The sequence below is a fragment of the Haliotis rufescens genome, unplaced genomic scaffold, assembly GCF_023055435.1.
Source record: "Haliotis rufescens isolate VD_foot unplaced genomic scaffold, xgHalRufe1.0.p SCAF_23, whole genome shotgun sequence".
Taxonomy (NCBI): Eukaryota; Metazoa; Mollusca; class Gastropoda; order Lepetellida; family Haliotidae; genus Haliotis; species Haliotis rufescens.
The window spans coordinates 12,793,507-12,909,292 of NW_025963924.1; the positions used below are offsets into that span (position 1 = coordinate 12,793,507).

At 41.0% G+C, this 115,786-nt stretch overlaps 3 protein-coding genes across 4 annotated transcripts; all 3 read left to right on the forward strand.

The window, feature by feature from the left end:
- Nucleotides 1–6,632: 6,632 nt before the first annotated feature.
- On the forward strand, nt 6,633–33,368 carry LOC124133101 (semaphorin-5A-like). The gene is made up of 16 exons (XM_048401594.1): nt 6,633–6,772; nt 8,417–8,500; nt 10,288–10,322; nt 11,394–11,585; nt 12,754–12,945; nt 14,075–14,266; nt 14,687–14,878; nt 15,828–16,019; nt 16,296–16,487; nt 16,608–16,933; nt 22,689–22,693; nt 28,448–28,534; nt 30,818–30,846; nt 31,272–31,466; nt 32,160–32,351; nt 32,975–33,368. The coding sequence occupies exons 1-16, from the start codon at nt 6,699–6,701 to the stop codon at nt 33,307–33,309; spliced, it is 2,514 nt and encodes an 837-aa protein (XP_048257551.1). The 5' UTR covers nt 6,633–6,698; the 3' UTR covers nt 33,310–33,368.
- A 17,727-nt stretch (nt 33,369–51,095) lies between these two features.
- On the forward strand, nt 51,096–89,601 carry LOC124133099 (poly(ADP-ribose) glycohydrolase-like). 2 transcript variants are annotated; one of them, XM_046497346.2, is made up of 20 exons: nt 51,096–51,250; nt 56,750–57,010; nt 64,292–64,392; nt 65,004–65,100; nt 65,797–65,904; nt 66,411–66,554; nt 66,848–67,063; nt 67,195–67,296; nt 73,611–73,694; nt 75,218–75,292; nt 75,855–75,947; nt 77,118–77,278; nt 77,513–77,592; nt 78,044–78,180; nt 79,881–80,028; nt 81,692–81,770; nt 83,045–83,153; nt 84,309–84,414; nt 85,803–85,931; nt 88,831–89,601. In XM_046497346.2, exons 1-20 carry the CDS (start codon nt 51,164–51,166, stop codon nt 88,935–88,937), a joined length of 2,424 nt encoding a protein of 807 aa, XP_046353302.2. In that variant the 5' UTR covers nt 51,096–51,163; the 3' UTR covers nt 88,938–89,601. The 2 variants fall into 2 exon arrangements, with proteins under 2 accessions (XP_046353302.2, XP_046353303.2); XM_046497347.2 differs by lacking the exons at nt 64,292–64,392; nt 65,004–65,100.
- Nucleotides 89,602–93,429: 3,828 nt separating this feature from the next.
- On the forward strand, nt 93,430–107,266 carry LOC125383490 (coadhesin-like). Its single transcript, XM_048401798.1, has 7 exons — nt 93,430–93,479; nt 101,959–102,045; nt 104,164–104,192; nt 104,541–104,735; nt 105,687–105,878; nt 106,136–106,327; nt 106,906–107,266. The coding sequence occupies exons 1-7, from the start codon at nt 93,445–93,447 to the stop codon at nt 107,238–107,240; spliced, it is 1,065 nt and encodes a 354-aa protein (XP_048257755.1). The 5' UTR covers nt 93,430–93,444; the 3' UTR covers nt 107,241–107,266.
- Nucleotides 107,267–115,786: the final 8,520 nt, after the last annotated feature.

Sequence of the window (115,786 nt, forward strand, 5' to 3'; positions counted from 1 at the left end):
TGCGTTCGTTTCCAAATTCAATTTAGCGCGGTTAGATCTTCAGGTAACCAAATGCAAGCGCTATATCTAAAACACAGTACTAGTAAGTCAGTCACAGTTCATGAAGTTCATGAAGTCAAAATGGCCGACACGACCGGAATGACCGGACAGATTTACAGTTCTCAATGAACTTGTGGCGATCAGCTGTTAGTACAATACAATACAATACAATACAATACAATATAGTTTATTAAAGTCTCACCATTTGTACAGCAGGGGTTTAAAATAAAGCATTTTAAATATCTAAAAACTTAAAAGTACAAATGCCACCCAGGGGGGTTACGAGACACTATATCTTACACAAATATAAGTGCTTTATAAAATACTGTAAAATGAGATAAAGTTATACATAATATTATAATCATAGTCATAATTTAGGAATATTAATATTAGGAATGTAAATGATAAGGTAAACAGTTAAATATATTGTTAAATTATACATAAAATAATTTTCTACGCATAAACATTTTGAAGCACATGCTTCCTAATAGTGGTAAGTTACAATGATTATTTAAAATGGTGATATCTACAGGTGTAGGATAGAACATATTCTTAAGATAAGATGTACGAATATCGTCATAAAAGGGACAGTGTAAAAGAAAGTGGGTTTCGTCTTCAACTTGGTCTGTACAATATTTACAAAAGCGTTGTGTAGCCGGGATAGGAGGGGAGCAGTATCGGCCCGTTTCAATCTCCAGTTTTAGGGAACCACATCTCAGGGAAGCAAGTATCCATCGCTGGTATCTTGGGAGTCGAGTGTAACTCTCAGTGAACAACTCAGTCTTAAAATGCTTAAAAGTTCTTAACTTTGGTGTTGACTGGACGCTGTCTTTCCATCGCTGTTTGTCAATGGAGACAAGTTTGGATAAAATGCTATTTAAAACCCATGGAGATGACTTATCGAGGTATTTAGCAAATCTGTCAACTCCAGATCACTGTAGATACGTTGTAGCTTTTTCTCCCAGGACTTTCCTCTTGCTTTTAGTCATCAATGATCAGTTTGTTGTTCATGCAAGGTGATTATAAAGATGTGTTGAAGTAAACTCATTTTCAGCTGAAAAATGTATTTGAATGCCAATGTCAGGCGTAGCTTAGGTTTGTTTGCCAGTATTGGTCGTGGTGAGGATATTCTACCACGGGCATACAGTCAAGCATTCTTGTATTACTTCATTGTATGCTAAAAAAAACGAAATCAAGATTAAAGTAGCTGACCAAGTGTTCAATGGATCAAAAACACGTTCATGTATTTATTGATGCAAGGGAATTCCAAGGGATGTCCACAGGATTATGAAAATAGTCTGTTAGTGTTGACAGGTCCGTGAATATTAAAATGTTTCGTTCATACGCAGTCATGTGACCATCCTCTCGTCCAATGGAAAACCGTATATCGTGTATACTTCACAATGTCATTAAATAATTACAGTAATATAAATTCCTCCCACATTAAGATTATGTGCCGTGATATAAATGAAATATTGTTCAAAGCGAGTTGAACCCAACTCACCCACTCAATATTTCCACCAATACTACTATTCCTACTATACACCCGAATAAAATGTTAGAATTATCTTCATCAACCATGCGACTAACGGGATCGCGTGGTCAGTCTCCCTGACTTGGTTGATGCACGTCATCGTATCCCAATTGTGTAAATCGATAGCCATGATGTCCATGAGCGGATTGTCTGGTCCGGACGTACATGTATTTACATATAGGTGGGATATTGGTAGTGCATCGTTAAACAACAAACAAACATCTCCTACCTCTACTCCTACCACAAGCACTATTACTACCATATACGTCTACGACTACAGTCAACTACTTCAGCTATTTCTACTGTTCCTATGACTACTAATATAATTTACAAAAAATACAAATCCAATTGCTTCTACAAAAACGTCTTCAAGTAGAAGTAAATAGTCACTATCATACGACCCTAAGAGAAAGAACAAGCTCCGAGAGAATTAGTCCGTCCTGGCATCATATTACACGGTACACCGGTACTCGGTGACGCGACCCGATGTGAGGGCAGGGTAACCTGGTACAAGCTCACCCGTCCTGACGTTTACAATAACAAAGCTTAACGATCTTTGCCCAACGCGGTGATATCGAGAACACACAACGAAAACAGTCGAGTATGATGAACAAATAAACAAACTGTCAAAACAGACATTGAAGTATAAGATGTGTTCTTGACGAGCATTAGGTTACAGCATTACGAGTGTAATCCGTGTTTCTTGCAGACCAGATTAAGAATTATATTTGTACAGTATATGTGCTATGCACACACATGTCATATCAGCCTTCGTTTGAACATTTATCATTTAGACATATACAGGCTTTATATGTGTATGTTCTCAATTACAGCTTATTACAAACACAAGACATGTCCTATATTTCAACACAAATATGTAATACATCCACAATAGTGTATGCAACCGTTATTCTCTCTAGATATTATACACAATCTATAACAATTGGAGACTCCAATGTGATTTTTTTAGAACTGTATAAAAATATGTGTTTTGAATAAAGCTACAAAAGCCTTTTCCATATCCAATAGAAATCTCTGCATAAAGCAGAGTCGATTGTACAATTCCGACTATACCTTGAGCATGTGTTTCTGAATCACTATCAAATAGTAATGATACTAGGTGTTCGCGAAATGTTGAGCGTATCCTGCCCCACCGGTGGCATCCGTCACAAACACATGCAAAGGCAAGTCAATTGTTCACCGGAAAGAAATATGGGAACATTGTACAAGTCAAAATATGGAATTGCATCGGACATCATTTTTGTCACTGATGCGTCTAATTTGGAAATGTCCTCCATATATCTACCATAAAACTTTTTGAAAGCTTTACCGGGGCCTTGAATGTTGTAACCTTGATCAAACAACTTTTGAGTTCTGAATAACTTCTACAGTTACCACTTTGCAAAACGTTATTCAATATGCAATAGCAAAAAAACTCCAACACTTTTGGAATATATAATGGTTTGTCAGTTGACATTATACCTGGACAAAACTGTTATGGTAAGCACTGTTTACTTCATGTGTCTCATAAAGTAAATTTCATGTATACAATAACACACAATCTAAAAACTTGCAATCTTGATTATGTATGGTCTTGACCAACGTTGGTGGTTTAATAAAATATGAATAAATGAATATGCACAACAGGGCGTTAAGATGGAAATCAGGTACAGTTCACGCTGTTCGAACATGTGTATTTTTATCACAGGTAGGCTGTATTGAATATAAGAACATTAATTATGATAATGTAACTGTGTGATGGTGGTTTCTGGTGCTTCAAGATTCGGTAAGCGTAAACAGTGAAACATCAAGGCTGCGTTCAAGATTATTGCATTTATATAGCGATATGCATGCATGCACGTGTGTGTGTGTGTGTGTGTGTGTGTGTGTGTGTGTGTGTGTGTGTGTGTGTGTGTGTGTGTGTGTGTGTGTGTGTGTGTGCGTCTGGCTGCGTATATTAGTCAGGACAAATGCCGTTTTTTAGTGCTGACCCTCTAAGATAACATGCCGCAGTTTAACATGAATACCCCATATACCCAAAGCATACCCCGAGCCGACCAGTCCCAGTTTTATCCCTTCAATGCCGAGCGCCGTACAGGTAACAACAAGTGCCATCTTTTAACGTCTTTGTGTATGACGCGTCTGTGGATCGAACCGCCAACCTTCCGTTCTCCGGACACACACTCTATCCACTAGACCACGGATAGGTCTAAATATCTCAGTGATATGGTCTAGTGTCGACCTTCAGCTTGTCTCGAAGTACGGGTGCCTTGCTACGCATCTATGTGTAATGGTCCTATTGACTTCGAGTTGATTAAGTATCAGTGTACTGTGTACGGATGATTGAGTATGTGTGGGACTGCGTTTAACGCGGTACACATGCATAACACCAGATACCTGTTGGCCGTATGTTTGATGCCTCTGATGCGGGGGCACGCGATAGCGTGTCCATTTCAAAACTAGGAGATAAAGATGAAACTACGGATAAAACATGACACCGCATGCATTTGTATGGTTTCATATGATTAAACCACAAACATGAATACAAGTATCAAAGCAATTCATAAACATCGAAAATCAGACATCACCATCAAAAAAGTCCTCGAAAGTTCCACGATGGCGTGTGGCCACCTCATGAGTTACATGGAGGAAGGAGCTTGCGAATCACTATTACCAAAATTGCAGTAGGTATCAGGTGAACTGCAATCTAGCCTTTAACGCCGATTTGATCAATGTTTCCACACGAGCGAGCTTCATATTGGAGGAAAGCCGTAAATTGAAGTGATGGATAAGCCGTTCGCTCCTCGCGATGGCGATACGGGGTCGAGTCCTCACAGGCGTGAATGTGTGGATTTTATTCCCGGAATCACCTCGATGCCGTTGTACGAATACTCCTGAAAGCAGATAGAAAACCTACTCACTCACTCAAAGAACAGAGTAATAGCCGACACATTGTCCTAATTCTGATATTATTAAGACAATAATTGAATATATCTCGTAATGCTAAGATCTGCACATAATATGTGTCACCAACACAAATATTGTCATTGGAGGTTTGCTCAGGTAGTCCGATTTCTGTTCTAATAGTTTTAATAGATGTCCCATTTTAATTTAAACGAACACGTGGTATAACCGATAAATTTTACGTAAAAAAGTTGTATGTACATATTGAGTTGCATATACTCTACAAAAATGATACCGTCTCCGTGGCCCAGTGGTAGAGCATCCGCCCGGAGAACGGAAGGTCCGGGGTTCGATCCACGGCCGCGTCATACCAAAAGACGTCAAAAGAAGATGGTACTTGGTGTTACCCTGTCTGGCGTTCGGTACTAAGGGGCTTAAGGACTGGTGAGTGAGTGAGTGAGTATGGCTTTACGCCGCTTTTAGCAATATTCCAGCAATATCACGGCGGGGGACACCAGAAATGGGCTTCACACATTGTACCCATGTCGGGAATCGAACCCGGGTCTTCGGCGTGTCGAGCCAACGCTTTAACCACTAGGCTACCCGACCGCCCCCTTAAGGACTGTGTGTCTCGGAGTCAGTATACTGTGTCTGAGTGGGGTATTCATTTTTCACTGTGGCATGGTATCTCAGTGAGCTAGCACTATAAATCGGCATCTGTCCGGACTAGTACAAGCAACCACACACACGTGCATGCACGTCGCTATATAAGTGCAATATTCTTAGACGTGACGTTAAACCCAATTTCACCTCACCTCCATGCCGAGACCATGATTTCCAGATTGTGGGCACGATGTCGGCAACATGGCACCACAGATCCTACAAGATCAGGGGGAACCCGCATCACCACATCAACATGGGATCGCTCCTTCCGGATTCTTCACCTTCGAAACAGATTCTGCAATGTACACTGCCTAAAAAATTCCTCTAAGTATGCAAAATACTAACAGGAATACACGAGAATGACGTAATACATTGTGCGTCTCGCTGTCGTGATGCTCTTTGCATGCCTTAATCATAAACACAGCGGAACAACCCAATCAAATCGTGATGTTGCAAAAATTGCAGCTCTATCTGGCGTTCTTTATCGGCCATGTTGTCCTTTAGCTTTGGTGTTCTTTTGTGACAACTGACGTTCTTGAGATCACGTTGTTCTTTCTGTCAAATGGCGTCTATTTGTTTTGTATTTTATACCAATTAGTAACAATAAATACTATATTCGTAACATTTGATTAGTTACGTCCTTGTGACCTTTATTTCAAGTGATGTATTTTTGGACCAAATAGCCGCCCATACCAGGCGCCGATTGTCAGCATTCCATTGCTAGGCCAGAACCAGCACGAGAAATGAGAACTCAAATCATAAATGTAATGTCGTTATCGTCAAGGTAGCCGGATTGTAACTCAAATGAGCATCTTTGGGTTAAGCTAGAAGATTTTAACGTCAAAGTCAAACGCCACGAAATTGGCAGCAATTACGCCAAACTCTTTGGAAAGATGCAGTTACCATTCCACAAGTAAGGTGTCAGCCGCTGGTTTCTGGGTTCCACGAGGAGGTGGCGTGTAGTCCTTCAGCTGGCCAATGGTACAAGGTGCTAAGCTTCACCACTGCCGTGCTTGAGATAGTGACGTAAACGACACATGCACATCTCTTGAAAATCTTTTTTGGAGAGTACAGAAGCCTCAAAACTACATTTAGCATGCTTAAATGTTTATGTTTTCAGCTACAGTGTTGAAAACAATTGTCAAATATTTGAAAATATATATTGCATAAATTTACCTGAGGAACACACATAACCGTTTTGTGTCATTTCATGTACTGGTATTCTTTATGTATTTCAACACATCAAAACGTCTTTGAACCCCACTAATGGCAGCTAAAGTTTATTTTTATCCGCACAAAAAGCAGATTATATTGTGGCAATGGTGATCAAGTTTTACCCGAGAACAGTCATTATCATGAATGTTTATTTTGATGTCAGTCCCTTATAGCAGAAGGAGAGACATAAATGATAATGTTTACCTAACGACTTTTGCTCATATTTCATAGATAACAGTTACCCGCCTACCTGTAATAGTCTTAGTTCTTTTGGAGGGCTGTGACAGGGTATATAAGCCCGTTGCTGTTACCCCCGTTCAATCATCAGGCAGGATTAGGCAAAATGCAAGGGCTCACTCTGGTCGTCCTCGCGGTCGTTGCAGTGGTCGCTGTGCTCCCACTTGCATCATCGGAAACGTGAGTAGACCCACATTTCAATGGGGTTGAATGGTTGAATAAGTTTGACTTAACGGCGCATTTAACAGTATTTCAGTTAAATCACGACATTTCAGCTTGTGTGACGACATGTGTCAGAAGTGAAGCAGCTCTCAGACGTTTACCATTTTGGGCAAACATAAGAGGACGGGGATGGTACTGACAAACCAAAGATCATAATTAGGGAGAATGCTGGATTCGAACTCATAATCATTTTATTCTTACAATTTTGCGGTTTGACGCGCCTTAAACAACTGCGTTGCCCTTATCCTTGTGTATCATGATATTGTTCTCTCGTTTTGTCAGTAATATTATATACTGAAATAATCTTATTTTTGAGGAAACGTTTAAGAGGGTAGGTGCCAAAATTATAATCGATCACAAAAATGCCTTTATCGTTAATTCACAATAAAATACAGTTTTTACTAATACACATAACATAGTAATTGATATAGTTTTAATGGCGTACTTGTGGTCGGCATTTTTCGATAGTCAGTGTAAGAGCCTCCGTCTACCTCTGTACTTCATATCTCAATGCCAGGATCTAGCATTGAATCGTTCACCATCTCAAACACCTGGCTATCGAAATTATATACAAAATAAGTGAATGTGAAGAAAATGTGTACTCACATGGGTAATCGAACGTTTTTTTTGCGTGGCTAGCTACAGGTTATCTTATATTAACCAATGATATATCGAGATTATATGCCGGTATATATGGCCAAAACATTACATATTAAATTGATACAATCGTTCTTATAGACAAACCCTATGCATGAATTCTTGGCGGAGGCGATGCGAATAAGGGAAGAAAGAGGAATCCGATGTATATTAATAAGGGGGCGGGCATGAATAAAAGTTACTGTCGGGTGGTCTGTGAACAAGATAAATAGTAATTTCACGGTGAAGAGATTCATTTAATTGCACCATTTTTAGAAATTATATTGTTCTTACGTCAGTGATATCCAAGTCATACATGTATAATGAGTGAGTACTTCAATAACGTCCTTCACACATTATTGCCCTTTTAAAAATCAAACCGTGGTTGTAACATCACTTGAGTTAACGTATTTACAATCATTGTCAACCAACTTGACAAAAGCCTCTTTCTTGATAGCGAACTTAACATTGATCATTAGGAAGGGTCGGAAAATTCCATATATTCTTGATATTCATGTTATATATTATCTCATAGATGCATGTGCATCTATTATACAGGAAGCAATACGTACCAACCCGGGAATTCAGATTTTTCACTAAAAGAGAATAACTTTATGATTTTACAATGCCTAAAAATATTAAACATTTGTCAATGTATCACGTGTCGTTGTCCTTATCATACCCGTAGTTCGTAACCCTTTAAGATTCGGCATCGAATAGGTCTTCAGCAAACCATGCTTGTCGTAAAATTCCGTAGATCGCTGCTCATGAGAATAATTATAATCACTCGAATGTCTGGTCCAGATTCAACTATTTACAGACCGCCGTCATCTAGCTGGACTATTGCTGCGTACGGCGTTAAACATCAAACATACCAACATGAGTTGGTATGCATACGTACTCGTCACCATAATTCTATTTACGTGATAACCCACCTAACCACACCTTGTCACTTTGATATTTCAGCGTAGCGTATTCGTGTGGGACATATTCCACCCGCTACACAACCAGCTGTGGTTGGTTTGGATGGAAACGGTGTACGAGATACAGGTATGTGGAACGTCGAATATCGGCATTGCTGCCGTCGCAAACACTTTCTACTTGCATGCTAACAGATATATATATATATATCTACCCCGCCTCTGTGAAATCCTACACACACAAATAGAGGTTATCTGTGTTGTGTATCGAAGCTCCCTATTCCATATTGATTTTGGAAGACCCAGTTTCACACAGTTTCATCGTAGCTCTAGATTACTGTGGGGGTTATATCAAGGAAACGAGAAACGACAGTCGTGTCGCTAACATCGCTTTGGAAATTTCGGGAATGGATATTGCTGTCAAGGTTGTAGCTTCTTTAGCTATATCGTTAAGGTTTAGTAGTTAAATTTCTGTGAGGTATCGCGAGTATTCGGTTTTAATGCAAGAACAATAATTCGATTCATTTTGAATATGTTTATACATTCATAAATTCAGAACAAACCTATAGCTTTTTTTTCATAATTGTGTCACATTTCTGTTTTCATGTTGAAGTGTTGGGGTGGCTGGTATGATAGATAGAGGTGGCTTCCCTAACTAATTATTCACTGTTCAGTGGAACCCTTTCACCTCATAATCATACCCACAGATGAGACAGCGGCATAGCTGTACATTCAGTCACTCCTGGGCAATAATATCCGGGTGGATGTTCTTATAGTTGTACTGGTCAGAGGTTTAACATTAATCCTTGCACTTACGGTGACAGGTGACTCTGCTTGTCGTAAAAGGCGACTAACGGGATCGGGTGGTCAGGCTCGCTGACTTGGTTGATGCATGTCATCGATCCCAATTGCGTTGATCGATGCTCATGATATTAATCACTGGATTGTCTGGTCCAGACTCGATTATTTACAGACCGCCGTCATATAGCTGGAATATTGCTGAGTGCGGCGTTAAACAACAAACAAACTTACGGTGACACTGGTCACGTACGTGATATTAACTTGTCATCCGGGTAATTGTATCCTGGTCAATAGAACCAAATCATCAAAGTTCGTTGGAGGTATTAAAGATCGCAGGAGAGACACCCCATCCAAAAGTTTCCCTGGTCAGTTATGCCCTTATTCAAAGGATGAAACTGTGATAGAGCATATCCAAATTGGAATGGGACAATTATTGGAATTAAGGCAATTAGAATATCACTGTGGCCAACTACTAGACCAGGTGCGACCCGTGAAGATCGGGGGTAGCATAGGTCTTCAGCAACCCATGCTTGCTGTAAAAGGCGAATATGCCAGTAGTAAGAGGCGACTAACGGGATCGGGTGGTCAGGCTCGCTGACTTGGTTGATGCATGTTATCGATCGCAATTGCGTGAATCGATGCTCATGATATTAATTACTGGATTGTCTGGCCGAGACTCGATTATTTACAGACCGCCTTCATATAGCTGGAATATTGCTGTGTGCGGCGTTAAACAACAAACCAACCAACGAACCAATTGCAACTAGACCAGGTGCACGGGGTTGTGGACAAGGGACCGACCGTGAGAACTATTTAATAGACCAGGCAATACACCTGTAAACTCATTTCAGTGCTGTTTTAGTTCAGACTTGGCTATCAGACGTATTGACTAAATATAGCGGTGGACCTACAGACAAACTTGTGTTGTCCTTGCTGAGCATCTAGTTGAGCATAATCGTCTTAGAGTGTGATGCTGGTAAGGCGGCTTTGGGGGTGATCATGATACGATGATTTACTCATATAAGTTTAATTACCCCAGTTGTGGTTGCATATGTTAAGTTCTCTGTTGGCACATTACAGTTTCAGACATCAATTCCGTATATTTATCGGTTTCAGGTCATCTACGAGAACCTGTTATAAGAACCGTCCAGGTGAGACTTCTTTGGTATCCATCAGCATCAAGCCTCAGTTATAACACAAACAATTAAGTGAGTGAGTGAGTGCGTGCGTAAGTGCGTAAGTGAGTGCTGCTATCGTAATCTTTGAGAATGGGCTCTCAAAACGGCCCATGTTGTCGAATCAAACCCTGTTATCGGTTTGACGGTTGCTGTAAACACAAAATTTACCAACGCCTCTGCACTTCACCACCAAAGTAAAACATACTTAGGTTAAATATATCAGATGCTAACTACATGTATATGCACATATGGTTATAAATTGGACGATAAATATGTAATTACATTTGATATGTTTTATGTGCTTAATGAGTGAGTGTTGTGTAACACCAGTCAGTAATATTCAAGCTATATCACATAAGAGAGCCTGAACCAGGCACACAATGACTGAACGCATGAGCAGCGATCCACACGCAGCCAAGTCACGGGACTTTATTGCCCGATCCTCTGATCAAAACAGCCTGAGGAAGCAGAGTCCTAGGCCTTTTTGACCCGGGTCCGGTTCCGCAAAGCGATCGTAGCGCAATGACAGTAGTAACTCTATGTTAAAGTATGTCATTCAGGATCAACTTGGATCGATTTGTGGAACGGACCCCTGGACTGTGATGTTGGGAGACATACTATGATGAAGATAGATATAAATGGTTTTAACGGCTAAATATGGTACTTTCTGAAAATAGATGCCAGTGTCTCAATAAAATGTGACTCTATTGACATGGACAAGTGACATTTATTTAACGATTAGACGAAAGTAAGGCGGGGTGTTTTGAGGCGCGTTCACGAGTTCAATAAGGACTATATAGCATTGTTCTGTCAACCACCTTCACGCCTTCTTGCACGCGTCACCGACCAAGAGTATTTGTCAACATCAAGAGACGTTTGAACTTCGCAGAAAACAATTAAACCTCTCAAGATATTTTTACTTCAAATTTTTTAGATGCGTTTAATATTGCAAGATATGTTTAGATTTCGCGAAATACTTACTATAGTATGGTACAATGATGCAATTAGTTTTATACATTCACTGTCACTGTTTTGTGTATGCAGTAAACGGCGGATGGACGGGCTATGGCGCATGGTCAGCATACAGCACGTGCACTAAATCATGTGGCGGAGGAACCATGACGAGATCTCGCACGCGCTCGTGCACCAGCCCGAGACCAGCTTACGGTGGTGCCCAGTGCTCCGGCTCCAGCCGAGCTACCCAGACTACCAGCTGTAACACACATAGCTGTCCAAGTATGTCATAAACCCAGAAATATCTACTCCATCGTAACTAGCAAAAGTGAGAGAGTATGGTTTTACGCCGCTTTTAGCATTATTCCAGCAATATCAAGGCGGGGGGCACCAGAAATTGGCTTCACACATTGTACTCATGTCGGGAATCGAACCCGGGCCTTCGGCGTGACGAGCGAACGCTTTAACCACTAGGCTACCCGATCGCCCCTTAACTAGCGAAAGGGAGAAGTTCCCTCCAATAATATGTCTCTGCCATTTAAGTTTGACTCATTTCATACATGACCCGTGAAGATTCCGAGGTAGAAGAGGTCTTCAGCAACCCATACTTGCCGTTAAAAGCGACTGAGCTTGTCGTAAAAGGCAACAAACGGGATCGGGTGGTCAGGCTCGCCGACTTGGTTGATACATGTCATCGATCCCAATTGCGTGGGTCGATGCTCATGCTGTCAATCACTGGATTGTCTGGTCCAGACTCGATTATTTACAGACCGCCGTCATATAGCTGGAACATTGCTGAGTGGGGCGTTAAACAACCAACCAACCAACCATTTCATACATACATGAATTCGGGTATGAATAACCTTTCTTTTGGATTATTTATATTTCCCTAAACAAAGAGACAGATAACGATAGATACTTATATACTGCAGAAATCTGATTCTATACACATTGACGCACCGGTTTGTCATACCGAAGATACCGTGTACGAAAGAAAGTACACACTCATGACTGATGGTGGCTTACAATGAAACAAACAAGAAATGGTTGTTCAATGAAGATGTATTTTATATGGGTATCATCGTTGTGTTTTGGACCTTACGTTTGCAGTCTTACGGCGACTGTTTCCAGCCTATTGGCGGTTAAGTAATGCTTTAGTTTTTTGGTCAAATTAAATTTTCAAGTGAATGCTTTTTTTGTCCGGTTTATGTCCCACACGTGTGAAGCTCAATTTACATCTCACTCGTCATGATAAGGCTGACTAAATCAGTGAAAACGAAACTCAGTCACCAACTGTGTGTGTGAAGGTTTGGTGCAAGTTAGGTTAACGTCTTTTGTTCAGTAACATGGCGTGTTAGCTTAATGTGGGAGGAAACACGAAGATTTTTACCACTTAGTGAAACATACAAGCGTGTGGTGCTGGCAGCCAATGATGATTGTCTCTGTGTAGTCCACGGAGCCTGGAGCAGCTATGCCACCTGGACCCCCTACACCGCTTGTACAAAGACATGTGGCGGAGGAACTCAGACCAAGGCTCGATCCCGAACCTGTACCAGCCCTCGTCCCCAATTTGGAGGCAGACAGTGTGTTGGATCGTCCTCTGAAACGTCAAGCAGGAGCTGCAATACACACAATTGTCCTGGTATGTCTCTATCACAGGAGGGCGGTCACGGGTGTCCAAGTCGTCTAAGGTGCCACTATCCCCCGTGGAGGGCCGTCTGCTTATTGTAGGCATACAAAAGGACCTGTATTTGCCCTGACCATGGTCACTGGTTTTTCAACACTCTACATGTCCCTTTGCTTTTTGCTTTCGCCAAAGTGATTAACGTCTGAGACCCGCACCACTTCGGCGTTTCCATTCACATGAAGCAGACACGTTTTGGTATAACTAAAATACAGTTGAAAACATAACCCGCGTATTCGATCAGTATATTTAGATATCATTCACACATATATCCAGGTATCCCCAAACAGATACAACGCGTAAAGCCAATTTGCGGTGTCCCCTGTCATGACGTTGGAAAACAGACACTAGAGCTCAGTTATGAATTATAATGTATCTAGGGGTGAAAGTGAATACCGAAAGTCTAATGCTGACGTAATTGGCTGTAGTGCCATGCCACAGATGACATCCTAACCACGTTAGCTTGCTGACGGGGTTGACCTCGTTGGTCGTGTGGACAAGCCGGCCGATCAGAAGGTCCATCGTCCGTGTCAGAGCATGGGGCATTGATGTGAAAACCCTGTTACTCAGCAAATGTCCTTCCGTATGTTTACTGTCGGGGGGACGATCTCCACATTCGCGACTCTTTAACCTGGATATGTATAATTGTGGACGAATGTGGAGTACTGATTAACGGCGTTGATTTTAAATATCTGGTTTTGTAGGTGGAGATTAATTGAGACTCTGTAACGGAGACATTTAGAGTCAATAAATAGGCATAACCCGTCTTCAAAAGACTGACCCGTGAAGATTCCGGGGTAGAATAGGTCTTCAGCAACCCATGCTTGCCGGAAAAGGTGACTATGCTTGTCGTAAGAGGCGACTAACGGGATCGGGTGGTCAGGCTCGCGGACTTGGTTGATGCATGTCATCGATCCCAATTGCGTGGATCGATGCTCATGATATTAATCGCTGGATTGTCTGGACCAGACTCGATTATTTACAGACCGCCTTCATATAGCTGGAATATTGCTGAGTGCGGCGTTAAAAAACAAATCAAATCATAAGACTATTATTGAAAATCCTTTTACAAATTTATTGTTGATAGTTGACGGCGGTTGGAGCATCTACAGTATGTGGTCACCCTACAGCGCGTGCTCAGTGAGTTGTGGAGGAGGCAGCCAATCGCGATCCAGAACAAGGTCATGCACTAACCCCACCCCAGCTTATGGCGGAAGTCAGTGCGCAGGGGAGGCAACTGATACCTATAGCAGGGACTGCAACACCCACCCATGTCCAAGTACGTACCAATTGATTGGTAGTAAGGGTATGCCAGAATAAGAACTATCAATATTTTCAAGGCGAAACATTGCCAGAAAAAGCAGCAGCATTTCTTTACAAATTGACGTATATTGACAGAAGGGACAACTCAGATTGCATTTAATATATATCTTGAATTGCAAAAGCTGAATTTACTGTTGAACCGTTAGAAAATGTAATTGTTGCTAAAATATATGATGATATACGATTTGTATACTACCTCATGTGACCATCAAATAGGTGGAACCTATTCTAACCTGGATTCCTCACGGGGCTGGTGAAAAAAGAACAGACAACGCTCAACATGAGAAAAGGACGTGCCCACCTCATTTGATTGTAAATATACCCCTATTGTGTTGATAATATCATGACATTTATCAGTGTTAATTATTTGTTACAGTTGATGGTGGATGGAGTGACTACAGCGCGTGGACAGACTACAGCACGTGCACTGCTACATGTGGAGGAGGATCCCAGTTCAAGACCAGAGACAGGACGTGCACCGACCCCGCCCCTGCCCACGGAGGCCAGGAGTGTGTCGGAGATGTCAGGGACAGATCTGAGAGGGACTGTAACACTCATCCCTGTCCAAGTGAGTCATCTCTTTAAAATGGATATTGGTAATGGTCATATAAAGATTAAAGTATTCGAATTTACTCACTAAGGAGAGTACTGCACAATATGAAAGCTCTTTAATATGTGAATTTCGCCGTTTGTTTAGAATGAGAAAAATATTCTAAAATATCTGAGAATGTGTCCCCAAATCAGCCTTCATACCTCAAGATGAGGTGCTTTGACCTGTGTTGCCAAGACATTGGTTAACTGATAGGACTAGATATATTTTTACAGCTTTATATCCAGATCTCTTTTAAATAGAAACTATGAGCCTAATTTTTCTTCCTCTAAAAGCACCTTGAAACAAATTAGTATTTGTGGCAGACAATTTCAAGAATCAGAAGCATAATTATTTTTTTGAAGACTTTTCTTGGACAATATTTATTTTCGAAAAAAAATCACTGCCACCATCCCAGAATTTTGGTCCCGAATCACTTGTCTAGGCATTGGTTAACTAATACTTTTTACCTCGAATACGATCGCTTGAAACTTCACAAGGATGAATTCGGCCATGTGTGCGTGTATACAGATATCAAAACAATAATGATATCATAAGATTACTCTGCACAGTCTAAAGCTTGCTCATAAACCTGTGATGTTCCAAAGTTGGTGTGGAATGAATTCACAACAACTCCAGGACCCCATGAAGGGTGGGTACCTCCTCCCGCATTTGGAAGGGTAAAATCTTCCATAACTGATGTATGCATCATGACATGCCTCAACGCGACCTTGTGATTGTTTAGGATGTGTTACAGTTGATGGTGAAAACGACCAGCACATGAAGCTGGGAACCTCTTCTAACCAGGAATCATCATGGGACTGATTAAACTGCGTACAGCATGTGTTACACCTCATTTGGTTGTAAATACATCTATATGTTATTCATAATATCTTGACATGTATCAGTGTAAATGATTTTGTAACAGTTGATGGTGGATGGAGTGACTACAGTGAGTGGACAGAATACAGCACGTGCACTACCTCATGTGGAGGAGGATCCCAGTTCAAGACCAGAGACAGGACGTGCACCAACCCCGCCCCAGCCCACGGAGGCCAGGAGTGTGACGGAGATGTCAGGGACAGATCTGAGAGGGAATGTAACACTCATCCCTGTCCAAGTCAGTAACAGAAATAGCTCTATTAATTTATGATATAAATCATTGATGGTACAATATTTGTGTGGTAAAAGTGTATGCATGTGTGTAATGCTGATATTAATTTTTTTTTAAATATATTCAACTTGATATTAAAATAATTACTTATTGTCTGTTTCAAATCTGGATCATCCCGTATCACTAAAGTAAAGCATTTAAAGTATAAAAAGAAATGAAAAAACAGTTGATTACGCAGGGAAAAACGTATGAATATCTAAACATGATCACACGCTTGCTCAGTTGACGGTGGCTGGACCGACTGGGAAGAGTGGCAGGACCTGGATGAGTGCAGTGTCCTGTGTGGAGGAGGCAACAAGGATCAGGACCGCTCCAGGACCTGTACCAACCCCACCCCGGCCTTCGGGGGAGCCGACTGTGACGGAGAGGGCTTCCAGAACAGGACCATCAACTGCAACACCGAGGAGTGTGGAGGTAGTTTCACAAATAAGAGAACAAATTGTTTTCTATAACTATCGTGTATGCTCAAAGCTTTGATGACGTTAACATCACAGCTTGTGCTGTTTGGTAACATAATTGCTTGATTTCTTGCAGATCTTTGTCCAGAAGATGAGGCCACCTACCACGCCCACGCCACCAATGAGAGGCGCTTCTTCCAGTGCAGCAATGGCGTTGCCCATCGCCATCAGTGTGCAGAGGGTACCGTGTTTGACTCCGCCATCTCCGCCTGCAAACATGCTGCCACCACTGCAGCTCCCACGACGGCGGAGTCCTGTCCCAGCACCGGTGTCGTCATGATCGCCAACGAGAGTGATTGTACCAAGTTCTACATGTGTTCCAATGGTATCAAGTACCCGATGGCCTGTCCAGCCACCACCCGGTTCGATGTCAGCTTGAAGGTCTGCACCCATGGAACATGTTAGGACAAAGACCTGTTACATCAAGCAACTGAAATACCAGTAAATGTTTCACTAACTATAACTTGTGCTCTATTTACCTTGATGTAAAGCACTGCTGTTTCGAAAGGGTTTTTAATAAATCATTTGTTGCATATTGTCAATATTGATATTGTTGTCATAACTCTGTATGATGCCTGAACGAAACATTTTCACAAGAATTGTTTGATAGGCATATCTTAGAAGTTGACAAGTTCCGGTAAGGATATTTTCCGAAACGTCGCCTTTACAGTAAATAAAGAAGTTGTTATCCATCAGTTATCTTTACTTTGATAGATAGATAATTTAAACTTGAACACAATAATAACTCGTTAAATAACCTTATCGTGGAATTTGTGAGTGAGTTAGTATTGTTTAACGCCGCTCTGAGCAGTATTTCAGTTATGTCACGGCGTTTCGGTCTGACGTGGGGGAAAAGCCTGCAGTGATGTAGGTCCAAAAAGAAACATAATCAGGATGAGTGAGTGAGTGAGTGAGTTGGGTTTAACGCCGCTTTTAACAATATTCCAGTTATATTGCGGCGTGTCAGCTTAATGTGGGAGGAAAGCCCGAAGTGATGCAAGTCTCAGACGTTTACCACTTCGGGGAAACCCACGAGCACGGGTATGGTGCTGACAAACCTAGAAACATAATCTGGGCGAACCGGGATTCGAACCCCCAATCATAGGTTTCTGGCGTGCCCAAAGGACGCAACTCTGCACAGCGAATCGCGGCGCCTTAGACGACTGGGCCACCCGTGCCCCCTAATCAGGATGAACCGGGAATTCGAACACAAGATCGTAGGGTTCTGGAACGCCTAGGAGACGCCATTCGTCACAGCGATTTCACCGATTTGAGCGAGTAAGCGAGTTTGGTTTATAATGATAATAATAATAGTCCCATTGTATGCCGCTTTTTTCCATGCTGGATGTCATATTCAAAGCGCATTATTACCCCTGTTATTCTCATCTCCAAGGGGAGTATATAACCCAAGCTGCCTGTGATGTGTTAGAATGTTCTAGCCACATTGCCATACAATCCTACCGGGTACCCATTCACTGCTTGCTTAACAGTGGCATACCTCGAACAAGTCACTTGCCAAAAGAAATTCCACATGTGATTCATGTGCTGCAGGACCCGTGAAGATTCTGGGGTAGAGTAGGTCTTCAGCAACCAATTCTTGCCGTAAAAGGTGACTTTGCTTGTCGTAAAAGGCGACTAACGGGATCGGGTGGTCAGGCTCGCGGACTTGGTTGATGCATGTCATCGATCCCAATTGCGTGGATAGATGCTCATGCTATCATTCACTGGATTGTCTGGTCCAGACTCGATTATTTACAGACCGCCGTCATATAGCTGGAATATTGCTGAGTGCGGCGTTAAACAACAAACCAACCAACCAACCAACCAATATGTGCTGCAGGGTGGAGCAGGAACGAAACTCTCAGGTTCCAAGCAGCCGAACTCGGTCACTCATCCAGTTATTCACAGCACTCAGCTTGATGTGGGAGGAAATCCCTAAGTGATGTACGTGTGTGGTACTGGTATTCGATCCCACGATCAAAGTTTTCTGTCACATGTTGGAGATGCATCTCTGCACAGCGAATTGCGCTCTCTAAAAACGACAGGGTCAGTCCTGTGTCCTCATTGATTTGAAAAGATGTCGGAGACCGGAATTAACTTAAACAGAAATGCAAAGTGTTTATTTCTTGCTGTGAAAACACGTTTGGTTTATGAAAAACGACACAGACAATAACGATATATGAATTAATTTTTTAAAGCAACGATGAAAGATATGTTTTAATATTGAGAAAAGCAACCCACATTGCCACATTGCTGCTTTGGTTTTTAGCTTACAAAGATCACTGCAGTTTGAAACGGAGTATAACCATTTCAGCGCATGCGTAGATTAATTCACTTAATCCAAAAGGGCGACAATGCAACATTATCAAGAAGTCGCGTTGTCGCGCATTAATTATAACGCCTTTTTACATATTTTTGATGGGGCGTCAATGCGACAACGCGACATATTTTGACCTAAAAAATGTCACATTGTCACATTGTCGCTCTTTAATAAAATCAAAACGAAAATGCAACAACGCAACAATGCGTATTTCAGTCATATCATGGCTTGGCAGCTTGATGTGGGCTGGAAGCCAAAAGTGATGCAGGTCTCAGATGTTTACGGCTTTGCTGAATTCCACGAGCCTGGGTATGGTGCAAACAAACATATAATAATAACAAGGGCGACTTTGGGATTTGAACCCACGCAAGTTCATATTTCTGGCACGACTAAGGGAATGCAACTCTGCACGGCAATTTGCGGAACCTTAAACGATAGGGCCACCTGTGTCTACTCTTCGCATGACATGCAACATAGAACAGACTGACACCAAATACAGACCCCAATGTTAATGGCCCATACCCGCCACTGGGAGTTTCTTAGGGAGATCATTTTTCACTGTATGCCTCTATATTTTATCTGGCGCCAGATACTTCCACTTGTGAGATCATTTCCCCCTGTAAACCTCTATATTTTATCTCACCAGTGGAAGTATCTGGCGCCAGATAAAATATAGAGGCATACAGTGAAAAATGATCTCACCAGTGGCGGGTATGGGCCACCGTACTTACTCATACCCTTGTGGAGTTTACAACCGAAGCTGCCTGCCGCGAGAAGGTTCTGACTCCAGAACTTTCCATCTCTCTCTACTGGACAGCCATTCGCTGCTTGGGTGAACATAGGTGAACAGTCCAACGGTGACACGGCGTGTTTTATAGCCTATAACTTTCATTGTGTTTCAGTATGGCTAGACAAAGACTTTCGAATATAGAGAGTCAAATATGCCGAGGTCTTAATGAATCTATTCCCAATGACACGGGCATTCATATGCAATGAGGATGGATGAATACATAACTGGCGGGCAATCTTTTGCATACATCCATGTTTGGTGGTGGCTAATAATGAAAGAAACAAGATATGTGTATTCAATGGCGATGTATTTGATACGGGTTTCAAATTACGACCTAACGTTTGCAGTGTTTTGGCGACTGTTTTCACCCAATAACCTTTTGATAATATTAGTAATATTGTTTGGTTTAATCCAATTCTTATTTGATTATGTTACACATTAGTTGGACTTTACATTTATTAAACAGAAAGATACAGTACATGTATTTTTATATGGACAGGTTAACCTTAGTTGACACTTGCCTTTACACATAATACCAGCTATGAGACATTGACTGGCTGCATTGTTACATTTGACCTTACATTATACGCACGATGTATACACGCCACTTATGGCATAATATGTTTCCTTGTTTGTCTGTTGTTTAACGCCGGCAATATTCCAGCTATAAGACGGCGGTCTGAATCCAGACAATCCAGGGATCTAGATCTTGAGCATCGATCCACGCAATTGGGTTGGTTTGTTGGTTTGTTATTTAACGCCGCACTCAGCAATATTCCAGCTATATGACGGCGGTCTGTAAATAATCGGGTCTGGACCAGACATTCCAGTGATTGACATCATGACCATCGATCCACGCAATTGGGATCGATGACATGCATCAACCAAGTCAGCGAGCCTGACCACCCGATCCCGTTAGTCGTCTTTTACGACAAGCATAGTCACCTTTTACGGCAAGCATGGGTTGCTGAAGACCTATTCTACCCCGGATCTTCACGGGTCTCCACGGAATTGGGATACGATGACACGCACAATCCAAGTCAGCGAGCCTTTTGGTATTAATCTTGTATAGATGTCGGCAGAATATACACTGTGTATATTGGATCCCGAAGTACATTGTATAAAAGTGCACAAGGGTATACAGAAAGCACTGCCGAGTCTTGTGTAAGTAGACTTGTGAACACTGTAAGTGAGTGAGTATTATGTAAGTTATATGAAGGCGTATCTGTTTTAAGTCCAAAGTGATTCAGATGGCAGACATTTACTACTTTAGTGAAAGCACGAATCTTGGATTCGAACCCACGTTCATCGGATCCTTACATGACTAAGAGGAGCAAATATCTTAGATGGTTTGGCCAGCCCTGATTTCGTCATCACTGATCGATTGAACCAAGATTGATGACGAATTAAATATGTGGAAAGTGCTCAAAATACACATGTTCATGCAGAGGAAATTGGTAGCCTCCGTTATTTATAACTTGCAGTGTAGACGCACTGACGCTCCGGATCTGGCCCCGAAATGACGTTGTTCACTTGTCTTGATAGAGTTATTGTTCGAAGGACATCGATGTCAACAAGGTACTCAGCTCATAGTTTTTGTTGAACAAATACTTTTTATTTGACTTTAATGATGCACTGAAATCCACATAAATTGTCCATGACAAATTGCCCTGCGTCATCGCGGCCGTTAACGACCTCTTCAAGTTGTTCTCATGTTTTTCATTGGATAAAGAAAAAAATGAACGTGGGCGTCTCAGATATGAATGTGCCTATATACTGAGTAAACTAAAAAAATGCATCCACTGTTATGAACTCCGATGGATATTTTTATGTATTTACTGTTAACATTACTGTTGAACAAGCTTTTAGCCCGCTGCCTCGTACGACAAGTATGGTCTACTGAAGACCGGTTCGAACCCGGATCACGTGGGCAATCCTTCATTACGCAAGGGTTCAATATCTAGTCCATTTAAGTGAGTGAGTGAGTGAGTTCGATTTTACGCCGCTTTTAGCAATATTCCAGCAATATCACGGCGGGGGACACCAGAAATGGGCTTCACACATTGTACCCATGTCGGGAATCGAACCCGGGTTTTCAGCGTGACGAGCGAACGCTTTAACCACAAGGCTACCCGACCGCCCTAGTCCATTTAAGCTGGAGTAGATGCCATTAGAATTCACCAGGCCAAATGCAAATACTCCTTGTCGCCGTGCTTCCTGCTGGTGCATTGTTTGCGGTGCAATTACATGCTGCCCCAGGAGCAATTTCATTATTTGTTGGTAATTATATTCTAAATCAGATATTGTTCATCTTCATAGGCACATCACTGGTACCAGAAACCCCTGTAATAAAAACGGCACAGGAACTACCCCATGGCTTCTTAGCTGTTCAAATTTGATTGACTGGGGTAATGTATGTCTTTAAATTCGGTATTAAAAAACAAAACCCTTTCCACAATCATATGTTAATTCTGCCACAAACAATGTCGATTGTAAGATACCGACTATATAACGAACATGTGTCAATCAGTTCACTATCAAATAGTGATGATGAAAAAATATTGGCGAAAAGATGAGCATATACTGTCCCGCCGGTGCAAAGGCAAGGCAATTTTGACACCTGGATAAAAACAGGGGAACATATGGTGCAAGTTAAAATAGGGAATAGCATCGGACATCATTTTCTGTCACTGATGTGTCAAATTTGGAAATGTCCTCCACATTTCTACCATAAAACTTTTTGAGAGCTTTACTGAAGCTTTGAATGTTGTGACCTTGATCAAACAACTTTTGATCAAGAGTCGTATGACTCGCTTTGAAATGTGAGAACGAGTATGCCCGATTGTACCTCAAAAGTTCTGAAATGTGGACACCAATGGCTGTAGCAGCAGGAATATTGCTCGACATGAAGGGAAAAATGAGTATTGGAAAGTTGAAGTCATCCCTTTTGTCATACAGTTTTGTGGAGAGTAATTTGTCACTCCGAATCTTTATGCATCTAAATATGAAAAAGATGAGTCAGTCTCACTGGTCTCCTTTATTTCTAGTTCAGGTGGGTAAATACGTGAAAGGGATTTGGTTAGTTAATGGTTATTGAACGATAAATGATCTTCGATGGACCTGAAGCTAAAATTAAACGTCTTGGACAAATTCCCTTGATTTGACAAACCGAGCACAAATTTATATGCACAGAGAAACAGATCAGCAAGACGGGAAGCACAGTTGGTGCCCACGGAGATGCCTACGTCTTGCCTAAATGTCGTTCCCTTTTACGTCAATGTCTTAAGTCCAGCGTGGGCACGGGTGGCCCAGTCGTCTAAGGCGCCGCGATTCGCTGTGCAGAGTTGCGTCCCTTGGGCACGCCAGAAACCTATGATTGGGGGTTCGAATCCCGGTTCGCCCGAATTATGTTTCTAGGTTTATCAGCACCATACCCGTGCTCGTGGGTTTCACCGAAGTGGTAAACGTCTTAAACCTGCATCACTCCTTTCCTCCAACATTAAGCTGACACGCCGTGATATAACTGGAATATTGTTAAAAGCGGCGTTAAACCCAACTCACTCACTCACTTAAGTCCAGCATTTCACATAATTCTTTTCTCAGCAAACTTCAGACCGCATTTGCTTTCTATTGCAATGCATGATATATTGTAAGAGTTGCTTTTTAGTATAATATAAAGCATATCTTACAAAAACCAGTGCCACTGCATCTGCGTTTACTGCCTGTACAACCCTGAAGATCATTAACAATCTAAATAAAGACACATTAAACTGTCACATCTCCTTCACTACTTTATAGGGGCGGCCGGGTTAGCCTAGTGGTTAAAGCGTTCGCTCGTCACGCCGAAGACTCAGGTTCAACACCCGACATGGGTACAATGTGAGAAGCCCATTTCTGATATTGCTGGAATATTGCTAAAAGCGGAGTAAAGCATCACTCACTACTTTATATATAACCTTAAAAAGAACAGATATGGTGCTCAGTGTGTTGTTGTTGAATCCTTCACGGTAAGGTCACCATGGCACGATGCCATTTTATAGCTCTATTTATTTTAGACCACGCATTTTTCGCTTCCAACTATGTTTGTACTATTGAGACGGCATTGCGACAATTAAATATAAGCTGTTTACTTTTAATAAACCCATAAACATTAAGTGTGTAATAAATTTTACCAGAGACATAGTTTTTTTTAAAATTCTCGGGTAGATATGCATTCCTGATTATTAATAAACCAGCTAACTAGAAAACCAGCTAACAGGTATATGTTACTGTAATAATTTTGTTTTTAAGAAGAATATTAAATATTTTGGATGTTTACCCTCGAGGGGATTCTGGGGACAGAGAAGGTCCACGGGACCACATGTGTGTCGTAATAGCGGACTAAATGGGATCGTCAAACATTGCTCGTTGAATCCGTCACTGGTTCGCCGAATGTGGTAAATTTTCTTCTGTCCTCTTCGGTCTCAACATGTTCCACTGTCTGTACACTATCGCGAACTAAATAAAAAGATATCCGTCTGTTACCACTGATCAAAATTGTACTTATGAAATATTATCGACTCTAATGAATTGGTAATGTCTCACGATATGAGAAGTGAATTATTTTAATTTTTGATATCGATATATATATTCATGGCATCTCAAAATTGCTGCATTTTAATCAAGAATTATATAAACAAAACCACGCCCTTCCCACACATACACCCAAGCTAAAGTGAGTTCATACCGAATTCCATCTATCTTTTACAAAATGAAAACACGCCCATCCAAGCCCAAGTCCAAAGGGATGCAGACGGCAGACGTTTTCCGATTCAGTGAAAGCTACGTGGAGGGGGACCCGTGAAGATCCGGGGTAGAATAGGTCTTCAGCAACCCATGCTAGCCGTAAAAGGCGACTATGCTTGTCGTAAAAGGCGACTAACGGGATCGGGTGGTCAGGCTCGCCGACTTGGTTGATGCATGTCATCGATCCCAATTGCGTGGGACCCGTGAACATCCGGGGTAGAATAGGTCTTCAGCAACCCGTGCTTGCCGTAAAAGGTGACTATGCTTGTCGTGAAAGGCGACTAACGGGACCGGGTGGTCAGGCTCGCTGACTTGGTTGATGCATGTCATCGATCCCAATTGCGTGTGTCGATGCGCATGATATTAATTACTGGATTGTCTGGTCCAGACTCGATTATTTACAGACCGCCGTCATATAGCTGGAATATTGCTGAGTGCGGCGTAAAACAACAAACCAAACCAAAAATACGTGGAGGTGTATGGTGCAGATAAAATATGAACATGGAGTGACATAATCAGCACGAATCTTGGATTTGAACCCACGTTCATCACATGCTTACTTTGTGATAGGGGCGCAAATATTCGCCCTCTTGGATTGTTGGGCCCCCCTGTCCTCTAAAACACTGTTGAAACAAGATGGATGACGAGTTAAATATGCGGTAAGTGTTTAGAATGCACATATTGCTGCAGAGGAAATTCTGAAAGGTTAAAGTGCAACCGTTGACGCCCTGATCCGACCTCCGACCTCGAAATGGGGTTGTTCATTTGTCTTGGTCGAGTTGTTGTTCAGACATCGATACTCAGCTAATAGTTTGTGTTAGAAAAAAATACCTATGCACTGAAATCCACATAAACCGTCAATTTCAAATTATTCTGCGTCCGACCTCTTCAGGGGTTAAGTGGTCTTCATGTTTCTCATTGGATAGATATAATGGACGAGGGCGTGTCCTACAGCGTTGATTGATCGACTTTGTCACGTGTGCCCAGCTAAATACAAACTAGAAACCTGAATTATGCATCCACCAAAATGATTTAAACATATTTTCCTTTTTCACAACTCTGCTGAAAAGGATATTTGAAAAACATATGGCATGACTGTTAACCTTGTCGTTTCATATAAACATGTTGTCTGTCTCCGTTGTACAGGTATGCAATGAAAATGGTTTTTTTGCCTGATCGATGAACCAGGATGTTACCACCTACCAACCCTCATTTTCTTTAAGGGTGCAATCGCAAGGCTATTTAAGCCAGAGTACATGCTTTGGGTGTTTATCATAACGCCAGACCAGAACGATGCAAAGACTCGTCGTCGTCGTGCTCGCTGTTGTTGCAGTGTTTGCGGTGCTTTCACGTGCTGCTCCAGGATCGTGAGTTTTAGAAAAAATAACTTCATTATCGTTGCAAATATTACGTTTATGTCAGATATTATGATAACGAATTACAATTTTTTTTGTGCTCTATGACATCACACAGTGACTTAAAATAATAGGTTTAAAAGAAAGCGAAAGTCAGTGTTTATTATATTACTTTTAGGATTCTAATTCTAGCATATTTAGCCTATTGTGATGTTTTTAAGCCCCTTTGAACTTATTAATAACTTTTAGTCAGTCTGACGGGAAAATTATTGTAAAATGACCGATATATTTTGAAATGTTGTAAATTGCCGAAGTGAAAGTTTCAGTCACATTGAATGATTTATAATTGTTTATTCACAAAAAAGTGTTAGGCCGTAGGCCTTTTACACAGAACTATTTACAGAGAGAGGAAGAAAAAAGAATTACCACTATTTTACATATATATCCATATCCATACACAGGCATACACATACACATGCATATATACAAATAAATATTTAGACTGTATACAATGAACGAAGTCGAAAAGCTTTGTAAACATGGACTGCTAGATTTCGTATGATTTTAAAGTAAGTGGATGACATAAGAGCATTAAATTTATTTTTCGAAGGGGGTTGTAAAATATTTAGGAGGAATGTATTCAGCTCTTAAATCACTATAAGCATTGCATATAAGCATAAAATGATATTCGTCCTCAATAAAATTGAATGATTTAATACATTAACTGTGACATAAGTACTCACCGCCCAAAGAAACGCGAACCATAAAAAACATATGGAGAAGTAAGTTAAGAAGAGATGTTTCCAAGGTGTACCAAATAATGACACAACTAACAATCAATCGAGTGTTTACACAGTGTCTTCATTCTTATCACCATACGCTCGATTCATGGATCTGTGACGTCACATGTGATGCATTCATGAGCGTCAGTTCACACAACATATATAATCTTATATCTCTTGAATATGAGTCCCGACATGGGTACAATGTGTGAAGCCCATTTCTGGTGTCCCTTGCCGTGATATTGCTGGAATATTGCTAAAAGCGGCGTAAAACCATACTCACTCACTCAATTGAATATGAGTAATTCTTCATATATCATCGCGTTTCTTTTGTCGGTGAGTGTATATATATACACACACACGCACGCACACACACACACACACACACACACACATATATATATAAATATATATAGTATTCATATATATGATAATGACTCTCGTTTACTGTATATAATGTGCAATAGAGGTAAACTGTCAATGTCGTTTATGAATTCACACATATCGATATAACTGTTACATGAGAATGAAATAAAGATGACAAAACCCTTTCCACAATCATAAGACCTATCTGCGAAAGTGTTCATTGTATGATTCCGACTATTTAATAAACGTGTGTTTATGAATCACTATCAAATAGTGATGATACCAGGTGTTCTTGAAAAGGTGAGCCATCACTTTGTGATAGTTATTCATAAACATGTACTTGTGATATAGTCTCAATCGTACAACGGACTTTTTGTGCATTTAGCAGATATTTTCTATGGTTATGGAAAGGGTGTTGTCGAGTTTATTTGTCAACGTCTAAAACTAGGGATGTGTTTTAAGTTATGAGAACATAATCATAACTTTCGGCTCGTGATCAAGAATCAGAGGTGACGTGGAGTGAAATGTGGTTCAACGTCGCGTTCAAATTGTTTGCAGTTACATAGCGACGTGCATGCAGGTGTGTTTGCTGCTAGCTCGAACGAATGCCGATTTTATCGTGCTAGCCAACAGAAATACCTTGCCACAGTCTCACATGGATACCCATCTCCGACACATCAGACGGACTCCGAGCCGACAAGTCCTTGTTTTATCCCTTTAATGGCGGAAGACAAGCACCATCTTTTAAGGTATTTTGGTGTCACGCGACCAGGGGATCGCCAGCAAACGGACAGACACTATATCCACTACATCATGGGGCCGTTGGAATGTAGGATTCGAACCCACAAGCAGCGAAAGCAGGCAACCGAAGTAAACAAGTCTCCCCTGGTCAGGTGCAGTCTTTTAAAAGACCGGGCTGCTCTGGCCCCTTTCTCAAGGGAGTAAACTCTAGATCTTCATACTCTGTTGTCGTTGTTTGGCACGGTGTTCTTGTAGGTTGAGTTTGACGTTGACTTTAATCCGACGTTCATCAGTATTGAGTTCATCATATGGCCTGTCAGCTCCCTGTGGCAGGAAACTGCACAATGATTTGTTGGTTGGTTTGTTGTTTAACGCCGCACTCAGCAATATTCCAGCTATATGACGGCGGTCTGTAAATAATCGAGTCTGGACCAGACAATCCAGTAATTAATATCATGAGCATCGATCCACGCAATTGGGATTGATGACATGCATTAACCAAGTCCGCGAGCCTGACCACCCGATCCCGTTAGTCGCCTTTTAAGACAAGCATAGTCACCTTCTACGGCAAGCATGGGTTGCTAAGGACCTATTCTACCCCGGATAGTCACGGGTCACTGCACAATGATATTCACTTAATATGTGGAGCACTTTTGATGAAACCCACGACCACGACACGGTACTAACAAACGAAAAGTCATAAAGGGAACGGATCTGAGTTTCTACAGCTGGGGAACAGGACTCATCACTAATGAATAATTCCAACTGTTGTTACAGAGCGAGAGAGTCCTACCGCTGCTCAAGGTCTTCTCGATACACAACAAAATGTGGGTGGTTAAGTTGGGGACGCTGTACAAGATACAGGTAATACACTTCATAGTATTCAAGGGCGAAGTATCCTTTACAATATACATGTTCATCGAAACAAACTGACAGTTTATGTATTGGCAGCGAAAGTGAATACATATTTCTTTCCTTTGTCAAGATGACCTGGTTTGCCAACAGGAGATATGCTATTCCGCATGCTGGAACTGTTCCTTGACATTTAAACCTGCAGGAAGTTTATATTAGTTCTTATCGGCTAGATAGTTAGCAATCATGTGCATTTCTCTGGACCATCTATCATTCTATAATGCATGATCTATTCTAAAAGCTGTCGTTCAGTATATGAAGCATAATTTACTTAAAACCATTACTATAGTTATTGCTTGTGCTATTTCGCCCCATACCTACATCGTCAGTCCACACAACATGTAGGCGTTCTGTTTGAGACAGAATATGTTCCTTTGTCTATCACCTCCAGTGAACAGTTGATCTAGTTTTTGACACATTATTTCTTTCGAGCATTTATATAAATACTTTTAAAACAAATCCCATCAAACCCTCTCGCCCATTAGATCCCATTTCCCGTCCCCAAAAAGATCAAATGGTCGGCACACTATTTTCCAAGGGGACACCCACAACGGCCAGTCAGTGACAAGTATGATATCAATCCACACGATGACATCATTCGGTTTCACGTCTTATTTAGTTGGGGCGGTCGGGTAGCCTAGTGGTTAAAGCGTTCGCTCGTCACGCCGAAGACCCGGGTTCGATTCCCGACATGGGTACAATGTGTGAAGCCCATTTCTGGTGACCCCCGCCGTGATATTGCTGGAATATTGCTAAAAGCGGCCTTAAAACCATACTCACTCACTCACTTTTATTTAGTGTGAGGTGAAATGGGGTTTAACGTCGCGTCCAAGATTATTGCACTTATATAGCGACGTTCTTATTTAGTAATACAACCCTTTTCAGATGTTTACATCATAAGCCATCAGATTAAAGACCCATTAAAATGTTACAGATCCTTCACTAGTTTACAACTTTGAAAAAAACTTATATAATTATATGCTTTTGTGGTCGAATGCGCAGTTTTGTGATACCATAAATATAAATAATAGACCTTACAGTGAGCTGTTATGATCACTTGTGGAAAACATCCTCATGGTACGATGCCACTTTATAGCTGTATGTATTTTAACTTATTTTATGTTACGCCTATTTTGCTGTAAACTGCGTTGGTCATACAGAGACTGCATTGCGACAAATAAATATAGGCTGTTTGCTTGTCATAGACCCATATTAGGTAAGTAACCCAGGAATGTGTATGTAGTCCGTCAGTGTTTACGTCATTTCAAGACTACGGTCTCTTGAAAAACATATGAACGTCAAATTGTGTCATTCATACACTTCTGAACGTCAATTTCGTGGTCATGTGACCGAACTCTCGTCCAATGGAAAAGCAGAACATCCTGTAAATATATATATATATATATATATATATATATATATATATATATATATATATATATATCTTAGTTGGTAAAGATATACATGCATAACACATCTGGAATATATAAACCACTCGATTTTCTTATAGGGATAATAAATAAAGATGCATTTCTTTGGCAATAACTTCCAAATTGTTCATGAACTTCCACGATCTACATCAAATGGGGCATTTTAAACAGTTACACAGGGTTAATACGTAGACACAAATGTTGATTAATAAGATTTGGACGGGATTTGGATGTGGATTAGACACATAACCATGAGTTGGGGCTCTATTCACTATCATAATGTAAATATTGAGTAGCAGTGGGATGATTGACAAGGAAGCACAGCCATAGAACACATTAAATTTCACACAAACCTTAATTACAGCATCCAAATCCATCTGATATGGGTAACAAGACACACTTTGACAGAAGGATGTTTGGCGTATCATGGACAAATATGATGCATTGTTTGATAGGCATTACTTAGAAGTTGACAGATGACAAAGTACATGTAGACACAATTTATGGATAACAATTCTTTAATGCTGTAAAGGCAACCTTACTTGACAACAGTGTAAGTAGCTATCCCGAAACGTCGCCTTTACAGTATTAAAGAAGTTGTTATCCATAAATTGAGTCTACTTTGACAAATATGATTATATATATGACATTTATGCATCACAGTGTATCCACAGAGATACTGAAAGGTGCAACCTTTCTTGAGTGAAACCTAGAACATTGTATGCTTGTGCATAGACATGTATGTCATCAATGAACGCCACCAATGTGCCAATTAATAAATCACACTTAACGTTCCTTGCTTCAGACAGACATGGTCGACATGCTACAAGACAGGTGAGTGTGGAAGGAAGACTCATGGTGATTACAGAATCTCCCAAGATTATTCGAAGGTTATTTGATCTAACCCGGACCCGGGGCTTCTGAATGAACACAGTACACCTATATGTAGGATAACGTTTTGAAGATTGACAAGAACATGAAAATTCGACGGTTGTTGTCGTCGTGGTCAAAATTCAAAATTAGTATCCAGCGTGAAAGCCCAAGCTATTCGTCAGAGGTTTGTGCAGCAATATTAGAATGTTGGTACAAGGTGCTATGCTTTCTCATAGTGCAGTTTGAACGTATTCTTTGAACTAATTACTGCCATGATGTGGAAACATTTTTTAAGATGTTATTTAAAGGGCAACAGAAATTTGGTCACGCCAACAGATTGTGCAAAACATGTTGTATGAATACGTCATAGATATTTCTTTTTCTAGTGTGGAACGGTGGATGGACGAGTTACGGACCATGGATTTCGGAGAGCAACTGCACGCACACATGTGGAGGAGGAACAATGAGGAGATATCGCACACGTTTGTGCACCAACCCGAGTCCTGCTAACGGCGGTGCCCAGTGCTCTGGCTCCAGCAGAGATACCCAGACGATCAGCTGTAATACACACGGTTGTATAGGTGGGAAGTGATATGTATACACGAGACTACAAGAACCGTTTGTTTACTAATGGCCATACGTGTATATGTGAAGTTCAGATATGAAAAGTACAAACATTACGCCATATGGCTGCTGCACACAGTCAATGCGTTATTCATTGTTCATTATTTCAAAAATTATCTCAGTAAATTTACTTCAAATAGTTTATTGACAAATAAGAGTCAGATAGATTGACAAGTGGTAATATATAGAACAAATAGAAAATAGCAACAGAAAGTGAGTTTTCTGTAAGTAAATAGTAGTAGTAGCTCTTTTAATTTAGTATATTAATCATTCATTGATGATACACTAGCACTCTAAAATATTCAAGCGCGTTATTACCAATGACGCCAAATTCCCTATATCATTCTACACGACTGTCGGTGTGCAGAAATACGTATTTTTATGCATACGTGAGTGAGTGAGTTGGGTTTAACGCCGCTTTTAACATTATTCCAGTTATATTACGGCGTGTCAGCTTAATGTGGGAGGAAAGCCCGAAGTGATGCAGGTCTCAGACGTTCACCACTCCGGTGAAACCCACGAACACGGGTATGGTGCTGACAAACCTAGAAACATAATTGGGGCGAACCGATTATGCATAAGTATTAATATATCACGTTTGTATCCATCAATCTTGAAATTTGGAATACTTTTACATATCACAATCTTAGTTAACGGTAACTGGACGGACTGGGAAGAGTGGCAGGACCTGGATGAGTGCAGTGTCCTGTGTGGAGGAGGCAACAAGGACCAGGACCGCACCAGGAACTGTACCAACCCCACCCCGGCCTTCGGGGGAGCCGACTGTGAAGGAGAGAGCTTCCAGAACAGGACCATCAACTGCAACACAGTGGCGTGTGGAGGTATGTGTAATGTACATGTATTATCATATCAAGAACAGCTTAAGAACAGATAAAATACATCAATAATTCATTTATTTATAATTTATTTTATTTCTTTTTTTCTGTCATCAAATTTAATTAATTTATCTTATTTCTAAATGCTTCTGGTTCATGTTACAGCGGTGAACGATAACAAGTGTGCCATTCGAATGTTTAATTTGTATTTTGTCTGAGAAATATCAGGTCAACTAAGGACAAAGAAATGCAAAACGTTCCAATTTAAAATTGGATCGGTAATTTTCATTAGCAGACTAACTTATCCTCTGCGGCATTGGTGGCCCAGTCAACTAAGCAGCCTCAGTTAGCTGTGCCAGAATCATATGGTCGAGGGTTCGAATCCAAGTTCCCTCTGATAATGTTTCTTTCTTTGCCAGCATCATACCCGAGCTCATGGGTTTCCTAAAATGACGACCATCTAAAACCGGCATCACTTCAGTCTTCCTCTCTTATTAAACTGACACGTATACATGTAAAAGAAATTTTGATCAAAGAGCTGTTAAACCAAAGTAATTAATGTACTCACTACTTCACTTACTATCCTTAATACTTAACATTTGGATAGTGGTTTACTATTGTTCCCGCAGATCGTTGTCCAGAAGGTGAGAACACTTTCCTTGCCCACGACACCAATAAGAGACGCTTCTACCAGTGCAGCAATGGCGTGGCCTATCGCCATCAGTGTGCAGAAGGTACCGTGTATGACTCCACTATCTCTGCCTGCAAACATGCTGCCACCACTGCAGCTCCCCAGACGGCGGAGTCCTGTCCCAGCACTGGTGTCGTCATGATCGCCCACGAGAGTGACTGTACCAAGTTCTACATGTGCTTCAACAACATCAAGTACCCCATGGCCTGTCCGGCCACCACTCGGTACGATGTCAAACTGAAGGTCTGCATCCACAACACTGGCGGATGTTAGATACAGAAATGAAAAAATCATGTATACAGCATCTTCAGAATATATTAATAATAAGCATATTTCTCCGACTCACGTGGTATATATGGGCGTCATAATAAGGTTGGTTGATTTGTTTGTTGTTTAACACCGCACTAAGCAATATTCCAGCTATATGACGGCGGTCTGTAAATAATCGAGTCTGGACCAGACAATCCAGTGATTAATATCATGCGCATCAATCCACGCAATTGGGATCGATGACATGCATCAACCAAGTCAGCGAGCCTGACCACCCGATCTCGTTAGTCGCCTTCTACGACAAGCGTAGTCACCTTTTACGGCAAGCATAGGTTGCTGAAGACCCATTCTACCCCCGAATCTTCACGGGTCGCGTCATAATAAGACGTCAAAAAAGAGGCATACAAAACAAAATACAACAAAACCTTTTCAGTACAACATGCTTATAGTCCCTGTCATAAGTTTGAGTGAAGTTGTACGGTGTAAAAAAACAAGGCGGAAGGAGATTGCCATATTTGTTTAAATGCTGTTGTCGTTGATTCCGTAAATTCGGAACGACAACCCACTCAAAACACTGAACTCTACCCATGCCGATTCACTCAATCTATTTGCTGACACCAAAGAGCTCGCGGGTGTGTATTTTTTAGTCAAGGTAGAATGCAGATGAACATGTGTTTTCAATGTGCGGTTAAATCTACACGTAATCTAGCTCTATATTGAAAACAGTTTATCTCCTAAGTATATCGATCTCTCCTAACACTAACAGAGCACAGAATTTATCTCGCTCATGAGTGATAATTCATTAGACGGTTGGTTGGTTTGTTTGTTGTTTTACGCCGCTCTCAGCGTATTCCAGCGTATTCCAGCTATATGACGGCGGTCTGTAAATAATCGAGACCCGTGAAGATTCCAGGGTAGAATATGTCTTCAGCAACCCATGATTGCCGTATAAGGTGATTATGCTTGTCGTAACGGGAACGGGTGGTCAGGCTCGCTGACATGGTTGATGCATGTCATCGATCCCAATTGCGTGGATCGATGCTCAAGGTATTAATCACTGGATTGTCTGGTCTTCAGCAACCCATGTTTGCCGTAAAAGGCGACTAACGGGATCGGGGGGTCAGGCTCGGTGACTTGGTTGATGCATGTGATCGGTCTTAATTGCGTGGATCGATGCTCATGATATTAAGTCACTGGATTGTCTGGTCCAGACTCGATTTATTTACAGAGAGCCGTCACATAGCTGGAATATTGCTGAGTGCGGCGTTTAACAACAAACCAACCACCGACCAACCAACCATATAGCTGGAATATTTCTGAGTGCGGCGTTAAACAACAAACCAATTGTTGATGCATATGATGTTAGTCACTGGATTGTCTGGTCCAAACTCGATTGTTCACAGACCGCCGTCATATAGCTGGAATATTGCGGAGTGTGGCGTAAAACAACCAGCCAACCAACCAAACAAACCAATCTTCGACCAGGGTCCACTGCCAACAACAGATCTGGATATTACATCTGCTGGACAGACCAACAGAAGGCCAATGCTTTTTTAATACACAATGCACAATCTCCACAGATATTTGACGGTATTTTTGCATTTTCAAAGTAAATGCTCTCAGACAAAACTTTAGTAAGTTTCATTATCAGCATATTTGTATTGTCATGTGGCCTGCACATGCAAGTGTCCCTGTCCTTCTGTGAAGGCATGACAACCCAGAAAGTCTTAATCCTTCTGAAAGTAGCAAGACAGATTTGACACTCTGTATTTTCTGAGGTAAATTTGCAGTGAAGAATTTTGACAGAATCTAGTAAAAAACGCTTCTTCTTTTTTAGTTTCCGTAATGTTATCTTTTTTGACAACTGTTGTCGTCTCGTGAGAAGAACGCAAAATTCTATCCTCAGTAGATGAAATGGAATTACTCTTTGCCTTCCTTTCATGACGGAAATTTGTTTCTTTTCATTTAAACTACTTATTCTCCTAATTATGTTTCCGGACCATAACTCGGAAACCGTTTAATATTTTTTCGCGAAACTTATACACATTAACCCAGCACTGAAGTAGTGCCTTTTGCTATTTAGAGATTTTTGACATTTTTATTTTTTCTCGTTTCCATGGAGATAACTTGAACATAGACTCTGAATGGGGGTAAGCTTGGTTTCCGGACCATAACTCAGAAACCGTTTAATATTTTTTCGCGAAACTTTGTATACACATTAACCCAGCACTGAAGTGGTGCCTTTTGCTATTTAGAGATTTTTGACATTTTTATTTTTTCTCGTTTCCATGGAGATAACTTGAACATAGACTCTGAATGGCGGTAAGCTTGGTTTCCGGACCATAACTCAGAAACCGTTTAATATTTTTTCGCGAAACTTTGTATACACATTAACCCAGCACTGAAGTGGTGCCTTTTGCTATTTAGAGATTTTTGACATTTTTATTTTTTCTCGTTTCCATGGAGATAACTTTTTGTTTCCTGACCATAACTCAGAAACCGTTTAATATTTTTTCGCGAAACTTTGTATACACATTAACCCAGCACTGAAGTGGTGCCTTTTGCTATTTAGAGATTTTTGACATTTTTATTTTTTCTCGTTTCCATGGAGATAACTTGAACATAGACTCTGAATGGGGGTAAGCTTGGTTTCCAGACCATACCTCGGAAACCGTTTAATATTTTTTCGCGAAACTTTGTATACCCATTAACCCAGCACTGAAGTGGTGCCTTTTGCTATTTAGAGATTTTTGACATTTTTATTTTTTCTCGTTTCCATGGAGATAAGTTGAACATAGGCTCTGAATGGGGGTAAGCTTTGTTTCCGGACCATAACACAGAAACCGTTTAATATTTTTCGCGAAACTTTGTATACACATTAACCCAGCACTGAAGTGGTGCCTTTTGCTATTTAGAGATTTTTGACATTTTTATTTTTTCTCGTTTCCATGGAGATAAGTTGAACATAGGCTCTGAATGGGGGTAAGCTTTGTTTCCTGACCATAACACAGAAACCGTTTAATTTTCTTTCGCAAAACTTTGTATACCCATTAACCCAGCACTGAAGTGGTGCCTTTTGCTATTTAGAGATTTTTGACATTTTTATTTTTTCTCGTTTCCATGGAGATAACTTGAACATAGACGCTGAAGTGGTGCCCATTAGTTGTTTGAAATTTCTAGTTCTATTTTTGTCTCTGTTATTTAGTAATGGAGGGTGGGAATGAAGAGATTGGGTTTAACGTGAAGTAAACGAATGAATGGGGGTTAGGGGAGTCGGGGGAGACATATGTTTTTACGAGTAAAAACACTTTCTAGTTCCTTTCTTATTTCAGTGGATAACCTGTCAAGATGTTACTTGACAGAACCTTAGAAAGGGCTTGCTCCTCCTGCAATGTGGATTTGGAGCATTTGTTTTTAACAGTTCAACAATTGCACTGTCGAAGATATGTTTGATCTTCCCACTGTTTCATTTTCACTTTATTCTGAAGTCTCCCTAACTTTTTCTAGTACATAAGTGTGAGACTTCTCTGCCTCTGAAGCTCAGTGTCTCAATGCTGTCAGCATTCCATAAGCTCTTGCCCTGTGACGCTTAAGACGCTTCCTTCCGCTGATAATTTGATGTCTTGGAACTGGATTGACAGGAGAAATAGGAGGTGAAATATATTTTCCGAATATTCATTTACTTATTTCTGAGTTGTTTTTCCCTGTCGTTAATGATATGCTGCTCTCCATTTCTTTCTTTGTGTTCCTCTTTCTTTTTTTGGTTTTCCTTTGTTTTACTCTCCATTTTCTCCTCTCGAAACCCGTTAAGAATAGGTCTTCCGCAACCCATGCTTGCCGCAAGAGGCGACTAACGGGATCGGGTGGTCAGGCTCGCTGACTTGGTTGATGCATGTCATCGATCACATTTGCATGGATCGATGCTCATGTTGTCAATCACTGGATTCTCTGGTTGAGACTCGATTATTTACAGACCGCTGTCATAAATATTTGGTTGGTTTGTTGTTTAACGCCGCACTCAGCAATATTCCAGCTATATGACGGCGGTCTTTAAATAATCGAGTCTGGACCAGACAATACAGTGATTAATATCGTGAGCATCGATCCACGCAATTGGGATCAATGACATGTATCAACCAAGTCAGCGAGCCTGACCACCCGATCCTGTTAGTCGCCTTTTACGGCAAGAATGGGTTGCTGAAGACATATTCTACCCCGGAATCTTCACTGTCCGATTATTTACAGACCGCCGTCATATAGCTGGAATATTGCTGAGAGCGGCGTAAAACAACAAACAAACAAACCAACCGTCTAATGAATTATCACTCGTGAGCGAGATAAATTCTGTGCTCAGTTAGTGTTAGGAGAGATCGATATACTTAAGAGATAAACTGTGTTTTCAATATAGAGCTAGGTTAAGTGTAGATTTAACCGCACATTGAAAACACATGTTCATCTGCATTCTACCTTGAGTGCGGCGTTAAACAACAAACAAATAAACAAAACATGACACTCATTATGTGAATGAAGATCCGGGGTAGAATAGATCTTCAGCAACCCATGCTTGCCGTAAAAGGCGACTAACGGGATCGGGTGGTCAGGCTTGGTTGATGCATGCCATCGTACCCTAATTGCGTGGATCGATACTCATGATATCAATCACTGGATTGTCTGGTCCAAACACGATTATTTACAGACCGCCGTCATATAGCTGGAATAATGCTGATTGCGGCGTTAAACAACCAACCAACCAACCAACCAACCAGCCAAACCTTATGTGAATCACTGGATTCTCTGGTCCAGAGTCGATTATTTTATAGACCGCCGTCGTATAGTTTGAATATTGCTGAGTGCGCTGCTTAACATCAAACAAACCAACAACAACAAAACCGAACTGTTGTCTGTCGTGGTGTTGAGGGAGATGGATTTAGCTGCAAGTACCTTCGATTTTCTTTGCATGTTACAGGTATCCGTCCGTTCATCAGACGTCTGACAATATCTTTTAGTGCTATGGTTTGTGCACGTATGTCGTCTCGTGTTTTTCATGATCGATTTGTAGAATGACATGTCTCAACATGTTGTAATTGGTTAGAACATATGTAGCCATGGTCTTTTTTTCATGAGGTCTCATGTAAGACTGAAAACATTGTCGCAATCAGGGGGATTATAAACTTTTATTAAGGCTATTACATACGCGTGTGAAAGAATATTTGAAATATTGACAAACGTAATTTGATACATACAGATCAATGTGAAACACTCGAGATAGACTGCAGAAGACCCTTTGTCTTGATTCTAAAACGCTGTTGTATGTCCGTAACTATCCAAAAATTCACCCTGATTTTCAAAATAGAAAGCTTCCCAATGATGACACCCGTGATATATAGCAATATATCGATATTTCGATTATCGTGACTCCCCTTCCTACAGTGTACCTAATTAATCGACCCGTGAATATCCGGAGTGGAATAGGTCTTCAGCAACCCATGCTTGCCGGACCCGTGAAGATTCCGGGGTAGAATAGGTCTTCAGCAACCCCTGCTTGCCGGACCCGTGAAGATTCCGGGGTAGAATAGGTCTTCAGCAACCCATGCTTGCCGTAAAAGGTGACTATGCTTGTCGTAAAAGAGGAATTTTAGGTAGGGGTTAGCCATTTTCGTTGGCTAGGAAACGTCGGATCGTCTAGTATCACCCGATCACATTATTACAGTGACAAGGTATAGCATTTAAAAAGTATAAAGATTAAAAAGAATAAGATTTGTTATACAGCGAACTGTTTAAAATATTTAACAAGTAATCATTTGAAAGACTAAAACTGGCTGGTATGAATGAATTCCGTGCACTGTTTTTAGCATCGGAAAGTGCAGTAGCGGACAGAAAGTAGAAACTGATATTGTGAATGAAGTGTATGACTATGATCATTTAGTATCTTACGCGCCTTTTTGACAATTTGCTGCTCATAAACATCGCCGATGTGTTGACATTTGGTACCTGAAATTTTGCTCGCTGTATTTACGATTTTATGTAAGTGTATTTTAGATTCATTTCGAACAGACAGACTCACATACCAGCAGTGGACGTTAAAAACTAGAATACTGTGAATACATGTAGTATAAAGCAGAGAGAGTGTTGTATTATCAAGTTTAAAATACCTAAAACGCCGAAAGAAAAACAATCGCATTTGGCCCTTTTTATAAGTATCCGTGTTGGCATTCGAAGCAAGTTTCGAATCAATAATGGTGCAAACATACTTATACTGTTCAACCAAATCAATATATTCGTTATCAATAACAACTGGCAGAATTTCGGTCTTCTTTTTCTAAAATCTATAATCATTTCCTTTGTCATTTTAACATCTCGAGTAGGAGGTGAGGTGAGGTGAAATTGGGCTTAACGTCGCGTCCAAGATTATTGCACTTATATAGCGACGTGCATGTAATGTGTGTGTTTGTGTGGCTGCTTGTACTAGTCCGGACTGATGCCGATTTATAGTGCTAGCTCACTGAGATACCATGCTGCAGTTCAACATGAATACCCCACTCAGACACAGTATACTGACTCCGAGCCGACCAGTCCTTGTTTTAGCCCCTTAATGCCGAGCGCCAGACAGGTTAACAACAAGTACCATCTTTTAACGTCTTTTGGTATGACGCGGCCGGGGATCGAAGCCCGGACCTTCCGTTCTCCGGGCGGACGCTCTACCACTAGACCACGGAGGCGGTCTCCAGAGTAGGAAGATTAATCATTCGACACATCTGAGAGCCCTAATCAATTTCAGGCTGCTTTATGAATCTAGGTTGCGCTGCGTCATCCGTAAACTGGACTATTCACAATTGTTAAAACTACTGAATGTCATTTGTTAATACAATTAATAAACAGGAGAGCACACATTTAGTGATACTGACAGTTTGAATTCTTATTTAAAAAACAGTGACCGTAGATGTTAAAGTCAACAAATAATATACCAGACAAAATCACCTTAAAATATATACAGTTGCTTCCGAGTCTCAGTATGTTAACTCTGAGTGAAAAGGTACCAATGTGGTTGATAAAACTTGATGTATAACTGTTCAAAATGCACTATTTCTGATGTGTCATGACAACATTTCTTTGTATATTCAGTGGAGAAGACATTTTGAGTTTCAGTCCTAACAGAAGACCCATAACATAGGAGCACATAGACAATGTTAAAATCAGCTAATGATATATAACCTTACAGTGATTGAGTGAGATTGGTTACGGCCAATGTGAACAGTATCCCAGTTATATCACGGCATGTAAGCTTAATGTGGACGAAAGCCCGAAGTGGTGAAGGTCTGGACCACCCATGGGTAAACAATATATGTAAGTGGACCCTCTGTCAACCTGTTTTGGGTGTAGATTGCATGACACTAAGAAATAAAGTTGTCAACCCTCGTTTGGTACGGGATTCGGGATTTAAAGGGTATTCGGGTGTCGTATAGGTAACACATTCCTTTAAATTATTTTTTTCATTAATTTAACTTCAAATCGCACCATTTTATGACCTACGAACGTGTATCATAGGTTTTCGTCGGTTTCTGGCATACGCCACGATTTGTTACTCATTCGTGACCAATTCGTGTCATTCAGAGACAGAGTGCCCTCTCCATTTCCATGTTATACTTTCACTATGTGTGAGTTCATTGGAGTATGGGGGGCGGTCGGGTAGCCTTGTTGTTAATGCGTTCGCTGGAATATTGCTAAAAGCGGCGTAAAACCATACTCAATCACTCATTAAAGTATGAACCTTCATAGAGCTAGGGCCAAACTGAATGAACGTCGGAGCTTCCCTCACTCTATGAAGGTTCAAACTCCAATGAACTCACACAAAGTGAAACTCAATTCTTATAAAAAAAATTGCTACTATTTTAACCTTAAAGGGCGTAGACCTTGATCTATACACAATGATATTTAGTACTTGAGACTTCATGTTTACACTGACAGCCATATAACAACCATTTGGTTCGCGGAAAAAAATAGTTCCGAAAAATGAGAGGTGACATGAGCTTATGCATGCTCAACATGGTTAACAGGGACAACTTTGGTTTTTCTGTTAACAAATGTCCTCAAATTATATCCTCATTAGTAGTATAGAACGGGTCGCCAGCAACCCCCTTTTGGTTGAGGGAGGTTGAGGGAATATAGGGAAGGTGATTGGTTGATCCAAGTCACGTGATCGGATAGGATGACTCATGCATCAACAGCGCGTCACAGGTGAGGGGGGGGGGGGGGGGGGGGGGATGAAAGGTGTGTGTTTATAAGGCAGAAAAGAATTCATAAGAAAACAAAAGTAAAGGGTATTGAATAGAGCTATGTGTATGGCGTGCTACCCTAAATAGACAGACCGTACCCGTCAGCCCAGTTTGAATTGAGCGCACTTGACAACTGACATGGCCTCGTCGTTTAACCCGCGCTCACTAGAGCGTGCGATCTGGTTTGATGAATGCAGGAAGTGTGTTGAAAGTACATCATACCACGATAGAGACGGGTTATGTCAACACGATATACGCCGGGTAATGTAGGGAAAAAAATGTACGTCTAGCTGGATCAAATTCATCTTGTACGGTCTACACGTTGTACACCATGAACGTTAGACAACCTGTATAGAAAAAAAAATATAGACAAAATAGATAAGACTACGCAATCAGCAAGCTAGGGGTGTCGTTTACGTTTAGCGCGCAAGAACGAGCTAATGTATAGCAGAGAGACTAAGCGACCGACCGCCCATGACAATGTCAACATACCCCGGCCTTACAATTAATGTTAACATACCAGCCTCGCCTGAAGCTTCCCATTCATAAATTGTGTGACCAGCGTCCCGTATTTATGATACGTTAGGGAAGATGTGTTGTACATTTGTTATTTTAAAAGGGAGTTATTTCAGAGAGGATATATATATGGGTATTCCCCCTCATTAAACCTTTCTTTCGTTGGTGTCTATTAAACGTATCCGGTATTTAATACATTTGAATGATGTAGGAAAGTATGTGCGTGAAGATGTTGTACCTATATCCGAACACGAATGTATCACACCTTTCAATAGATCAATTACGGTTCTAACCACGACACGCAACATGACTATGAGCGTGGTTAGCAGTTCATATTTATAAACACATCGTAAATGACAGATTTCTGATGAATGAACTCGCCCGCACACATGTCTATAGGGTTATGTTCGCCCGAACTGTAAACAGTGACACATTTGATAACAGGAAGGGTGTGTGGAATGCATTCGTCCTTGTTAGGGTAAAATACGCGTTTAAACTCACCATTTAAATGATGATGACATTACTTTTTAGATGTATTGGTATCAGTGAGTGAGTGAATTTAGTTTTACGCCACACTCGGCATTATTCCAGCTCTAGGACCGTGGTCTGTCAATAAACGAGCTTGGACCAGACAATCCAGTGATCAACAGCATGAGCAGCGATCTGTGCAACTAGGAACCGATGGCACGTGTCATCCGAGTCGGCGAGACTGACCAACCGATCCCCGTCAGTCGCCGATAAGCATGGGTTACTGAAGGTCGATTCTATAACCCGGACCTTTACGGGTGTAGTATGACGAAGACTATATACTAATATGATCCCTTTTTTAACATACTCACAAGTGTGCTGTGAAGAAAAGAGTGTCTTCCAAGAATCCCTGCACGTGTAAGACAGTATAAACTCTACAGTAGTGTAGCCAGACAAACAGTTTTACTCTCGCCAGCAAACGGATTGGACGTGAACAACATGAAGAAAGGATCAGAGATTAGACTTGACCCTAGAGATATATTTAGGAAGACTACGTTGAGAAAATCACAACAGAGAAAGAAACCACAAGCAGCTAAGAAGTCGACGCTGAAGACAAAGAAGAGACAGGTAACACCTAAAATGAAAACGATGACAACCAAATAGGGATCGAAGACAACACCCCAACCCGTGAAAATACAACATGTGTCGGAGGTGAAGGCTGTGGTGGAACGGGCACTTGCTGCCTTGAATCGTCAACAGAGTCAAGGGTATAAAAGAAAGCTTCACACCCTCTAATCGCACACCGTATTGGATCACCATGGGGGTTGCCACCTGTCCGGACTGTGAAAAAATGTTTTCAAGGAGAGATGTCATGTTACGACACAGGAGAAATAAACATAGCATACCGCCGTTACAAGCCCACCCGCCGCCGCAAGTCCACTCGCCATTACAAGCCCACCCGCTAACGCCGCCGCCGCAAGCCAATCCGCTACCGCCGCCGCCGCCGCCGCCAATCCACCCGCCATTACAAGCCCACCCGCTAACGCCGCCGCCGCCGCAAGTCCACCCACCGCCGCCGCTGCGTCAAGCCAACCCGCCGTTACAAGCACATCCGCCGCCGCCGCCATCGCAAGTCCACTCGTGGCTGCCTCATTTACCATGTATATCTGATCTTCGAGAACAATTCAAGTTCCTGATTCCCTATAATGCGCTTGTTGTGGGACCCAGTGGTTGTGGAAAGTCTGTGTTTACCTCTCATGTTCTCCGGCATGGCCTGATCCAACCACAACCTACCCGCATCGTTTGGTGTTATACTCAATGGCAGCCATTATATAAGGACCTCGGTGAGCAGCTGCCTCAGCTGACCTTTGTCAAAGGAATTCCCTACGATATCTTGGACGAGGATTACTTTGATGCTCGTCAACAGAACGTGTTGGTCCTGGATGATTTCCTGGCCGAAGCAAAGCACGACAAGCGTATTTCGCGGCTGTTTACTCAAACCTCACATCACAAGAATGTATTGATCTTTCTCTTGATACAAAATCTGTTTCCGAGAGGTAAGGAATCGAGAGACATTGCTTTGAACGCGCATTATGTCACCCTGTTTCATTCCCCCATAGATAAACAGCAAATCAAACTCTTCGCTCGTAGAATTTTCCCCGAACATATGGATCACTTTATGGCTATGTATGAAAAGGTCATAAATGAGGAAAACAGGAGAACAACAGCACAGTCTGAACCTGATCTGCATAGGGAGAAGTTGACTACGACAGAATCTCTGGATAGTCCTCTGACACAAGAAGAGAGATTGCCCCAACATCAGCTCACTCCAATTGAAACCGATTCAGACACAAGTAGTGAGACATCATTGACTATGGCCACGGCTTGCGCAGATTGCGGGGTGCTGATAGATAACATGCACGATCTACAGTGACATATCAAACACTGGTGTCCGGCCAATAGCCTTCAACCTAAGAGAAAGCGTGCCAGACTCGAGAGTGATGACGATGACAGTGACTTTGACGACCTAACCTCTTCCCAGAAATGCAGTGGTCTTGCCGTCAAACCTCCACGTGGGAAGTCAACATTCACCAATATGGAAGCTGAGGAGTGGCAAAATGTAGGCTTACATCGCATCTGGAAGCAGGTGTACGATACGTTTCATGACAAGATGAAACTGCAGAAAAAACAGTACAAGCGACAGGGACGAACGCAAGAATGGATTGAGAGAAGATTGAAACTGAGGTGGGAGGATCTAGTACGCTCAACTATGCGATGGAATATACCACGTACTTTAAAGAGGCACCTCTGTTTCAAAACATGCTATACAACCTGGGAGACATGAATCCTTCCACGGAACAATCCGTTCTCAAAAATAAAATCAAACTCCTCCTAAAACCCAAGATGAAAGAGATCCTGCCTTTGATGGATATGCCGGAAATAGAAAGTGAGACTGAATCTGATAGCGTGGCAGAGGATAACGACGGTGATGACGAGGAGGAGGATGATGATCGTGAGCAGAACGATTAGGCATAAATACCCATCACTACTATATCAGTCTAACAGTAAGAAGAGAATGCCGAGTCAACGCCACGCGTCTAGTTTGATTCATATTTTGAAAACACCTCGTAAACTGAGGCGTTTGAACGATAAGAAACGCCGAATTTCCCTCTACGTGAGAGGAATGGTGAAACTGGGACCTCCTGGACGGAAATCGTTACAAGCAATGGATAAAGCATAGACTATAGACAACCATTCAACCTTAAAACAGCGTAGAAAAGGAAACATTCAACAGTGCGAAATGTGTTTCAAAACATGGACTCGCTGTTTAAACAATAGGGCCTTCGAGCAGCAGCAGCAGCATGTGTATATGAGTGACTAAATAATGTTCCAGAGTGAATACTATTGTCCATTCGTATATCACGGCTTTGTATGGAACCGATTGACTCGAATCAATAAATGATACGAATGAATTGTTTGTTTTTTTCTCAGTTTTTGCATATTAGTATATTATAGTCTTCGTCATAATACACCCGTGAAGGTCCCGGGTTATAGAATCGACCTTCAGTAACCCATGCTTATCGGCGACTGACGGGGATCGGTTGGTCAGTCTCGCCGACTCGGATGACACGTGCCATCGGTTCCTAGTTGCACAGATCGCTGCTCATGCTGTTGATCACTGGATTGTCTGGTCCAAGCTCGTTTATTGACAGACCACGGTCCTAGAGCTGGAATAATGCCGAGTGTGGCGTAAAACTAAATTCACTCACTCACTGATACCAATACATCTAAAAAGTAATGTCATCATCATTTAAATGGTGAGTTTAAACGCGTATTTTACCCTTACAAGGACGAATGCATTCCACACACCCTTCCTGTTATCAAATGTGTCACTGTTTACAGTTCGGGCGAACATAACCCTATAGACATGTGTGCGGGCGAGTTCATTCATCAGAAATCTGTCATTTACGATGTGTTTATAAATATGAACTGCTAACCACGTTCATAGTCATGTTGCGTGTCGTGGTTAGAAAGGTGTGATACATTCGTGTTCGGATATAGGTACAACATCTTCACGCACATACTTTCCTACATCATTCCAATGTATTAAATACCGGATACGTTTAATAGACACCAACGAAAGAAAGGTTTAATGAGGGGGAATACCCATATATATATCCTCTCTGAAATAACTCCCTTTTAAAATAACAAATGTACAACACATCTTCCCTAACGTATCATAAATACGGGACGCTGGTCACACAATTTATGAATGGGAAGCTTCAGGCATGGCTGGTATGTTAACATTAATTGTAAGGCCGGGGTATGTTGACATTGTTATGGGCGGTCGGTCGCTTAGTCTCTCTGCTATACATTAGCTCGTTCTTGCGCGCTAAACGTAAACGACACCGCTAGCTTGCTGATTGCGTAGTCTTATCTATTTTGTCTATTTTTTTTTTCTATACAGGTTGTCTAACGTTCATGGTGTACAACGTGTAGACCGTACAAGATGAATTTGATCCAGCTAGACGTACATTTTTTCCCCTACATTACCCGGCGTATATCGTGTTGACATAACCCGTCTCTATCGTGGTATGATGTACTTTCAACACACACCCTGCATTCATCAAACCAGATCGCACGCTCTAGCGAGCGCGGGTTAAACGACGAGGCCATGTCAGTTGTCAAGCGCGCTCAATTCAAACTGGGCTGACGGGTACGGTCTGTCTATTTAGGGTAGTGACGCGCTGTTGATGCATGAGTCATCCTATCCGATCACGTGACTTGGATCAACCAATCACCTTCCCTATTTTCCCTCAACCTCCCTCAACCAAAAGGGGGTTGCTGGCGACCCGTTCTATACTACTCTCATTATATGAGAAAGGTCTGGTAAGAACTACCTCAGTAAAACGGTAAACGTGACGGGAGAGATTTCCGAAATTTTAAAAGAACCTGTGGCTATTACAAAGGTTAGTCATCATTGATCAATTGACTGATCATTGAAAGGTGATTGTAAAGTTGTGTCAATAGATAGATACTAAGGTGAATGCATACATTGCTGTGGACTGTCACTGTAGTCTAGGCACGGCATACTTCTATCGTAGCATCACACTGTTATCATAACATCGCATCGCAGCATGGTGTATCACATGCAATCAGATGAGCTAAAAGTTGTTCAATTATTCAAATCTGAAAACTGAAAAACATAGATACAGACGACAGAAGATTGTTCAGTCAATGCAAAGGGAAGTAATCTTGACGAACCTCGCTGTGTTATTATACATCGACAATACTGACAACTGTGTGTCGTTCAGAATGGTTATTGGAACAAACACTTCTTAAACATTTGTTTTGACGTCACCCTAGCAACAGAGTTGCTGGGAGTCATTGTGTGTGCATAAGCTCCACTCAACGATTTATCATCTCTATGCGCAATGCCATTGAATAAGCGTTTAATGCAAGTGGTTAAAACTTGTTAATGAAAGCACTGGTATTTTCAATATATTTTATATTTCAATTTCAACTTAATTCATGGGACTAAAGGGGCTATGAATGGGAACTAACTTTTTTTCGATTTAGTCATTTTCATTATCCTGTACAGGAATGCAGGTTATTATTGCAGGTATATAGATATTCACGCTGCACACATACAGACGTCGCAGGTCTGAATACTATCTATCTACTGTAGGACTTCTATCGCAATAAATCAATTAGATTTATTATGACAAGAAAGGATGCTAGGGTGTACGAGCTGTGAAGGGAGTCTAAGGTGATTGAACCACCTTGTAATGCATTTTGAAGCATCTGAGCCGATGACACGCAAATAAATGCACTTGTCAGCGTATACGTGTTTATTTTATTGTTTTCACATTGTGCCACATATTCAGTTGAATGTATTTATTCATCTTACATAAACGTCGACTGAGCAGGATGAAGTGGCTCCATGTCATGTTTTGGCCACCCAGGCCACCTTCACTCACTGCACTACATCAGTAATGATTCAAAAGCCGACTCACCCTCGTGGCGCAGTAGCTACATATACATGTGTGCCTGTGTCTTTCTAGTTCATTACTGTGATCCAGGTTATCCTGATCATGACACCTCCCCTCCCACACCACACCACAAATCACCCAACAAATAGTTAGAAAAACCCAGCCATTCATGCAGACTCGTGACCTCAACGCTTGAAGCGCCATATGGCTTCATTCCTCACCATTGGGTATCTTGTAGATTTTGGGGACGAGTATGCCAGGTGGCACCGGGTAACTCATAAGTGTCCGTAGACAAAAGTTACGAGACAATTTTAGGGCTGTTATATACTGGCCTGAAAGATAAAATCCACCGAATTTAAGTTAAATAAGGAATACTTGCAGACGGACCTGGTATCCCATTCGACCCCCTAGACTTCTCGGAAGTTTGATTGTTTGTTTGTTGTTTAACGCCGCACTCAGCAATATTCCAGCTATATGACGGCGGTCCTTAAATAATCGAGGCTGGACCAGTGATTGACATCTTGAGCATCGATCCACGTAACCAAGTCAGCGAGCCTGACCACCAGATCCCCTTAGTAGCCTCTTACAAGCATAGTCGCCTTTTGTGGCAAGCATGGGTTGCTTAAGACCAGTTCTAAACCGGATCTTGTACTAATGAACTATTCGTTACCACCTCATTGGTGAAAACCACCAGTACGGATATGGTGTTGACAATCGAAGCTTTACAGGAGTCGTGCGTGTTGTTTGTTTTACGCCTCACCCAGCAATATTTCACTTGTATGACGGCGGCCTGGATGGGGTCTGGATCAGACAATCCAGTGATTGATATGACATGCTATCATCCTAATCTGACCTCTCGACCCACTACGTGGCTTCTTACGAGCAGCATGGGTTTCTTGGGACCAATTCTAGCCCGGATTACACATGGGTGTTATATACGAGGCCACTCTTGGATTCAAACCCACAAGACCCGTGACGATCCGGGTACAGATTACATCTTCAGCAACCCATGCTTGCCGTAAGAGGAGACAAACGGGATCGGGTTGTGAGGCTCGCTGACTTGGTTGATGCATGTCATCGTATCCAAATTGCCTGGCTCGATGCTCATGATGTCAATCACTGCATTGTCTGGTCCCGACTCGATAGACAGAATGCCGTCATACAACTTGACTATGTCTGAGTGCGGCGTTAAACAACAAACAAACAAACAAACCCATGACCTGTGGATCCTAACCATGAGCTGCATCCCTTTATTGCTTTCTACCAAAAGCATGAAAGATGGAAAGCATGAAACTTTGCGTGGTACACACCACCTGCTTTTCCGCAAACTGACGCCTCTGTTTTGTGGTTATGTCACAATATGGCCAAAGATCAACACTTAGTGATATTCACAACACAGATAACATTTCAACAGCAACATACGTTAGTGATAACAATGACATTATAAAGATAAAATAACACGTGTGTGTATATGTAGTGATCACACCGATAAACATATGAAAACAACCCCAGGAATAATGCATCTATTCAATACTCATTACGTTGCAAAATTATCACTTATAATACTATACTTGTCTATATACATAGTACTCACGTGTCAGTTCGGACAGATTACCTTTTGGTACATACAATAAAATTATTTATAAAACATACCGTATTCGACGTAATAATTCAGTGACCCATACTTAAGGGTGCATATAACACATGAGTGCTTATTATACGCGAATAAATAAGTCTTGTGTACATTGATCAATCGGAAGGGGTGCTAATTGTGATTGTTCACTAGCCAATATCTTAGCAAATGTCATCGTGGGCGCTTATTAGAGCGGGGAGCTTATTACGTCGAATACGGTAATTAAGTTTTCTCTGAGCTTCCGAACAATTCATTTCCAGGACAACCGGCATGTTCAACTAACAATGATTATCGCCTCCAGAAACATGATCATGAGGCAACACATTTCAAATAAGCATTGGAGATTTGTGTAAAACAGCCACCACTGTGTTGCAAAATAAACATATATCTTCCTTTCTTTTTTATGAGCAGAATCTCTACACTTGAACACAACAGGGGGGCATGGGTGGCCCAGTCGTCTAAGGCGCCGCGATTCGCTGTGCAGAGTTGCGTCCCTTGGGCACGCCAGAATCCCGGTTCGCCCCGATTATGTTTCTAGGTTTGTCAGCACCATACCCGCTCGTGGGTTTCACCGAAGTGGTAAACGTCTGAGACCTGCATCACTTCGGGCTTTCCTCCCACATTAAGCTGACACGCCGCGGTATAACTGGAATACTGTTAAAAGCGGCGTTAAACCCAACTCACTCACTCACTGAACACAACAGACGAAGTTAATAATTAACATTTCAACAAACTCAGTAAATGCTGTCGTGTAAATGGATTTTCTCGTCAGTAACTTCTTTTTCTGGTTTGTTTTCTGGCACTGTCCCGCCGTGATATTGCTGGAATATTGCTAAAAGCGGCGTAAAACCAAACTCACTCACTCTGGCACTGTCACGTGGCAGAATCACTGCTGCCCGACGTCAGGCAACAGACACTCACTGTTGTACGCAAATAATGTGTGGCAAATAATGTGTGGCATGTGCTACCGATAGGGCAGGACGTTACCCTTTTCGCAATCACCTGGTGTCATCACTGATTTCTTGTAATCCATTTACATAAATTCAATCACTATTTTGCCTTTTACACCCAATGAAAAGTGTTTCGGCTGGTTATAATTATTCCCTGGCGTTGATAGTTTATGTATACAACACATCGACATCGATCTTCGGCAACAAACATTATTACATTCGTACGCTCTGTATATCTTAGTCCCTAATGTAACGCAAAACGAGCGGACTGCGCCTCAGTATTTCTGACTGTCTGTATGTCTATAAATGTATTATGGAATGTGTGTGCGCGTGCGTGGATATGGATATATAAATGAATAGCAATTAATAACATATTACTCAGAGAAAAGCAATATTTCCTAATGAACAGCAACGTTAAGTAGCACATATACGGTAACCGACATCTCATCACAACCTCGTATCAGCTGTAACTATAACTCTTTGTGTAGGATAATACAACAAGGAAGTACAAGAACGACAGGGCTGATGGCGGAGTACACGGCGGTGAAGTTACTCGGAAAGGGAGGGTTTGGTGTCGTGTATCTCATCAAGGACAAGAAGTCTGATGAAGTGGTAAGTTGATTAAGAATGGATCGCAAAATATATGTTTGTCTTGAGTTTAATGTTGAGTACACGATTATTACAAGTACAAGGTGCATCTTTCAACGTTGTAGCTTTATATCGTGGAATGTGCTTCACGGTGCGTAGGTGGTTTGATTGTCCGTCTCTCGCTACACCACGTCATTACCCAAACACCACACAAGGGACACTACACACTGTCACATTCAAACTACCACGCATCACACCCAATACCACACACCAAACATCCCACGCCACACACCAAAGTCCAAATACCACGAACCACACATCACACATCACACACTTCACACCACACAACAAGATCGCATACCACACAATGTACACCTTACCCATCACACCACTCAACACACATCACATACTACACACCAAACATCACACACAACACATCACGAACCACACGTCATACGCCAGATACGGGACACATTGTCTATATATGTTACATCCATGTATGAAGTTTCACCAAACACTACACACCACACATCAACCCCACGACCCTCACACTCTTTACAACACATTACATACCACATACCATATGCAACACATCACACACCATACAATACAAACCGCATACCGTATATTACATACCATGTACCATAGTCAACCCATCACACACCATACAATACACACCACGTACCAGATACGATACATTACAAACCACATGCGATAAACAACATAGCACACAACACACACCAGACCTCACACCATACATGTCACACCTCACAACACACACCACAGACCACATACCACACACCACACACCTCACGACACACACCTCATCCCTCACACCACATACCACACACCTCACAACACACACCTCACACCACACAATACACAACACACAACTTACGACACACGCCTCACACCATACACTACAGACGGTGTCTAGCCGGGAGGGCCACATTTCAGTAATGGCTATTGCCGGTAGAGCCACATTTTCAGCTGAGTGCATTTCACCTATTCTAGCGGGTAATTAATTAATCCGATTACCGATACCTTTATATGAGTGTCCCACATTTAAATTACTAAGCGTGGTGTTCTTTAGAGATACCTTTAAATGAGAGTCCCACATTTAAATTACTGAGTGTGGTGTTCTTTAGAGATCAAAGGCGGTCTTAATTGACATTGAGTTCATCCTGCTATTCATAACATATTTAAGTGACGTCGTGTTCACTCCATATCAGAACCATGGCAAACGCACAAGTTCAAATAAAGTTCAGAGGAGGCGTACATTTGTACTATGATGGCTTTAAGTTTTGGTCTAAGAGCAGTCTGAGTTGCTCCACGCCATTGAGATCATGGGTCACTCCCACGACCCACTATCATCCGAGTTTGAGGTTGATGCCTTTAAGGCTAGACTGATGGAGAGAGCGAGGACAGAAACGACACCTATACCCACTATCTACGGAGAGGAGATATCCAGACTACGCCAACATCACGACATCGTCTCAGATGACCTCCTGAAGCAGATACCAGCCCTGAAGTCTCTCACCACTATCCTCTACCGCCAGAGACACAAGACCTTGCCCCGCCTTCCTGACAGCAGACCCCAGATCCAGCTGGAGGAGAAGTACTCCCAGACTGAGGGAGGCGACCAGTTCCTACACCGTGTTAGTGACGACATCCTCATCTTCACTACAGACAAGAACATTGTATCATGTATCTGGAGGAGGGTGCAGAAAGAAGGTCTGGTGATGGACTATAAGGAAGATGAGGAGGTGAAGAAGCTGGTGAGAAGAGCTGCTGCCCTCCCTCTAGTACCTCGTGACAAAGTGGATGATGTGTGACTTGATGCCATTGCTGACTCACCCACCTCACCTAAAGGGACTGCCTTCATGGACTACGTGACAACCAGTTGGGTTCAAGGATGGGCCTTCATGCCAGAGATTTGGAACCATTTCGAAAACCAAGGCCACCGTACCAACAATCACCTGGAAGGGTGGCAAAACAAGATAAAGAAACTTGCCAAGAAGTGCCACCCGAACATCTACGAGGTAGTGAAGCTATTTCAGCGAGAGCAGTCACTCAAAGAGGTTGCAGTCCTGAGACTCTCTCATCAGTGGTCAGAACCTTCACGAAGAAAGAAGTACAAGGCAATCGATGCACGTATTGCGTCCCTCAAGATCCAGCTCCTGAACCAACACCTGAGTGAGATAGAATATGCTGACCACGTGGGCGACCTCCTTCATCTGCAGTAATGACATTAAATCCATTATGATATTCATATGTTATTCATATTCATCAATGTAAAGTTTTGATGAATATGTTATCCTTGTTGAATAAAAAATGAGAAAACAAGACTTGTTTTGTTATATACGGTAACCTGTTAGAATCACAAAGCATGTTTTGACAGCATAGCCGCGAGAGCCACATTATACAATCACGCAACCATAACCATTGCCGCGAGAGCCACATCAATTTGGGCTATCTATTTTCGAAATGTGGCTTTGCCGGCCTGTAACCCTACAGACTACATACCACATACCACACACCTCACGACACAATACACAACACACAACTTACGACACGCACCTCACACCACATACCACACACCTCACGACACACACCTCACACCACACACCTCAGGACACACACCTCACACCACACAATACACACCACACAACTCACACCACACAATACACAACACACAGCACACAACTTACGACAGACACCTCACACCACATACCTCACACCACATACCACACACCTCACACCTCGAACCACATACCTCACACCACACACCTCACACCTCACACCACATACCTAACGACACACACCTCACACCACATATTACGCACCTCACACCACACACCTCACGACACACATCTCACACCACACACCTCACACCACATACTACACACCACATATCTAACACCATACGTTATGCTCCATGAAGTTATTGAGAGTGTCCAACACTAACCTCAACTGCATCTGGAAAGATGTGCGACAATGTCTTGAGGAGATTTACGAAGATCAAAGCTTCACTGTTGCAGGTGCTCTTTCTTATGAATAGGAAGCGGTGTGATGCAAAGTTACCTCAGGGTCAGTCAGTAATGTTTTCACTATAGATGCATGTGTTGTAGATGACAAGGAATGTTGGAGTGGCGTATTTATCTAACAGCATTTTTATACGGCTGGTGTTTGTCTCGACTACTGCAAAACTAACTGCGTCATAAAAGTATTTTAACCTCACTCGCTTCACATACCACACATGACACATCATACACCACACACCAAACATAACATACCACACCAAACATAGCATACCACACATCAAACATCACATACTACACACCAAACATAACATACTACACCAAACATAACATACCACACACCAAACATAACATACTACACACCAAACATAACATACTACACCAAACATAACATACCACACACCAAACATAACACACTACACACCAAACATAACATACTACACCAAACATCACATACTACACCAAACATCACATACCACACACCAAACATCACATCCCACACGCTAAACATCACATACCACACATCAAACATAACATACCACACACCAAACATAACATACCACACACCGAACATCACATACCACACACCAAACATCACATACCACACACCAAACATCACATACCACACACCAAACATCACATACCACACACCAAACATAACAAACCACACACCAAACATCACATAACCACACACCAAACATAACAAACCACACACCAAACATCACATACCACACACCAAACATCACATACCACACATCAAACATCATATACCACACACCAAACATAACAAACCACACACCAAACTTCACATACCATACACCTAACATCACATACCACACACCAAACATCACATACCACACACCAAACCACACACCAAACATAACATACCAAACATAACATACCACACACAAAACATCATATACCACACACCAAACATCACAAACCACACACCAAACATCACATACCACAAACCAAACTTAGCATATCACACACCAAACATAACATACCACACACCAAAGATCACATACCCCACACACCAAACATAACAAACCACACACCAAACATAACATACCACACACCAAACATCACATACCACACACCAAACATAACATACCACACACCAAACATAACACCAAACATAACATACCACACACCAAACATAACATACCAAACATAACATACCACACACCAAACATAGCAAACCACACACCAAACATAACATACCACACACCAAACATAACATACCACACACCAAACATCACATACCACACACCAAACATCACATACCACACACCAAACATAACAAACCACACACCGAACATCACATACCACACATCAAACATAACATACCACACACCAAACATAACATACCACACACCAAACATCACATACCACACACCAAACATAACAAACCACACACCAAACATCACATACCACACATCAAAGATAACATACCACACAAATCATATACCACGTATCACAAATCACGCATCACACACACCGCCACCAAACTTTATATATCACACACCTAACATCACATACACCAAACATCACATACCACACACCAACCATAACATACGACACCCCAAACATCACACATCACACACCATACACCAAACATAACACACATACACCTCACAACACACACGTACACCAAACATCACACACCAAACACCAAACTCTACACACATACACCACACACTGACACCTCACAACACACTCGTACACCAAACATCACATACCACACACCAACCATAACATAATACACCCCAAACATCACACATAACACACATACACCTCACAACACACACTTACACCAAACATCACACACCAAACACCAAGCATCACACACATACACCAAGCATCACACACATACACCGAACGTCACACCCCAAACATCACACACATTCATCAAGCATCACACACAACACGTCGAACAGCAGATACGGGAGAGACACCATGTATTAGGTTGGTGACTCACCCATGTACCGCGGCATGACAAACTGTTGGGGCACCGATACTTTCATTTCATGGTACAAGGCAACTCCATGCGACATTTAAAGCTAATTCATAAGTATTCAAAAGTCCACCGACTCGTGAAGATCCGTGTGAGAATTGATTTTCAGCAACCCATGCTTGCCGTACCAGCCGACTAACGGGATCGGGTAGTCAGGCTCGGTGACTTGGTTGACACACGTCATCGTATCCAAATTGCGAGGGTCGATGCTCATGATGTCAATCACTGGATTGTCTTGTCCAGATTCGATTATTTACAGACCGATGTCATATAGCTGGAATATTGCTGAGTACGGCATTACACGACAAAGAAAGAAAGAAGCAACACAAAACAAGACAGATGAATATTTATCCATTCGTTTCATCCATTTATCTCCATATCAGTCCAAACTAAAATGACACATCTGTGTTTTTCGTCAGTCAGCCTTGTATTTCATATTAAAACATCTCTACACTTTACCATCAGCTTGCATTGAAGACTGTGGACCTAGACAAGGCCAGCGATGACGAGAAGGCATTTGCCGAGAAAGAGGCTAAGCTAATGAGAGGTCTCGAACACAGTCACGTGGTGCAGTATGTGGACTCGTACTTTAAAGGGACTACACTTTTAATCTTCGCGGAATTCTGCGATGGTGGGGATCTACAGCAGTTTCTCAACGACTCTGTCTCCAGGATACCCGAGGACCTGGTCGTGTGTTGGATGACGCAGGTCCTGTCTGCCCTTGAGGTATGTCGTATACGTAAGTGAGTGAGTGGGTTTAACGCTGCTTTGAAAATTATTTCACTTTCGATCGGCGTGTGTCAGTCTGATGTGGAAGGAAGGGGCGGTCGGGTAGCCTAGTGGTTAAAGCGTTCGCTCGTCTCGCCGAAGACCCGGGTTCGATTCCCGACATGGGTACAATGTGAAGCCCATTTCTGGTGTCCCCCGCCGTGATATTGCTGAAATTTTGCAAAAAGCGGCGTAAAACCATACTCACACACCCAAGTGATGCAGGTCTTAGATATTTAACGATTTATTAAAATCCGCGCGGTGTTGTGCTGACAAACCCAGAAACATAATCAGGACGAACCAGGATGCAAATCACGATCTTACGTTTCTGGCACTCCTACGGGAGGCATTTCTGTACATCCATTTACAGTGCCTTAGGCGACTTGACCATCCGGGCCCCACGTCGATTAAGAGTAATTTGGAAATACAAATTTCATTCAACACAACGTATTTCTGGAAGACAAGTGACAATAATGCATCATTAAACATGCTCGGTTGCTTTCACTTTTGATATTGAGAATGACGTGGATACTCGAAGGCTTAAACAACTGGGTACATTTAAGAGTTGACTTTCACTTTGTGTGAGTTCATTGGATTATGAACCTTCATAGAGTGAGATCAAAACTGAATGAACGTCGGAGCTTGCGGATGTTCATATTATTACAATGTTTGGTCCTCACACTATTTTTACCTCAAAGGACGTATACCTTGATCCATACACATTTATGTTAAGTAAGTGTGACTTCATGCTTGCACGGACAGCCATACAACATATATATAGCGTAATAAAATAGTTCCTCAAAACGAGAGGTGCCATGAGCTTATTTATGTATGCTCAACATGCTCAACGGGAACATTTTCTAGTTTCTGAACAACACATGTACTCAAATAATATCCTCATTATATGAGAAAGGTCTTTAATAACAACCGCAGTAAGTCAGTCACAATGACAGCGCGTCATAATACATTCACATCAAGTACAAGACGTCAAAATGGCCGACACGATAAACATTGGAAATACTACCCGCTTCTTAACCAATTGGAAGCTCGTATTTTAATGTAAGGTAAAAACATGTTGTTCCTCCTTGGCGTATATTACTTCCACAGTAAAATCAATACTATTTAATACAATACTATATAATAAAATCGGGCTAAATTCTAAATGTATGATGCTACACTGTGATTGCAGGTAATGTTTTACAAATACATATAAACACCAGTTTGTGAAATATTCCTGCCATGAAAACGTTGTCTTTATATACTCTTTTCGACATGAACATTTTATTTTTGCTTAACCTGCAATGTGTCTTTCGTTTTGTACAAATCTATATGTATATGTACTTGAATAGCGTAGTTTGATAAATACCGTTGTGTCAATTGTGTTATCGCAGTTGATATTGTTTTTTACTTGGGTAAACAACATGCAGCGATGCATCCTAATCAGTATGGCCTCGGAGTTACCGATGATAACAAAGTGACGTGCAGTAATTGTCCTACGTTTTCCACACCTTGACATACCCTTTTCACTCTCTGTTTGGTCTTTGTTTGTTTATTGTTCAACGCCGCATTAAGCAATAATCCATCTGTATGACGGCGGTCTGTAAATTATCGAGTCGGGACCAGACAATCCAGAGATTGATATTATGAGCATCTATCCACGTAATTGGGTCAGCGAGCCTGACCACCCGATCCCGTTAGTCGCCTCTTACGACAAGCATACCACGTAATTGGGATAAGATGACATGCATCAACCAAGTCAGCGAGCCTGCCCACCCGATCCCGTTAGTCGCCTTTTACGGCAAGCATGGGTTGCTGAAGACCTTTTCTACCCCGAATCTTCATGGGTCAACTCTGTTCGGTCACGTATGCCAACAAACAATTTTATAACTGAAGACCTAGCTACCTGAATGATGCTATGTTTTTCGTATGCAAGATTTTCCTTATTTTGCAGTATGCGGTATCATAAAGTGCGTTCAAATAACTAAACGACCAAGAATGAAAAATAATCACATAGAATTGTTTCAATATGCACAATTCTGCACAGAGTTAAACTGAATCCTAAAGAATTTCATACCAGGTCAAACAGGAAAAGGTAAACTGTGTGTAATCATTATACCAGGGTCATGTGGTGACGTAGGAACTAGGCTTTAGATGTGAAGGCATGCCCTGCACATAGCATTCTGATATCGTTGGTCGGTTAAATTGTATATTGTAAGGGGCGGTCGGGTAGCCTTGTGGTTAAAGCATTCGTTCGTTCGTTACGCCGAAGACCAGGGTTCAATCCCCGACATGGGTGCAATGTGTGAAGCCCATTTCTGGTGTCCCCCGCCGTGATATTGCTGGAAAGTTATACATCTATGTACACATTCCTGACATACACTGATAAGTGGATTATTATCTACAAGAGATCTACAAGTTCATCTTTCGGTCACACACTGTTTATACAAACGAAATTAAAGCTTGCTACTCCTGGTGTCAACAAGCGTAAATAAAGCGACAAAAAACGTTCCATATCCAATAGAAATCTCTGCATGGAGTCAAAAGTACGATCCCGACAATTTCATAAACATGTGTTAATGAATCACTTTCAAATAGTGTTGATACCAGGTGTTCGCGAAAAGGTGAGCGTAATCTGACTCACCGGTGGCAACCGTCATAAATACATGCAAAGACAAGTCAATTGTTCACCTGAAAGAAACACGGGAACATATGGTACAAGTGAAAATAGGGAATTGCATGGGACATCCTTTTTATCACTGATGTCTTCCATGACATCTAAATACTATGATTTCTGAGTATTTCACTAGTGTGAAATTCCATACTGTAAAATAGTAATTTTTTCATTCCATTTTGGGTTGATATTTTTGCATTGTCAAAAACAAAAAGAAGGAATATGTATTATCCCCCTTAGAAATTATATTTGGTATTCCATTGCATGCATTGCGATCATCCTATCCCAAACCAGTTAATTATATTGTCTCGTCATAAGATGAATTGATCATGAACAGAAATATATAGAGGATATTTCATGTGTCCAGTGAAATATCATGTTTCTCTCACCGAGACGGTTGTTCGAAGCGAAAGAATACACGCAATTCAAGTAACAAAATGGCGCTTTGCGAAACGTAAAGTATCGACTGACAAATCAGAAGAGAAATTCACAGTTTAATACAAATCATTTTCAACAAAATAACAAACGGTAAGAATCGGTATTAACTACATAAATGACCATCTGTCATTATATGACTTGTCAACGTTGAACTGACGTAAATCAACAGTTTGTGTACGAGCTGTCTCGTGTAGGCCAACATAGTTCCGTCAACGTGTTATGTTCACTGCAGTGAAATATCAGGTGTTATGTTCACTGCAGTGAAATATCAAGTGTTATGTTCACTGCATTGAAAATATCACTTTTCTCAACTTCAGAAAACTCAGTCTTTCACACTGAAGTATATAATAAATTATTCTGTTATCTTTGATTGCCCAAGAGTACAGTTTTACCATAATCAACACTACTACTACTACTACAACTACTACTACTACTACTAATAATAATAGGAAGACAAAACCCTTTCCATATCCAATAGAAATCTCTGCATAAAGCAGAGTCGATTGTACGATTCCGACTGTATCATGAGCATGTGTTTCTGAATCACTGTCAAATAGTGATGATACCAGGAGTTCGCGAAAAGGTGAGCGTATCCTTCCCCACCGGTGGCACCCGTCACAAACACATGCAAAGGCAAGTCAATTTTTCCCCTGAAAAAAACCATGACTTGTAAAACTTGTTATGGAACAGTATGTACTACTGTGAAAATACAATATGTACAAGCTCCCATCACACAATGGACTGCTGTGAATGTCTCGCGTTTGTCGCCAAATTCGAATTATGTCGACAAGACAAAGATGATTGAATCTACAAATTTATATTTTACGAACGCATCATGCAGATTGTTGTGTCAATTTGACAGAATGAAATGAGAAGGTCAACTGTTAAGTAGCTTTTTCAAGTGAGTGAGTGAGTGAGTGGTTTTACGCCGCTTTTAGCAATATTCCAGCAATATCACGGCGGGGGACACCAGAAATGGGCTTCACACATTGTACCCATGTCGGGAATCGAACCCGGGTCTTCGGCGTGACGAGCGAACGCTTTAACCACTAGGCTACCCGACCGCCCCAGCTTTCTCAAGCCAAACAGTTTCTTCATATATCAACTGCTTTATAGCCTGACAGTCTTTACTCTCGCATAAACTTGATTCATTGATAAAATGAAAGCCTACCAAAACAAGTGGTTTAAATATACGATTTCATTTTGTACACTCACTGGTCATTTAAACAACTATTCAACTATAAGAAAATGCGGAAGATTTCCCACTCGTGACTGAAAAGTTTGTTTACCGTAGCCATTTGCTTCCATCATCCATTTATGTGCACACAAAATGTGACGTCACTTTGATTCTTGGATTACGTAGTAGGTTAGTGTATCAATGTTTTGGTTCAACGCTAATTCTTTAAAGAGACATATAATGAAAGTACCATTGAGCTTTCGAACGTCCAGTCATCATGAGGCACGTATGATGTAACTCAAAGTGGTCTTTTGTATGAAACTCCTCACATGGATCTCCGACCCGTGAAGATCCGGGGGTAATAGGTCTTCAGCAACTCATGCTTGCCGTAAAAGGCGACTATGTTTGACGTAAGAGGCGACAAACGGGATCGGTTGGTCAGATTTGGTTCATGCATGTCATCGTATCCCAATTGCGTGGATCGATGCTCATGGTGTCAATCACTGGATAGTCTGGTCCAGACTAGTTTATTTACACACTGCCGTCATATAGCTGGACTATTGCTGAGTGTGGTGTTAAACAATAAACAAACAAACACATGGATCTCCGGACGCAGCCATCTGGCCGATACCATTCATCATGGCTTTCAGGAAGGGGGTGTTCATTATGCCCTCAAATTTCTCCCAATTTTCGTGGGAGATGACGTGGTAATGGTAGTTTGTGGTAATGGGATGCTGTACTCTCATTATGCCTTCAAATTTCTCCCAATTTCCGATCAGAGATGACGTGGTACTGGTAGTCTGTGGTAATGGGATGGTGTACTCTCATTATGCCCTCAAATTTCTCCCAATTTTCGTGGGAGATGACATGAATGGTAGTCTGTGGTAATTGGATGCTATACTCTATCTTAAGTATGGACTACTACTACTACTACTACTACTACTACAAATATTACTATTTTAGAAAACTGTTCCAAACACCATTACTTCACTAATTAAATTCTCTTATGGATACAGTGGATGTTCTGCCTTGGTCGAACAATACTTCTCCCGAAGAAATGTGATATGACTGTCCATAAAAAACTTCCGCCCTTCCGTCTCAATACACAGTACAAATTATTTACAGGGTGTCTTCCAAATCGCGTGTCATACTACGCTTCCAATGACATTATTTACATAGAGCAGAAATGAGCCAGAGAGGGATGTTTGGGCTGTAAGCATCAGTTGCTAGTTCAGAAAATGTTCTTTGAAGAGGCTAAAACTTACCACAGTATACGTAACCTCTCAATGTGTTGGACAGACTACAGAAAAGTTTATGGTTCTGTATCTCACGAGTGGATTCTGAAGTCACTGGAAAGCATTGACCTCCCCGAGCTACTACTTGTTTTACTCAAGTATTTAATGAATAGCTGGTCAACTCAACTTGAGACGTATTCGCAAGGGCAGGTGGTGACTTCGGAACCCATTGCTATTACAAGAGGAATAAAATTGCTTCACGGCGATTGTTTTAGTCCTTCGCTTTACTGTTTGTCACTAAATCGTTTAAGCTTCTCGCTTATAAAAGAGGAAGGTTAATTATCATCTTGGATACCCTCAACACAGATCCCCAACACCTCTTGCTCACCTCCTTTACATGGATGACCTTGAACTTTGGCAAAGGAGAATCCACACTGAAAAATAGAAGATTCTCCTTGTCGAGTACTTTTCTGATGATATTGGCATCTCCTTTGGGTTCGACAAATGCAACATTCTTCGTCTGAAATGTGGAAAGGTACAATAGAGAGGATTGGCTAGTTTACTTGGGAGTGGAGTTATTTACCATTTCGTGGAAAGTCGGGCCTATACGTACTTGAATGCCAATGCCAATAACAAAGACAAACTTCGGGCAGAGTACAAGTGTAGACTTAAGAAAATCTGGAATTCAGAGCTGAAGGCTCACAATAACGTCCAAGCCACAAATACTTATGCTGTACCCGTCCTTTCGTATTCTTTTGGTGTTGTTGATTGAACGAAACAGGAAATTCGGTGTACTGACTAACGCATACGCAGAATCATGTCAGACAATAGACCCCCCCATCCTCGCTCTTCCGTCAATCGCTTTTATTTATGAATCATATTTAGAGGGCGTGGTTTGATAAACCTGGAGCCTCTTCATGATAGAATTGAATTGTGCTCTTTTGCACACATTTATTTGTCTGATGATCCTCTTGTGAAGCATGCCATGACTCATGATGAAAAAGGTATTCCACAGTTTCCTCAAACGAACCAGGGACATGGGACATAATTTCAATGTCAGTGTAGATTTTTGTGATGGCTATTTACTGCTGGGCGGTACAGAAATGAGGGTCAACCAAGTGTCATATCTATTCGGCCCAAACCCATCTCAACGACCTTTGTATCAAGTTTATGTGCAGTGTGTTGAGAGGAACAGTAACCCGTCAGAGTCCATCGCTTGGATGAAGTCGGCTGGCCTGAAAAATAAAACAGGAGGCTTTCTGTTTGCTGCTCAGGACCAGTCACTTCCCACTCGAAACCGACAATGTGTGATTTTGCATCAAAATGTAGATATGAAATGAAAATTATGCAAAGACATTCCATATTTATTATTGTTATTATTCAGTAATGTCACGTTGCATATATATGATATCTAAATATTTCCCTCAAGGGTGTTTCCGGACTGTCAAGGGTATCACTGTATATAACCTGGCATAATTACTTTAAAGTATTATTATTTAATAGCAATACATCATCATGCAGTATTGATTGACATTACAAGAGATGTTTGACAGGAATTGTCTGCTTAAAGTAACCGAACATAATTCACCCTCTGCAAATTAAATATTGCCATGTAAGAAGTGAAAGGCAACACATCCAACCTGTATAGCGTGGGTGTAAATCATGAACAGGTACGTGAAGACAATTGGACACAAACTTATGAAGACTATCTGTTTTAGTATTTGCATGCCAGAAATATTCTACATCGGGATCTGAAGCCTCAGAATATTTTCCTGACAAGACAGGCTCATGCTAAACTCGGGGATCTTGGCATCGCTCGGTAAGACCCAACGTGTCCATTGTACTGTGTTCATTGTTCCTCTGAGAATAACTGATAAAGAGTGTACATATTTTTAAAATTATTTAAGTCAATAAAATGATAAACGAAGTAGGCTAAAAGGATACAAATTTGAATTGAAGCAGTTTCGTGGTAGGAGGTCAACAGGTCAGCAAGTATTCTATTCGATAAAACATGTTGTATGGTTGCTATATATATAACGGCAACGCCGACACAGATTCCATTGGGCGTAAAAGGCAAAATAGTTGTGATTATCATATGAATGGATCACTGAAAATCAGTGATGACACCAGGTGTTCTCGCAAATGATTAGGGTGTCCTGGTCTGCAAACAACTTTCATGTTTTCATAGTTCAATAAATAAGAGCCCAATTCATCATATGTTTACTTCAATGTCTGAAGTGCTGTTTTGATAAATTTTCTTCAGCATATTCCTACTATGATTTATGTGTGTTTCTTTCTAAAAACCTCTTTGATGATATCAACTTGGTTACGATAAAGTTTCAGTGTGTGTGCCTCGACCATTTAGAAATAAATATTTTATTCGATTCCGTGCTTATGAACTGCCCCCTCACAGGCATGCGTTGATTCCAGGGTGTTGGCTCAGCCAGCGGACATGGCCTCCACTTTGATAGGAACTCCATGTTACATGAGCCCCGAGATCTTGCTGCAGGAAGGCTATAATCAAAAGGTGATTGTACATGTCATACTCTTCACCACATTGCTTGTTTGTTATTTAACGCCGCGCTCAGCAATCTTCTAGCTATTTGACGGCAGTCTGGACCAGACATTACAGTGATAAGCATCATGAGCATCGACCAACGCAAATGGGATACGATGGTCCCATTAATTGTCTCTTACGAGAAGCATGGGTTGCTGAAGATCTGGATCTAACACGTGGGGGTGAGGTAATTTGTCACTGCCTTGAATCGTATTGAGGTTATATCATGGCTTGTCAGCTTAGATGATAGGCGGACAATGACTCAGATTTTACATGTTTAGCACTTTGATGAACTGACCGACCACAAAACATAACCAGCAAATCCTAGCCTGGTCAAAAGAAGCATCTTTGCATAGTGGATTGCCTTCTAAAGATCACAGGGCCATCTGTATCAATAATAAATTTGCCTGTACCAGCTTACCTTTCCGCGACTCAAGTATGTACAGGAATATTGAAATCATTGACTCATTCAGTACTGTCACGGTGCCATGTATTTGGAGAATACCTTACGAGCTGCGACGAATTAGGGTTACCTTGGCGAAGAACCTTAAACAGAAATTCGCAAAGGATATATTCTATAGTAGTCTGTGATTTCGAGCTGATGAAAACAGAATTCCTGACAATAGTAAGGCGACTTATATCCGTGTTTCCACGATGTTGTTTCAGGCCGACATATGGAGCTTGGGCTGTGTTCTGTTTGAAATCACGTCCGGGAGGAGAGCGATTGATGAGGTATCTCCTCATCTCCTCGTCTTCAAGGTGTTGACAGTTGGCGTGAGTTCATTTGTTAACATTACTTGCATGGATATACTATGCTAATAACAATGAATGGTTCAATTTGGAGAACACTTGAAAGGAAGCAGGTGTTGTTTTAATCCAAAGTAATCAAGTATTATGAGAATTCGTGGTATGTTGTATTCCTCGTCACTGGCTTGTTCCCAATGCAGATTCCCAATAAACATATCTGGGATTTTTGTTTGATTATGTTACGCACATTTTATTATGGTAAAATAAAAAGAACGTTGCTCAGGTCGAGGATAAACTGTGCGTTGTTTAATGCATATGAAAATAAAATAATAAAGTTAGCCATGAATAATATAACCAGGGAGTCTTTTTATATATTTGAATTAGAGATAATGTCTGAGGTCGGTATCGTTTATCGTACGATTCGGGGATCGGTTTTGTATTTTTTGTAAAAAGATATATAGCCATTATCTTAATGGTGGCAATATGGTAATATAATTGTCTGTAACACTGAACCAAATTGTTCAATCTTGCAGATTCCTCCCATCGACAAGTTGTACAGCAAGAATCTGAGAATTGCGGGTTCAAAAATGGTTGACAAAAGTCAGGAGAAGAGGCCAAGTACATCCGAGCTCCTTAGCTCCAGTCCTTTCAGCGACTTCATCAAAAAACCCAAAGAAGTATCTCTATAAATAATTATAAACATGTGTTGTTGTTAAATATTATTTTACAACAAGGAAATAGCATGTGACTAAGGCACACAACAAACCGATACATTGATGAGAATTTGCAAACTCACTTCCAAGCCAGACACAAAACTGTTATCTCAGAGTTGAAAATAAATGTAAAACAGAACTACGACATTCCAGTTATAGTTAATAGACCGTTGTGGTGGCTTATATTAGACCTTTGTGGTGGCTAATGTTAGACCATAGCGGTATATATTTGACAAAGCAACATTTATCACTTTCAGCCCCTCTCTATCATGAAGGAAACGGTTTTCGTGACCAAATGGGGGACAGACCAGTCAGTGTCAAATATACAAAAGTTGATTGAAGGTTTATTCCTGGTTATTTCTCCATTGGGGAAAATTATCATATCCAAAGATTCCTTGGCGCATTACCGGAAGCGGAAACAGAAAGGAAGCCATGTTCAACCCTGTGCAGTAGACGCGGTTGCTTCTTCGGCGGTAAATATTTTTCGATTAAACTTTTGAAGTACGTATGGAAAATGAATAATGAAAGTTTACGAATATTTTTGTAAGTATAGTGACGTCATTGGCAACTCCTTGTAGTCGTGTTGGGTGTGTTGTATTTTCAGGTATCACCACCACCTCCGGTGGCTGTCAATCAAGACAAATGGGACAATTACCACGTGAAGATGCCGTGCTCTCCACGCAATGAATATTTTGACGACGACAAGGTGAATACATTGTGTAGGAGTAGATCTAGGTACATGTAACTTCCTAAATATTATGCATTTTGGTGATCAAATATGGAAAGGTACATTGGGATAATACGGATTACCTTTAATTAACGTGTCTTCCTAATTTCGCTAGTGTTGTCTTACCATAATATGTAGGTTACTTTACCTCTGATCTGCCTTCATAATCACAATGTCCCAATAGAGGTGGAGTTGCACTGTTGATTAGAAATGTGTTTAAACAGGAGTGAAATGTATAAATTTATCCTTCAGTGATAGCATCTATGTTCTCTTTTCGGATTTGAAAAAGAAATATTGCAGGGGCTTGTATGTGTCCACCCTTTATTATCTTCAGTCTGACACGCGTGATATTAAGGATTTTGACTATGTCGAGTCGTGTCTTCTTAAACTACTGACGCTGTTCTGTGATGGTGACATTATACTAGCAGGCGATTTCAATGCTAGAATCATTAACGGATTATATACTTTATGATGATGATGATGATAGTGACGTTTACATTCAGAATCTGAATGATATGCACTATATATAAAATATATTTAACCAAATCCAGGGGTAGATTTTATTGTTTATTCGTAGACTTCAATAAAGATATTGATTCTATCAATATAGATCTTTTATGGTATGTGTTAGTTCAACAAGATATTAAAGGCAAAGTGCTGAATATAATTCGTGATATGTATTCTTAGACAACAGCAGCTGTTAAAACATCAACTGTTAGCCTTTCCGAATATTTTGATTGTTTAAGCGGTGTTCGTCAAAACTGTATTCTTAGCCCACTTCTATTTAGTATTTGGGTTTATAAACCAACTTGAAGATGAATTACAGCAGCGTGGCGGGAGAGGTATTTTTGTGGTGCAGGCTTTTTAGATTAGCTTTTATTACTTCATGCAAATGATTTGTGTCTGTTTTCTGACAGTGTTATTGGTTTGCAAAAGAAAATACACATATTATGAAAATTTTGTACAATGATATTGCACTGAAAACCTCAACCTACTATAGTTACCTTAGTATCATATTTTTAAACAGGCTGCCATGGTTAAAATCAGTACTAACAATTATTAATAAAGGTAGTAAAGCACTTTTTCCTATAAAACAGTTGCAGGCGAAAATAAAAAATCTTGCTCTCACCGTTCTCTTTAAAATGTTTGATTCTCAAATAAAACTTATTCTGTTGTTCCCATACGAGTCATTTGAACAGTTTCATATCAAATGTTTTAAATATGTTCTAGGTGTTTGCAAATCTTCTACTACTGCAGCTGTGTTAACTGAGTATGGCCGGTGTAATATATATTGCGATTCATTCACTAAATACATTAAATATTGGTGCAAACTTGTATGTATGCCGGATACTAGATATTCAAAGCAATGTTATGACGATTGGACGAGCAAGGCAGCCTTACATGGGCCTCTAATGTTGAGAAATTACTTTATTCATATGGTTTTAATTATGTATGGAATAATCAAAGTGTCGGTAATATTGATTTATTTCTTTTAGAATTTCGACAAAGAGTAAAAGACTGCTGTGTTCAATCTATTTTTTCAAAGTTAAATGAGCATTCAAATTTAGATTATTACTCCATTATAAAGTCAACTTTCGCAATTGAACCATATCTGCTTCATAAACACCAAAGAGACCAAAGCGATTTTTCCTTTTTGTAAAATTATAATAGTAGATGAGTTACATTTTTTGTTAGTATGTCCAACTTAAAAATAAGTACTCCCTCAGAACTTTACTACAAACTTCCAACATTGAAACCTTGTAATTATGTGCTAAATGCATTAAAGATGCCCTTTCCTTATGTTCTTCAATATTATAATTCTAAATTGTACTTTAATTGCACCCTCCACCTCTTTATATTTTACTACCACTTTGTATATGATACATGTATCTATATTGTACTTGGGCCTGTGGCCTTTATACTGAAATGAACTTCCTCCAATGTCCTACTTCTTTTACCCAAACCCTTTCTGCTTTCACTATAGTCCAAGTCCGTTCTGCAATCACCCTATCCAAAGTACAGTTTGCTGTTACTATTTCTCCTTCCTATCTGCATTCACTATTCGTACTTCCGAAGTCAGATCTGCCCTTACTATGTCTCAAGTCGTGTCTACCTTCACTATATCCACAGTAATATCTGCCTTAACGATATCCCAAATCCTACTTCCGAAGCCCTATCTGCCCTCACGATGTCCCAAGTCGTATCTGTCTTCACTACTTCGGTGGTATATCTGCCTTCAGTATACCCAAATTCCCGTCTGCCTTCACCACATCCCAAGTCTCATCTGCCTTTACTACTTCCGAAGTATATCTCCCTTCACTATACACCAAGTCTCATCTGCCGTCACTACATCCCAAGTCTCATCTGTCTTCACTACATCCCAAATCTCATCTGTCTTCACTACATCCCAAGTCTCATCTGTCTTCACAACATCCAAAGTCTCATCTGCCTACACAACTTCCCAAGTCCCATCTGCCTTCACTACATCCCAAGTCTCATCTGCCTACACTACTTCCAAAGTCCCATCTGCCTTCACTACATCCAAAGTCTCATCTGTCTTCACTACATCCCAAGTCTCATCTACCTACACTACATCCCAAGTCTCATCTACCTTCACTACATCGCATGTCTCATCTGCCTTCGCTACATCCCAAGTCTCACCTGCCTTCACTACATCCCAAGTCCCATCTGCCTTCACTACAACCCAAGTCTCATCTACCTTCACTACATCCAAAGTCTCATCTGCCTTCACTACATCCAAAGTCTCATCTGCCTTCACTACAACCCAAGTCTAATCTGCCTTCACTACATCCAAAGTCTCATCTGCCTACACTACATCCCAAGTCTCATCTGCCTTCACTACAACCCAAGTCTCATCTACCTACTCTACATCCAAAGTCTCATCTACCTTCACTACATCCAAAGTCTCATCTGCCTACACTACATCCAAAGTCTCATCTGCCTTCACTACATCCCAAGTCTCATCTACCTACACTACATCCCAAGTCTCATCTACCTTCACTACATCGCATGTCTCATCTGCCTTCGCTACATCCCAAGTCTCACCTGCCTTCACTACATCCCAAGTCCCATCTGCCTTCACTACAACCCAAGTCTCATCTACCTTCACTACATCCAAAGTCTCATCTGCCTTCACTACATCCAAAGTCTCATCTGCCTTCACTACAACCCAAGTCTAATCTGCCTTCACTACATCCAAAGTCTCATCTGCCTACACTACATCCCAAGTCTCATCTGCCTTCACTACAACCCAAGTCTCATCTACCTACTCTACATCCAAAGTCTCATCTACCTTCACTACATCCAAAGTCTCATCTGCCTACACTACATCCAAAGTCTCATCTGCCTTCACTACATCCCAAGTCTCATCTGCCTTCACTACAACCCAAGTCTCATCTACCTTCACTACATCGCATGTCTCATCTGCCTTCGCTACAACCCAAGTCTCATCTGCCTTCGCTACAACCCAAGTCTCATCTGCCTTCACTACAACCCAAGTCTCATCTGCCTTCACTACAACCCAAGTCTCGTCTGCCTTCACTACATCGCAAGTCTCATCTGCCTTCACTACATCGCATGTCTCATCTGCCTTCGCTACAACCCAAGTCTCATCTGCCTTCACTACAACCCAAGTCTCATCTGCCTTCACTACAACCCAAGTCTCATCTGCCTTCACTACAACCCAAGTCTCATCTACCTTCACTACATCGCATGTCTCATCTGCCTTCGCTTCATCTCAAGTCCCATCTGCCTTCTCTACATCCAAAGTCTCATCTACCTTCACTACATGCCAAGTCTTATCCGCCTTCACTACTTCCCAAGTCCCTTCTGCCTTCTCTACATCCAAAGACTTATCTACCTTCACTACTTCCGGAGTATATCTGCTTTCACTACATCCCAAGTCTCATCTACCTTCACTACTTCCAAAGTCCCATTTGCCTTCTCTACATCCCAAGTCTCATCTGCCTTCTCAACATCCCAAGTCTCATCTGCTTTCTCTACATACCAAGTCTCATCTGCCTTCTCAACATCCCAAGTCTCATCTGCTTTCTCTACATCCCACGTCTCATCTACCTTCTCTACATCCCAAGTGTCATCTGCTTTCTCAACATACCAAGTCTCATCTACCTTCACTACATCCCAAGTCCCATCTGCCTTCTCTACATCCAAAAACGTATCTACCTTCACTACATCCAAAGACTTTCACTTCTTCCGAAGCATATCTGCCTTCACTATATCCTCAGTCACGTCTGCTGTCACTACTTCCGAAGTATATCTGCCTTCACTATATCCTTAGTCACGTCTGCTGTCACTACTTCCGAAGTATATCTGCCTTCACTATATCCTTAGTCACGTCTTCTGTCACTACTTCCGAAGTATATCTGCCTTCACTATATCCTTAGTCACGTCTGCTGTCACTACTTCCGAAGTATATCTGCCTTCACTATATCCTTAGTCACGTCTGCAGTCACTACTTCCGAAGTATTTCTGACTTCACTATATCCTTAGTCACGTCTGCTGTCACTACTTCCGAAGTATATCTGCCTTCACTATATCCTTAGTCACGTCTGCTGTCACTACTTCCGAAGTATATCTGCCTACACTATATCCTTAGTCACGTCTGCTGTCACTACTTCCGAAGTATATCTGCCTTCACTATATCCCAAGTCAAGTCTGCCTTCACTTCTTCCGAAGTATATCTGCTTTCACTACATCCCAAGTCCCATCTGCCTTTACTACATCCAAACACTTATCTGCCTTCACTATATTCCAAATCTCATCTGCCTTCACTACTTCAGAGGTATATATGCCTTCACTATATCCCAAGTCAATTCTAACTTCACTACTTCCCAAGTCCCATCTGCCTTCACTATATCCCAAGTTACAACTGCCCTCACTATACCCCAAGTCATTATGTTATCTGTCATCTGTTATTAACATCCCTTTGATTTATAAACTCCGTATAATGCATCAGTGAGGACGTTACAGTCTCCGTGTGACATGTTCCACATTTCCACCAATCCTTTAACATGAAAACCTGAAACAAAGTCTTATGAAATTCATATCATCCAGTTTATGTTTAAGTCCGTTTACGTTCCCTACGATAAATGTTAAGCCCGATCTTGAGTCACCCTCTGTCGGTAACCATTGGACCGGACCACTCCCCTAGCAGCTAGTCGGGCGCGGACCTCACATTAGATCCTAGCCTTGAGCCCTCGTTTTAACATTGTGATACAGTCTGACGACATATCATAGAATAAACGTTGTCCTCAACATTCAACTTGTCAAAACGTAGTAGTGCTTTTAGATCCACCTCGGGGGCACGGGTGGCCCAGCCGTCTAAGGCGCCGCGATTCGCTGTGCAGAGTTGCGTCCCTTGGGCACGCTAGAAACCTATAATTGTGGGTTCGAATCCCGGTTCGCCCAGATTATGTTTCTAGGTTTGTCAGCACCTACCCATGCTCGTGGGTTTCACCGAAGTGGTAAGCGTCCTAGACCTGCATCACTTCGGGCTTTCCTCCCACATTAAGCTGATACGCCGTGATATAACTGGAATACTGTTAAAAGCGGCGTTAACCCCAACTCACTTACTTACTTACTTAGATACACCTCTCTGGCTTGACCATGAACGCGAAACGTTGCTCATATTTTTGTCTAAAGGTTGGTGACAAATCCTCTGTGATGAACATGCCAGAATCTGAATTCTTTAGAGTTTTAGACGCCTCCAATATGCAGTGTTCGTCGTTGACCTTATCGATAATTGCCTTACCCTTCATGATGCGATGTGCTCTCTGTATGCTAACATTAGTGAGCTTCAGAGCCTCAGTGACAATGTTATTCACAATTTGTTCACAGTCGGCCCATGAATCACCGGGTTTGGCATGAGGAAACCTTGAAATATTAGACCAGAGCGATTGCTCTGATTTTCGAATATTCAATCCTCCAAACCATACACTAAACCTCTCAGTTTAGTATTTCTCTTCTATAGCTAGGTATATCGTTCAGTTGTGTTTCAATGTATCTTCAATTGCAGTCAACTTGGTAACAAGACTATCATTTGAGCATTGTAAAGTACCAAACGTGCGCAAAATGCCCCACACTTCATCAAACATTCATTGTAAAGTTGTTTCACTCACTTGAGATGGACGTTTCATCTGCCTTCACTTCATGCCAAGTCCTACATCCTAAGTCTGACCTGCCTTCAAGATGTCCTTATACCAAATCTGATCCGCCTGCATCAGTAACTAATCATACCTTGCTGTCGCTTTTAGGGAGGTTCGTCATCATTCAGCAGACGATGGGATTTGATACACGAAACATTAAACAAGTCCTTCGCAGACATAGATGATCTTGAGGTATGTCCAGTTTAGATACTTGTATACGAGTATACTGGTATAGAGTATGTGCACGTGTGAACCTTGTCCTATTTCTCGTGCCTGTGTTGACTGGAAAGGTGTTAATCGTTGTCATGATCAGTTGTACATTATTCTCGTATGACGTGGCATAGCAGGGATACTTCTGTGTGGTGTCAGGCAAATAAAACATACATTTTAACGCAAATTGTGTGATTGGTGGGTGTTACCTGTAAGGCAGGACATGCTTACCCTTTTAGCGAACACCTGGTGTCATCACTGATTATGAGCGATACATCCACATAAATTTCACAGCTGTTTTGCCTTTTACGCCCAATGTAATCCGTTTCGTCGGATAGGCGAGACTGGCTATTCTCTTTCGTTGTCGTTTTATATTTACATGCATCTACTACCACGTATGTGTCTTACCATCCAGACTATCGCGTTATTCTTCATATTTATAGATTCATTTTAAGGTTCATGCGGAAGGTCCAGGGTTCGATCCCGGGCCGCGTCATACAAAAAGACGTTAAAAGATTGTACTTGTTGTTACCCTGTCTGGCGCTCGGCATTAAGGGGCTAAAACAAGGACTGGTCGGCTCGGAGTCAGTATACTGTGTCTGAGTGGGGTATTCATGTTAAACTGCGGCATGGTATCTCAGTGAGCTAGCACTATAAATCGGCATCAGTCCGGACTAGTCCAAGCAGCCACACACACACATACACGTGCATGCACGTCGCTATATAAGTGCAATAATCTTGGACGCGACATTTAACCAAATTTCACCTCACCTTTAAGGTTCATGACAATAAAAAAAGAAAGATTCCAAAATCCGAGGCAAACTATTGGTAAAAGATATACGTTTATATTGCAAAGCAATGAAATACAATGAACAGGTATCTGTAAACAAATTACATACAGGCAATCATAAGTCATTCTTGGCCATTTTCAGAGGTTATTTTGTTGCTTCGCATTTAAGGGCCAACCATTTGATGTTCAGGGATATTCGCGTGATTTTTTTTAAGTTTAAAGAATAATGTATTCAAGAAGAAAATGAATGAAGCAAAAATGGTCAACTCCAAAAATAAATTGTTCCTTGGTCCTGAAACTAAAACGTTCCCAGAAATAAATATTTGAAGCATTGATTGAAGAATGTCCTGTCTCAAAGAAAAATCCCGGCCACCCACCCAATCCTCATGAACATGAAATTGTGTACACTATGGTAAATTGTACGTCATGCATAGCAGTGCATATAGTATGTCATTATATGTAGTGCATTTATTACAACATATAATAGAAGATCATTATTTGATGCACATGTTTTACGGTATATAAGTACGCTTGATAGTATGTCATTATGTACTCCAGTATGATTGTATAATATGTAGTGCATGTAATACAGTATCTGAATTACAGTATGATAATACACCATATATGTAGCGCATGTATCATCATTGTACGATCTTTTCAAACATCGGAGCCTCGTTTCCTTACTCACCCACATCTGAATTTGTGTTTACTTCAGAAAGCCATCAACATCATCAACAAGGCAAATGCTGTGAGATCGAGGTTTACGTCACTCAGACACTATTTGACAGATGTAAGTAACAAACGTACTTACTTACTTGCTTTATGACAATATAAAGAGCCAAAGAGACCGACCGTTTGATTGTATGATGGGGGCCAGAGTTTTTTTCCGAAAATATTATTAATTTTGTTGCTGCATACTGATTATTTGTACATCTAGAATATTTATTGGTGATAATGTATACTATGTTTTTGTTGTTTAACGCCGCACTGTAACTAATCGAGTCTGGAGAAGACAACCCAGTGATTGATATTATGAGCAATGATCCACGTCACCATCCAAGTCACCGAGCCTGACCACCCGATTCATTAAGTCGCGTCTTAGACCAACATAGGGTGCAAGGCTTAAATTGTAACCCGGATTTCACACGGGATTCGTGTATACGAAGTCACTGTGTGAATATAGGTGATATGTTATGTTTTAAAAAGCACGACTATAACATTTTACTTGAAGGTTAACATGTGATAATAAAATGCACCTCTCCATTCAAACACACTGTGTCAAAATGTGTAAATGAAGTTGTTGTTTTCTTATGTGACATTGTCAATAGGTCTTTGTCATTTTTACATTTCAGTGTAATACTGAAAAAGATCTTGAAGAATTTCTGACCACGACATTGCCGAACATTAGAGATCTAGCGTTGGCGCTTCCTACTCTCTTCCACGAGGTACACAAATAAAGCATTGCTTTTATTAATGACTCCATCGGAAATCTTAGTAGAAGTGTTTTGTGCATGGCCATTGCCCGGTGTATTGATAAAAAGCACATTAGTAACCCCTCTCATACGAAATGAATATTATTACAATGGCCGTCTTCAAACCTTTGTGATAATCAATGACCAAGTCACTCCTTCAAGGCTTTTCGTAGTAAAGGGTATTGTGGTTCTATGAATGTACTCACCAGCAGAAACAACATTTTCTTAGTCCAATATGTGAAGCCCATTGATATTGCGGGAATATTGCTAAAAGCGGCGTATAACCATACTCACTCACTCAGTCTTCTTAGTCAATGAGAAACGCCATCATCCTTTGGATATAATATACTTACGGTAAACACTTAACTGTGAATAATTAAAGTGTTATAAATGTTATGCTATTGAAAATAACAAAATATTATTTGGACATCCATCTGATAAAGGGTTATCGTAACAAAAATGTATTGACAAAACCCATCCCTTGTCACAGGACATATAACGAAACGCCCTAAAAGGGGAGTTGTGTAACAACCCAATTAACAATATACAATGACACAAAAGTTTTTTTCATGAGCACCTGATAGCTAACCATTATTATATGCTGTTCATATTGCAAAAACACGTGTGTGAGTATTATGCTCCCAACGAACACACAAACCTCCCAATTGTGCGTATTGGATAAACGCACACATGCATGGTCGAAGAGATGTCTTCATGAATATGTATTATAAGACGTATTATTAAATTTCAAAATATTTTTGTTGTTATTGAACTTTATTTGAAGCACAGTAATTTTTTGTCGTTCACATATAGTTTAATATAATTATTCACATAGATTTCGGTACACAGACGTTGTGAAACGTGACTGTATAATATTTATCATTCTGAAACGGTAGGTCATATAGTAATTGCTGTGGCAGTAGTGAAAACAATAATGTCAAATGCAATTTTGACTTGAACCATCATGTTTCTGTGGGTTTTTGTACAAGTGAAAAATGTACTTGCCTTTGCACCGGTGGAGCTTGATACGCTATTTGATAGTGCTTTATTAACACATGCTTTTGATATGGTCTGAACAGTACAAAGGACTCCGCTTTTGGTGGATATGTCTCATGATAACGGAATGTTTTGCTTTAATTCCAGCCAATACCCTTGTTAAAACAAGGGAGTAAGAAGAGCATCACCTTGACTCAGCATCAAGTTGCCTGTCTATTGGCTAATGCCTTCTTCTGTACATTTCCACGGAGGAACTCCCAAGAACCACAGAAGGAATTTTGCAATTACCCAGACATTAACTTCAACGGGTAGGTGGAATGACTTATACTTCCAGTAGTAGCAGGTACATGGACGTGAAATATTTATAATTTTTTTAGTGGTATTTTAGAAGCTTCATGGATTATATGTTTTTATTATGTCATTGTGAAGATTTAAAAAAATGCTTATGATATGGTGGGAATCGTACAATGGACTTTTAGTAGATACTTCTTATAATTTTGTCGCTTTTATGTATATGAACTAACTGCGTTTTTTCTTTTTAGACTGTTCCAAGATCAAAGCAAACGGAGCGATGAGAAAATTAGATGCATCCTGCACTACTTCATGCGAGTCACACAGCAAAGTATATTTTATCCTATTTACATTCATTGAATTAATAAACAAGTTGTAACTATGGATTCTTGAAGTAAATGCAAAGTCACAACAGAGCACCTTGCCACGGAGAAAATAGCCAACTACATGTTTAACAATGCAGGATTCTTCACGTGTATGTGCGCATTTTTCGGGGTATTTTTTTTCAAAATGGAACTGAAACTAAACCTGGCCCCATGTCGTTGTGATTTATAATACTGAGTGAGTGAGTGAGTGCGTGCGTGTGTGATAGAGTGAGTGAGTGAGTGAGTGAGTGAGTGAGTGAGTGAGTGAGTGAGTGAGTGAGTGAGTGACATTCGAACTGGGATTCACACATTGTACCCATCGTACCAGTAGGGAATCGAACCTGGGCCTTTGGTGTCACGCTTTAACCCCTAGGCTACCCCCATGACGCCCTGTGAATATTATTGGTATCATTTCAGTGCCTCAGGGCAAAGTGACATATCGACGTCAAGTGATTGACAGGTTCCCGAAGTGGGAGGAGCTACAGACAGGACTGTCTAAACTGACCTCGTCATCAGACGGCACTATAGAGGACAGCGGGCAAGGAATGCTTCAGGTAAACTATAGAATAATTTTGTAGTTTGAACTTTACACGATATACGGCTATTCCATTACATGACCGCGAAATTACGTTCTGAAATGCACGAACGACACAATTTGACGTTCATACGTTTTTCACGAGACCGTGTTCTTCAAATGACGTAAACACTGACGGACTACTTCCCAAGCACGAATACATACAGAAGCGTTGTTTCTTATCAATCAAAACTTTAATCTTAAACTCAGCGTTTCAGTATACATTGAGTAACGTCAGAGAGTTTAACTGCATGATTGTTCACGAATATCCTCGCTACGATCCATCCTAGTGAACAAAATGAAGAAATGCACATCCCATCTATTAAGCCATGGGCTACTTAGGTCCACCGTGCATCCCCCCACCTCCCAACAACACCTACTTTTTCTGAAGCCTCAGTGTGTCCTGAACATGAAATCATATGTTAACATTGAAAATATAGGGATTCACTTCCTGTTTTCATCATATTTGGGGAGGTACCCTCAAAATCGCGATTTTGCATTCCGCGTCGAGCGTCATTTTGGTGCAACAAAAAGGATAATAAATGTCTTTACAATTGTCCAATGTGTAATATATCAAAATAAAGCTGTAGTTAGGCCGGTTACAATTATGTCATTTTCATTTAAATATAATGAAAGTATATTGGCTATTAAACTTTTACATAGTAGAACACACATATGCAAATTCGCTCCACGCAGATCGCTCAAACTTTCCATAATGTTCTATTATAATGTTCTATTACATACATACATATCCATATCGATCACTTTACATACAGGACTAAATGCTATATTATGGGCCTCTGTGAGCTTCAGTTGCCAGTCGCATGTCAGTTATCTTATCCAATGTGAGTTCCAACTACCACATTTAAGTTAGCACATCAATTGAAGATAATCACTATACAATGTGTTTACGTCTTTACGCATCTGAAAATACTTTGCATCGATCCTGACAACAAGTCAAACCAACTTAACACCGCAAAGAAACGGGTAGTAGGATTTCACTGTGTGTTTTTGGAATGTTAAACCATATACTTATCATTGTTTTGTAATAATTATTGGACATTAAGTATAAAGTAAATATCATTCGTTTGGGTTAGTTGCGGTAAGCTTACTACATATTATACTAAATATTTATAGTATAGCTTTCCCCTGAAAGTCAAAGCACTCAGGTGCATATGTAATTACTCTACTTTAACTACAATATCTCTGTGATGCAAGTTCTGTTTCCAATACATGCTGTCCATCCTCTATATCAAAGAGATCGTTGCCATGGATGTTGTCAATGATAATGTCCATCCTCTATGTTCAGGTTATGTTAATATGGATGTCGTCAACGTCAACTGTTCATCCTCTATGTTACATGTGCTGTTGCCATGAATGTTGTCAACGTAATGTGTCCATCCTCTATGTTACATGTTCTGTTGCCATGGATGTTGTCAACGTCAACTGTTCATCCTCTATGTAACATGTTCTGTTGCCATGGATGTTGTCAACGTCAACTGTTCATCCTCTTTGTAACATGTTCTGTTGCCATGGATGTTGTCAACGTAATGTGTCCATCCTCTATGTTACATGTTCCGTTGCCATGGATGTTGCCAACGTAATGTGTGCATCCTCTATGTTACATGTTCTATTGCCATGGGTGTTGTAAATGTAATGTGTCCATCCTCTATGTTACAGGTTCTGTTTGCCAATAACCACATCGGGGGTTCGTTATATGAATCCTTTGTGGGCCAGCAACAGGCTCGACTCTTCATGTGCCCCGAGATGATCATTGCCCGTCTCTTCACTGAATCCCTGGGGGAGGACGAGTGTCTCTTTATGACAGGTCAGATATATTTGTTGTAGCATTCTTTTATTTTCTCTGAGTGTTTATCCCATCGAATGTTTCTTTCTTTCTTTGTTGTTTAACGTCGCCATCGGCAAAATTCAAGCCGTATGACGGCGGCCAAAAATGATCGAATCTGGACCAAACAATCCCGTGATTAACACCAAGAGCATCGATCCACGCAATTGGAATACTATGACATGCATCAATCAAGTCAGCGATCCTGACTATCAGATCCCACTAGTCGCTAGTCGCCTCTTAGAACAAGTAAAGTCGCCTGTTACGGTAAGCATGGGTTGCTGAAAACCTATTTTAACGTGGCTATTCATAAGTTTGTTTCGTATTTTAATGCCCCTATCTTAATCTCATCGAATGAACTGACAAAGCATATATTTTCATCAGATTCACAGCGAAAATGTATTGTAGATATTGAGATAAGATGAACATGTTTGCGTTTTTATCCTGTGTCACGCCATGTGCATATCAGCGTATGACAATGGTATAATTCTAAAGTCATCACTGCTCCGGGGTGAGGTTTATCTACCACGTATGTTCTTGCTGTTTTTCATGATAACTTCCAGTGTCAATGAGGAGGATTGAAAGAAGTTCCAACATCCAGTGTTGTTTCACACGAGTGCAATATCGACTTCAGATAAATATAGCATGACCTCACTAATGGGATAATATTTTCATTGTATTAACTTTGCTTTGTGTTCTAAGAATATTAAGTTCCCTGGTACCTGTCATTGAAGATGCACTGTGACAGTACTACCAAATGTTATATAAATCGTTCCAACACCACCTTGTTGACTGCTAGCATTTGTTTGTATTTTTTAATGTAATACATCTGACAGTTAATTATACAGATATTATGTCTTACAAATGTCACTGATGACAACGTTAAGGCCTTGACCGGATATGGTTGGTTGGTTTGTTGTTTAACGCCGCACTCAGCAATATTCCAGCTATATGACGGCTGTCTGTAAATATTGGAGTCTGGACCAGACAATCCAGTGATTGATATCATGAGCATCGATCCACCAATTGGGATCGATGACATGCATCAACCAAGTCAGCGAGCCTGACCACCCGATCTCGTTAGTCGCCTTTAACGACAAGCATAGTCACCTTTTACAGCAAGCATGGGTTGCTGAAGACCTATTCTACCCCGGAATCTTCACAGGTCGACTGAATGGCGATTGGTGAGAACTTTATCTTGAAAGGCCAATAACAGCCCAGATTTGCCTTATGACAGTTCATTTCATCGTTGGTTTTCTGGATTGTTTGACATATATGAGTGAGTGAGTTGGATTTAACGCTGCTTTGTACAGTATTCCAGTTATGTCACGACCTGTCAACTTAATGTGGGAGGAAAGGGCGAGGTGATGCAGGTCGTTACCAATTTGATGAAACCCTAGAGTACGGGTGCTGTCAAACCTGGAAACATGATCGGAGCGAACCGGGATTCGAACCCATTATCATTGGTTTCTGGCGTTCCCAAGGGACGCAACACTGCACAGCGAATTGTGATGACTTAGACGACTGCGCCACTCGTACCTCCTGGTATAAATTTGGTAAAGAAGAAACCAGGTTAAAGAACCTTTAATAACAATGGATTTACCACTGAACAATATTGTGTGAATATTTTGTCTCGACGTTGCAGGCTGCGAGGTATTCAGTATGTGCGCTGGTTTGGGGGACACATTCACGTGGCTTGGAGATCGACAAGACATGACGACAAGGTAATTAGTCCATTGAGCAGATGACTAGCAATAGCTGCTGGTTTGTGGAATGATGATGATGATGATGATGATGATGATGATGATGATGATGATGAAGAAGATAATGGCGGTAATGGACGTGGTGGTCGTTTTGATGTGTATCTGGCACAGTATCAGTATTGATGTAGATCTAGCGGGATGATGAGTGAGTGAATGTTTTTAACGCCGCTTTTAAGTGATGCGGGTCTTTGACATTTAACACGTACACGGGTATACATGGTATACATGGTACTGACAAAAGTGGAGACATTAGGTTTCTGGCTCACTAGAGGGACACAGCGAATTGTGGATCCTACTGACAGCACATGGATGGATGATGATGTGAATAAAAGCGATAAAACGTCTTAGGAAGCCTCTGCCAAAATCAGAGTCGAGTGAACTGTTACGAGTATATCATGAGCATGTGTTTACGAATCACTTTCAAATAGTAATGCTACTAGGTGTTCGCAAAAAGGCCATCACCGGTGGCACCCGTCACAAACATGTAAATTGTAAATTGTTCACCTGAACAAAATACACGGGAGCATAAGGTACAAGGAATTGCATCGGACATCATGTTTGTCACTGATGCGCAAAATTGGGAAATGTCCTCCACATGTCTACCATGACTTTTTGAAAGCTTTACTGAGGCCTTGAATTTTTTAACCTGATAAAACAACTTCCTTGAGCATATACGTTATGGGAATCGTGTATATTTGGTTGGAGACGTAATGATATTTTCTCACTTTACATTAAGATACCAGCTTCTGATTGGTAAAGGACCGGGAAAGTAGTTCCCGTGAAGCCCGATCATGTAGCCCCCTCAGGTATCGTTGAGTTGAAATGAACCGATGTTCATTCGAATTCATTGGGTAAAGGGAAGTAACTCGGTTCTTTGCGTCGTCTGCTACGAGTAGTGAAATTGCGGACATATATTCTGGACCCGTATGAAAGTCGGTGAGATGAATTCGTTGTCAGCCGATCCCTCGAGGCATATGGTGTGATGTACTCTGGGTGGGCGCCAGTTCGGTGTACATAAGCTCACACACAGGGAACATCACACTATATACCCTTCGAGATCGGTAGTCAACTTATAATGTATACTAGTTATAGTACTGGTGTGTTTTGATGGGGCCGTGATGGTGGACTTTTGATTAAGTCATTACAGTTGACATTGGTGATGAATTTGAGAAGCATTCTTTGGCAAGGGAGTGGTCGATTCATGTTCGGTGAGGGGATAATACATTTGTTTTCAGAGACGAGGACGGACATCGTCAGACTCAAATCGTAGCTATTGACCCTCTCCACATCAAGAACTACAAAGCCCAGTTCCAGAAGGACTGTTTGATTCGGGAGCTCAATAAGGTAACAAAGTAATCAGATAGGTTCGAACAGGTAATCTGTTTGTTGTCTTTTCAATTTATATTTTCGAACCAGGGAAATTTAAGGATTATTTCCTTGAACATTTTATTTTCTTCAGGAAAGTCCTGTCACAGTCTCCCGAACCGGAAGACAAAAAGATAATAATTATTTTATTATATTTTTTCCCCTATAAATATGACGGTATTCATATCCGAATATGCGTCTCCTTGAACATTACCAAACCAACTGAACTTTGCTTTATGATGAAGTGTCTTTCTGGCTTCGTCAGCATGTCAAATGTTTTTTTCGGGGGAATAGCAAACTGGAATTGCATGAATCCAGCAATATGTATACGGATCAGTATGGAGCTTTGGAATTCATAATGTAAGAGGAAAGGACATGCCTTAAAGTCAAAGGGGCATAGTACTGATGCATGGTTTGGGCAGATTTCTTCCTCAGTTACTCATAACATACTGGACTTTATTTATGGCATTATTTCATGTGTCACTTACACCAAATATTTTAATCGAGCTGTTAATGAAGTGTTGCTTACATAAACTGGTTTCGTTATTTGAGGCCTTGTCACTGGGAACAACTTCATACGTTTAATGTAGGATAGCCAGACTTTAGATGACATTTGATTGGGGCAGTCATCAAGTCGGACTTATTAGCCTATCGTAACCCGTGGCCAAAATACGTCTAGGAATTATCTTACCGCATATATCAGCAGCACAACGTCATCATTGAACGTATCCTTCAAAACAAACATTTAACTGGGTAAACATTGTATACTGTGTCCTGTCATTTTGTTACACACCACTTACATACCTTTTTGTTTAAAATAGCCGCTCCATGGCTACCGCTCCATGTGACCCGTGAAGATCCGGGGTAGAATAGGTCTTCAACAACCCATTCTTGCCGTAAAAGGCGACTATGCTTGTCGCCAGAGGCAACTAACGGGATCGGGTGGTCAGGCTCGCTGACTTCATTGATGCATGTCATCGTATTCCCACTGCGTGGATAGATGGTCATGATGAAAATCAATAGATTGTCGGGTCCAGACGCGACAATTTACCGTCATATAGCTGAATATTGCTGAGTGCGGCTTTAAACAACAACGAAAGAAACAAACAAACTTGTAGATGTTTCTGCTTGAAGGCCTATACTGGATTCTTTAATGGCGATGTCCCCCCTGCCCAACTGCCGTGGGTGGTGACGGGCAACTGGGGATGCGGGGCATCAGGAGGAGACAAAAGACTGAAAGGTAGTATGTTCTATAACACCTCATCTTCCTGAGGCAAGAGAGTTAACTGACTATAAAAGTCCAGTTTCCACCCTTGCCGAACTAGGCTGGTATTATGGAGTTACATTTTGACTGGACTAACGAGTCTATGCATAGTCCAATCAAAATCGCGCACCTAACTCGAAATCCGGTTCGTAAACTGTCGTGCAGATTTCGGTCGATTGCAGGATTTGCAAAGCATGTGCACCGCCAACTCGTTGTCTGCAGATATTTTCCAAACCTTTTCACGTTTTTAATCAAGGTGCTCACGTGATTTCATGCAGTTCGTGATGTAAGACCCGTTTTATCACAAAAAAGATCTTGATCATTGATCAGATCGTCCTGACTGGGCGCCACCATTTTGTGTGAAGCAAACGCAAGTGATACAAGAGGTGGAAACTGATTGGTCCATAGGAGAGGCTTAGAAGGAACATAACTGGTAATAGCCACTGGTGGCGCTACGATCGAGCCCAGGAATTCCAGCCTAGTTCGGCAAGGGTGGAAACTGGACTATTAAAGTCAGTTAACTCTCTTGCCTCGGGAAGATGATTACACCTGTCTTATGACGAACACTTCTCCCCTGCAGTATGATATGCTTGCAGAGGTAACGCGTTGGCAAGGCCCTTGCTGACGTAGTGTCATCAGTTTTCTTTTCTTTCGCAGAGATGACGCATTTGAATTATTCCCATTTAAGCTGTGCCCTTATTGGTGCATACACTGAAATCGCCTCACTTAAGCTCATAATCATATCAGTATTATTTTACGGAATACGTTTTACATGTCACTGGCTGCACCGAAGTACATCTTTCATATTATTGTAGAGTGTTATAATTAAGTGTAGAGATAAAAGTTTATTAGATATACTTGATTTTCCTTTGAAATTACTTCTCAGCAAAGAAGAGTATTAATGGATGTCAACTTCTTTATCATGAGGAACACAACGTTTCGGAGTATATGCTTACTCCTTCATCAGGTGAAGATGAAGAAGACGTAAGCATCTTCACCTGATGGAGGAGTAAGCATATACTCTGAAAGGTTGTGTTCCTCATAATAAAGAAGTTGACATCCATAAATAGAAAAATTCTCTTCCTTGTGTGTATTACTTCTAAATGCCTTTCAAAGAATTGACATCTCAACGTTCAACGCATGTACTATGAATACTCAAAAGGTTACACACTCGATGTTTAAACAGAAAATAAAACTCGAATTGGGAGTTTCCTTTTAATGTTGATTAAAAAATAGCAAAAATGCATTTGCACATGTGAATATTTTGTTTACATTGAAATAAAAGCGACAAAAAAAAAACAATTTCAAAATCATAAGAAATCTCTTGTGAGCATGTGTTTACCTTAATTCACCTTTATGTTTAGCTTTGATACAAATGCTAGCAGCATCAGCAGCACAGAGACACTTGTCATTCATGACAGCAGGGGACGATGAATTCAGAGGCAAGCTGTTGGAGATACACAGATATCTGTCGGACCGTGACTTCACTGTTGGTGAGATTATTGAAATTATCGTTTGCAAAAAAAGAAACGCACAGTTGATAAAAGACATTTCAAAAGAAGATTCCGTTGATGGAAAGTTTGCACTGCTAGATGGAAGTAAATGATTTAATATGTTATGTTATTTCATACTGATAAAGTGTCACAACACGATTGTATTGTCATTGATAGAGTTAATGTTGAAGGCCATTGATATTTGTATGATCCGTTCTCTTGGCATCTTCCCGAGGCAAGCGAGTTAACGGACTATAAAAGTCCAGTTTCCACCCTTGCCGAACCATGCTGGCCCATGGTATTATGGAGTTACATTTTGGCTGGACTAATGAGTCTATGCATCGGCCAATCAAAATCTCGCAACGTAATCGAAATCCGGTTCGTGAACTGTCGTGCAGATTTCGGTCGATTGCAGAATTTGCAAATCATATGACCGCCAACTCATTGTCAACAGACATTTTCCATGTTTTTAATCAAGGTGCTCGTGTGATTTGATGCACTTCGCGATGTAAGACCCGTTTTATCACAATACAGATCTTCATTTTTGATCAGATCGTCTTGACTGGGCGTCGCCATTTTGTTGAAACAAATGCATGTGATGGAATCAGATTGGTCAGTAGGAAGGACATAGTAGGGACATAACTCATAATAACCACTGGTGGCGCAACGATTGAGCCCAGGAATTCCAGCCTACTTCGGCAAGGGTGGAAATGTTCTCTTGGGTACGTTAGTTTTCACAAATCATTCATTTACCGTAATAGATTTTAGAACTAGTCACGCCAAGACTCAATAATAATGCCAGAAATCACGCTTTTGGTAGACTTGAAGCTGGTGAATTACAAGAACCACTGGCAAGACATTTCTTCCCGAGGTAAGGGCATCAACTGACAATTAAAGTCCAGTTTCCATCCTTGCCGAACTAGGCTTGAATTTCTGCGCTCAATCGTAGCACCACCAGTGGCTATTACGGGTTATGTCCCTTCTATGTCCCTCCTATTGACCAATCAGAACCCATCTCTCATATATCACTTGCATTTACTTCAAACAAAACGGTGGCGACCAGTTAAGACGATCTGATGATGTAATACGACTGGTCTTACCCCGCGAAGAGCATCAAATCACTGGAGCACATTTGTTGAATTCGTCATACTTCTAACCTTTTGTTTGATAGGGGCTTCAACTACTCTCTTTGGATGAAAGATTTATTCACAGAGCCGTACACATGTCTGACATCGACGATGCATGAATGTCATCAGACACATATATTCAAACATCAGGGGCAGTTAATTCTGATCATTTCCGGTTAACATATATGTATAAGATTAGGTAAAGCATATAATAGTGCATATAAAGCGTCCATAAAATATCAACACACTAACTTAGGTTTACATTCTCACAACATTCATTAAAAACATGAAACGATTTGCAAAATATCTGTTGACGCCCAGTTGGCGGTACACGTGCCTTACAAATCCTGCAATCAACCGAAATCTGCACATTGATTTCAATGTTATTTACGAACGGGGTGTCCAGTTCGTTTCGCGATTTTTATTGGACTATGCATAGACTCGTTAATCAAGCCGAAATGGAGTTTTATAGTCAGCTACGCCCTTGCATCGGGAAGATGGGCTTTCAACGTTGGCCTGAGCACAATGTCCCGGCTTTGGGAAGGCCATACATTGTTCGTTGGCGTTGTTTCACGTCATCGTAATCGACTATGGCGGCTGCAGTAATGTTAGTTACATCATCAGTGGCTGACGACTGCCGTGCCACATATTTGGATTTTTGGTATGTTTTGGGGGTTGGGTTAGGTAATAATGGGTAAGGTTGATGTCGGCCTGTAAATAATCGAGTCTGGTTCAGGCAACCAGTGATTGATATTATAAGCAACGTCCCTCGCCGTCGGTGTACAAGACATTCAATCATCCAAGACCAGGAGCCTGACCACCCGATTCATGTAGTCGTCTCTTACGGCCAATATACATTTGTATGTTGCTGGAGGTTCTATACTTACACTGAGTTCCCACGGGTTCAATTATATCAGCTCATGCCAATATAACTGTTTTATTAATGAATTACCCCGTGAAGATCCCGGCGAAAAATGGTCTTTAGCAACACATGCTCGTCTTAACGGGACCGGCAGGTCAGACCGTATTCCAATTGTGTAGATCGATGCTCATGATGTCAATCACTGTTTTCTTCAGCACAATCAGGGACACATGCTATCTATTTTGATACTATGAGTCGGAAAATACACGTTGACGTATCTGCTGTAGCAACACATCCGTTCCGTTACAATGTCAGAAGGATGTTGCATCTTAACCAATATTCGAACTTCAAGGTAACGAGGTTATAGGTAGACAGTTTAGTACATTTGAAAGCGGAATACAATAATGTCAATGTCAAAGGTTCGTATCATAAGTCCCAGCTGAAATGTGAGGTGACTGAGTGAGCGGGTAGTTGGGTTGGATTACATAGTATTGAATTTATTTATTTATTTATTATTCATGTGTGGATTAAAGCATCTTCGTAAAGAGGTGACAAGGTGCATATGTTCCGCTGCCTGACTTCTTGCATCCGTCAGTACCCCTCTAACGTCCGAGGTGGGTAGGGTAGTCTAGTGGTAAAAGCATTCGTTCGTCACGCAGAATGCCCAGGTCAATTTCCCACCCGGATACAATGTGTGAACCCTTTTCTGGGGTCCCCTGTCGTGATATTGCTGGAATACTGCAAAAAGCGGCGTAAAACCATACTCACTCACTCTAACTTTGGAAAAATGAACACGTTAAATATGATAGAATCCTGGAGTCCAAAAGTGTTGCAAAATCGAGGAAAACAACTGCAGGCATTATCTGTAAATCCTCGATGGTTATTCCACTAATTATGAATTCAATTTCAGGACAAATTGTTCAACTCATCAACGGCTATCACCAAGAGATCATCCACCAGAAAAGATTTGGGCCAAGAACAAATGTGTTTCAGTTCATTATGTCTTCTAAGGACTAGTTATATAGCAGTGGATTCCATAATGAAGGCCTTTGAAGGCCTCCTGTAAGGCCTTGTCTGGACTGATGAATATTCACACGGGTGTTCCATGAAGGCTCGTGCCTGCTGCTGAAGATGTCCACGCGGGTGTTTTTTTGGACAGATGATGTTCACACTAGGACCACACCCGCAAAGTGTTTCTCATCAATTCCCGATTTTTGAAATAGCAAGGTTAAAATAGTTCGTTGTTCTTTTTTTATGGCCACATTAATGTGTACACGGTCTCATTTTCAAACAGCAAATGGAAGAAGACACCAGATAAGACTAAATGAAGAGACATTGTTTAATTCCAACAAGGAACGGGTGGAATATAATGTTTTCATCCTGGCGATCACACAGTAAGGGAAAGATAACTCTTATTGAAGACTCTAATTTAAAATGCGGAAACCGGGAAAAAACGCATCGACCAGCTGGGTTCAACATGACCCGGACGGAGATGAGAAACATTTTGTTTGTTTTGTGTTAGTTTTGGTCTTACGCCTTGTAATTGGAATTTACAGCTGGGGCGTTTTAATCAGGCTCCGTGCCTTTTCACAATGACAGATGTCTAAAGGAGTCAAACCTATTAACAGGCAATATGGGACCCATTCAGCGTTGATATTATTAAAGTTCTGATAAAATGTCATGGTGGATTAGATTTCGACCTTGAGTGAGTTGGATTGAATGTAACTTGGTTTCCAACTCACAAGAAAGGATACATGCCGAAGACGATTTGAATTGCCCACAATCATTCATTTATGGACTGATATATGTATATGAAATAACTTGTATAATGTGAGGAGGAAGAGTAGAGGCAGATACATGCGACCATGTCATGACTTGAACACATTGGCATCATTACCCTACATTCACAACAATATGAAGTCAAGTCCCTGTAATCCGACATGTTTGGATAAGTAGTATCACCGTTCGTAAATGAAAATCGGACAACTACACGACAGATAACGATCACTGTTATTTTTGAGTGATTTCGGTAATGCGTTGCGAATTAGGTGTGTCGAAGTAGGAGTCCGAGACTGTCGGATTAACGGGTCTTGATATCACTGATTTAAACAGTTCCCATCATTAGTGTCGGATAAAGCCGATTGTCGGATTAACGAGTGTCGGATTAAGGAGACTTGACTGTATGTGTGAGTGAGTGTCCATGCATTCATCCTCTCGGTTGCCTTATCCAACTCGGATATATGCAGAAAGTCGTGACATTACTGGACTATTGCTGATGTTGGGGAAAATCAACATTCAGTAACTCACTATAAGATTCCCTGTTGAAAAATCGAACTATAATTTATCGATATCCGTAGATACTGTACAGCTGCAAGATTTCACGTGATGGCTAGTAACCAATCTGGATTCTGTGTCCACGCCCAGCCCATGGCCAGCTGTTCCCTGTCCTGTTATGTGTGCAAAAAGCAGAAAAACCATCCATACATTTCATGACAGACATGCAGGATAAACATCATCTTCCCGAGGCAAGAGAGTTAACTGACTTTAAAAGTCCAGTTTCCACCCTTGCCGAACTAGGCTGGAATTCCTGGGCTCTATCGTAGCGCCACCAGTGGCTATTACGAGTTATGTCCCTTCTAAGCCTCTCCTTTAGACCAGTCAGATTCCACCTCTCGTAGCATTTGCATTTGCTTCAAACAAAACAGGGGCGCCCAGTGAAGACGATCTGATCGATAATCCAGGTCTATGTTGTGATAAAACGGGTCTTACATCGCGCAATGCGTGAGCACCTTGATTAAAAACATGAAAAGATTTGGAAAATATCTGATGACAACGAGTTGGCGGTGCACATGTTTTGCAAATCCTGCAATCGACCGAAATCTGCACGACAGTCTACGAACCGGACTTCGATTTCGTTGCACGATTTTGATTGGACTCGTTAGTCCAGCCAAAATGTAACTCCATGATATCAGCCTAGTTAGGCAAGGGTGGAAACTGGACTTTTATATTCAGTTAACTCCCTTGCCTTGGAAAGATGGATAAACATGTAACATACATGACTTTCTTCTGAAGGAAATAGCAGACTTGTGCAATTGATATTTGATTATTCCATCTTCCTGGCACCCAGTACATACACAGTCAAAGAGGTCTGACTGTGTGGGTTGTGAACGCGTAACGGCGTAAATGGTTGTATGTGTGAATTTCCTTATATAATTATGGTGAAGTTTTCTTTGGATGTATTATTAGTTGCTAATAAATGTTTTGACCAATAAATCCGAATTTTGTGTCTTGGAACCGATCACTGGAACTTGGGTCCCAGTGGCCTACCACTATTCACTTGTCCACTCATTCTCAATAATCCGGTGTATTATAACTCCTTTCTATTCCCGACCCGTGACGATCCGGGGTAGAATAGGTCTTCAGCAACCCATGTTGCCGCAAAAGGCGACTATGCTTGTCGTAAAAGGCGACTAACGGGATCGGGTGGTCAGGCTCGCGGACTTGGTTGATGCATGTCATGGATCCCAATTGCGTGGATCGATGCTCATGATATTAATCACTGGATTGTCTGGTCCAGACTCGATTATTTACAGACCGCCGTCATATAGCTGGAATATTGCTGAGTGCGGCGTTAAACAACAAACAAACAAAACAAAAGCAAGTGAAACACCATGCTTTGATGCAATGCTATGATAACAGTGTGATGCTCCGATAGAAGTATGCCGTGCCTAGACTACAGTGACGGTCTACAGCGATGTATGTTCACCTTAGTATCTATTGACACATCTTTACAACACCTTTCAATGATCAGTCAATTGATCAATGATGACTAACCCTTGTAATAGCCACAGGTTCCTTTAAAACTTCGGAAATCTCTCCCGTCACGTTTATGGTGTCGGCCATTTTGACGTCTTGTACTTAATGTAAATGTATTACGACACACTGTCATTGTAACTGACTTACTGACGTAGTTCTTATCAGACCTTCCATGGACCTGAGGATATTTTTTGAGTACATTTGTTTACAGAAACACCAAAGTTGTTCCTGTTAACCATGTTGAGCATACATAAGCTCATGCCATCTCTCCTTTTTCGGGGGGCACGGGTGGCCCAATCGTCTAAGGCGCCGCGATTCGCTGTGCAGAGTTGCGTCCCCTGGACACGCCAGAAATCTATGATTGGGGGTTCGAATCCCGGTTCGCCCCGATTATGTTCCTAGGTTTGTCAGCACCATACCCGTGCTCGTGAGTTTCACCGAAGTGGTAAATGTCTGAGACCTGCATCACTTCGGGCTTCGTACCTGTGTAGAGCACTGGTATTTTATTTGGCTGAATCGTATACAGATTTGGATGACCCGTATACACATTTGGTCGACCAGTCCCCGATTTGGATGACCCGTACAGTAATTTGGATGACCCAAACCCATTAATAATTTCAAAGTGCGATGTCCGAAACGGGGTTGCTTTGACCGGTATAGACTGTAAAACGACCAAACAAATGCAAAAACAACCATATATATATTTATTAATTCATCATAACATCCGGGTTACCATAACATCTACAGAGTCAAATATCATTCCCGGGTCATTGCTACACGTGATATAATAGAAGCGAATGATGCCTAATATCATATTCACTGTCTACGGATTCGGGTTTTGTGGAACGACTCATCCAGTTGATTAGGGGCATGGACTATTTGTGTCCATGTTGTGTCTGTCAAAAATATTCAAACAAGACATATGACAAGAGAGATGACTTCAAATTTCCAATAGTCAACTTTCCCTCTGTGTCCAGCAATATTGCTACAGCTCTGGCTCAGACGTTTTTTTATCAAGGTTACAACATTCCACAGTGGAGGACATTTCCAAATTTGACTCATCAATGACAAAAATTAAGTCCGATGCAATTTTCTATTTTGACTTGTACCATATGTTCCCGAGTGTTTTTAGGTGAACAATTGAACTGCCCTTACGGGTGTAGCCAGTGGGGCATGATTCGCTTACCTTTTCGCGAACACCCGGTATCATCACTATTTGATAGTGATAGGAATCGTACAGTCCACGCTACGTTTGCCAGAGATTTCTTATGAATATTTTGTCGCCTTTATAATTATACTGAATCGGTGTGGTATTGTACAACACTTTTTTAGTGATTGAAAATGTTATGACGTTGGAGATTGTTGATAAGGTTCAATTGGATTGAAGGTTTGAACTATTGGTGTGATTTGAATGCTCTTTTAGTGTACACACGGCCTTAACATTGAGCTGAAATAACCGTGACGATACATATCGCATGACACCTAACAACCGACCAGGAAGCTAATTATTAAAATGATATTGTCGTATAGATATACGGATTCCACGAAACCACATAGGTGTTCATCATATGCCGTGTTTACTGATGAATGACGTCTCCCGATCAATAACCACTCTGTCTGCACTTGCTGAAAGAGCTTTACGTAACATCGCTTCCTGGTCGGTTGTTAGGTGTCATACGATATGTATCGTCACGGTTATTTCAGCTCAATGCCTACCAAGACTGATTTCAACTCGGCTCTTCAGTAAGTATTAACTGAATAATTATCTGATAGATATTGTATTATTGTGATCATTCGCAAGTGCATAACTTTGTCCCAAATATCTACTTGCTTTAAATCAATGAGTTAGTTATTTAATCTGTTAGTTAATATGTTCATCATAACTAAGAAAGTGTTATCCCAAATATAACAAATGTTACGTTTGAGCACTTTCCAAAAGGCATTGTCTAGTCACAGTTTAGGCCTTGGTGATTGGGTGCCTCACTTTAATTACGGCAGTAGAATATTTACATTACTAAAAGGGGTGGTAGGATAAACTAGTAGTTAAAGCGATCGCCCGTCACGCTGAAGACCCGGATTCGATTCCCCACACGGCGTACTCACTCAATTTACTAAAAAGCCGTAATCCCAAATGTAACGTATACTAGAATTAGTTATATAGCATCTTGGCCATAGAGCGACGGCTTAAAATTAACACATCTCCTAAGTACATCACCAAATAACCCGTGAAGATCTGGGTTAGAATAGGTCTTCAGCAACCCATGCTTGCTGTAAAAAAGCAACTATGCTGGTTGGGATCGGTTGGTCAGGTTCGCTGACTTGGTTGATGCATGTCATCGTATTCCAATTGCGTGGATCGATGCTCATGATGTCAATCAATGGATTGTCTGGTTCAGACTCGATTATTAACAGAACGCCGTCATACAGATTGATTATGGCTGAGTGCGGCGTTAAGCAACACACAAACGAACAAACAAACAAACCCATGATAGATTTAGAAACAAGTAAGGTCATCGTGAGCGGGACGGTATTCGCAGATGGATTAGCATATGAACTATGATTCTCTTTAGGTAGAAAATGATGAGGATCCACGATGTTCGACCTGGTAGAAGTGTGTATGTAATCAAACCTCACAGCATTGGTTTTTGACTGACTGTGGCGTCAAAACAAACTCATTCATTTACTTGAACTGAATGTTCATTTTAATTGTTATGGATAGTCACGCAGCCGTGATCCAGAGAACAGGGTGTCATTAGATAAAAAATAAAGTAATAATAGGATTACCAGAAAAAAAACAGGTATAACACGCAAGCCAACAGGCTTCGCTCAGGAACACCAGAGTAAGTAAGTACAAGATTGAAAACTGCCCCATAATTATGTATGACAGGCTTGTCGGGTATTGCCACATGTATATGCGAAAACAAAATTATTAAAATGAAGAGCAAAACTGATGAAAGCTATAAATAAACGTGCATAAGTGTTATGTCGTCACTGCAAAAATAATGAGTGTTTGTCTTCAGCATTAACATTCAAATACGTGATAACTGTATTAGCGATATTGTCTATGTTCCACCGGTGAGTAAGCGTAGCCTTACCATCTCGTAGTATAAATCTTGAAAGAAATTGTATTTCTGAAGACGTCGCGATACAGTTTTTACGATGTATCACGTCTGCACTCGCGCTTGATAACAGCCTTGTGTTTAGGTGTTTCAGTAGTTTAAATCGCCAATAATGTTCGTGACAGAACGCTTTAAGGATCGTGTCCTACAGAAGCTTGACATAACGACTTATTGTTGTTTGAGTAGTTCGCCTGGACAGGCTTATCTCTGCACATCAGATTATTTGTGACACAACGACAAAGTTAAACATGATCAAACAAGATATATGTAACATTGCACTCTGCGTTGGTAGGGAGAAAATGTATCTTACCCATCGCGTGAGCGTTCGGCGGAGCTTATGTGATCACGTTACACTATCTTCCCCATCGCTCTCTCGGCTGTCATTGATACGATGTTTTACTCACAATCGGGCACATCACGTATATGACATGTAGTTCTTGTGTCTTTGTAGATCGCCCAGTGCAGTATTTGCGAGCTGCGACTTCGGACAGATCGATAACCATCTAGAGATTCTGATTTGTTCCCCCCTTACATCCACACGTCCACACAACAATTTAATTCATTCTGTACAGCTTAACAATGGTCCTCATACATGTAGAATATATAACAAAACTGAATTTTAAAAAAATACATACAATTCAAGTTATTCAAGTGACAGAACTTTTATGTTTAAACAATATATGATATAATGCCCTATTTATATAAAATCTGTTTCGATATTCCTTTTCAAATTCAATTTACACTTATAAATTTAACATTTCGCAAATAACAAAATGAGATGAAATACATGATCAGTGATGGTATTTTCCCTTATTCCAGATAATACAAGCTGAGCATCCTGACGGATATAAAACACATGTGAACAGTTGGTTGGCCATTAAAACACAACTACTATTTATAATGCCTTTGGGGTCTATCTTCATCCCATTAAACCATCACTACTGTTTACAATGTCTATGGGGTCCATCTTCATCGCTAATAAAACATCACTACTCTATATAATGTCTAGATGGGGATCTATATTCACTACTATTTGTATTGCCTTTAGGGTTTGTATTCAGCCCAAGTAAACATTTCTGGTGAGAATATTCAGCATCCCAAGCTTATCGTATGGTTATCAATGGTTTAGACACATGTGAATGATGGGAATCACTGGATTGTCTAGCCCAAAGTCGATTATTTTAGGATAATGCTTTAGCAGAAGTAGATGCTGCACCATTGCAAGAAAAACACAAAGACATGAGTTGGATGTAAGGCCACAGGTTTATATACAGAAAAGTACAATGACTGGAGAACACTCCTGGGCTGGGAAACGCTAAACACGGCTGACTGTCAACCCAAAGGTGCCCGCACAGAACAGCAAACGCGGCTCCGAGGATACAAACGATTCGGAGCCAAATGATGGGACCCCCCAGGGAAAAGTGCATAGGCGGTCTGCTGTGGGCTCTACAACCACCATTAAACAATAAGGCCTAGAGGGTATGCCTCAAAGAACCCCAAAACACCAAAATCACTACTCCCAGCCCAAAAGTGTTACGCGATGATACAAACCAATTGTCGTGCGATGTAATGTGTAGAATGTGCTAGTCCAGGATCTTCACCTGTTGTGCACATACAAACCCCTGTGACTTGTTCGACGCATGTTTATGCCAGGACACCTCTTGCCTCGCATATACTTAATTGTCCAAAACTTGCCACAACTACAATGTAAAGGAAAACAAGCAACAGTACATGTTCCTGATACATACAAATACATTCAATTAGATTAACTATCAATTGAGGAAATGTTATACAGATATATACGTTTGAAATGAGAAGTAATGGGCGGGATGGGAGGGAAAAACGTGTTACCGGTGTGGTTGTGTGGATGAAAAGAGGATGTAGCAACTAAATTCAGCTGCAACATGGGTTACTTCCCTTTGTTTAGAGCATGTGAAGAACAATTCCTGAATAATACACTGATAAGGTGGCTTGCACTATTAAACCAGGAAGAGTAGCCTCCCTTGCATTATGTAACCAGGAAGCGTAGCTTCCCTTTGACCGTGGAACACAACTGCATGGGGAGAACACCCCTTGAATTGGAATAATGTAAGATTACCAAAATAATGCATTTTATTAATTAATAATACAATTAATTATTTACGGACCGCCGTTATGCAGCTGGAATATTGCTGAGTTACCCGAGTGTCAACAAGCAAAAATCACAACTATTTAGGATGCCTAAAGTAAACGCTACTGAACTTAAAATGATTCCATATGTCTTCGATCAGATTGAGGGTTAATGTTCGTTTTCCGAAAGATGCTTCAACATACAGCACCTCAACAACAGTGTTGTTATGACGCACTGGTGTGAAAACATAACTTTTAATATACATTTTATAATTTATTTTATTTTTACTATATTCAGCACGTTTCCAGTATTTATTTTCTAGGACCAAATATATAAAAGGAAATGTGACAATCAAAGCGATTAAATGTTCTACCTAACATTCTTGGCTAATAATACACAATCTATCGACACCTCTTTGTAATATACAGTTCGCTTCGTTCATTTCACAGCAATTCATTGATATGATAGTTTCCTTTTTAGCAAAGAAGTTACAGGTTGTTAAGATTAAAAGGATAGTGTGTGCTGTCATAACTCGGCAGACTTCCTATGCACTTCTGTTTTGAATGAATACACAATGCCATTTAGAAAGTGGTCAAATGTAACTAATGTTATATTTGGGATAACACTTTCTTAGTGTACAGATTCTTGTACTTTTTTTGGTTGAGTCCCGTCGAATCCCGCACGGGACTCAACTAAAAAAAGTACTAGAATCTGTACTTTACTAAGAAAGTTTTATCCCAAATATAACATTAGTTACTTCTGTTTTGAAGTTAGATGTTGTGCGTACGAAATAAGTGTCACGTGGTCACAAAAGCTCTGCCCACTCATGAGTATTGTAGACTTAAGACCACTGCAGGTTTAAGGGCACAACCAACGTGTACGCAAATGAACAGCGCGCGTGTTGTTTTTTGCATGTAAAACATTTTGGACAGAACCGTTGTATGTAGCTACATAAAGTGTCCATTAAAAAAAAAATACAGAAAAAAGATGGACTACAATTGTTCAAGATGTTAACCAAATAGTCCATTTACATTCAAGCCCACTGACTTGTGATTTAAGAAGTCGGGGTCGGCATGAAAAAACAAGATTATAGGTCTTAACGAAGCCCATATGCCACACAAGTGCTAGTTCGTTTACAGGCCGAACAACTATATTAGTGTGGGGGGATAGATGATAGATTTAGCAGCAAGTAAGGTCATCGTGAGCGGGACGGTATTCGCAGATGGATTAGCATATGAACTATGATTCTCTTGAGGTAGAACATGGGATCCACGATGTTCGACCTGGTAGAAGTGTGTATGTTATCAAACCTCACAGCATTGGTTTTTGACTGACTGTGGCGTCAAAACAAACTCATTCATTTACTTGAACTGAATGTTTATTTTGATTGTTATGGATAGTCACGGAGCCGTGATCCAGAGAACAGGGTGTCATTAGATAAAAAATAAAGTAATAATAGGATTACCAGAAAAAAACCAGGTATAACACCGAAGCCCACAGGCTTCGCTCAGGAACATCAGAGTAAGTCAGTACAAGATTGAAAACTGCCCCATAATTATGTATGACAGGCTTGTCGGGTATTGCCACATGTATATGTGAAAACAAAGTTATTATAATGAAGAGCAAAACTGAGCAAAAAAGTGCTAGCTCACTGAGATACCATGCCGCAGTTTAACATGAATACCCCACTCAGACACAGTATACTGACTCCGAGCCGATCAGTCCTCGTTTTAGCCCCTTAATGCCGTGCGCCAGGCAGGGTAACAACAAGTACCGTCTCCAAACGTGTTTTAGTATGATGCTCTACCACTAGACCGATAATAGTCAGAGATTGAATGGTTGTTTGGTTGGTTTACAGATTATTTACAGGCCGCCGTCAAACAGGACAGCCTGGAATATTGCTTCGTGTGGCGCTCAACAACATACAAACATTGTGAGGTTGTTAAGGGTTTCGTGTTGCTTTTGAATGTAACCCATATTGGTCACATCGACAACTGGCACTGTTCCAAATCTCACATGATCTAACTGCGTATTAACCAAGCGGGCAGACAGGCAGCACTACACAAAAACTGGAAACCTCAATTATGCATCCACCATAATGATTTAAACATATTTTCCTTTTTCACAATTCTGCTGAAAAGGATATTTGAAAAACATATGGCATGACTGTTAACCTTGTCGTTTCATATGAACATGTTGTCTGTCTCCGTTGTACAGGTATGAAATGAAAAAGGTTTTTTTGCCTGATCGATGAACCAGGATGTTACCACCTACCAACCCTCATTTACTTAAGGGTGCAATCGCAAGGCTATTTAAGCCAGAGTACATGCTTTGGGTGTTAATCAAAACGCCAGACCAGAACGATGCAAAGACTCGTTGTCGTCGTGCTCGTTGTTGTTGCAGTGTTTGCGGTGCTTTCGCGTGCTGCTCCAGGATCGTGAGTTTTAGAAACAATAACTTCATTATCGTTGCAAATATCACGTTGATGTCAGATATTATGATAACGAATTACAAACATTTTTGTGTTCTATTACACCTCACAGTGACTTAAAATAATAGGATACAAAGAAAGCGAAAGTCAGTGTTTATTATATTACTTTTGGGATTCTAATTCTAGCATATTTAGTCTACTGTGATGTTTTTAAGCCCCTTTGAACTTATTTATAACTTTTAGTCAGTCTGACAGGAAAATTATTGTAAAATGACCGAAATGTTTTTAAATGTTGTAAATTGCCGAAGTGAAAGTTTCAGTCACATTCAATGATTTATATATTGTTTATTCACAAAAAAGTGTTAGGCCGTAGGCCTATTACACAGAACTATTTACAGAGAGAGGAAGAAAAAAGAATTACCACTATTTTACATATATATCCATATCCATACACATTCATACACATACACATGCATATATACAAATAAATACTTAGACTGTATGCAATGAACGAAGTCGAAAAGCTTTGTAAACGTAGACTGCTAGATTTCGTATGATTTTAAAGTTAGTGGATGACATAAGAGCATTACATTTATTTTTCGAAGGGGGTTGTAAAATATTTAGGAGGAATGTATTCAGCTCTTAAATCACTATAAGCATTGCATATAAGCATAAAATGATATTCGTCCTCAATAAAATTGAATGATTTAATACATTAACTGTGACATAAGTACTCACCGCCCAAAGAAACGCGAACCATAAAAAACATATGGAGAAGTAAGTTAAGAAGAGATGTTTCCAAGGTGTACCAAATAATGACACAACTAACAATCAATCGAGTGTTTACACAGTGTCTTCATTCTTATCACCATACGCTCGATTCATGGATCTGTGACGTCACATGTGATGCATTCATGAGCGTCAGTTCACACAACCTATATAGTCTTATATCTCTTGAATTTGAGTCCCGACATGGGTACAATGTGTGAAGCCCATTTCTGGTGTCCCCCGCCGTGATATTGCTGGAATATTGCTAAAAGCGGCGTAAAATCATACTCACTCACTCACTTGAATATGAGTAATTATTTATATATCATTGTGTTTCTTTTGTCGGTGAGTGTATATATATATATATACACACACACGCACGCACACACACACACACACACACACACACATATATATATAAATATATATAGTATTCATATATATGATAATGACTCTCGTTTACTGTATATACTGTGCAATAGAGGTAAACTGTCAATGTCGTTGATGAATTCACACATATCGATAAAACTGTTACATGAGAATGAAATAAAAATGACAAAACCCTTTCCACAAGCATAAGACCTATCTGCAAAAGTGTTCATTGTATGATTCCGACTATTTAATAAACGTGTGTTTATGAATCACTATCAAATAGTGATGATACAAGGTGTTCTTGAAAAGGTGAGTCATCACTATTTGATAGTTATTCATAAACATATACTTGTGATATAGTCTCAATCGTACAACGGACTTTTTGTGCATTTAGCAGATATTTTCTATGGTTATGGAAAGGGTGTTGTCGAGTTTATTTGTCAACGTCTAAAACTAGGGATGTGTTTTAAGTTAGGAGAACATAATCATAACTTTCGGCTCGTGATCAAGAATCAGAGGTGACGTGGAGTGAAATGTGGTTCAACGTCGCGTTCAAATTGTTTGCAGTTACATAGCGACGTGCATGCAGGTGTGTTTGCTGCTAGCTCGAACGAATGTCGATTTTATCGTGCTAGCCAACAGAAATACCTTGCCACAGTCTCACATGGATACCCATCTCCGACACATCAGACGGACTCCGAGCCGACCAGTCCTTGTTTTATCCCTTTAATGGCGGAAGACAAGCACCATCTTTTAAGGTATTTTGGTATCACGCGACCAGGGGATCGCCAGCAAACGGACAGACACTATATCCACTACATCATGGTGCCGGTGGAATGTAGGATTCGAACCCACAAGCAGCGAAAGGGAGTAAACTCTTCATACTCTGTTGTCGTTGTTTGGCACGGTGTTCTTGTAGGTTGAGTTTGACGTTGAGTTTAATCCGACGTTCACCAGTATTGAGTTCATCATATGGCCTGTCAGCTCCCTGTGGCAGGAAACTGCACAATGATTTGTTGGTTGGTTTGTTGTTTAACGCCGCACTCAGCAATATTCCAGCTATATGAAGGCGGTCTGTAAATAATTGAGTCTGGACCAGACAATCCAGTAATCTGGATCGATCCACGCAATTGGGATTGATGACATGCATCAACCAAGTCCGCGAGGCTGACCACCCGATCCCGTTAGTCGCCTTCTACGACAAGCCTAGTCATTTTTTACGGCAAGCGTGGACCTATTCTACCCCGGATCTTCACGGGTCACTGCACAATGATATTCACTTAATATGTGGAGCACTTTTGATTGAACCCACGACCACGACACTGTACTAACAAACAAAAAATCATAAAGGGAACGGATCTGGGTTTCTACAGCTGGGGAACAGGACTCATCACTAATGAATAATTCCAACTGTTGTTACAGAGCGAGAGTGTCCTACCGCTGCTCAAGGTCTTCTCGATACACAACAAAATGTGGGTTTCTTGGTTGGGGACGCTGTACAAGATACAGGTAATACACTTCATAGTATTCAAGGGCGAAGTATTCTTTATAATATACATGTTCATCGAAACAAACTGACAGTTTATGTATTGGCAGCGAAAGTGAATAGATATTTCTTTCCTTTGTCAAGATGACCTGGTTTGACAACAGGAGATACGCTATTCCGCATGCTGGAACTGTTCCTTGACATTTAAACCTACAGAAAGTTTATATTAGTTTTATCGGCTAGATAGTTGGCAACCATGTGCATTTCTCTGGACCATCTATCATTCTATAATGCATGATCTATTCTAAAAGCTGTCGTTTAGTATATGAAGCATAATTTACTTAAAACCATTACTAGAGTTATTGTTTGTGCTAATTCGCCCCATACCTACATCGTCAGTCCACACAACATGTAGGCGTTCTGTTTGAGACAGAATATGTTCCTTTGTCTATCACCTCCAGTGAACAGTTGATCTAGTTTTTGACACATTATTTCTTTCGAGCATTTATATAAATACTTTTAAAACAAATCCCATCAAACCCTCTCGCCCATTAGATCCCATTTCCCGTCCCCAAAAAGATCAAATGGTCGGCACACTATTTTCCAAGGGGACACCCACAACGGGCAGTCAGTGACAAGTATGATGTCAATCCACACGATGACATCATTTGGTTTCACGTCTTATTTAGTTGGGGCGGTCGGGTAGCCTAGTGGTTAAAGCTTTCGCTCATCACGCCGAAGACCCGGGTTCGATTCCCGACATGGGTACAATCTGTGAAGCCCATTTCTGGTGTCCCCCGCCGTGATATTGCTAAAATATTGCTAAAAGCGGCGTAAAACCATACTCACTCACTCACTCTTATTTAGTAATACAACCCTTTTCAGATGTTTACATCATAAGCCATCAGATTAAAGACCCCTTAAAATGTTACAGATCCTTCACTAGTTTACAACTTTGAAAAAAACTTATATGCTTTTGTGGTCGAATGTGCAGTTTTGTGATACCATAAATATAAATAATAGACCTTACAGTGAGCTGTTATGATCACTTGTGGAAAACATCCTCATGGTACGATGCCACTTTATAGCTGTATGTATTTTAACTTATTTTATGTTACGCCTATTTTGCTGTAAACTGCGTTGGTCATACAGACTGCATTGCGACAAATAAATATAGGCTGTTTGCTTGTCATAGACCCATATTAGGTAAGTAACCCAGGAATGTGTATGCAGTCCGTCAGTGTTTACGTCATTTCAAGAATACGGTCTCTTGAAAAACATATGAACGTCAAATTGTGTCATTCATACACTTATGAACGTCAATGTCGTGGTCATGTGACCGAACTCTCGTCCAATGGAAAATCCTGTACATATATATATATATATATATATATATATCTTAAATATATAAACCACTCGATTTTTTTATAGGGACACAAAGATGCATTTCTTTTGCAATAACTTCCAAATTGTTCGTGAACTTCTAAGATCTACATCAAACAGTTGCACAGAGTTAATACGTAGAAACAAATGTTGATTAATAAGATTTGGACGGGATTTCCATGGGGATTAGACACATAACCATCATGAGTTTGGGCTCTATTCACTATCATAATGTAAATATTGAGTAGCAGTGGGCTGATTGACAACGAATCACAGCGATATAACACATTAAAGTTCACACAAACCTAAATTACAGCATCCAAATCCATCTGATATGGGTAACATGACACACTTTGACAGAAGGATGTTTGGTGTATCATGGACAAATATGATTCATTGTTTGATAGGCATTACTTAGAAGTTGACAGATGACAAAGTACATGTAGACACAATTTATGGATAACAATTCTTTAATACTGTAAAGGTAGCCTTACTTGACAACGGTGTAAGTAGCTGTACCGAAACGTCGCCTTTACAGTATTAAAGAAGTTGTTATCCATAAACTGAGTCTACTTTTGACAAATATGATTATATATATGACATTTATGCATCACAGTGTGACCACAGAGATACTGAAAGGTGCAACCTTTGTTGAGTGGAACCTAGAACATTGTATGCTTGTGCATAGACATGTATGTCATCAATGAACGCCACCAATGTACCAATTAATAAATCACACTTAACGTTCCATGCTTCAGACAGACATGGTCGACATGCTACAAGACAGGTAAGTGTGGAAGGAAGACTCATGGTGATTACAGAATCTCCCAAGATTATTCGAAGGTTATTTGATCTAACCCGGACCCGGGGCTTCTGAATGAACAGAGTACACCTGTATGTAGGATAACTTTTTGAAGATTGACAAGAGCATGATAATTCGACGGTTGTTGTCTTCGTGGTCAAAATTCAAAGACCCGTGAAGATTCCGGGGTAGAATAGGTCTTCAGCAACCCATGCTTGTCGTAAAAGGTGACTATGCTTGTCGTAAAAGGCGACTAACGGGATTGGGTGTTCAGGTGGTCAGGTTAGGTGCAAAACATGTTGTATGAATACGTCATGGATATTTCTTCTCTAGTGTGGAACGGTGGATGGGCGAGTTACGGGCCATGGATCACGGAGAGCACCTGCACGCGCACATGTGGAGGGGGAACAATGAGGAGATACCGCACACGTTTGTGCACCAACCCGAGACCTGCTAACGGCGGTTCCCAGTGCACTGGCTCCAGCAGAGATACCCAGACGATAAGCTGTAATACACACGGCTGTATAGGTGGGAAGTGATATGTATACACGCGACTACAAGAACCGTTTGTTTACTAATGTCCATACGTGTATATGTGAGGTTCAGATAAGAAAAGGGGAGGTCGGGTAGCCTGGTGGTTAAAGCGTTCGCTCGTCACGCCGAAGACCCGGGTTCGAATCCCGACATGGGTACAATGTGTGAGGCCCATTTCTGGTGTCCCCCGCCGTGTTATTGCTGGAACATTGCCAAAAGCGGCGTAAAACCATACTCACTCACTCACTCACTCACTCACTCACTCACTCACTCACTCACTCACTCACTCACTCACTCACTTGATTGGAAATAATGGTGTGCCAGAATAAGAACTATCAACAAATAAGTATTTGTGGCAGACAATTTCAAAAATCTGAAGCATGATATTTTTTTCAAGATTTTTCTTGGTAATATTTATTTTAGTAAAAAGAATGCCTGCCATCATCCCAGAATATCGGTCCCGAATCACTTGTCTAGGCATTGGTAAACTAATACTTTTTACCTCGAATACGATAGCTTGTAACTTCTCAAGGATGAATTCGACGATGTGAGTGTATACAGATATCAAAACAATAATGATATCGTAACATTACTCTGCACAGTCTAAAGCTTGCTCATAAACCTATGATGTTCCAAAGTTGGTGTGGAATGAATTCACAACAACTCCAGGACCACATGAAGGGTGGGTACCTCCTCCCGCATTTGGAAGGGTAAAATCTTCCATAACTGACGTATGCATCATGACATTCCTCAACGCGACCTTGTGGTTGTTTAGGATGTGTTACAGTTGATGGTGGAAACGACCAGCACATATAGCTGGGAACCTCTTCTAACCAGGAATCATCATGGGGCTGATTAAACAGCATGTGTTACACCTCATTTGGTTGTAAATATATCCATATTCATAATATCATGATATGTATCATTGTAAATGATTTGTTACAGTTGATGGTGGATGGAGTGACTACAGCGCGTGGACAGACTACAGCACGTGCACTACTACATGTGGAGGAGGATCCCAGTTCAAGACCAGAGACAGGACGTGCACCAACCCCGCCCCAGCCCACGGAGGCCAGGAGTGTGTCGGAGATGTCAGGGACAGATCTGAGAGGGACTGTAACACTCATCCCTGCCCGAGTCAGTAACAGAAATAGCTCTATTAATTTATGATATAAATCATTGATGGTACAATATTAGTGTGGTAACAGTGTACGCATTTGTGTAATGCTGATATTCATTTAAAAAATATATATATTCAACTTGCTATTAATTTAATTACATATTGTCTGTTTCAAATCTGGATTATCACGTATCACTAAAGTAAAATGTCCAAACAGTTGAAAAACGCAGGGAAATACGTATGAATATCTCAACATGATCACACGCTTGCTCAGTTGACGGTGGCTGGACCGACTGGGAAGAGTGGCAGGACCTGGATGAGTGCAGTGTCCTGTGTGGAGGAGGCAACAAGGACCAGGACCGCTCCAGGACCTGTACCAACCCCACCCCGGCCTTCGGGGGGGCCGACTGTGACGGAGAGAGCTTCCAGAACAGGACCATCAACTGCAACACCGAGGAGTGTGGAGGTATGTGTAATGTACATGTATTATCATATCAAGAACAGCTTAAGAACAGATAAAATATATTTTTTCTGTCATCAAATTTAATTATCTTATTTCTAAATGTTTCTGGTTCATGTTACAGCGGGGATCGATAACAAGTGTGCCATTCTAATTTTTGTATTTTGTCTCAGAAATCCCTGACAATGACAAGAAATGCAAAACGTTCCAATTTAAAATTTGATCGGTAATTCATTAGCAGACTTTCATATGCGGAATTGGTGGCCCAGTCATCTAGGCCATCTCAGTTCGCTGTGTAGAGTTGCGGCCCGTAGTGCCAGAATCCTATGGTCGGGGGTTCGAATCAAAGTTCCCTCTGATAACGTTTCTTTCTGTGCCAGCATCATACCCGAACTCGTGGATTTCCTAAAGTGGCGACCATCTAAAACTGGCATCACTTCAGTCTTCCTCTCTCATTAATCTGACACGTATACATGTAAAAGAAATTTTAATCGAAGAGCTGTTAAACCAAAGTAATGTACTCACTACTTCCTCTGATCCTCAGTACTTAACATCTGGATAGTGGTTTACTATTGTTCCTGCAGATCGTTGTCCAGAAGATGAGGCCACCTACCACGCCCACGCCACCAATAAGAGACGCTTCTACCAGTGCAGCAATGGCGTGGCCTATCGCCATCAGTGTGCAGAGGGTACCGTGTTTGACTCCGCCATCTCCGCCTGCAAACATGCTGCCACCACTGCAGCTCCCCAGACGGCGGAGTCCTGTCCCAGCACTGGTGTCGTCATGATCGCCCACGAGAGTGACTGTACCAAGTTCTACATGTGCTTCAACAACATCAAGTACCCCATGGCCTGTCCGGCCACCACTCGGTACGATGTCAAACTGAAGGTCTGCATCCACAACACTGGCGGATGTTAGATACAGAAATTAAAAACTCATGTTTACAGCATCTTCAGAATTTATTAATAATAAGCATATTTCTCCGACTCACGTGGTATATATGGGCGTCATGATAAGGTTGGTTGGTTGGTTTGTTGTTTAACGCCGCACTAAGCAATATTCCAGCTATATGACGGCGGTCTGTAAATAATCGAGTCTGGACCAGACAATCTAGTGATTAATATCATGCGCATCAATCCACGCAATTCGGATCGATGACATGCATCAACCAAGTCAGCGAGCCTGACCACTCGATCCCGGTAGTCGCCTTCTACGACAAGCGTCACATTTTACGGCAAGCATGGGTTGCTGAAGACCCATTCTACCCCGGAATCTTCACGAGACGCGTCATAATAAGACGTCAAAAAAAAGAGGCATACAAAACAAAATACAACAAAACCTTTGCAGTGCAACATGCCTCAGTCCCTGTCATACGTTTGAGTGAAGTAGTACGGTGTAAAAAAAACTGCTTGAGCAAGGAGATTCCCATTTGTTTAAATGCTGTTGTCGCTGATTCCGTAAATTCGGAACGACAACCCACTCAAAACACTGAACTCTACCCATGCCGAATCACTCAATCTATTTGCTGACACCAAAGAGCTCGCGGGTGTGTATTTTTTAGTCAAGGTAGAATGCAGATGAACATGTGTTTTCAATGTGCGGTTAAATCTACACGTAACCTAGCTCTATATTGAAAACAGTTTATCTCGTAAGTATATCGATCTCTCCTAACACTAACTGAGCACAGAATTTATCTCGCTCATGAGTGATAATTCATTAGACGGTTGGTTGGTTGGTTTGTTGTTTTACGCCGCTCTCAGCAATATTCCAACTATATGACGGCGGTCTGTAAATAATCGAGACCCGTGAAGATTCCAGGGTAGAATATGTCTTCAGCAACCCATGCTTGCCGTATAAGGTGATTATGCTTGTCGTAACGGGATCGGGTGGTCAGGCTCGCTGACATGGTTGATGCATGTCATCGATCCCAATTGCGTGGATCGATGCTCAAGATATTAATCACTGGATTGTCTGGTCTTCAGCAACCCATGTTTGCCGTAAAAGGCGACTAACGGGATCGGGGGGTCAGGCTCGCTGACTTGGTTGATGCATGTGATCGGTCTTAATTGCGTGGATCGATGCTCACGATATTAAGTCACTGGATTGTCTGGTCCAGACTCGATTTATTTACAGAGAGCCGTCACATAGCTGGAATATTGCTGAGTGCGGCGTTTAACAACCACCAACCAACCAACCATATAGCTGGAATATTTCTGAGTGCGGCGTTAAACAACAAACCAATTGTTGATGCATATGATGTCAGTCACTCGATTGTCTGGTCCAGACTCGATTGTTCACAGACCGCCATCATATAGCTGGAATATTGCGGAGTGTGGCGTAAAACAACCAACCAAACAAACAAACCAATCTTCGACCAGGGTCCACAGCCAACAACAGATCTGGATATTACATCTGCTGGACAGACCAACAGAAGGCCAATGTTTTTTTTATTACACAATGCACAATCTCCACAGATATTTGACGGTATTTTTGCATTTTCAAAGTAAATGCTCTCAGACAAAACTTCAGTAAGTCTCATTATCAGCATATTTGTATTGTCATGTGGCCTGCACATGCAAGTGTCCCTGTCCTTCTGTGAAGGCATGACAACCCAGAAAGTCTTAATCCTTCTGAAGGTAGCAAGACAGATTTGACACTCTGTATTTTCTGATGTAAATTAGCAGTGAAGAAATTTGACAGAATCTAGTAAAAAACGCTTCTTTTTTCTAGTTTCCGTAATGGTATCTTTTTTGACAACTGTTGTCGTCTCGTGAGAAGAACTGCGAAATTCTATCCTCAGTAGATGAAATGGAATTACTCTTTGCCTTCCTTTCATGACGGAAATTTGCTTCTTTTCATTTAAACTACTTGATGCTCCTAATTCCTTTCTTATTTTAGTGAATAACCTGTCAAGATGTTACTTGACAGAACCTTAGAGAGGGCTTGCTTCTCCTGCAATGTGGATTTGGAGCATTTGTTTTTAACAGTTCAACAATTAACTTCTTACGGTGGCATTTAGAAGTTGGTGTGATGAAATAAGACGAGTTCTATGAATGAACACAGAGTAAACAAGGAGCCAGTGGATTAATTGGATGGACAAGGGGTTTAGCAATTAGGTGATGGTTAGCAGGCGGGATGTAATACCCTTGGTCTCTGTTCATTGCTGGCTGGATCCTTTTGATGTAGATGGCTTCTAGGAGTTTCCTGATTTTGTAGTCTCAGACTACTGTTTACTCTGTGTTCATTAGTCTTCAAAACGGCTTCCAATTATCTTAATCAACTCTGTGTCCATCAATCATTTACTGTATAAACTTTGATGTCAATAAGTATATACACCTATGTTGATAAGCACTACCTTGTGCGAAATACGCATCATTCGGAAAGCCCACGTTAAGTGAGTGAGTTAAAATTTAACGTCGCATCGGCATTATTTCAGCCATATAGCGACGAGACCAAGCTAATATATGTACAATTAAGTCATTTATGCAATGACATATTTAAAAACACTTTATCAAACATATTGGAGCATACTATATTTAAAAACAATTGATGAAACATATGAGCATTACAATATCATTAATACAGTTTAAAAAAACAGGCTATAGGCCACCAGTAACCAAAGCTAGGCCACCTCGCTGGGGATCATGGGGACTTACAGTACTTCTGCTTCCTGCATGATACCCTAGCAGGATTTACGTCATCACTTTAGCCACTGGTGGTTGTGCACAATACTAGCCAATATTAAAAAATACTCATCAATGAGTTGGCTTAAAACACTGGTTGATGATAGTTACATCAATTACTAGAGGATTACGTGTCACACAGGGGGACAATATTTTTACGCTACGTTAACCTCCTGGACAGAGCCTTTAATAATGTCAGTTGCTAATAGCATCACACCAAATTTAAAAACAAGCATTTAATTATTCACATACATATTTAAAATTTATTATACAGACCAATTTCTTTCAAGTAATTTATGATGAGATGCCCGCTGATACGGGAAAAGAGATCTTTTAGATTTACACTTTGATAATGTGAATCCCTTGCGATTGCAAAGTCCACACAGTCAAGCAATATATGCTTAACGGTGAACCTTTCATCACAAGGGATACACTTAGGAGGTTCGTCCTCATCTGTCTTAAGCAGATATTCGTGTGTAAACCGACTGTGGCCAATACGACACCGTCGTAAAACGACCTCGTCATGTCTTGACTGACAACCCAAGTAGGTATGACCGATTGTTGGTTTCAATTCGTGGAGTTTATTGCTTCCTACTTGGGTGTCCCACCTCTTTTGCATAAGATCCCGAGTATAAGATTTGATGGTAGGTTTGAAATCACTGTACGGGATACGAAGTGGAGATAACGGTTTGTCAAGAGCTGCTTTAGCAGCAGCATCGGCTTTTGAGTTACCTGTTATGCCTACATGACTTGGCAACCAGCAAAAGACGATGTCACATTGGCCAGTGGAAAGATCATTATAGAGATCTAAAATGTCAAGGATAATAGGGTGATATGGTGAGACACTTTTAAGTGCCTGAAGGCAAGATAACGAATCAGAGAAGATGATGAAATTTTTAGATTGGTTTTGTTGTTTAATATAGGTCAAAGCTGTTAGGATAGCTTTGGCCTCGGCAGTAAAAATTGAACTAAAATCTGGGATTCTTGAGGAGACAGTTCTGGATCCAACGACGGTGGCACTTGCAACTTTGCCACCATCCTTGGACCCGTCTGTAAAAATGGACCTGTGAGAATTATATTTGGAGCGTAATTGGTTATATGATTGTTGATATACCAAAGGATTGGTAGCCGACTTTTTTAGATTGGTTAGAGTGAGGTCTACTTCTGGCTTCACCATCTGCCAGGGAGGAGAAGACAGAAGACGGTGGGGTGATATAATATTTAAGTCTATTTTAGCTGCAGTGATGTGTGGTTGAATTCTGATCCCAAGTGGTGGAACCAATTTTGATAGATTTCGAAACAGGTTTTCATATTGAGGGTGGAAAACACAATTGAACGCTGGATTAGATTTATTTGAGTGCAATTTAGTGATATATTGCAGTGAAAGTTTAATGCGGCGCAGTTCGAGTGAAGGTTCGTCGGCCTCCACATACAAACTGTCCACGGGAGAGGTCCTAAAAGCTCCAAGACAAAGTCTTAGGCCTTGATGGTGTATAGTGTCCAATTTTTCTAAATTGCTTTTGCAGGCTCCACCATAGACAATGGAACCATAGTCCAGTTTGGAGCGTATTAATGATCTGTACAAGTGAAGGAGGGTGGTCTGATCCCCTCCCCACTCGGAATTTGAAACGACTTTCAACAAGTCGAGAGCCTTCAGGCACTTTGCCTTGAGATATTTAATGTGTGGTAAGAATGTGAGATGACGGTCAAATATGAGGCCCAGGAATTTGGCCTCCTCTACTACCTTGATAGGAGTACCATCTAAAAATAAATCTGGATCCTTGTGAGGTTTGTATTTACGACAAAAGTGAATACAGTTTGTTTTGGATTTAGAAAATTTGAAGCCGTTTTCGTTTGCCCATTTTTGAATTTTGTTAAGACAGAGCTGTAGCTGTCTTTCTATTGTATTCATATTCTTACCACGACAAGAAATGTTGAAATCGTCCACAAAAAGTGAACCATCAATGCTATTGTTTAATACTTTAGTGAGACTATTTATTTTGATGCTGAAAAGGGTGACTGATAGTATGCTGCCTTGAGGGACGCCCTGATCTTGATCAAAATGATCAGACAGGGTAGAGCCCACTCGTACTTGAAATTGTCTGTTGTTTAAAAATTGAGATATGAACTGAGGTAATCTGCCCCTCAATCCAAATTCATGCAAATCTTTTAAAATACCATGTTTCCACGTTGTATCATATGCTTTCTCTAGATCGAAAAAGATTGATACAGTATGTTGTTTGTTGACAATGGAATTTTTTATAAACCATTCTAAACGCACCAAATGGTCAATGGTACTTCTGTTTTTTCGGAAACCACACTGGATGTCACTCAGGAGGTTATTGGTCTCCAGGTACCAGACTAATCGATTGTTGACCATGCGCTCCATGGTTTTACAAACACAGCTAGTTAATGATATTGGACGGTAGTTGGATGGATCTGTATGATCCCGTCCTGGCTTTGGAATAGGAATAATAATAGCATTGTGCCACGAAGAAGGGAAATTTCCGGTTTTCCATATTTCATCAAATATACTAAGTAACGTTTCAAAACATGAATCGGGCAAGTGTTTCAGGAGCTGATAGTGGATGTTGTCGGCTCCTGCTGCAGTGTCATGAGATTGCCCTAGGGCAGTATATAATTCATGGAGTGAAAATGTTTCATTATAGTCCTCACCATTATCAGAGTTAAAATTGACTTTTTTCTTTTCCTGCTGTTTTTGAAACCTCTGAAATTGAGGATTATAGTTTGATGATGAGGAATGATTTGCCAAAGTGTCACCAAGTTTGTTGGCAATTTCGGATTTAGTAGTTAAAAGGGTATTACCATCTTTAAGATGGTGAACTCCAGATTTTGACCCTTTTCCCTTAATCTTTTGAACCATGTTCCACACCTTGGACATAGGTGTGCGGGAATTAATTTTTGAAACATAGTTCCTCCAGGATTCACGTTTATTCTGTTTAAAGGTACGTCTCGCTTTAGCGCCTGTGATTTTAACATTATTCAAATTGTGGACAGTTGGATGTCGTCGGAAATATTTTTCAGCTTTCTTCCTATTTTTTCTAGCTTGTTTACAATTATTATCGAACCATGGTTTACGTATATGAGGGTTTGCAGAGGACTTAGGAATGCTTTCGTCTCCAATAGCATTCAATATATCTGAACAAAGTTGTATAGGATCAGGAACATTCCTGAAACTTTCGGGTTTTAGTTTTTCAGAACATAGTGTTTGGAATAAAGACCAATCGGCCCTTGTAAAGTTCCACCTTGTTGAAGGTGGTTCGTCAGACGGATTTATAGTTGTAAGTATTGTTGGAAAATGGTCACTTCCACAAAGGTCATCATGGACCGACCATTCGAATTCATTTAAAATGTTTGAATCTGTCAGTGAAAGGTCAAGGGCAGAGTATGTGCCAGTGGCGGGATGAAGATATGTGGTATTACCATCATTGAAGATACATAAATCATTGTTTGAGATAAAATCTTCAAGGACTTTTCCCTTATTATTTATGTCAGTACTCCCCCATAGGGGATTATGACCGTTTAAATCGCCCATGATGATACAGGGCTTCGGGAGCTGATCGTACAAAGTCTGAAGATCTGATTGACGGATAGTTGAGGAAGGTGGAAGATACAGTGAACACAGTGTAAACACTATGTTCAAAGTAACACGGACAGCAACAGCTTGAAGAGTAGTGTTAAGTGGAACAGGGCTATGGATTATGCTCTGCTTCACCAGGATAGAAGAACCTCCTGTAGCTTTATCACCAGGAGGGGAAAATGAGTGGTAAGAACTGTACTGACGGATATCAAATAAATCTGTGTGTTTCAGATATGTTTCTTGGAGACAAAAAGCTGACGGTTTAAAATCTTGGATCAAAAGTTGTATTTCATTAAAATTCTTCCTAAGACCTCTGCAATTCCATTGTACAATGTGTTGTGGATTCATGGTGGGGCTTCTACAGGAGAAATGTCACGCGAACGTGAGGAAGACTTTGTAGTACTCCTATCGGTATCATGTGGAGATGGAGTTACCTCCATGTCCAGAGGACCAAAGGAGTTATGGACCTCTAAAGGAGAGGTGGCCTTTGGTGTTTGCAGCTGTTTTTGCTGCTTCTTTTTCAATAATTTCTTTTCCCTGTTTGTAAGTTTGGTAATTTCTGGTTCTGGTTCTGTTTCATGTGTTGGTTTAGGCGTCTGAGACTCAACATTTTTTACAGTTTTGTTTTTGGGAGGAGTCACAGACGAGGGTGTCACAGCTGGTTTATGGAGTGAAGCAGTCGGAAGTGGCTGAACAGACTTGACCCATGTGAGATCAGTCTGGCAGTCGATAGAGGCAGTAGTGACAGGAGGACGGGAGACAGCAGCAGAGTAAGAGAGAGTGGAAGTGGTTCAGGGAAGACCCACAACCCTCTTCTTAGCTTCGTGGTACGAGACATTTTGTTCTGTCTTGACTTTAATAATTTGGGACTCGCGTTTCCACCGAAAGCCCACGTTAAATCTCGTAAGTAAGGAAGTAAGTAAGTAATCATTATCCATCACTTGCTTGATAAAGGTGTTAGGACAATTGCACTGTCGAAGATGTTTGATCTTCCCACTGTTTCATTTTACTTTATTCTGAAGTTTTCCTTTGTTTTTCTCTCCATTTTCTCATCTCGAAACCCGTGAAGAATAGACTATGCTTGTCGTAAGAGGCGACTAACGAGATCGGGTGGTCAGGCTCGCTGACTTGGTTGATGCATGTCATCGGTCCCAATTGCGTGGATAGATGCTCATGATATTAATCAGTGGATTGTCTGGTTCAGACTCGATTTTTTACAGACCGCCGTCATATTTGGTTTGTTGGTTGGTTGGTTTGTTGTTTTACGCCGCCCTCAGCAATATTCCAGCTATATGACGGCAGTCTGTAAAGAATCGAGTCTGGACCAGACAATCCAGTGATTAATATCATGAGCATTGACCCACGCAATTCGGATCGATGACATGCATCAACCAAGTCAGCTTGGTTGGTTGGTTAGTTTGTTGTTTAACGCCGCACTCAGCAATATTCCAGCTATATGATGGCGGCCTGTAAATAATCTAGTCTGGACCAGACAATCCAGTGATTGATATCATGAGCATCGATCCACGCAATTGGAATTGATGACATTGCATCAACCAAGTCAGCGAACCTGACCACCCGATCCCGTTAGTCGCATTTTACGACAAGCATAGTCGCCTTTTACGGCAAGCATGGGTTGCTGAAGACCTATATTCTACCCCGGAATCTTCACGGGTCCAGCGTTCAATGCAAGAGGTTAAAACTTGTTGATGAAAGCACTGGTATTTTCAGTATATTTTATATTTCGGTTTCAACTTAATTCATAGGACTAAAAGGACTATGAATGGGAACTAATATGCATATTTCATTTTTTTTCGATTTAGTCATTTTCATTATCCTGTACAGGAATTCAGTTTATTATTGCAGGTATATAAATATTCACGCTGCATAAATACAAACGTCGCAGGTCTGAATACTATCTATCTACTGTAGGACTTCTATCGCAATAAATCAATTAGATTTATTATGACAGGAAAGGATGCGAGGAGTCTAAGATGATTGAATCACCTTCTAATGCATCGTCTGAGGCGCCGGGATTCGCTGTGCACAGTTGCGTCCTTTGGGCACGCCAGAAACCTATGATTGTGGGTTCGAATCCCGGTTATGTTTCTAGGTTTGTCAGCACCATACCCGTGCTGGTGGGTTTCACCGAAGTGGTAAACGTTTAAGACCTGCATCAC

What these genes read in the sequence shown, in the direction of transcription:
- LOC124133101 (XM_048401594.1), top strand. Translation starts at nt 6,699, where the DNA reads ATGCAAGGGCTCACTCTGGTCGTCCTCGCGGTCGTTGCAGTGGTCGCT. An exon ending in CCACTTGCATCATCGGAAAC is followed by an intron (nt 6,773 to 8,416) that starts GTGAGTAGACCC and finishes TTGATATTTCAG; the next exon opens with CGTAGCGTATTCGTGTGGGA. An exon ending in GTCGACATGCTACAAGACAG is followed by an intron (nt 30,847 to 31,271) that starts GTGAGTGTGGAA and finishes TTCTTTTTCTAG; the next exon opens with TGTGGAACGGTGGATGGACG.
- LOC124133099 (XM_046497346.2), top strand. Translation starts at nt 51,164, where the DNA reads ATGGCGGAGTACACGGCGGTGAAGTTACTCGGAAAGGGAGGGTTTGGT. An exon ending in ACGCGGTTGCTTCTTCGGCG is followed by an intron (nt 67,064 to 67,194) that starts GTAAATATTTTT and finishes TTGTATTTTCAG; the next exon opens with GTATCACCACCACCTCCGGT. An exon ending in CGACAAGACATGACGACAAG is followed by an intron (nt 81,771 to 83,044) that starts GTAATTAGTCCA and finishes ATTTGTTTTCAG; the next exon opens with AGACGAGGACGGACATCGTC.
- LOC125383490 (XM_048401798.1), top strand. Translation starts at nt 93,445, where the DNA reads ATGCCTACCAAGACTGATTTCAACTCGGCTCTTCA. An exon ending in GGACGCTGTACAAGATACAG is followed by an intron (nt 102,046 to 104,163) that starts GTAATACACTTC and finishes TCCATGCTTCAG; the next exon opens with ACAGACATGGTCGACATGCT. An exon ending in GTCGACATGCTACAAGACAG is followed by an intron (nt 104,193 to 104,540) that starts GTAAGTGTGGAA and finishes TTTCTTCTCTAG; the next exon opens with TGTGGAACGGTGGATGGGCG.